At 38.5% G+C, this 144,179-nt stretch overlaps 2 protein-coding genes and 1 pseudogene across 4 annotated transcripts in view; 2 read left to right on the top strand and 1 right to left on the bottom strand.

The window, feature by feature from the left end:
- The window catches only part of TENT2 (terminal nucleotidyltransferase 2), a 54,651-nt gene extending 10,684 nt beyond the window's left edge, over nucleotides 1–43,967 (top strand). For 2 of the 3 annotated variants that reach the window (XM_024563503.4, XM_045197848.3), the window contains exons 4-15: nucleotides 634–871; nucleotides 9,422–9,536; nucleotides 9,628–9,719; nucleotides 11,118–11,196; nucleotides 12,938–13,007; nucleotides 19,665–19,741; nucleotides 20,105–20,233; nucleotides 24,214–24,257; nucleotides 31,401–31,537; nucleotides 39,842–39,933; nucleotides 40,935–41,014; nucleotides 42,550–43,967. In XM_024563503.4, the coding sequence (XP_024419271.1) occupies nucleotides 634–871; nucleotides 9,422–9,536; nucleotides 9,628–9,719; nucleotides 11,118–11,196; nucleotides 12,938–13,007; nucleotides 19,665–19,741; nucleotides 20,105–20,233; nucleotides 24,214–24,257; nucleotides 31,401–31,537; nucleotides 39,842–39,933; nucleotides 40,935–41,014; nucleotides 42,550–42,624 (1,228 nt within the window). In that variant the 3' untranslated portion in view covers nucleotides 42,625–43,967. The remainder of the gene's footprint in view (nucleotides 1–633; nucleotides 872–9,421; nucleotides 9,537–9,627; nucleotides 9,720–11,117; nucleotides 11,197–12,937; nucleotides 13,008–19,664; nucleotides 19,742–20,104; nucleotides 20,234–24,213; nucleotides 24,258–31,400; nucleotides 31,538–39,841; nucleotides 39,934–40,934; nucleotides 41,015–42,549) is intronic. The other variant, XM_024563504.4, reaches the window with a different exon arrangement.
- Nucleotides 43,968–46,538: 2,571 nt separating this feature from the next.
- CMYA5 (cardiomyopathy associated 5) lies at nucleotides 46,539–139,123 on the top strand. Its single transcript, XM_045197852.2, has 13 exons — nucleotides 46,539–46,808; nucleotides 83,673–94,173; nucleotides 97,508–97,603; nucleotides 98,416–98,649; nucleotides 100,297–100,319; nucleotides 104,571–104,689; nucleotides 109,478–109,627; nucleotides 115,457–115,603; nucleotides 116,483–116,630; nucleotides 130,406–130,539; nucleotides 131,694–131,793; nucleotides 133,827–134,000; nucleotides 138,265–139,123. Exons 1-13 carry the CDS (start codon nucleotides 46,660–46,662, stop codon nucleotides 138,509–138,511), a joined length of 12,222 nt encoding a protein of 4,073 aa, XP_045053787.2. The 5' UTR covers nucleotides 46,539–46,659; the 3' UTR covers nucleotides 138,512–139,123.
- On the bottom strand, nucleotides 124,917–129,665 carry LOC112307461 (inositol polyphosphate multikinase pseudogene; annotated as a pseudogene).
- Nucleotides 139,124–144,179: the final 5,056 nt, after the last annotated feature.

Raw genomic sequence — 144,179 nt, 5'->3', positions numbered from 1 at the left:
GTTGTTTACTTCATTTGACTTTACTCCAATACATATTAGTACATTCCTCCTAAAAACAAGGATATTTTTCTAAATAACCAAAAGTACATTGATCATGTCCAAGAAATTTAACAGCATTAATATAATCTGAAATGTAGTTCATTTTCATTTTTTTTACTTGTCCAATATCTTTAATAGCTTTTTAAAAAAAGTAAATGTCTCCTAATTTGATCTTTCCTACTGATGAGCCAGAACATAAGTGGACTCAAAGAGCCTTTTTAAAATATATGGCACTCGATTAACTTAATTTTGACCTCTTCTGTTAGTTTGGATCTTTTGTTGTTAGTGGTTTTATAAACAGAAATTTTCTGATAAACTTTTCACTGCTGAGATAAAACATCGGGGTAGTTCAAAAGTAGGAGACTAACCTTAATGTATGTATGTAGTTTGTTTTTTCCATATGCATTATTCTCATTTTTCCTGAGGTTTTTTTTAAGGCATGTCTTGTGCTAAAAGTAGATGTTTTAAGATTCATATAGAGCTAATATGGGGCCGTGGTGAGTCATTATTGTCATACTTATATATTCTTAATGTTTTCTATTTGTTATCAGAAAGTTATACCTTTAATTACTAAGGTATATTACTTGTTTTCAGGAGATTAAGCGATGAAAAAAACCTTCCTCTTGACAGTAAACGGCAGCGTTTCCATTCACCCCACCAAGAGCCAACTATAGTTAACCACACAGTGCCTTTATCGGGTGAAAGAAGATACTCAATGCCGCCATTGTTTCATACAAACTACGTACCAGATATAGTCAGATGTGTGCCACCTTTTCGAGAAATATCAATTTTAGAACCTAGAGAAATCACACTGCCTGAGGCCAAAGATAAGGTAATGATAACGAAATTTTGGTTTTACCTTTTGGGAAGGTACTGTATTTTGCTGTGTATAATGTGTATTTTTTTGCCCAAATTTTTGAGGGTAAAATAAGGGTGCACATTATACATGGGTAGTACTGAAGTACCTTGTATCTGTTGTTGTGTTTTGTAAGTATTATATAACAAATATGTTTACAATACATACTGTAAATATGTTCAGAAATAAATGCTAAAATCCCTTTTAATACAAAAAGCAAGTACCTAAATATAAATGAATAAAAAATTGAATTAAAAAATTAAAAGGAAAGATTTTTTTTCCTGAAAGCTTAGGCCAAAAATGTGGGTATGCATTATACATGGGAACACACTATATACAACAAAATACAGTAATATAAATATCATGTTAAAAGTATCAAAAATATCTAATGTCTTAGATTGAGTAGAACTTGACTTTTTGCACTGTTTAAAGTACTGTTTAACATAGTTTTCTGTCAAAATTTGAGTTTTTGATTTTAGCTATTTTTTTTTATGGAAGTGCAGCTTTCATATCAGGATATGAGATAGTCTCTGTTTCTCAAAAATCTGTGATTGGAGCCCAGAACATTTGGTTTTTTAGTTTAGAGAACTCTCTTGTTACTTATTACAGAAAAACAGTTTTCACATGGATATTGTAATAAAGTGTTAAAAAGCATTTTCTTTTGGGATATTTTTATTGTGCAGTTTTTGCATGTCAAAAATAGAGAAGAATCCAGGAGTCACTGAGGAAATAATACATTCAAAATAAGAAAGATTTTTCAAAAACATTATTTGTTAAAAAAAAAAAATTCAAATAAATGAAATGAAGCTATTTAATTGTTTTTGGAAAATGACATTATCAGCATTGGGGTACAATGAGTTATTTCATACCAATATTAGAAGCATATTTCTTCCCTTTCTCCTATGTATATATATTTTAGATTTCATTTATTCACTTTTAGAGAGAGTGGGAGGGAGGGAGGAAGAGAGGGAGAGAAACATCATTTGCCTCCCCTACTGGCACCAAAGTGGTGTGTGCCCTGACTGGGAATAGAATCAGCAACCTTATGCTTTGCAGGACAATGCCCAATTGACTGAGCCACACAGGTCAGGGCCCCTTCTCCCATATTTAGTGAAACAACAACAAAAATTCCAAGGTGATGTAGAAGAATTTATAATGTAAATACCTGCATTCTCTTGTATTGTCTATGGCTTATATTTGCTGTTTTTGCATTTTCAAAGTTGGTTCCCTCTTGAGAAAAACATTTGTATGCTAAGGAGAATGAGCCTGAAGGATGTATAGTGACTTTGTATTACTCATCTTGGGTTCCTAGCAACCAGCATAGGTCTACAACATAGTTAAGTGTACAGAAAATGGACAAAAAGAACACTTTTGTTCATTCCTTTGTTGTGCTGCTTTTTATTAATTCTTTTTTAACTGAGATAAAATTGTACATAAAATTTATTTTTAAAGTGTATGATTCACTGGTTTTTAGTATATTCACAAAGTTGTGAAACCATCACCACTGTCTAATTCCAGTACATTTTCATCATCCCACAAAGAAGTCATGTACCCAATAGCAGTCCCTTCCTCATCCCTCCCCCTCCCCTTAGCTCCCGGCAACCACTAATGAATTGTTTATTTCTGGATTTGCCTGTTCTGGACATTCCATATAAATGGAGTTATACAATATATGGTCTTCTTGTTTCTTTCAGTTGGCGTGTTTTCAAGGTTCATCTTGCTCATAGCAATGTATCAGTTCTTTATTCTTTTTTTTGTAGCTGAATAATAGTCATTGTATAGATATGCCATATTTTGTTTATACATTCCTCAGTTGATATAGTTTTGGGCTGTTTCTACTTTTTAGCTGTTCTGAATATTGTTGCTATGAAAATCTGTGTACAGTTTTGTGTGGACATATTTTCATTTCTCTTGGGTAAATACCTAGGAGTGAAATTGCTAGGTTATGTGTAACCTCTATGTACAACTTTTTGAGGAACTGATGGAGTTTTCTAAAGTGCCTATACCATTTTGCATTCCTACTAGCAGTGTGTGAACATTCTAATTTCTCCACTTTCTTACTAACACTTGCTGTTGTCTTTTTGATTATAGTCATTCAAGTGGGTGTGAAGTGGCATCTCATTTCCTAATGACTAAAGATGTTGGTCATATTTTCATTTGTGTGTTGGCCATTTGTGTATCTTTTTTTGAGAACTGCCTGTTCAGATCCTTTGTCCATTTTTGGGTGGTGGTGATTATTTTTATTTTTGAGTTTTATGAATTCATTATATACTCTGAGTACTAGACCACTGTCAGATTATTGATTTATATGTATATTCTCTCATTCAGTGATTGTCCTTTTACTGTCTTTGACGGTGACCTTTGAAGCACAACAGCTTTCGTTTTGATGAAGCCCGATTTATCTGTTTTTCTTTGATTGCTTAAGCTTGTGGGGTTGTGTCTAATAACATTAAGGTGTTATTCTGAGAGTTATTCTGAGAATTTTCAGCTCTTAGATTTTTGATACATTTTGAGGTAATTTTTATATAATATAAAGTATGGGTCCAACTTTAGTTCTTTGCTGTTGTTCAGTTGTTCCAGCACTATTTATTAAAAAGACTGTCATTCTTTCTTTGAGATCTGATCTTTATTGTGTTCTTGTCCATTACCATTTAGTCCCCTTATACCTCCCTCCTTGTCATCCTTTTCTTACTATGAAGTAGGAAAAGCAGTTGGGCAAAACCTGTGGGAGGCAGGGAAAAGCAAGGTACAATGAGAAAAGACTAACTTGGGATGTTTTGATACCCTTTTTCCCTCTGCCCCTTTTTCCTTTCTTTGCTTCCTCATTAAGGTGTTATTTTTTATTTGTTATTTTTTTTAATTGAATTTAGATAGAGGAAGGGAGAAAGAGAGGAAGGGAAAGAGCGAGCGAGAGAGAAACATCAATTTGTTGTTCACTTACTTACGCATTCGTTACTTGCCTCTTCTATGTGTCCTGACTGGGGATCAAACCTGCAACCTTGGTTTATCAGGACGATGCTCTGACCACTAAGCAACTGGCCAGGGTTGCTTTCTCATTTTAAAGAAACTCTTATCATGCTGAAAGCCTGTGATACAAATGCAATCAGACCAATTTTTTGAATGAATATATAAGAACCTTACATATGGAATTTTAATATATGTATGCAGTTAGACTCATTTTTATGGAATTTATAAGTATTGTAGCTTTATTTTTGCATGTACTTATATGTTTAAAACTTTTATTAATTATTAAAACTAACTAAATAACTACTAGTTCTGCATATGAACTAGGTATATGTTGAGTCTCAGTAAATTTAGTAACATAATTTACATTAGTTAATATCCAGTAAAGTATGGTTCCATATTAATAACTTTTTCTTTGCCTAGAAAAAGATTCTCTTAAATCTTACGTTCTTGGAATAAGCATTTACATCAAGGGGATAAAGATACATTTTATTGTTAAACAAATTTCTTTGAATACTACTCTCTACCTGCATATTTGTGAGAGAAACAAGGCAAGCAATTAGTTCTGTGCTCATTCTTTAAATGAACACTTATTAAGAAAACTAGTATAAACTGATTTCTCTTCTTTTGCAGGCATTCTATATATGTCATTTAGTTTTATCAACTCCCCCATGGCATGGATATTATCCTAATTTTATTGAGGCTCAAAAAGCTAAATAACTTGCTCAAGGTCACAGCTAGTTAGGTGACACAACCAAGATTTGACCCTTGTCTCTAATAATCAAAAAAAATAAAAAGGAACTTAAAGTGCTTAAAGGCAAGGGTAGGGACATGACATTCTTAGAACTGACTGCAATATCAGGTAATTTGTAATAGTAATAGCTAATATTTATTGACTCTCTTTCTTTGCCAGCAGTGTGTTCAGTGGTTTGTATGGTTTATCTCTGCCACAGTGTAAAGTGAGTGGGAGGGTCAGTGTGTCATGAAAATGGAGCAGTGGTTTGGAGCCTTGAATTCACAGTGCAATGCCATTGAAGGCTTCAGAATAGAGGAGGAATAGCACAATTAGATTTGTATTTCTGGGAAGATAGTTCCCATGGTCTAGTGGAGTTTGGTTTGGGATAAGGAAGGCCTGGAAGATGGATGACTACCTTGAATGCTATTAAATTCGCTCAGATGAGAGGTGTTGGAGCTTTCAGTTGTGGCAGGTGGAAAAGATGTGAGAGACCATGTATAAGGAAAATTGATAGGATGTGTGGAATGATTGAATGTAGGGGAGACAGGCGGGGAGAGAGAGAGAGACATCATTGACTTTAATTGACATGATTCTGGACTCCTTCCAGATAGTGAACCTAGATTTGGGGTATATAAGCTCATTGAGGAACTATCGAGAGCTATTTGAAACTGGGAAAATCTGCTACAACATCTGTGCTCTTGAGAAACCTCATGTTCTGCAAATTGTACACGAAGAATATAGGGCTATGGGAAAATAGGGCTGGAACAGACCAAAAATTTTGTAACCAGAACACTAGTGAGAATAATAATTGCTGCCTTGGGAAATAAATTGGACAGACCAGTAGGTGGCTTAGCATAGCCGGATGCTGCTAAGAGGGAGTTAAGAATATACAGAGTAGAGTTGAGATTGCCTTGGGGTTGGCACTGAGCCAGGGTAGTTAAAAGTGGAGCTCTGAGTCAATGAGGCTGCTGTTAAAGTAGACACAGAAGGAAATACACCAGCAGAGAACTGTGTGAGGCTGGGGGTATGTTTTTTTGATTGGGAACCTGGAGTACAGGTGTTTCTTTTGCTGTTTAGTTTTAGATGTGTAAGGACTCCTGCCTGTGCAGCAGCCAAGCTGAGGGCTCTTTTTCTTTCTTATGAAAGTTACAATTCCAGGGTTTCAGTTCTGTAGTATGAATCAACCCAACTGACAGGTTAAATTGATACTATTCTCCCACTTACCAATTGTCTATAAGCTAATTGGTATTGCAGAAAAATGTGTTATAGCTGAACTAGAGGTATGTATTTCAGAAGCAAGGCCAGGGACCGAGATTTGAATCCTGAAGTCACCTACAATAAAAGTGACAATTGAAACTCCTAGAGTAGATTAGATCCTGTATTTATTTAGTATTCAACAAATATTTCTGAGTGCCAGCTATGTGCCACAATTTTGTGCTAAATATACATGGTCTCTTTACCATGTACATACGGTGTAGTAAGAGGTAGATCCACTGAAAAACAACCATGCATCTCTGGCTGGTGTGGCTCAGTGAATTGAGCGCTGGCCTGTGAACTGAAAGATTGCTGGTTCTATTCCCAGTCAGGGCACATGCATGGGTTGTGGGGCAGGTCCTCAGTTGGGGGCACGCCAGAGGCAATCGATGTTTCTCTTGCATGTTAGTATTTCCTTCTGTTTCTTTCTCCCTCCCTCTTCCCCTCTCTCTAAAAATAAATAGATAAAATCTTTAAAAAAACAGCCATGCAAATCACAGTTATTATATATGTATAAGTGCTGTGAAGGAAAATTACAGAGTGCTGAGGGATGGCCTAGAGGAGGTAGTATTTGAGCTGAGATTTGAAGAATAGTAGGAGTTAACTAGTGAAAGAGTGGTGGGGTGTAGAGACAAGGAACAGCATGTTTGAAGGTCCTAATGTAGAAAGGGGTGTGCAAAGAACTGAAAGGAGGCCAACGTGGCTACAGTTTGGTTGATTAGGAGGAAAATGGCTGCAGTGTGGAAGAAGTGGGGAGAGGGGCAGACCATACAAACACTTGTATGTCCTTTAGGTCTTCAGCATAAGAACGGTGGTGATTTTTTCAGGAAGAAAGAATAATGAGTTAGAATTATTCTGACTTCATTGTATGAAGTCGAACAAGTGTGGATGTAGGGAAGTTATTGTATTGAGTATTATAGATGAAAGGTAATGGTGCCTTGAATCAGGAAGTGCTGGTAGTTAAGAGGAAGAGAAAATGATGGAGTTGAGCTATATTTGGGAAGTGGAATTGATAAAATTTAATACTAGGTTAATTAGCTCATCTAAGCTTCTGAACTATTGACATTTTGGACAAACTTTTCTTTGGTGTGGAGGGGCTGTCCTGTGCATCCTAAAGATGTCTAGCTGCATTCCTGGCTTCAACTCACTAGATGCCACTAACGTCCAGTCATGACAACCAAAAATGTCTGCAAATATTGCCAGATATCCCCTGGGGGACGAAATTGCCCCTGGTTGAGAACCACCGGATTAGATGGAGAAGAAGACATTGAGGGTTACTTCCAAGTTTCTAGCTTCTGCATCTGGATCATGGTAGTATCACTCACTGAAATAAAATAAAATCTGAGAGGAGTAAGATTTGTGTGTGTGTATTGTCTCAGGTATTAAGAGGATGAGCAGGAGTCTCATGAGTTGTGTGGACATGTTGCCTTTAATGTGCATTTGAACCATCAAATTAGATATTTAGAGATGATAGTTTAATATATACAGATCTGGAATTCAGGGGCAAGGTATTGACTAGAAATGTACATTTATTTGGTAGGTATCAGTATATAGATGGTAATGGAAGCCGAGAATATGGATATGATTGTACAGGGACAGAAAAGAGCCTGATCCAAGATTGATTGAAATATTGATAAATTGAGGAAAGAAATGTAAAGGGAAAACAGAAATGTAAACTTAAGAGTGTATGCAACTGTTTTGGGAAGTTTGGCTGTGAAGGGGAGGAGAAAATGGTGGGAAGATTTATTTATTTATTTATTTATTTATTTATACATACGGTGGGAGAAACTTTAGTTACATATAAAAGGAATGGGTTACATATAAAATTTTGTCTCTTTCATTGCCAAGTTGCCCAGACTGCCTCTGCCTGAAAATGAATATTCTAAACATGATAAAAGAAAATGTTTTAAATGGTGGGTGAGACATGTGCCTTGTCATGGGCTCCCAGGAAGGCCTAAAGAGAGAGGTTGGAAATGAGAGATTGAAAAGCTGATAGAGGTACAATATTTGTGACCTGGAGGTGAACTTAAGGCTTGAATATGAATATATTGGGATTGGCTTTGAAAATGGGGAGAGGACAATTTGTCTGACAGTGTCTAGGAGAGGCAAAGAGATGACATTTTATTCAGATACGTTAGTTTGCAGATAAGAAGCTGAGGAATGTCTGGTATCCTCAATTTTCTTAGTAAACTTTAATATGAAGTTAATGGCTAAATTTAAAAGATGCCAATTTTGTGATTTTTATTTTTTAAAAGATTTTATTATTATTATTACTTAAAATGTTTTATTTATTTATTTTTAGAGAGAGTGGAAGGGAGGGAGAATGAGAGGGAGAGAGACATCACTGTGTGGTTGCCCTCACATGCCCCATACTGCGGACCTGGCCTGCAAGCCAGGCTTGTGCCCTGACTGGGAATTGAAGCAGTGACCTTTCAGTTTGCAGGCTGGCACTCAATCCACTGAGCCATACCAGCCAGGGCCAATTTTGTGATTTTTAAATTTTTGTTCAGTTTCATCTCTTAGCATCTCAGATGTAAGAGCAGAGAAGGTGATTGTATGACCTAAGATTAAGATTTTGCAGGATAATGTTAAGGCATGATAAAAGAGAACGGCTCAAGGGATGTGTTAGGGAGTGTAGATTGGATAGGGACAGGAAGTAGTGCTATACAGGTACTGATGGGTTGGGAGGAAAAGGAGGATTTGAGGGAATCCAGGTCTGTGTGGTGCTAGGGCAAATATGAGGGGAGTAAGAACAGAAGAACTGGACAAGAAATTGAAACCAAGATAGTATATTGGAATTAAAATTTCAGAGCCAGAGAAGTTCTATTTTATTGCAAAGACCACATAATGACTGTGGGAGTGTAACACTAATGAAAAATATTAGAATAAAAGAAGTTCAGAAATGGTAGGAGTATGTTGTGGAGTATAGCTCATTATAGATATGGAAATCACCTATAGTGATGGAAGGTTAGATTGAAGGGGAAAGTGTGAACCAGATAGGTAGATAAATAGGGAGATCTGTCTATAGATGCCAACAACATGTCAGAGTTCCGGGCATTATTGTAAGGATGGGGAAAAGGGTGGTTTGCAATGCATGTAGAGGACCAGGGACTTTTCTTGTAAAGTCCGTTTATTTCTGGTATGAATGCCAGGGCTTGGGCAAATGTTTTATTTAAAGGGACAGGTGGTAAATATTTTAGACTCTGCACTTACATATGGTTTCTGTCACATCTATTTATTTGTTTGTTTTTTCTAACCCTTTAAAAATATAAGAACCATCCTTAGCTCATCTAAAACCAGTCAGCAATTGAAGGTTGGAGTCTGTGCTGACCCATGGATTATACTTATGAATTATCTGCGATTAGTGTGTTATACTTTACTTTGTAAGTTAGTAGCTATTTCAGTTACTAAGTAACTATTGTTACTTGAGTAATAGTTTTGATTGGAAAGGGTTAAGGAGAAAATGTGTATTTATTTTTAAAATACTGTTGGTAGTATTGTTTTACACTTCTCACTATGCTAATTACTTTTACATTTCTGAAAAAATTATTTTTTTTTGTGGTGGATTCAAGTTGAGTCAGCAGATACTGGAGTTATTTGAAGCATGTCAGCAGCAAGTAAGTGATTTAAAGAAGAAAGAACTCTGTCGAACTCAGCTACAGAGAGAAATTCAGCTGTTATTTCCACGTATGTTTCCCTATTTTTCATGCCCATTATGTATAAGAATTTCTGTTTAAAATTATAAATAATACCTTATAATTCTCTTCTGTTTCTCTAGAAAGCAGACTTTTTTTGGTTGGGTCCTCTTTAAATGGATTTGGTACCCGGACAAGTGATGGTGATTTATGTCTAGTTGTGAAAGAGGAACCAGTAAGTAAAGAAACATTTATTTTTACATTAAATCATTTAAGAAATTTTATATAAAAGTCATTGAGGAAAATACCTTGTTTTGCTTTAATTAGCTCTTTGGATTGTTTGTTTATAGTAATTCAAGAAAAGCCAGGAAATACTTCTTTTTCTTTTAAGGTATTTGTACAATAAGCATAACAGGAATTTTAGCATTAATTTATTTTTAAGTTGTTAAAGTGAGATGGCTTCACTGTGCATTTAAAGAGCTCTGCCTCTGTTTTGAACTGTCATTGGATTATATATGTTACCAGGGTGCAGCAGAGAGGAAGAACATGTGTCAGTATTATCTTCTTGATATATTTCCTTTCCATTTGAATTTTCAGTGATTCTATTTTTAATCTTCACTTTTTTTACCCCCTTGAAAATACTATGGGGTTTGGAGTTCTTACTTTGGGAATACAAAAAGAGAGATTTCACTGAAATTTAAAATAAGGCTATTGTGATATATTTCTTCGCATATTTTGGCTTTGTTCTTTTTATTTTTATTAAATTTTGTTATTTAGTATTGTGTTTATTTGAATTTCCTGTTAACTGATACCCTTGTGTATCCTTAATACCACAGTAATTGCTGACCTGAAGCAGCCTCTTTAATATGCTGAGGCCTCTTCTGAATTACCAAAGATTAAATTATTTCGGGATAATTTTAAAAGGTGTTATTATAGTCTAGCTATTTAAAAATACAAGAAAAATCTTTTGAATGGTAATATATGCTTTTACTATTCCTGTTATTTTACTAACAAAATTGGCTTCTAGTTACTGGAAATTAGAAAGATTTATTTCAGGAAAAACTTTTTCTAGGCTTTGGGATCCTACAAAAGGAAAGTTTTAAAAAACTCAGAAATACAGTGGAGAATACTGGCGTTTTAATTAAAACTTTCTGTCACGTAATTATACTATCCTCAGGCACATTTCACTAAACTTTCAGTCTTACTCACATATCTGAATCATGTTGTCACAACTTACACTGAGATGCCATAGATTTGAACCTTACCGTTAAGCAGTTCATAGTGCAGATTGGGAAATAAAACATGTTATGGAAAGTTAAAGTTTTGTTACTTTATTTTTGGGGGGAACATTGCTTTTTGTGCATTTATACTAAGGGAAAACATGACATATATGGCTCTTCCAATATTTCAATTAAAATTGTGTTTTAGGTTTAAAATCAGGAATTGATTTAGAAATGCTTGTGTGAAAGACAATATAAAGATTGACTTTTCTTATGATGTAATTCAGTGTATATTGAAAAGTAACTCCAAACAAAAGTGTACTTTATATGTTTTGTCTTTGTTGAGATATTAAGAAAATAAAACACTAAGGTTAGACAGATAATGAAAAAACACTTTATTTTTAACTTTTCAGTGTTTTTTTCAGGTAAATCAGAAGACCGAAGCACGGCATATACTCACCTTAGTCCATAAACACTTCTGTACTAGACTTTGTAAGTCTGATATGCCTCAAGTTCATATGTCGTTTGACATAACTATTTATTTAAAATGTCTGTTTCACTTATTTTCTGGTAAGAATTGTTTATTTTCTGATCAGGATAGGTATTATGTGGATCTTTTTTTCCAAATGAATTCCTTTAAGTTTTGATTGAAAAGAGTAACTATTTATTTAACAGTTCTTCATTGAGTTTACTTGCAAGATATCACACTGAATGCAGTGGAAAACTCAGATAAGCTTCAGTTTTTTTCCTCAGAAGGTTGTAGACTGTAATGTCAAGTATCTGTGAAAAGCCAAAAGAGTGATACAGATAAAGTCTTATTCAGGTGAGGGAGAGAGAATTTCATCTTGTCTTGAAATGAGATGGAATTTAGGACATCAGATTTTAAAAATACGATCACTGAAGTTGAAGCCCAAGTGAATTACTCCAAAAGAAAGCAAAATTGTTAACTTAGGCAATTTTATTATAAGATTTTATTATTTGAATAAGCTAACTAAGCGGATTTTAATTCACATGTTAAGCCATCTCAAATAATTTATTTTAAACATCTGCAGAACACTGGACAGTTGAAGTGACATTAACTGTGTGATGTTGTAAAGACATTTTTGCATTCATTTGACAGATAGATATTTTTTATTTGTCAGACTTTGAGGTGGAAAATTCAAAGTCAAGTAAAAAGTTAGTACCCTTGAACAGCTTACATATATTAAAGGAGAGAAATAGATCATTTATTTTAGTGGAGTGCAGTTTTTAGATCTGTGAAATAAAGGAGTAATTCATCCCTTAAGGGGGTTTTTAACATCTGGTATTAGAATTATAAGATATTAAATGTGGGAGGGACCTTAGAGATCATCTAATTCAAATGAAAGGTTTTTGTTGTTGTTGTTTTTTTCTGGTTTTTAATACTTGAGGAGACTGGTGACCCAGGGGTTCAGTAACTTGTAGGAGGAGTGTAGTTTGTTTTTGTTGGTATTAGAACTTGTACTTGGAACTCGAACTTTTAATTCCTTATTTTTCACTAAACCTCACTGAATTCTTATACATAAATTCTATTTGAAGCTTGGTATGCAAGTATTTTATGATTTTGGTGGTACAGCATTATAACAAATTTATAGTTTTTATGACCGGTATTCTTTAGTTAAAACATTAGGAAATTGCTCATTTGGGAAAGTTTGTAGTTTGTTTTTTATACATTTTTGTATTTTCCCAAATTTCTACACTGAACAGTGTATTACTTTCAACTCAGAAAAAAATATTTTAAAACTGTGATGGAATAAGAAGTATGTAGATATGTGTTCTTTCCCTTAGAGGTCATACTTATTTTGAGGTATCACTATCCATGTATCATGTTGTAAGCATTTACACATTTAAGATTATACATAAGATTTTTATGCTGCCATAATATTTTTGCTATGCACTGAACCAGAATTTAGCTATCCCACTGCTGCTAGCCTAGATATTTTTCATGTTTACATTGTTTTGATGAACTTCTTTATAAATGTTTATAGATGTTAGACCGCATTTCTGAAAATAACTTTATTATAAAGCCATCTAAATGGTATTGGAAATTTCATTCTTAGAATTTAATAATGTCCTTTTTTTGTTTTCTTTCTCAAAAACTATATTTTCTTAAATTATTTTAGCTTAGTAAAATGCTATTTTTAAAGACTGTACATTGGTACAGTATGAATTTGAGACGTATTTACAGATATTCACATTATCTTTTATCCTTCAGCTGGCTACATTGAGAGACCTCAGCTGATTCGAGCAAAAGTGCCAATTGTTAAATTCAGGGATAAAGTCAGGTAAATAATTACTGAATTCCCTATTTTCACTTGCGTTAGGTAATTTTTAGATATTCTTGTGATGTAGATAATTAAGAAATGTATGCTGTAACATAATAGCTTATCTTCTTTAGTTTTTAGAATTCACATGATTTGGTCTTTGAAATAATTTTTTAAAATAGTCCAAACAATTTTTCATAATTGTATGTAGTTATTCTGCTTGAAATTTTCAGTATTTGAGACTACCCAATTTAAAGAATATACACATTTATATTTCACATTTTTTAAATGATCACTTGCCTTTTAGAAATGTAATGAATGCATTAAGAACATATCTTACTTGATGAAATTTCATGTATCAAAGGGGTTGTCATAAATCTAACTATATATTCTAACAGCCTGGGTTCTGAATTTCTTACAGGTATTGGAATTAGAATATTTTAGATAATATCTGAATATGAAATATAAATGTTAGATGTTGACTCTTTGTTAAAAAAAGGTGTTATTTTCTAAAAAAAAAACAGGTTTCTGATAAATCCGGCTTCTTACCCCCGTTTTATAAAAGTAATACTGAAATATAAGTGTAAGTATATACGTAGCTAATCCTTATTATCCATGGATTCCATATTTGTGAATTCATTACCTGGTGAGATTTATTTTGTAATCCCATTTCCCCCTAGATTAATTCTTTTACCACTTTCATGGTCATTTGTAGACATATCCAAGTTAGGGAAATTTTGAGTCACCCAACGTGTGTGTTCCCAGTTGAGGTTAAACAATGTGATGCTCTGCCTTCTTGTTTCAGCTCTCCTAATGTTCTTTTTACAGTCTAGTACCATGTTTATTTGTTTTTTTTACATTTGTGCTTTTGTGGATAATTTTGCTGTTTGAAATAGCCACAAGCCTAGTGCTGAGGTACTGTCCAGTGTTTCTGTGTACAAAGCTGTGATCTGCCTCATAGGGAAAATAATGTGTGTTAGATATGCTTTGTTCAAGCATGAGTTACAGTGCTCTTGGCTGTGAGTTCACTGTTAATGATTCAGTAATGTATTAAGTAAGGTGTCCTTAACCAGAAATGCACATAAAACAATCACATGTTAATCACTTGATGAAAATGTGACTGAAGGCCTGTAGAGAGACATAACTCTATTTCCTGTGGAAGCAATAGTTTAGTAGTCACTAATTCAGCGTTTACAGTGACTTTATAGAACGTAGCTACTGTTAATAATCAGAATTGACTGAATATATATATTTTAAGTGAAACTTTAGATATATTCCTGGCTCAAACCTTTCCCTTCATCAAAACATCCCTCCACTCTATAAATATTTATTGAATTTTTATCAAGTAAATAAAGTCTAAAGCACAAAGATATAGGGAGATAAACTAAACATAAATAAACTATTAGCAAATTGTAATTGTTTTAAAATATATGGTTATATAAACAATTGTATTCTTATTCAAGATTATTATACAAACTTTATTTTTAATTATTCTTTATAAACTCCATTTTATATTATTTTCTATACAAACCACTAAAAAAATTCCACTTCTGACAACTAAAAATAACTGATGTTATTATTTCGGTGTAAACCTTTCAGTCCCTTTTTTATGCAAATGAGTGCATGAGTTTTTAAAATTAATGTTGAGATCATATTTTTTACTTAATCATATATCATAAACACTGTTTATATCATTGAATATTTTCTGACTTCATTTTTAATGGCTTTCAGTATTTCATTGAGTGAATATTGTCGTTAACTGACCCATTCATTCCCGTTAAAATAAGCATTTTGTGCCTAAAATATTTTCTATATAAAGAATTACTTTAGTGTTTCCAGAAGTAGAGGTTGAAGCAAGTACTATGGATATTTTTAAAGCTCTAAATTCATATTTTTGAAAAAAATTTAAATATTTGTTTTAGAGAGGGGGAGGGAGGGAGAAAGGGAAGGAAAGAAACATCGTTGCTTGTCTCCTGTACGCACCGCTGACCAGGGACCAAACCCACTGACCTGTAATGGAACCAGTGACTTTTTGTTTTGCAGGACAATGCCCAACCAACTAAGCCACACCACCCAGGGCACAAGTCGTTTTTGTGTGTTTGTTTTCTGTTTTGTTATTTTTATTTTTATTTATTTAATTTTAGAGAGAGGGAAAGAAGGGAAAAAGGAGGGAGAGAATCATCAATGTGTGAGAGAAGCATCGATCAGCTGCCTCTTTCTTGCATGCCCCCAACTAGGGACCTGGCCTTCAACCCAGGCACTGCCCTGACTGCAAATCAAACCAGTGACCTTTTGGTTCACAGGCTGGTGCTCAATCCACTGAGCAACACCAGCCAGGGTAGAGCAAAAGTTTTTTATTGCAGACTAGTTTTCACCTAAGTGTTTTGTTCACTGTTGAGTTACATAGAGGAAGTGAAAACTGATTTCACTGTTAGATTTGCACAAACACAAGTAAAGAACATAGCGCCATTGTTACCATATGTTTCCTAAAGCCAAATATGTGTATATCTAAAGTGCTAATACCACTATCCATTGTTATCAACATGCATGGATGATCAAAAAATTACAGGTTTTTTTCTCTAAAAACAAGAAAATCTGAAATAGTAAATTTCAAATGTTATGATTAAAAGCTGTGCAAAGTAAATTCGATAAGTTTTTATTTTTAAATAAAATTTAGTTAAATTAGTAAGTTTTTATTTTTAGGCAGTGTTTTCATAGAAAAACTTTTTTTTAGAGGCTTGGAACTTTTTTTTCTAATTACAATTGACATACATTATTATATCAGTTTCAGGTATATACCGCGGCGATTTGACATTATAGAACTTTCTAAATGATCATCCTGATAAATCTTGCACCCATCTGACACCATACATAGTTATTAGAATATTATTGACTGTATTCCCTATGCTGTACTTTACATCCCCATGACAGTTCTGTAACAGCCAATTTGTACTTCTTAATCCCTTTACCTTTTTCCCTCCCTCCAACTCTTCATCCCATCTGGCAACTCAAAATGTTCTCTGTATCTGTGAGTCTGTTTCTGTTCTGCTTATTCATTTTGTATTTTAGATTCAGTTGTTGATAAATATGTATTTATTGCCCTTTTGTTGTCTGTATTTTTGGGTTTTTTTCTTCTTAAAGAAGACCCTTTAACATTTCATATAATACTGGTTTGGTGGTGATGAACTCCTTTAGCTTTTTCTTTCCTTTTTTGTTCTTGAATGGTCTTTATTTTATTTTTTTAATTATATTTTTATTGATTATGTTATTACAGTTGTACCATTTTTTCCTTCTTTGCCTCACTCCACCCAGAATTGTCCACTCCCTCAGGCAGTCCACACATCTTTGTTCATGTCCATGGTCATGGGTATAAATTCTTTGGCTACTCCATTTCCTATACTGTACTTTACATCCCCATGGCTATTCTGTAACTACTAATTTGTACTTCTTAATACCCTCATCCCTTCACCTATTCCCCCACACCCTCCTCCAATCCAGAAACCATAAAAATGTTCTTTGTATCCATGATTCTGTCTCTTTTCATCTTCTTTGCTTAGTTAGTTTTTTTTAGATTCAATTGTGATCAATATGTAGTTTTTTAGATTCAATTGTGATCAATATGTAGTTATTGCCGTTTTATTGTTCATAGTTTTGATCTTCTTCTTTTCCTTAAATAAGTCCCTTTAACACTTCATGTAATAATGGTTTGGTGATGATGAACTCCTTTAGCTTTTTCTTGTCTGGGAAGCTCTTTATCTGCCCAAAAGATAGCTTTGCTGGGTAGAGCAATCTTGGCAGTAGGTCCCTGCTTTTCATGACTTTGAATATTTATTGCCAGTCCCTTCTAGCCTATAAAGTTTCTTTTGAGAAATCAACTGACAGTCTTATGGGAACTCCCCTGTGGGTAACTAACTTCTTTTTCTCTTGTTGCTTTTAAGATTCTCTCTTTATCTTTAACCTTTGGCATTTTAATTATGATGTGTCTTGGAGTGGGTCTCTTTGCATTCATCTTGTTTGGGATTTTCTGTGTTTCCTAGACTTACATGTCTGTTTTCTTCAAGTTAGGGTAGTTTTCTGTCATTTTTTCCCAAATGTTTTCAATTTCTTGCTCTCTCTCTTCTCCTTCCAGCACTCCCATGTTGTGAATGTTGGTGTACTTGAAGTTGTCCCCGAGGCTCCTAACACTATCCTCATTTTTTGGATTCTTTTTTTTCTGCTGCTGTTCTGATTGGGTGTTTTCTGCTTCCTTATCTTCCCAGTGTCTGATTTGATTTTCCACTGTATCTACTCCACCTTTGATAATGTATTGTTCATTTCAGTTAATATAGTCTTAATTTGTGGCTGGTTTTTTTTTTTTTTTTTTTTTTACATTTTCTAGTTCTGCTTTTATGTTTCTTATTTCTTTTTTGGAGTTCACGTTAAGTTCATTTACTCTTCCCCTAAATTCATTGAGCATCCTCATAACCAGTGTTATGACTTTGCTGTATCTAGTAGATTGCTTGTCTCCATTTTGTTTAGTTTTTTTCTGGAGTTTTGTTCTCTTCTTTCATTTGGGACATATTTCTTTGTCTCCTCATTTTGGCAGCCTCCTTATTTTTGATTTTTGTTTTTATGTATTAGATATTGCTGCTATATATCCCAGGCTTTGTAAAGTGGCCTTAAGTAGTATGTATTCTGTAGGGTCCAGTGGCATAGTGATCACTCAAGCTGGGCACTTGAGATGCGTCCCCAGTGTGGGTTGTGTACACCTTCCTCATGTAGTCGAACCTTGATTGCTGTTGGCACATCAATGGGAGAGATTTACCCCCAACCTAATTAGCTACAAAGACAGGCAGCAACCACCGACCTCTTATCATCATGGGTGATTAGCTGTGCAGGGGCCTACTCCACAGAGCTGCTCTTACTTCATTGTGTCTCTGGTGCCCACTGAGTCTGCCCCTTGAGTGTATTGATTATGGAGGTGGTTCTTCAATGTAGTTGGAAGCTGTCTACTGAGTACACTGGCTGTGGGACCTCCTGGGAGATGCAGGCCAAGGTTTTCCCCTGCCTGTGTTCTGCCCGGGCCACCTAACATGAGCTGCAAAGCGATCTGCAGACGGCTGCTTTTTGTGCTAGGCTTGAAGGTGCCCAGGCAAGTCCAGGCTGTGAACCAAGGCTGGCTGTTGCTAGTGGCAGACGTGGGGCCACCTAACGAGAGGTATAGGGCATGCTGAGGCATGATGCTTGAGAGATTTTAGGAAAACCTGAAGATGAGCCATGGCAGGCCATTTTTATGCAAAAGCCACTGGAAACAGCTTGGGTGGATCTGAAAGCTGGGTGGGGAGGTATCTCAGGGAATCATCGGGTTGAGCCAGGTTGATGGAGTCTAAGATATAACATCCACCTGCCAGCTTTGTGTGGGGAAGGCTCAGAAAAGGAACGTTGTAGCATCAGCCTCTGCCAGCACTTCTGTCTGGGAGAGAGCTGCCCCTCTAGCTGTTTTCCTGATGCCAGATACTTTCCTCCTCTATGTCTCTGGTACCTTTAAAGCTGCTGTCCCAGCTGTGGAGCTCAGAGGGATTAAGTCCAAGTAAGTCTTGAGTGAGGGCCCTTTAAGAGGAACTGTCTGGGACTCTAGCAACCCTTTGTCTCCCTCAGTTTCAGTTCCTGCTGTTTTTCAGCCAGAAGTTATGGGGACTTGTCTTCCTGGCACTGGAACCCTGGGCTGGGTTGCCTGGTGTGGGGCTGGGACCCCTCTCTCCTCAGTGGGGACCTGTGCAATCAAGATCTCCTGATTTTTATTGGCCACACATGGTTGTAGGACCAACGTAGTCAACATCTGCCATTCCTACAACTGTCGATGTGGCTTCTTTAATTTTACAGTTGTAGGACTTTCTTTAAGCAAGATTTCAAGTGTTTCTGAATGATAGTTGTTCGTAGTTTAGTTGTAATTTTGATGTGGTTGTGGCAGGAGTTGAGCACCGCGCATTTATCTATTCTGCTATCTTGACTGGAAGCCTCATAGTAAAACTCTTATACACTGAGTAATCTTTATTTTATTTTGAGTTTAGCCATTCTTCATAGAGCTATCGTTATTGCCCCTTTTCCTAAATTGCTAATTGCTTATCTTTTCTTTTAAAGAAGTATCTCTTCTTTTGTGTATTTGACTGTTATAATTTTGCCCAGATATCAGTAGCTAAATTTGGCATGATGCTATAATTTATGAATTTTTTGGAGGGAATATAATGTATAGACAGAGCTTTTATTTATTTATTTTTTGTCTGTACTATTTGGCTCTTTATTCCAGTTTTGTTTTTTTTTTAAGCAGATGATATTATAATTCCAAATTAGTTGAGAATATATAATTTAGTAGAATAACTTGCCTAGAAATGTTTGGTCACATAATTTTTTTTTATCTGGAAAGGATTGCAAAACTTTTACATTACTTTTGTTAAGAATAATTGGAGCCTTACCAGTAATTATGGATCTTTCAATAGTAATCGTATTTTGTAGTTTTAAAATGCACTAAATTAAAATGATATACCAGGTACATATTCACTCATTTCTTTAGTGTTTTAGGTCTTTGTCTTTTGGGGCCATGCTATATTTACATCATTCGATGGATGGATATTAATTTATTTATGAGGAAGGTAGTTTAATTTCTATTTGCTTAAGTTTTTTCTATTTCTTTTTTAATAGTTGTGTCGACTTCGACTTGAATGTAAACAATATTGTTGGAATAAGAAACACATTCCTTCTCAGAACTTATGCATACCGTAAGTATTATTTCCAAATAATTATCAGCTTTTCTGTTTATTTGTCATTCTTTCTTCCTTTTTAAAGATGTTTGTATTAAATGCTGACATCTCTTTGATTGTGTTTATGTATAATACCATTTTTTTATATGTAAAATGTGTTGCTTCACTAAAATATATGCTACCAGAGTTATAGGTCAATAAAATGAATTTAATAATTAGCAATTTTTAAAAAGGTAACTAAGGTATGCTTTAGACATAAGACATTTATGGTGAACACTTTAATACATAGGCGGTACTCTTCATGTAGTTGAGAAATGATGTAAACTTTCAAAGAAACTACACTGTCTTCTTACCATTTTTAAGTTTTAATTTTACTTTCAGTTGAAAATCGAGTCCGTCCATTAGTACTGGTGATTAAGAAGTGGGCAAGTCACCATGAAATCAATGATGCCAGTCGTGGTACTTTAAGCAGCTATAGTCTTGTATTGATGGTTTTGCACTATTTACAAAGTAAGTATTATGAGTTTTCCCTGGTTTTTAAAATGGAAATGCAGTTAAACTTTATTATGTTGTCCTCCCTATTGACCCTAACTTCAAATAGCATTGTTCTAAAAATTTCATTTTAAGGCCCATTAGACCTTATTTTCTACTTTGTTGCTTTAACAAATGTTTTAGGAATGTGATTTCCTAGAAAGCATTTAAAAGAAGTTTCACTGTGTTTTTATTTTTTGACAGTTTTCTACATTCACTTTTATATTCAAAGAACTTTCACCACTGTATTGTGGAACCATTTTCTTGAGGCAGATGAACGTACAGAAGACCTATAAAAATAAGCTTACCTACTATTCATCATGTTTTTATTTTTCACTTAGAACAGGATTTAAATGATTTTCTTGTTGGTCAAAGAAGCTTTTATTTCCTTTGAGCCAACATGGAGATAGGGTGGAAAACTTGATGTTAATGTGATAGGAGACCATCTACCAGGATGTCTAGGATCTGAGCTGTTCTGGATTAATGATATTGCCACATTTTAGAAAGTGAGGTTGTAATATTTATATTTATATTCTTTGACTCAGTGGTTCCATTTAGAAGAATTTATCATAAGGTAGTAATCAGGGATGCTTAATTGGATTTACTTATGAGGCTGTTTTTCATGGTGTTTGTTGAAATAGTAAAAGATTAGAAATAATCCTAAGTTTTTAGGAATGAGGGATGATTAAAATAATTAGAGTATACCACAATGTGAAATTTACACAGCCACTAAAAGTCATGTTTTTAAGATGTTTAATGATATATAAAAATATTCAAGATATTTGAGTTTGTGTACATATTCATATGTGTAACAAATAATGTGCCAGAAATTTACTGGGTTATTTATGGACAATAGTATTTTTTTTATTTGAATGATGAAATTAGATGATTATTTTTGAGTTGGTAAGAGACACTTAACATAGGTAAATGGGTCAAAGTTTTATGAATCAGTCATCAAAGTTTAATCTTTTTGTGGTCACAAAATTTCAAGCTAAGTGTAATATATATTTTTTTATTGATGTCCAGTCTTAGATACGTATTAGATGATTGATTTGCTCTTCTAAAAGGATTTGAAACATATGATACTGGCTGTTTTAGATACTGCTCTGTATGTCACTAATCATTTTTTGTTCAATTTTGCAGTTGTGTCTGAAACATGGATCACTTTTGATGCTTTGTTAGTGAGCTCTGTCCGGTTCACATTTATGAAAAATTGAACAGATTAGAAATATCTCTTATAAAATATAAAGAATAAAATCATAAACTTCATGTACTGCCACCTACTATCTATTCATAATTTTTTAGTTTTGTAACTTAAAAATTAAATTCGACTAAAAGAATTAACATGCATGAGCATCCATATGTACCCTATTTCTCCATTCTTAGTACATTATACTAGAAATTTTAATATAATTGCCTTTCTTTAGAAAAATGTACTTTAATCTCAGATACCCGAAGATCTGGTTTTCACAACAAATAGGGGGAAGGACCGTCAAGGAACATGTATAAAGGACACGTGGGCAAAGCCAAAGGGGGGTAGATTTGAGGGTGGGAGGTGGGGATGGGTGGGGCCAGGGTGCATGGTAGGGTGAAATGGAGACAAATGTACTCGAACAATAAAAAATGAGAAAATTCAAACATTAGTATTTTACTGGTTTAATGAAATTATGTTAGCATTTGGTCTAGATTTTTGTTAAACATTTTATTTTTGATAGAGTGGTCCCATTTACTGAGTTGGTTTGTAATTAATGGCACTATCATCAACTATTTCTAGGTTCTAGGTCTTTATTAAAGGACATCCCAGCTCTGTACTTTGGCAAATTTAAGCCACTCTTCCCTAGGAGAAATAGAGAGATTGAAATAAGTAGTTGCTTTTTCTGTCATACAGGAGTCTGCAGGGTGTATTGAACAGTTTCAGGGATACCATAATGAACTGGTGTTTCCGATTTTGACCAAGTTATTCTACCTCTGGCCCTGATATTCTCATCAGTAACAGGAATAGTGGGATTAGATGACCTTTAAGTTTTGTTTAACTTCATAAATTGTTTAATATTTTTCTGCCATGAAAAGAGAAATGTAGACAGGTTAAAAAAATTAAAATATTTCCTAGAATGAATTTCAACAGTCAATAGTAGACTACATACACATAGGAGTAAAGTAAACATTTGAAAAACTACTAACTGCTTTGAGGTTGCTGTAGTGTCCGTAAGCAACTGCCACAGTACACTCATCGCTTCTGTAATGACTAGTGTTTTTAAATCGGTAACATTTGTCAGGCAGGGATTTACTGAATGATATACCTGTCCCCAAAGCTTCCAAATTGTTAGTTCTAAAGGCTGTTTGTCTGTTGAAAGACCTTAAACCTGTGGTTAGTATTTGTATTACTTACCTAGCATTCTGATTATGATTCTAGAATCTAGAATGAGACAGACTTTCAAAGAAATTCTCTGTAACCTTTTCTTCATTCTCTTTTAAATTATAATTTTATTAGGAGTATTCAGTAGCGAAGGAACTCACATTTTTAATTAAGTAAATAATTTCTAATAAGATTTTCCAATTTAATTTCTATGTTATGACAAAAATTATTAGAAAGCTATTAAAATGTTATGCAAATATAGACTTTTAGAATTAAAGTGAGTAGGACTTGAGTTTATTTGTAGGGTCTTCTAGAATTTTGGTCATTTGAATGCCTCTTGGGGAAACAAATGTATCATTATTGTCTAAGAGTTATTCTGGTAAGTAATGAGTGAATTTTTTCCTCTAATATTCTCAGTCATACACTGTGAACATTCCCGACTATCATGGTATTTTATTTTATTCCAATTTGCAACTTGGGAATGAAGCATGATATAGGAGAGAAATTTAAATAGTATGTGGTAGAAGTTTATACATTTATAATCATAATTGGAGATCATGTAAGTTTGTCATAATGATTGATTATATATATGTTTAAATATTCTAGGAGTCATTTTAAAATGTTTTTGCTAACTAGCCAAAGTAAATTAAAGATTAATACTGAGTTTATTTAATTATATACAATGTTTATCTAATTCTTAAATTATCATAGTTTATCATATGGTACTACATTGGTCTTTAAACTTAAAGAAATCTTGAAAATGCATTCTTTATATCTTAACATAATTATGATATTATGTATTAGTTATTTTTTGTGGGTATTGGGTACTTGGCCTTTAACGTCATTTACTGTGTAATGGTGTGAAGTTACTGTTAATGCATTTAGTGAGGTTGGATTTGGGTAAAGCTATTGAAGGAGGGAGAATGACAATTAAAAATAGAGTAACATATGAAGATAATTAGTCCTTTGTATGAAATTTTATTTTATATAAGGTTGGTTCAAATCTCCTGATTTAGATTTCTAAAATTTGTTGAGGCCTTCTTTTTAAAAATAAACAATGAAGTTAAAGATTTTTTTTTCAGGTTTTTTTTTCCTTCAGTAGGTCAGTTTCTAGAAACTATCTTAATTTTAGTGTTGTTGTTTGTTAGAAAAAATTAAATAATAAAGACACAATTGTGATAGAACCATTGTGGGCTGTATCTTTGGACTGTACTTAAAAAAATTTTTTTGGTAGTTACATTCATCTTAACAATGTCCATTCAGTATCTGTAGAACAATCCTTGTCTTGTTATTTTGTGTGTGTGTCTGATGTTGGACCAAATGATGTGTGTCTGCTTATTGAGGGCCTGTTATTTTAAAACCATGTAAGGAACATTGGCTTACATAAACTACATAGATTATTAACAAACCTTAAATTGTCAACTTAGATATATTCTGAATTAAAATTTTTAGTGATCAGAATTAACCTCACAAAATATATGGAAACTGTTGACTTTTAGCAGAAACCCTTGTAGTTTCATACCTGAGGGTCTTAGCTGACAAATTATTGCTTTGTAAAATGAATTACATGAATCACGGAAGCTTTAAACTTTTTTTTTTATAGCCCTACCTGAACCCATCCTTCCATCCATCCAAAAAATTTACCCAGTAAGTGTTTCTTATAAATTATTATAATACATATTATGACAAGTATATGTGGGACTATTTATTATATGTAGTATTAATGTGAGTATGAAAGTAGTTAATAGTTACATAACTTTCTAAGTAGAGGCATTGGCGAGTAGGACATTAAAAATGTTTCATATACTTTATCAGAAGACTCTGATATTTTCTTTGGCTATTGGCAGACAATCTGGTGGTTTTTGTTAATGGTGGAATTTTTTGCATGATACTCATGATTATCACCAAAGGGAATGAAATTAGTCCCATTTGGACTCATTTCAGTTTTCTTCATGCTATTTTAAAATACAGTTTTGTAGCATTCCTTTAGTTAATGCAGAAGTTTTTCAGTCCAGTGTATGTATAATTTGAAAGCAGGAGAAAAAATTAAGACATTGAAAAATTGGATAATCATGGTATCTTTTATTTGATCTTATTAAGTAATACAGCAAAAGAGGTAACATTAGTACTCTCTCCTTATGTGCATAATATTAAGAATCCTGCTGAAGCTATTTGGAAATACTCAAGAAATGAAGTGTACCTACTAGGAAAAGTTTAGTATGTACTCACTTTGAGTTTAGAGAAACATAGGTAATGTACATATTCACAATAATATGAATACTTTTGTTTCTTCTTCATTTTTTTGTGTTCTTTCTAGAATTCTGTTTTCTTGTTTTATAGTCCTACCATTTTTGTTTTCCTCCATAGTCATCTTTGTTCCTGGTTTTAATTTGGAAATAATATTTAAGCTACTTATTTCGAATGTTTGACCAACCATCTTAAAACAACATAATTTTTGCCTGTAGTTTCATAAACTTATTATATGGTCATATTACAAAGAAAAACATAGTATCTGGCTTGAGTGATCAGTATTCAAGAACTTACTTATTTTGTATGTATCACAAAATATAATAAATATACTTGACATGGAATCTAAAATATAATTTAATCTTTGATAATTTAGAAGAACTGATGTTCTTGTTTTTTGAATATCAGTTACTGTAATACATACATGGAAGGTGCTGGGTAATTAAGGGTTTGCTCTAATAGAGTTTTGCTGTAGCGAGGACCTCCCAATTTGTGGTGGGTCATTTAGTAGAAGACACCATTTATAATAAAAAACCTTTTGGGATTTGGATATCTAATTTTTCTCCTTTTTTAAAAACTAATTTCTGCTATTATGAGGAATCATTATGATGATTTTCCAGTATTACTAGGGAACCAATATTTAGGCTTTTAAACATGAAAAACGGAAGCATTAGAAAGTATAGAAGTAAAAGTAACTTGAATTTTTGGGTCTTGGTCTTGAATGGTTTTCTCCCTCAATAAAGTATTGATTTTTTAGCTGATATTGAAAGGTCAAAGATAATGAGTGGGTGTTTACTATTTTATTTTATTGTCCCAACTTGATTTTTCTTTTAAGTCCTAGGTTTCAGCATAGAAAGAGCTGCATGTATTTTTCAGCATACAAAGGATCTAATAAACTTATTTTTAAATGATTCTGTTACTGTATATTGAATAAAATGCTTCTGTAGAAATCTCATTTAAAGTCATGTGCTTTGTGAAACACTTTTTAGTATTACAAAATCCAGATGAATTCTCGGTTTAATGCACTATGATCAGGAACAGAGATAATGCTTTCTAAAACTCCCAGGCTCTCACTAATGTATTCTAGTTTGAAGAGCCTTGTTTTTACTTCTGTGTTTTTTTTCCTAATTATTTAGTTTCTCCCCGTGAGTCCTGACTTCTCTTTGCATACACTGCCTCTTACCCCACATTTTGCAACACTGTCTTAGTAATCTTATTTCTTACCTGAAACAGACTTTAATACTAGCCCAGCACCAAGGCCTTAAAATACGCTAATAGCAGGACCTGCTAGATTTAAGAGTGTCTTAATTTACTTTCATTTGTGGTTACATTGCCATAAATACTTAAAAGCACAGTATCTTTAATATATGATTGGTGCTTACCTGGATGAAGAATTACTACCCCCTCTTAACAAGACTTTTTGTTTTATCTGATACCTGTCAGTGGAGTGCTTTTCTCAGTGGTCCATCTGATGGAACAAGGAAATGGGCTTGTTTCTTACTACTAATAAGTATTATTTAGTATCTCTTTTTTTGTCGGCACACTGTAAATGTTATACACAGTATCTTTAATTCTAAGTAAATAAGCTTGTAAGGTAGGATCCTTGTTTCACAGATGAAACTTAAAAAGGTTACATGATTGATCCAAACTATTTAGTCTCAAATTACGGATTCAGAAACTAGTATTTTTTCCATTATACTGTACTGTCTGAGGAAAGGCAAAATGATAGTAGCATTCACTAAAATATCTTTTCATCTAATTTCTATTGCTTATTATATTTTATTTGTGTACACCTGATTATTCCAATGTAGAAAAGCAGATATGACAGCATTTCAGCTTGTGTAAATGCTTGAGAATGACTTAAAACTCTAACAAGAAAAACTTTGTTACTTTACAAGAGAACAAGGTTCTTTTAAATTTTGAGCTCTAACATAGATAACATAATTTTGTTTTAATGATAAACATTTTGGAGTAGAATAAAGTTTGTTCAATATATTACGCCCTTTTTAGTACTTTTATCTATTTTCTCAAAATTAATGATAACATTTATTTTAAAAATTGGTATATTATTTCAGTTTAGTTATACTAAGTTATGAAAGAAAAGATAAATATATACCTTTATCTGCAAAAGCTATATAGTATAACATTATTGATTATTACTACTTAATTTTTAAAAAAGCAACATAAATGATAGAAGAGTATTTACTGTTAAAGCAATGAGTTTGAGATAGTTTAAATATATAAACTCAGATTAAGCTTAGGAAGAGGTCATTTGAATGCAAGCGTATTATTATGAGATTTACCTAGATACATTCTGGGGAGATTTATCAAGAAAACTTATGTTTGTTTCTTTTCCTAATAGTATCTTCATATTCCAGAGAGGTGTTTATGTTAACAGAATAGAGATGTAAGAAAACCCTTTTTTTATAGTTGTAAAATAAAGAATTTTGAGAAGGTGGAGTTCCTCTGTGCAGTTATATATTGAAAATGCATTAAAATTTACATGTACACATATATACACATACATATAGCAACTTTTTTCAGTTTTTTAAAAAATATTTTATATATTATTATTTAATCCTCACCTGAAGATATGTTTATTGATTTTAGAGAGAGAGGAGGGGAGAGGAGAGAGAAATACATCGATGTGAGAAACATCATTTGATTGCCTCTCGTACAAGCCCCTACTGGGAATTGAACCCACAGTCTTTTGGTGTATGGGACAACAGTCCACCCAACTGAGCCACCTAGCCAGGGCAACTTGTTTCAGTTTTAAAATGAGTGTAGTATGGAGGATATAATTAGTTATATAAAACACGCTTTAACTGAATACCTTTGAAAAGACAAATTAAAAAATTTTGATGAAGATTTATTTTTTAAAATGGCAATAAAAATCATTATTTTAAAGTTGACATTACTTAAATTTTAAAAGTCATAAGTTAATTTTGAAATAATACATTATAAATTTCAGCACATAAACATACTGTATTATATAATGTACAGTTACAATGATAATACCCATCATATACTAAATAATGAATATTTAGATAATACTGTTGCTGCTATGCTTTACATACATTATATCATTTAATTCTGTAACAACCCTATGAGGACTACTGTTTTCTTTATATTATAGATGATGAAGCTGAGCATTTGCAAAGCTAGGTAACTTCATATAACTACTAGAAGAGCAAAGTCTCAAATCTAGGTCATCTGACTTCAAAGCTTACACTCTTAACCACCTTATTATAGCACTTACACTTTATGTGAAATACTTACACATTGATTTCAAAACTAAAAATCTCACTAAAATCTGATATAATGTAAAGGAAATTTAGTGAGCAGTCTTCAACACACATTACCAGGTTGGTGGCAGTCTGCATACAATTAAGAAAGCTTGGTAGAATTTCAGTATATTATTTTGTTCTTTATTCAGGTAAAACTATTTAAGTATTCCATATCAGTTATCTTTTAATTTGCGACCTTCCTCAACATTTAATATCAGCATTTAAATATTAGTTGGAATTGCTTCAATACGCATTTGGTTATTAAAAGCCCAAAATAATATATAACCTAAAAAAGTAATAAAAGTGTCTTTCCAATTAAAAAATAACAAAAAAATAAAAAAAATCATTACATTAAAAAATGAAACAGTAGTAAATATCAGTAATCTAAAAAAAAAAAGCTTTTAAAAATAGATGTTACATTGTATCAGTTAAGTTGTTTTTCCATGATATTAGGTTGTAATTTTAAGGCTGCTTTTCCCCCCACTTTGGCTTTTTATGTGCTTTCAAATATGTTAGCTTAAGTTGTACCCAGCCCCCATCCTTTCCAAAGTAGCATATACTGTTCTTAAATACATAAGTGCAATGCGGGAGATCCCTTCTGAAAAAACACCTTTGATGAAATTTTTCTTAAAGCAGAGAATCTGTAATGTGAACCAAGGTTAAATGGATTTTTTAAGGTTAAGTGGAGTTCCGATTTACATGTAGCTGTTTTTGGTATTTATTTATTTATTTATTTACTTACTTACTTATTTCTATTCCTCCTTCAGTTCTACCTCAGTGTGTAAATGTGGCCCTTTGTATGCTAGTGTGAAAAAGAATAGGCGCTAAGAGGGTACTGGCCAAATTGGTCCAGGGTCATTCAAGCCTTTTGGTAGAATAGGTTTCATCTTCAGTTTTAATGTCACAATTGCTGACATTTTTCTTTAAATTATTGAACAAAATAAAAATTTTAAAGGAGGTTCAAACAGTTTTAAACTTCAGGTAGGAAAATAACTTCTATTTCAGCACTGTGCTAGGTGCTAGAAATCAAAATTAGTAAGAAGCTTTCAGAGCAGAAGCTATTAAATAGTGACCCACTTTTCTTTTCCATGTCATTTGAACTTGTTCTCTTTTTCTTTAATTTGCCAGAAAATACTATTTAAATTTTAGAATTTTAAATAATCTCATTCAGTCCAATTTTACACATAACAAGAGACAAATGGTGGTAGAGGCAGTATACCTGTTCTACCTTCTGCTTTTACTCTTTATTATAAATTGAAGCTTCTTTCCTATTCTTCCTAGTCTAAGAAACAATTAAGATATCTGTTTGTAACATTAAGTCTGTTAGAAGTGGAAGGAGAAGTCTCAAGTTTAGGAGTGCCAGTGTTAAGAATGTGGTTGGAGTAGAATTTATCTTATGAGGGAAATTACTTCCTGGTAGTTAAAAATTATTGATAGCATTATAGATAATGGAGAAGAGAAGGTTTTTTTGTGTGTGTGTTCTTTGATTTTTCGTGCTCCTTTGCTTTTTACTGACAATTTTTGAGGGCTGCCATTGTGTAGGTGTTATACCCTATTTCTCTGTGTTACAACATGGTCACAATATTTAGACATTACTAATTGAATTGATGTAAGTAAACTCAAGATCGATTTGTTAGAGTTAGGAACCATAAGTGTAGTTGTCATTCTGTTGCCTTAACCAATTGCTTTAAAAAAAAAAAATTCTACTCTGATGGCAAAGGAAGTATAGAAAACTCTTTTTAATTTTAATTTTTAAAAATCTTTATTGTATTTCTTTGCCATTATCATTTAGTCCTCTTATATCCCCCCCCCCCCCCCCCCAGCAATCACCACACTGTTGTCCGTGAGTCCTTTTTTCTTTTTTGCTGGATCCCTCCATCCCCTAACTTCCACTCTCACTTAGTTGTCATCCTGCTCTCCATCTATGAGCCTGTCTCCATTCTCCTTGTTAGTGCAATTTGTTCATTAGATTCCACACATGAATAAAACCATTTGGTATTTGTCTTTCTCTGACTGGCTCATTTCAGTTAGTATAATGTTCTCCAGGTCCATCCATACTGTCTCAAAGGGTAAAATTTTCTTTTCTTTTTTCTTTTTTTTTTTTTTTTTTACGGCCCAGTAGTATTTATTCCACTGTAAATGCAGATTGGTGCAGCCACTGTGGAAAGCAGTATAGAGATACCTCAAAAAAATTAACAATGGATCTGCCTTTCGACCCAGCTGTGTCTCACTTCTGGAAATATATCCAAAGGAACCTAAAATACTAATTCGAAAGAATATAGGCACCCCTATGTTCATTGCAGCGTTATTTACAATCACGAAGATATGGAAGCAGCCATCAATAGATGAGAGGATAAAACAACTATTTAGAAAGCCCTTCTTGAGGTCACTGTACAAGTTACCTTTAAAAGATTATTTTCTAACATACAGATATGTATTATTTGAAGCTCTACAGTTCATTTAGTGGATTTTAGATCCAGAACTTGGTGCTATTAGAGGAAAGATTAAATATGAAAATTAATGGCATACGATAGGCAAGAAGAATAAGCAGCCATTAGTATTCTTTCTTAAAAGTATGTTGTTTGGTCCTGGATTGCAAGCAAATGACAACTTCCTTTATAAATGTAATGGTAAAAATTTGCTGAATATTGCTTACTGATATATTTCCTATCTTTCTTCTCTTCCCTGCCCTCTTTGTCTTCTCAAGTTCAGTTCATGTTGGACATCTATCTTCTCTTCCCTCCTAGATATAAAATACAAAAACAAAATAAAAACAATTTAAAGTTAGTATGAATATTATTTATATATTAATGTTATTTTTATGGCTTTTGAGAGAAATTTTAACTGGCAGTTAGAGCTCTTACCTTGTGCTTGATTTAGCATTCATAAAATACAACTGCTCCTTGTAAAAATAATTTAAGAATGGGATACATTTGTAAAGAAACCTGTATGTTATTGGATGGAATTTTGCTATGTACAGTAAGGTTTTATTTATAAGTTAGAAAATCTTTCGCTACCATATGGATCCATTGGTTGCTATATTGCAGCCAAGGATTAGAATATCTTAGTTTTTCAACTTTCTGGTCTACTCCAAACACTGGTGAAATTTTAAGTGTAAGAAAATCTTCAAATTTCCAAATTGCTGACATGTAAAAAAAATGTCTTTTCTCTTCTTCAGAGAGCTTTAGATCGGGATTTATAAAGTTAATGTGTGTTTTAAATGGCTTTACATTCCTCCTCCCTTTTTTTCTGACAGGAATCTTTTAGTCCTACTATACAGCTGCACCTTGTACATCAGGTTCCAAGTGATGTTCCTCCTTACCTCTCAAAGAATGAATCGACTCTTGGGGACCTCTTACTGGGCTTTCTTAAATATTATGCTACAGAATTTGAGTAAGTGAAGTCATAAATTGTTTATTTATTTATATATAAGTGAATGCTACAAATTTGGTGACGAAGTTGTATTTGTCAATTTAAGTGCTGTAAACTTGTCCAGAAATGTGTAGTTTATAAAATTTAATACCTAAAGATTAGTAAACTAAGTGGATATCATATTCATAGCTAATAAAAAATTATAGTTTAGTACATCCCGTTTTGTTGATTTTTAATAGTTATCCCATTTTATGTTTAGCTACCTCTTTTCATAGTAGGGTCTGAATCAATGTGTCGATGCTATGTAGATACTATATACTTTGGAACATCTATTTTTTAGATACTTAAACTTTGAAAAAAAACACAGCTAAAACACACTTGGAAAAAGATTTACTTAATACCTGATATCTGAATTAAATAGTTGTATTATATGATATATAAATCAAAGAATACTTTTCCTGTTTTTGAGGGTGACATGTGAATGTGAAAGATTAAGGTATATCATCAGACTCAACCTAACTGAAAGTTCTTACGGGAGTTCTTAGTTCATAGAGTGGGTAGCTCTTCTGATCAATTTAGAAAAGTTTGAAGGAAGAAGGTGAAAGGACTTATGAATTGTCCAGATTTAGAGGAGTGGGGTACAGTGACCACAGGGTCCTACTTCGAAGAGGTTTGGAGAGAGGATAATAATAGTAATAGTAATAAATTGCTATTACTAGGTTGGAAAAAGTGTTCTAAAAAGATTATATGTAGTTCATTCAGTTTACATAATAACCATATAAGACAGTTATGCCCATTTTACCAGTGAGGTATATAGAGAGGTTAAGAAACTTGCCCTAAGATCACACAGCTTGTAAGGGGACTATTCCAGATAGTTTTGACTGCAAAATTCACACTCTTTAACTATGATATTTTATTGCAGTGTTGATGTTGCAGTAAATACATGCTATGATGCAGTAGCACTAAAGAAAACTGACTTATATGAGATGATTTGAAACATAGGGCACGAAAGATGAAATGTTATTTAAATTTCTCAAAGCTTATACCAGACTGCGCTTGTTTAGTTTACAGTTGCATCTCCAGTACCTAGCCAGCCCAGTGCCAAATAATGGGTAGTTGACAAATAGTTGTTATAAATAAATAATTTTAAAGCAGAAAGTAGATTATGGACATGTTTCAAAGATTCTTAAATTGACTAAAATTAGATTAAGAAATTAGATTAAGAAAAGGAGTAGGAAAAGAGCTAGAGGAAAGTAGTTCAGGAAGAATGAACTTACAATAGTCCAGGTTAAAAATGACCTAAATATAAGTACAGGCAACAAGGATAAAAAGGCAGGAGGCTTTATTTATATAAAGATGAGGAAAGATTTAAGACTATATCAAACATGGAATGCAAGAAACTGTAAAGGTTATTCGAGAGTTCAGATATTACAATAACAAAAGCTAATGTTTAGTGAGTATTTCTTTATCTAGTGTTCTTAGAGTAGGCTGAATGTTTTCCATGTATTATATTATGTCATTGAAATCTCACAGTAACACCCTGTCAAGCTTAGGGAATTTGTGTACTTGAAACTTGCCCGTGGCATTAGTGAGAGAACTGGGATGCAAGTTCAGGTCTGGCTACAAAACTACAATTTAAATTGCCAGGCCATATTAACATCATCTATTATGTCATATGAATTAGGGATTGGGAGAAACTTGTATAGAGAGAAAAGTGTTCATAGGAGAAAGTTACAGTTTTGCCATGTATAGTTTAAGATTAGAGCACCTGCATTCAAACACCGTGAAAATCACTGCTTTGTTGGACTGAAATGAGATGGTAGATGTGCAGGCTTGTGTTTAGTTGTAGCATTAGCAGAAACTAGCTTGCTGTGCCAAATGATACTGGCTAGGCTGCTGACGCTTGAAAGAGGTTTTGAACTTTTGTATACACTTGTTGTCTCTCTGATACATGATTTAGGAGCCCTCTTCTCCTCTTCCATCTTACAGTGCATTTGTCAAGTGCATTATTGTTTCATACCAGATGTTTTTAGAAATTTGACTGTAGGAAGCAGAGCCAAGAATGTAGTCATGGTAATGAACTAAGTGCTGTGCAAAATTCTGACAGCTGTTCGAAATGTTTGTAAGGATTTCTTCTGAATTTTGAAATACTCAATTAAAAAATTCTCTATACTTGAAGACATGATTAAGTACCTTTTAAGTGATGCTTGTGTATACAGTATAAATGTTGCAGAAATTTTATATGGCCATTTAAAAATTACTAAGAATTTCTTACCTACTTCACTCATAGCTTTCTCCTAATTCTTGCTGCTGAAAATTCTCATAATGAAGTCAGGCTTCTAAAACTGCACCTGGGAAAAGGGAACTGAAAAAATGGAGGGGAGAGGGAGGGGAAGAACCAGGTAATTCAGGGAATCTCAGAAAAAAAAAAAAACCACAGGATGTAATAATTTTGTATTTTAGCAAAACAAAAAAATTTAAGTTCTAAATATTACAGACTCATAGATGCTAGAAAGTCTATGAACCTTAAGAGATACCTGTTTTATAATCCTCTGTATTTCCTGGATGCCTAATCACATGTCATTATTGCTAGTCTATCTGTTGAATTAAAAATATATGCCTACATACTTAAACACCTGCAATCTTTTTAGAAACTTCTTTAAAAAACTTTATTTATTTTTTAGACAGAGGAAGGGAGGGAGAATGGAAGGGAGAGGAACGTTGATGTGAGAAACATCGATCGGTTGCCTCTTGTACCTGCCTCAACCGGGGACTGATCCCTCAACCCAGGCATGTGCCCTGAATTGAACTGGCAACCTTTTGCTTTGCAGGATGATGTCCAACCAACTAAGCCACACCGGTCAGGGCAACACGTGCATTTTTTAATAAGGAGTATTGTAAAGGCCCAAGTTTTGAATCCCTTTTTTTTGTTCTCCTTTTTTCCTCTCATTTAATCAGTAAGTTATTGACTGCCTACTGTATACCAATCTATTATTTATGTGCTGGGGATATATTATAGCAGTTAACAAAACAGGCATGAAGAGAGATGGTGATTCAAAACAGGCATGAATCTTTGTCTTTATGGAGCTTACAGTGTAGTATTGGAGAGGCATTTGAGTTACTGTTAATTTCTAGATGCTATTGTTATTATAAAGGGGAATGGTCTTATTCTTAAGAGATAAATGCCAAAGGATAAAGACATGGAATTTTGTGATATCTGCAGCTTAACAGATGGTTCAGTTTAAAACATACATATACACAAACAAGTAAATGTGGCAAAATGTTAACTGTTGAATCGTTTTTGAATTTTATGCTTTTCAGTTTTTCTCTTTGAAAATTTCATAATACAAAGATGAAGTACAAATGAGATTAGAGATGAAAAGGAACTAATATATAATCTAAAAAGGAAGAATCATTGAGGTAGGAGGTAAGCCAATAGAATGTAGTATCTTGAAATCCAAGGGAAAAAAATGTTTCAAGGAGAAGGGATTATCTGTGTCACTTTTTTTGATAGATCAAGTACAAAATGATAACTAAAAGCTGATCATTGTCACATTGGTTCACATGGAGACTACTCACTGGGCCTTTGGCAGGAGCGGTTTCTGTGGATTAATGGGGATAAAAAGCATCATTGGTGTGGGCTTAAGACAGAACAAAAGGAGGGTTAGGCACAGATAAATTAGTGTATATAAACTCTGGAGGAATTTACATACTTGTAAAGGGGAGCAGAAAAATGGAATAGAAGTTGAACAATTAAGTGGAGTTGAGTTTTTGGTTTTGTTCTTAGAAATAAGAACTAACCCATCTTGATGGCAAAATTGATGATACCAGGAAAAGACATAGTAAATTGTTAAACAGTATACTTACATGTTTGAGTCCATTGAAGTTGGAGTCACCCTGGTTGGGTTGCTCAGTTGCATGGAGTGTCCTCCAGTACACCAAAAGGTTGCAGATTTGATTCCCAGTCAGGACACATACCTAGATTGCAGGGTTGCAGGTTTGATCCCAGTCAGGGTGAATATGGGAGGCAACCAATTGACATTTCTCTCACAATCTCATCAATTTTACATTGATGTCTCTCTCTCTCTCTCTCCCCCCCCCTCCTCCCTCTCACCCTCCCCTACCCTTTCTCTCTTTCTAAAATCAGTAAAACATATCTTTGGGTAAATAATTTAAAAAAAGAGTTGGAATCCAGAACACAAGTGGAATAGGAGCACAGATAATCAATAATAATGAGAAGAAGCAGATTATGTATATAGATACAGATGAATCTGTGTGGTGGGGGCTAATGAAAATCGTCTTTGCTTTAGGTTTTTTTAGTGAAATGAAGCATGAACATCAGCTGGGAATGATTATGAGGGAGGACATTTGATAAGTAAGGAGAAGATAGGAATTGTCATGTAGGAGAATAAAGAAGCTATGGAAATAAAGCATTTACTGTCCTTTGAGCTAAGACATCATGAATTTAAAGTGATCATGAATTTAAAGGTCAGCAGGGTAGCATGTTTTCCTTCAGCCATGTTTAGCTGCATGGGAAAGGATTGGAGTAGACACGATTTAATTATGGTTGTATTTCAGCCAAGTAAGTCCAATGCAGCATAAGCAAGTAGGAGAGTTAAGGAAATATACAAGGGAGTGATTTTAATAATTGACCATGGACAGAATATATTAGACTTAGTCTTAAAAATATAGGCACAGGGATGCCTATAGGACATCCAGTTGGCAGTTTCCAGTAGTTGGTGGTAAATACTGCCCTGGGACCTCGTAGAAAGTATAGAGTTGGAGAAAAGGATTATGTAAAGTTAAATAGTATATTGAAGCCTAGAATGAGTGTTCTAGCATTAGAACCCTGAAAGAGGCAAGGCGCTGATGGACACCAGCATTTAACGGGTCAGTACTAAGAAGAGCCAGTCAAAACAAAACTCTGGGATTAAAGTAATATTTTCTCTCTGTTTAAGAGGTTTCAGGTCCCTAACAAAGTATTCTTTTTGCTTTCTAATAATAAAACAAAACTATATACATTTGTTCGCTTAATTTGATGAGTCACATATATATGCAGCCATGTGGTATCAGACCCATAATTTTGACTTTGTTGGAATTACATTTTTCTGTGTAAGTTGCTAAAGACTACATTTCCAATTTAATCAATCATCTCAGAATACTTTGTCACAGAAAGAATAGCTAAATGAGAGGTAATAAATGAGTACCAGTTCATTATTACTACTGAAGAAAAGAAGCACGCATCTTACCAATACAGAGTCAGTATCTCAGTTTTATATTTAAAAGATTATTATATATTTTGATATATATTTAATACATATCCAATATTTTAATATTTAATATATATGGTATATATTAAAAATATATTAAATAGATCTTACTATGTGTGTATTGTAATACACATAGAGATATACACTGTGTGTATAGTGTAATATGTCTCATGTGTATAGATTAGACTAAATTGAAGATTAATTTAGATTAAAGTAAGCCCCATGTCTGTTTTTCTATTCTTTTGCAAAACATCCCTCTTCTATAGACTGTATCTTATTTTACGCTTTAATTAATGATTGACAATAACAGATTTTCACATCACAAGCAAATTATAGTAGAGAAGTATGATATAATAAAAGACTTAGTTTAGGTCCTGTTTGCATTAGAGAATGAAATATTTAGGAAAAATATTTCTAAATTACTGTTTCAATTCTACATTTAAATTTGCCTCTAACAGTAAAAATAACGTGTTATATATCATGTTTTATCATGTGAAATATTTAATAATTTAGAAGTACTTAAAAGGTCTTTGAAAATGCAGTATATTGAATCAGTATAAATGATAGTGATTCAAAATACTCTTTTTTTTTTCCTCTGAAGTTCTCAGTATTTCTGATGATATAGTCATTTAAAGAACTGCATTATCGGGGTTGATTTTAGGATGAAGCTTAAATGATACGTGGTTAGGGATGATAAAGTAAATATAGGTATGTTACATATGTTTCTGTGACTCATTTCAGAACCAAGTACTGGCATGTTATATGAAGTCAGGACTGGATTTAATAGAAATATAGTGGTTAAGGGAGCTCCTCTGATTTAAGGAAGAAAAGTTGTAATTTAACAGTAGGATACAGTATTTCAATATTCTAAGCTTGTCTGAAAGAAAAAATCAGTCTACCTCTTTTTAACATACTGTTTCCAATTTTAATTGTACTGCAGATTCAACTGTCCTATAAGTTGATTAGAAACAAGTAGTCTCAGGAAAAAAAGTTTATTTCATTAAGTGAAATTTGTCTTATGTGGTGTAAAGTAGCACACAGTTTAATTCTATTATAATCTTATTTGTTTTAGGCATATGGTTATATAACTCTCCCCTTTACGTTGTTATTTTTAAGAAATTTTAGAAATGCACTTGAAACAATAGAGTAGTATACTTCTTTTCTGTTTTGAATCCATAGTGCTATACATGAAGGATCTAGAACATCTTCAAATAACCAATATTATTTTCTTTAACAATCCACTTATTTTTTAAAAGCATAAGTTTATATATATATATATGTGTGTATATATATATATATTTAAGGGTTTTATTTATTTATTTTAGAGAAGGGAAAGGAGAGAGAAAGAGAAGGAGAGAAACATCAATGTGTGGTTGCCTCTCGAATGTCCCCCTACTGAGGACCCTGCTGGCAACCCAAGCATGGGCCCTGACTGGGAATTGAACCAGTGACCCCTTGGTTCTGAAGCTGGCACTCAATCCACTGAGCCATACCAGCCAGGGCTGATATATGTATTTTTAAATAACTTCATGCTATCTTTGCAAAGTACAGGGTTGGGTGAAAACAGGTTTATAGTTGTGAATATGTGAAACAGTTTATTTTTATATTATTATTTATTAATTATTATATTATTTTCCATGCAAACAACTGTAAACCTACTTTTTTCACACTCTATTTCTAAAGTGTACTCTTTTTTTTTAATCCTCACCCAAGGATATGTTTATTGATTTTAGAGAGAAGAGAGGAGAGGAAAGGAGAGGGAAGCGGAGGGGAGGGGTGGGGAAATATCCGTGTGAGAAAGAAGCAGATCAGTTGCCTTTCATATACACCTTGACTGGGTGTTGAACCCACAAGCTTTTGGCGTGTGGATGACACTTCAACCCACAGAGCCTGCTGGCCGGACTCTAAACTCTACTCTTGATAAGAAAATGTAGAGAACCATACTTTGGGGAATCTTTTCCATGATGAAACATCACAAGTTGCAATATTTTCTTGAATATTTAACATATACACTAATCAGTTTTCCAGAAACAAATGCCATACTGTACCCACAATTATATTTGTATGGATTCTCTATCTAATAAATACAGGAAGAGTAGGGCGAGTGTAGGACTTGGAAAGTCTCACAACCATGGTCTTACTCTTATTGAGATGGCGGAGAAAGATAAATAAAAGGGCTGAAAAAAAAGATGTCAGCTATTCTTCAAACTACTTTTTCTCTTGTTTACAGGTTTAATAGTCATACACGTTAGATCTTCAAACTAATTTTTATCTCGTATACAGATTGAATAGTCAGTCATACATGTTAGAATAGTCCTTGAAAAAAAGAAAATAGTACTTGTACAAAACTATTACAATTGTAAAGAAATCTTTTTAAAAAAACAATGTAACATTAGTACATACTAAAGACAAAACAATTTGTCTTCAGACAGATAAAAATTATTTTACTTGAATAAAACTTCACTATTAACTGCTACATCTATATATAATAATATATGTTTTCACAGTATATTAATGTTTTCATAGAGTATTTTATTTTCTTAAACCAGCATCTACTTGCTTCTATTGGAAAATACCAAAAAATTTTTCCAAATTGTATAAATAAATATGTACCTGAACAAAAATTAATAATGTCAGAAAACAACACAAGAAAATTACCTCTCAAATAAAAAATTCTTAATGGGGTATTAACAATGAATATAGTTTTTATATTTTTGGCTTCCTTACATGTTCTTATTTTTTATTACTTTATTCAATAAATAATTATTGAGCTTCTAGTTTGTGCTAAACTGCCAGTTGAACCGTGAAAAAATACAGAAATAATTCAGCCTCCTGGAGACACACCATGGACAACGATAACTACACAAATTGTTCGACTCTAAGTGCTATAGAGAGAAAGAAAGAGAAAAGGGGCAATAGGGATTGTGGTGGTTGAGGGTTGAAGCAAGTTTCATTATTCTTTGAGAAAATCAGGCTAGGCCTTACTACTGACATAATAAAAATAATAAAGGGAAAGTTAAAATAGTTGACATGATTAATGTTTTTCTTCTTATAGCTGGAACAGTCAAATGATTTCAGTTCGTGAAGCCAAAGCCATTCCTAGGCCTGATGGTATTGAATGGAGAAATAAATACATCTGTGTAGAAGGTAGCTTTTCCACAATTACTCTCTATCGTTCAGTCTCTATCTCCATCATCATGGTTCTGAGAGAATTACTTGAATAATTTAATCTTTTATTATAAAGTAATGTATGTTCTGAAGTGGTTTTACAAGTCTTTTAGTTATAAGATTTTAATTTTTTATTTTCTAACTTTATTTTTCTCGTTTACACTATTATAGATATCCCCATTTCCCCACTCCTTTGCCATCTCCAAAATAATTTTTAATTCTTTATTTGTAGGAAATAACAAACCTGAATTGAGGTGTCTAGTGTTTCCAGTTGATAAGATTTGAGTAGTCTTTATGCATCTCTCCTGCATATAACTGATGGAAACTTAATTTCATGACTTACAGGTGGAAGAAAATATTATCTTCATGTGATGATTTTTTTTTAAGATTTTATTTATTTTTAGAGAGAGGGAAAGGGAAGGAGAGAGAGAGAGAAACATGTGTGAGAGAAACATGGCTCTGTTTACTTTCACACACCCCCAGCTGAGAACCTGGCCGACAACGCAGGCATGCGCCCTGACCAGGAATTGAATCCGGGATCTTCCAGTTTGCAGGCTGGTTCTCAGTGCGATGAGCCACACCAGCCAGGGCATGATGATTCTTATATTGAAATAAGATCAGTTATTTTATACTTAAAATATTGATACTTAAGGCAAGCTAGATTTTTATGAATTGAAATTAATTTTACTTTAAAAATTAAATGCTCTGAGATATTCTTTTATCTGAAATTAATTTACATAGTTGAATATTGACATAGTCTTTAATTCTCATTTGAATTCTACCTTATTAGACAGTCCATAGCTATATAAAGCTATTTTTAATATGTATAAATCTATTAATATATTTGGCTGAACCATATACAGTTATTTTCTAGGTAAAAAACTGTCAAATATTGACAATTTCATATAGTTAAACTAAATTAAAAAGCTGAAGCTCCCATTTTAATAATTTTTTGTTTATATGTGCATTTAACATTGCAGAACCTTTTGATGGAACAAATACAGCCAGAGCTGTGCATGAAAAGCAGAAATTTGACATGATAAAGGATCAATTTTTAAAGGTAAATAGTACATCAGATTAAGACAGAATGGCTCTGGTTTTTGTGTTGTGAAGCCATTAATGTGGCACAACAGGGAATTTATTACTTGACTTTAGGTATACTTTTCCCTTCAGAGAGATCTGGCTCTGTTTTCCTTCACATGGCTTTCACTTTCATGGAAATAAGCATTCCCATAGAGACTTGCTAAACTCTCAAAATGAGTGACTGAAGTCTGAAGGACTTCCTTTCCTCCTAAAATACTGGGGGGACTTATTGTGGCTTTAAAAGAAAGCTGATGTCAGTCATATATACATATATACACACACGTGTGTCTTTATATATATACACACACGTGTACATATATACTATAGTTTATTTCTTAGCTCTAGTCTACATTAGTCCACATTATGAATTTATTCATCAGTAATATTGTTAGATGTGGTTTCTGCCTTCAAGAAACTTCACATTACAGTGTAGAAACACTGATAGAAATATATACCATGGCACATGCAGGATAAATGCTTCATAGAAGAAAAAGATCAGTGAACTGTGAAAATCACTTTAGAGCAGGGGTGTCAAAGTCATCTTCCCTGGGGGCCACATCAGCCTCCAGGTTGCCTTCAAAGGGCCCAATGTAATTTTAGGACTGTGTAAATATAACTACCCTTAACAGTTAAGCGAGAGCTCGGGGCTGCCATAGGGTAGAAACAAGGTGCCTTCCGGATAAAACAAGGTGGAGGGCCGGATTCGGCACGCAGGCCTTGTGTTTGCCACCTGTGTTTTAGAGGCATACTTTTTCATTATCAAGACATACAAGTGGATTTTATTTGATGATAATTAAAAATGCAGGTATATCATATTACAAGATGTTCTTCAAATTAGGCCCTCTGAAATAGGAAATTTTAAATGAATAGAATTCTGTAGAATAAAACAGATATTCATGAGGGAATATTTTTGTCTGTCAGATTAAACTGAGAACTCAAGAATAGCATTCCTTACATTGCTGTTCTTATTTATGGGTGAGCTTCCTTCAGTTCCTTCCTTCCTTTTTTATTCTCAACCAATTCTACTTACTTGTCTTTTCTAGAGGCATATATTAGAGATTTACTATCTCCTTTATAAATACTATTTTTAATTGAAAAAGCTTACTGGATGCCAAATAGTAAGATAAGTGAGGTAATCTTCCCTTGTTCCCTCAAACCCAAAGGTTTTAATTACCTTGTACCTTGCTGTTTCAGATGAAATTACTTAAATTTGTGAATAAATGTTAATATTGCCAATTGGGTCTTTCTGTACCACCTATACGTCCATTTCTTTATTAATGAATTGAAGTCATCCATATAGGTATAGAGTTTTTAAATAATATTTTCTTCTCTGATGACAGAAACAATACTCATCTGTGTTAAAAACTTGGGAGATAGAAACACAAAGAAGAAAAAGTCACCTCAAATTTTACAACCTAGAGAGAACTACTATTAACATTTTAGTAACTTTCCTTTTAGGCTTTGTTCTGCATATATTTTAGGTTTTAAGAATAATTTTTCTTTCTCTCACAGTCATGGCACAGATTGAAAAACAAAAAAGATTTGAACAGTATACTACCTTTAAGAGCTGCTGTCCTGAAAAGATGACTGGCCTATTTCTTAATAAATTCTCCTGAGAAATCAAGAGCAGTAGTAACACCATAAAGCATTTGTTTACCTCCGCCATAGTTTCTTTTCATTGTTCTTGTCTTCATGTTTTATTTTTAAGAGGACATACTTATATAAAGACTGCATATTTTATTATGACATTTCCTAATAAAACCCTTTGATTTAAAGATGTATTTTTGAAAATGTTTACATTGATGATTAGTAATATTATGGCATGGATTTTCAGGCAATTGGATAAAATATTTTTGGGGGAATTATCTGAACAACTAAAAGGTTTTGATATAACTTCAATTCATTGTACCACATGCTGATACTGAAGAGATTTGTGGGATTTGGGGAAGTATAATCTACAGTAGATAGTTTGTTGCCTGTCTGTTCTAGTAAAGTGAAGATTCAAGTCAGTTATTCAGTTACTTGAAGCAAAATCTTTTATTTCAATGAAATCACTGCAGAAGCATGAAATACTGGACAATTTGCCTTAAGTTTTCACTTGACTCACCAGAATAGAGGCTTTGGGTGTGTCTGTATTAGCATTTCATTAGTACCTCACATGCTTTTGATGTACTTTTGAGATTGCTTTAAATTTTTTGTAACAAAAGTAACTTTTGCACTGTAGTAATATGATTGCTAACTCTGTATTGTACAGCAGTTAGTTAATTGTTTTAAAAAATTAGTTCAGTGTAGACATTTTGAAAAGATTAAGTCTCCTGTGCTTTATGGTAGCTTAGTGCAATAAGTGCTTTAGCTTTACTTCCCGTTTTCATGCATTTATTTTCCTTGAGACAGGAAGCAACAGAAACTTAAAGATCAAAGTTGAGATTATGTCCTGTTGATTGCATCAGATTTTTTTCTGTGTACAATTATAGGATTGTAATCTAAACTGGAAGTTTTAGTCAGTAAGCCTCTGTGAAATGGTTTAGGGTAAGACTTAAAAGTACTATAAATAAAAGCTTAATGTTTGTAAAGATATCTTTTTTAGTGTTTCTTTTCCACATGAAGAATAGTGGTGGCTGCTGAAAAAAGCTACAGTGTGCATTAAGGTTGTTGGGAGGTTATGTAAATATTTGTAAATTGGTCAGTGACTGTACATTTAAATAAGAAAAGTAATCTTGGAAACAGTTTTAACTTTTTCAAAAGGACTCTGTACTACTTCTTTCAGACCTACTGTAGCACAGTTTGTACCTCTAATGTACTTGGGGGTTTTTTGCAGACCAATTCAAATGCTAAGACTCGCTTTTCTTTGACTTGTGCATAGTTTAATTTTCTTCCTTAAGTTTAAAGTTTTGTATTATGTCAAATGGAATAAAGTTTATATATGGAAATTGTTTATGTGGCTTTTTTGTGTGTCTATGTATGTGTGAAAGTCTTTTGAGGTTATTTTCTTGATTATTTAGATTATACAAAGGGTCTTGGAATCAGGTCCATTCATTGTTAAGCCAGCTAGCCACATCAACACCCTATTTCTCTGGCATTATTGGGGATGAAGCTTTCTACATAGGTGAATATTTTTAGATTACTGATGGTTAAGACTTTTGAAACAATTAAGCTTTATGTATTCCTTTTCTTGGAAATTTTCCTAAAGTATATTACACACTGTGCAACTCTTCTTTATCAGAATGTTCTGAGTATAATTAATATACTAGTAATGACTGGGTAATCATTAGAAACAATAAACAGTAGTCACAGTAATTTATAGTAATTCTGTGCTGTTCTTAGGGATGGGTAAGTGTGTAGGGTGTTCCACCTTTACAGTATTAGGACAGTTCCAAATAAAGACCCCTCCCCCACCTCCACCGAATTGACCATGGTGTGGACTCCTTCATTGCCACTCTTTTCTCATCTTTCAAAGGGCCCGTATTCCCACCCCCACACAACTCATTTTACTGCTGCTGCTTTTTAACTATTTTGCTGAAAAATAGATCAAAGTTAATAAACTTACACCCAATTCAAACTCAGTAAATTTAAGCCTTAGATTACATACCTTGTGACAGCCAAATATGTCTGATAAGTGGGCTGTTAAGAATCTTTTAGCCTTTTAAATTATTTTCAGTATGAATTACTTATTCAATCATGTGACTAATACATTTATTTGCTGTTTATATTGATGTGCCCATATCTATATATTTTCATGTTACTCAAGAGTAGTATTAGAAAGTTAAAACCATGCAGTCTGCACTGCATTACTAAATTTTGTATTGGTTTGAACGAGGATCTTTGTGAATAAATTTTGGTGACTTTAGTGTTCCCAAGAAATTTTGAGTTAAATGAAAGGAATGTACAGTGGATACCTGTAGTTTTGATTAGTGTTTTGACAGATTCCCTTAGCTGCTATTTAATTCTTTTTTGTCCTTGGTGAACAGTCATTTGGGATTACTAATGGAAACGCCTCGCTTATGCTGAGAGAATGAAGGTTGCTGCTGTTCAGCCTGGTTTAGTGAACCCTGGGCTCTGCTCTCTTCTCATGCACACTGGCTGATGCTCCCGCACTGTGTCTGCACTATCTGCAGTTCTTTGCCTACAGCCTATTGCATGCACACAAGCCGGTGTAACTGGTGGATACTACCTAACTTATGCTCATCATATTGAACAATTCTGTGACTAGAGTTTGCTCTAATTAAAAATGAAAGCTGTTCTAGCCATACAATCATCCTCATGAGAAGAATAATACATGTATTGTAAAGCTATCTCTACCTGTTACACATAACAGGTTTGGTCCCGTTCTTAGTTCACAGAACATTTATTAAGTGCCTACTATGTGCTACATACTTCGTTAGCTTCTAGGCTTGTAAGAGATGGGGATGATGGGGCAAAGGTAAGTAACAAATTTACGAAGTCTACTAAGGGGAAGAGAAACATCATTTGAATGTAGGATTGTAGGGACCTGGAAGAGGGGTATTGAACTTAATCTGGGAATTTCAGGGCTCTTGAATGATGAGTAACCCCATAAATGAAGGAGAGAGAAACTTAGGAGGAACTGTGTAAGTAAAGGCACAGTGGCGTAACTTGATAAATGTTGGAAACTCATGACTTCTGCAGAAGAGACAAGACAGAGGTGTGGACTGTTGTGCAGTGTTTATTTTCCGGAGGTTGGGCTTTAGCCCCTGGTTAGGGGGCAGCCACTGAGGAGTTTTAAGCATGGACACGACACGGTCCCACCAAAGGCCTGGGGATCTTTGGATTGAGTTTCAGACAAAACAGCCTTTGGCCAACGTGGCAAAATTACTTCTCTTCAATGTTTGAAGTTGGTGGAGATAAAAGTGTCCTGGCCGAACAGTCCAGGGGCCACTGAGGAAGCATATACACAACTTACTGTTTTGCAAACATAAAAGCCGCCAACGCTGCACAATAGTTCAAAGCTGGGCCTTTGGACCGGACAACTTCGCTTTGTTTCCTGTTGGGTCACTTTACCAGCCCCGAGACCGTGAGAAGCTAGCTAGCTACCCAAGCTCTTTGGAGCCTCCGTGTTCTCTGAACACCAGCATTGCAATTATACCTCTACCGCAGCGGATTGTGAGCGGATCGGGGAAGTGAGACCGTCGCTGAGAGCCTGAACTAGTAACTCCAGTGCTCAGGAAGAGGAGTTGGTTGGGATAATGGGTGCACCAAGCAGCTGGGCTGGAAACAAAGCCTACCAAACCCACCCAGAGGGAAGAGAGGTGGGGCTGGGCGCCCCTCCTTTCCATTTCCCGTAGCTGCGGGCCGGAGCGTGCGCCCCGTGCCTGGAGCGGTGGGTGATCCCGAGTGGTCCCAAGGGTCCGCCAGGGAGCTGCCCGAACTGGGGCGGGGAGGGCTCGGGGGAAGTTGGCAGGCGCTCGGGGAAGAGGAGAAGCTGAGTCCGGGCCCCAGAAGGTCAGTGGCGAAACTTTTTGACGCCTTCTATTTAAAGTCCCGGGGCCCGCCCGCCCCCCGGCCGGGAACTCGAGCCGTGGCGCCGGGGCCAGGGGCGCAGTCCGAGGGAGAACACCAGGCGCGGCGCGGGCGGCTCCGGCTCCGCTCTGGCCCGGGAAAGGCGCGATGGCGACCAGCGGCAGCAACCACGCCGCCGAGAGCTCTCTCGGCTCCGACGGGGACGAGGAGGCGACTCCAGCGCTGGAGACCGAGGAGGAGTCAGAGGGCGAGGAGGACGAGTCGGCCTCGGAGTCGGAGGAGGAGCCGGACGCCAGGTAGCAAGCGCGCCTGCCGGACTCGCGGCCCGGCCGGGGCAGGTGCTTCGCCCCGCAGCTCCACAGCCTTTGTTTTTCTGTTCTCGAGTTCATTCCCTCTAGCTATGAACTTTCTTTCTGGGGGCGCTGCCTGGGTTAAGAACTTAAAGGTGAAGGTGCCTGCTGTCAACTGGAGTGACAGGCCCGCCTGCAGCAGCAGCGAAGTTCATCCCTCCCGCCCCCGCTCCTCCTTCATTACCCGCTCCCCCATCCCAGCCCAGCTCCTTGCGTCTTGCTGCTCTTGTTTGTTTATTCCCGGGAATTTGCTTGGGGTCCTGTTGAACTGCAGAATGTGCAGAAACTCTGACTTCGGCCCAAGGTATAGGGACACCTTGAAAGCCTGAGCTACAGAGGGGGCCTGAGTGGGGGGTGAAGGTGGCAGAGGCTGCTCTGGAATCTTCAAATGACTGGAGGTCTCTTGGTTGGCTAGTTCTTGGCTAGGTTGCTACAAGGGGACTTCATTTTGGTACAAAGGCCCATAAACTCTGGAGAAAAGAAGCATGAGTTTCAGTAACCCTTGTTCTAAAAATCCTGCCTTTTTTTTTTTTTTCATGGTCCCAAATATCAACATTTCAGTGAATGTAAATGCAGTTAGGTAATACTTATAAAAATATGGTTTTCCCTCCATTTGAATCTTCCTCTTGCCTCCCTTCATGGAGGCCCTAAAGTGAGATTAGGAGGAATTGTCTCCTCTCTATTTAGATTGGTTTCTACTTTTCCTGTTCTCTTTGGTATGGGTTTTGTTTTGTTGTTTTTGTTGTGAGTATTTTGTTTTGTTTTGTTTTGTCTGAGAGTGATGTCCCTTCCCATTTCTAGTAATATCAATAGAAAGGCCTCCTTTGTAGGTGACAGATGTGTGTGCAGCGTTTCAGAATGCGCATCTTACCCAAAGTTAAGAGTGCTGCCCAAACAAAGCCAACAGAGCTGAAGTTCAAGTAGCCCTAGAGTGTCATTGATTAGGATGAACAGTCAGTCAGGTAAGTCTGGAATATTGGTCACATATTTACCAGTCAACTACCAAGTGGGAAGCAGGCACAGTCCCTGTCCTCAAGGGCTTTATGTAAAAAGTTTGAGAGCAACATAGGGGTACGACACTTTGTACTGAGTGAGTGAGAGGGTGAGGGAGGACAGAGGGCTCTGGGGGAGGACAGAGGGCGCTGTGGAAGGTCGGAAGAGAGTGTGTGCATCTGTGATTGCCTCGAGAAGGGGGCAGGACCTGGGCGTCTTACAGAATGGGCAGCAGATGCAGAAAGGAAAAGCAGAAGAGAAAGCACCTGTGGGAAATGGAACAAGGAAGAGAGATATTGATTGAGAAGGGGAAATCAGTCAATCCCAGACTTTATAACCTTTTTCTCTTAATGGTGTCTGGGATCCTCCTGTCCTTGCCCAACCTTAATTACCCACCATTCTCCCCTCCCACCTGCCTACCTCGAGAATCTGAAAACTCTTAACTAAAATGTGAGCAGCTGACAGTGATTCAAAGCCCCACTTTGGAGTTGCATTGCCCTTTGACAAAGGTCAAAATCTTTAGGTAAAGGTGTGATTTATCTGCAAGCAAACAGCCTGCTCTGACTACAGATGGTAAGGTGGACACCAGGGCAAGGGCCAGAATGAGTAGAGTGGAGGGAATCTTGAGGACATAGGCAGGTGGCGATGGAGGCCTTGAAAAACATCACATTTTTTTAAAATTTTGGATTTGATGACATTGGTAATGAGAAATCAGTAAACTGAATGGGATTTAGAAGATCAGACTGGTTTTATTGGAAAATGAGACTGAGAAGCATGTTGGAAAGCTGGGCTCCAGAGGGCTCAGATCAGAGACCCAGTGAGAGAGAAAGAAAGGAGATGTGTAGGGATTGAGCCACGGTGAGGTAAGGGGAACAGGGGTGAGAGCTGTAGCTAGAGAGGTAGGGGGCTGTCAGTGGGGAGGGACTTCTAGCAGAACCGGGAGACCCCGAATTTCTCCTACCTCAAAGTGTTGTCAGAAATCAAGCCATTTTGTTGTGTGAGATTTCACACACACAAGTTCTCTTTTTTTCTGAGACTAGAGAGGAGAACTTGGCATATTCTCTAATCTATAGGAGATAAGAACGATGTCCTCTTGGCTCTCCCAACAAAGTTTTGATGGGCCTTAAGAAGGCCCATTTACCCTGTGCCGGTCTCGGTGCTGTGCTTACAAATGTTTTCTCGTTTTAAACACTTTCAGCACACTATGAGCTGATTGTCTGGTGACAGACGAGGAAAATGAGGTTTTATGTAATTTACTGAGGGTAAGACAAGTAAATGTAAGAACCTAGGTGTGAGCCTGAGTCTGTTTACTCTAAGCTACTTCGAGACTTTCACTGCCTCCTTCCTTACTGTAGGGAAACTAGAATGACTCTGACTAATTTCTACATTGAAAGATTATTGGAGGAAAAGGAAAGACTTTATCTCTTTGAATACTAGTGGGAGTTTTTTCCCCTACTAACTTATCTATACTAATATTATTATATTATCTATACTATCTATACTATTATCTATACTATTATTATCTATACTAATATTATACTAATTTATCTATAGCCACCTTTCTGAATCAAGGGGAAAATACCCCTTTAATTGTAAAAGTGCTTTTCTAGTGTAGGAAAGCTCACCATTACACATGCCAGTACTTACATTAAATCAGAGAAAGAGCTGTCTGGTGTATCATTCAATGATATGAATATGATCCATGTCAGGAAGAGCTCTGAATGTGAATTCTGTTAACCATTCATTCTCTCATTGGCACAGTCCCTGTCCTCTGTGAGCCCCAATTTTCCCATCTGTGAAATGGTAGTAATATTACGAATTCATAAGACTGTCATAGGATTAAATAAACCGTGAATGTGTATAAGCATGCTTGGCCTTTAGTAGGTTCCCAATAAATTTTAGTTTCTTATATCCGTTTAGATGAATCATTGGCAGCAAAGTTTTTCTTTCTGCCCACCATTCATCAGTGAAGGGAGAGGGATGGTCTCAGCTTTCAATACACATAATGATCCTAACTCCACTTTGGCTTTCCTGTATTCATTCATTCACTAAACATTCATGGAATGCCTACTAATTGCAACGAACCATGCAAGGTGCCAGGGATACAAAAATTACTAAGAATCAATTACTGTCCTCAAAGTGCTCACATTCTAGGGGAAGAAACAGACAAATATAATTATGTCGTTAACTTTTACAAGATTTGAGGAAGAAAGGTCTTACGTGAAGCACCTCCAGGTCCGGAGGAAGTGCGGGGACCCATCCTGCCTGGAACGGTTGGGGAGGCTTCATCGGGGGCCTTCGGAGCAGGGTCTTCCATCGTGGTGAGCTGCCCCGAGGGCTCCCAGTCTCTGGATATCAGAAAATAGATTTGAGTTGTTCAAACGTCATACAAAAGTTGTATATGAAAAGCAGCTCTGTTAAAACTCAGTGATTTTAGAGCTGGGCGAGGCTTTAGAAACATTTTTTCCCAACTAATTCTTTCATAGACTCAGAAACTGAGTGTCCGGGGACATTTGTTCAAAGTCACACAACTAATCAGTGGTGGAATTAGGACCAGATCCATGTGTCTGGATTCCAGTCGAATGCTTGTTAGTTACTTCATTCAACAACTATTTATTGAACTCCTACTGTGTGCCTGGCACTTTCCAGGCACAAAGGAGACTGCAGTGAACAAAATGAACAAAGTTCATGCCCTCCTTGGAGTGACTTTCCCGTTCGGGGAGACAGACAAACATGTAACACGTCAGGTGGCCCTGAGTGCGAGGAGGACGAATACTGGAGGACAAGGGTTGTGCTGTCACGGATAAGGTGGTGAGGAAAGCCTCTCCTGTGAGGTGGCAGTTGAGTAGAGACTGAAGGAATGAATGTCCTAGGCAAAGGAAGAGCTGGGGCAAGGGCCCTGAGGCGGGAATATATGTGGCTTGTTTGAGGAACACAAGGAAGTCAGGTTGCTGGAGCAGAGTAAAGAAAGGGGAGAGTAGTGGGAGATGAGTCCAGGAAGTAGTTGGGTTGCAGATCGTGTAGGACTTTGTAGGCCGTGGTGAGGACTTCAAATTCTATTTTGAGTAAAACAGGACGCTGTCTTCTGTCTACCTCACCTCTCAGAGTTTAAAACACTAAACAAAACATGGTGACTGCAGTATTCCCTCAGATAGTGAGTGCTGTGCAGCCATACAGTTATTCAACTAATATTTATTGAATACCTACTATGTGCCAAACACTGTGCGAAATGTTTCAACTCATGATCTTCTTTATGGAAGGGCATGTAAATAGCCAATCACTGGGTTTTTTGGTTTTTTTCTGACTGTGGATTAATGAAGTGTGACTCTTTGAGTATTTCCCATAGATCACTTAGCAATTTTTCTGTATTTTGTTTTGGATCATTTTCTGTTGGTCAATTTTAATTTCTCTATTTAAGCACGGAGGTTTTTTGCCATAGCAGTACTCAAAACTTAAAAATTACTTTCAATTGCAGCTTTGTCAGTGCTTGTAAAAAATAAGTCTGTTTAAGCTGATAGAACTAAAATTATTAGGAGCATTTTTAACTAATCATTGTAGGAAACCTTTTGGAAGGGGAAGAGAGTTGTAAATGGTTTTCGTTATCAGCACAGAGCACTCTGTTTCCATGTATCTATTTATGTGTCTCCTCCGGCTGTGCTTACCTAGGTGTTTTGACAAGTGTGTTATTTGAGCCAGCCCTCTTTTAAGGTCAGTAGAAAGAGCTGAGATGGGAGGGGTGACTGCCCAGGATGCCAGAGACTGAGGGAGGAGAGGATAAAGCAGAGGCACTTGTAGCCAGAAATTGAAGAGCTATTTAAGTGTTGGCTGCATGGGTATTACATGCCCTTGGTAAGACATTGACTCAATGTAGGGGAATACAGTAAGAGTTGGAGTTATTTTTTCCTTTAAAACAGCAGACCTGCTAAAGTGTAGAAGATATTGACTGACAACATTTTGAAAAAAAAATGTCTTATATTCCTTGGATATTCTGAATGTAGGCTTAATGAATGCCTTGGCTCAATTCAGACAAGATAACCAAATTCCTCTTTCTTCCAAAACTTAAAGAGAATCAGGTACAAGAGACTGGATGTGGTTTGTACTTGATATAGTAAATCTTTGGTTTATTCCAGCATTATTTAATAGAAATAGGATGTCACCACATTAAAAAAAAATAAAGGATAAGAACCACATTTTCATATCAATAGATACAGAGAAAACATTTGATGAAATCCAGCACCCATTTATTTAAAAAACTCAGCAAAGTGGAAATAGAAGAAACTTACCTAAACATAATAAAGGCCATATATGACAAATCCATTGCCAGCATCTTAGTCAATGGGCAAAAAATACAAGACCCCTTAAGATAGGGAACAAGACCTCTCTTATTCAACATAGTGCTGGAAATCCTAGCCACAGCAATCAGACAAGAAGCAGAAGCATCCAAATTGGAAAGGAAGAAGTAAAACTGTCATTAGTTACAGATAACATAATACTGTACATAGAGAACCCTAAAGATTCCACCAAGAAGCTACTAGAACTGATAAATGAATTCAGGCAAGTAGCAGGTTACAAAATTAATATACAGAAATCAGTTGCATTTTTATATGCCAATAATGAGCAATCTGAAAGAGAAAACTAAGTAATCCCATTTATAATTGCTTCAAAAGGAATAAAATACCTAAGAATAAATTTAACTAAGAATGTACTCAGAAAATTATGAGGTAAGAAATTAAAGAAGGTACAAGTAAGTGGAATCATATACTGTTTTCATGAATAGGAAGTATTAACATCAGTAAAATTTCCATACTACCCAAAGCAACCTAGAGATTCAACACAATTCCTATCAAGATACCAATGACATATTTCACAGAACTGGAACAAATTATTCCAAAGATTTATATGGAACTACAAAAGACTGAATAGTAGCAGCATCCTTGAGAAAGAAAAACAAAGTTGGAGGAATCATGCTACCTAATATCAAACTATATCAAACTATAGGGCCATAGTAATCAAACAGCATAGTACTGGCATCAAAACAGACACATAGGTCAATGGGACAGAACAGAGAGCCCACAAATAAAACCATGCCTCTATAGTCAATTAATATTTGACAAAGGAGGAAAGCACATACAATGGGCTAAAGATAGTTTATTCAATAAATGGTGTTGGGAAAATTAGATACATGTGGAAAAATTAAACGAGGCCACCTTTTCTTGCCACACAGAAGAATAAGTTCAAATTGGATTAAAGACTTAAATGTTAGACTTGAAAGCATAAAAATCCTAAAAGAAAACATAGGCAGTAAAATCTCAGACATTACTCGTAGCAGTATTTTTTCTGATGTATTTCTTCACAAAAGGAAACAAAAGAAAAAATAAATAGCTGGGATTCTATCAAACAAAACACTTTTTGCACAGCAAAGGGAACCATCAACAAACTAAAAAGTGAGCCCACATATTCGCTAATACATCTAATAAGGGATTAATATCCAAAACTGTTAAAACTCATCACCAAAAAAATCCAATTGAAAAATGGGCAAAGGACCTGAATAGACATTTCTCCAAAGAGGACATACAGAGGGCCAAATAGACATGTGAAAAGATGCTCAGTGTCACTAATCATCAGAGAAATGCAAATTAAAACCACAATGAGATATCACCTCACATCTGTCAGAAGGGCTATCATCAAATCAACAAATAACAAGTGCTGGCGAGGATGTGGAGAATGGGGAATGCTTTTGCACGGTTGGTGGGAATGCAGATTGGTGCAGCCACTGGGGAAAGCAGTATGGAGTTACTTCAAAGAAGTGAAAATGCAACTGCCTTATGACACAGTGATTCCACTTCTGGGAATTTATCTGAAGAAAACTTAAAACACTGATTTGAAAGAATATATGCACTTCTATGTTTATTGCAGCATTATTTACAATAGCCAAGATTTGGAAGCAGCCCAAGTGTCCATAGGTAGAGGAGTGTATAAAACAACTGTGTACATTTACCCAATGGGCCACTACTCGGCCATTAAAAAAAGAAAATTTTACTGTTTGCAACAGCATGGACAGACATGGAGAACATTACGCTAAGTGAAATAAGCCAGTCAGAGAAAGCCAAATACCATATGATTTCACTCATATGTGAAATGTACTAATGAACTAAATGAACAAAATGAACTAATAAGCAAAATAGAGACAGACTCACAGATAAAGAGCAGGCTGACAGCTCTCTGGTGAGGGTTTGAGGGATGGAGCAAAAAAGGGAAAGAACTCAGGGACATCAGTGTGGTGATTGCAGGGGGAGGGGCATGGGTGGAGGTGGGAGAGGGTAAAACGGGGATAAATCATCATAGAAAAAATACAATTGAAAAGTATTTAAAAATATATATGTGAGCCATATTTGTAATTTTAGATTTTCTAATAGCCACATAAAAAGTAAAAAAAGAGGTAAAGTTGATTTTAATATTTTACTTAACCCAATATCCAAAGTATTATCATTTCAATACGTAATCAACATAAAAACTATTCATGGGTTATTTTATATTTTTTGTGCTAAGTGTTTGAAGTTGGATGTGTGTTTTACATTTATAGCACATCTGCATTTCCCCCATGTAGCTACATTTCAAGTAAGTACTCAGTAGCCACATGTGGCTAGTGGCTACCGTATTGGACAATGTAATCCTGATGAATAGTAGAAATTCATTAGCTTCATTAGAACCCAAAGAACCACTCCATTGATGATGAGTTCTATGTGCTATGTCTGGTGCTCCGCACCAGGGACATAAAGGTGATTGGACGATACAGTTACTTCTCTCAAGGAGGGCGCAGTCAGGAGAGGAGAAGCAATTGACTCCAACATAATGCCATAGGTACTACACTAATGATATTAACTAAGGAATAAGGAAAGGACAGGTATTCTTCTTAAAATGAGCTTTAGGTTTTATAGAGGTGGTACTGTAGCTGGGCACAGTATATGCTTAGATTTTTTCAAGTCCTGGTTCCAGCTCTTGTGCTACTTATTGTTGCACTAAGCTAGCTAGCTTTCTTTCTTTCTTTCTTTCTTTCTTTCAGATTTTACTTATTTATTTTTAGACAAAGGGAAAGGGAGGAAGAAAGAGAGGGAGAGAAACATCAATGTGTGGTTGCCTCTTGTCCACCCTCTACTGGGGACCTAGCCCTCAACCCAGGCCTGTGCCCTGAGTGGGAATCGAACCAGCAACCCTTTGGTTCGTAGGTAAGCACTCCGTCCACTGAGCCACACCAGCCAGGGCCTGCACTAAGCTTTCTTTTTCTCATCCAGAATTATTTAGTATTTCCAGGACTAAGAGTATTTGGAGGATGAATTAATGAATGGATGAATAAATGAGCAAATGAATGAACAAGTAGATGTTAAGTCATCTCTAGTCTTGCAAGAAGCACATTTAGTTGGGATGTTGAACCTGTTAGATTAGGTAGAATTTTGTTGGTTGTTGACCACTTGTTTACCAGGGATTGACAATGTCTCAGGGACTCTGGAAACACAGTAGCTTGGAGGGAACAGTGATAAGAACTGAGGGATTGTTCAATTAGGGTGTCCACAGTCACCATTCCCACCTTCTGTGAGTGTCAGAAAGGCTCCCCTGGACGGATGCTTGAGCCAGACCGCAGATAGAAGGGTAAGAGCAGGCTTTGCTTTTTGCCCAGAGAAAAGTCCTCTATTAGGCAGCTGGGGTGTGTGCTGAGCTCCAAAATTTCACATCATAATCTGATAAAGTCCAAGATATGTGGGAAGATTAGTTGATGCTGCTGTCTAACAACTCTGAATGCTCAAAGCCGTCTCTTAGAGCCGTTTTCTTAGTTTGGGTATGCTTCTCTAAAAGAAAATTTACATGCTAACCAGGAACCTACATTCACTACAGATTTCCTTTTAAGGGCTGATTTCACCAGGGCACTTGAAATTGTTGATTTGTAAATGAAGTTAATTTTCTGTGTTGAGTTTGTTAAATTAACATTTGTTAAGTGGAGCGTGGGGTACCCGATGGTGACCCTCTGTTTGTCAGTGACCACAAGAGAAATCCAAACAGAAAAGTTTATTGCTCAAAAGTGGCGGAGTAAGTATCAGCGTGGCTTGGGGAGGCACACTGGGAGGCCACGCAGAGTGCAGGCAGACAGACTGACAGGACCTGGGGCGCATGCCTTTATTAGGGTTCATGCATGGAGTGCTTTGGGGTTTCCAGGCCAAGTCTGGACAGGTCAGTCGAACCCAAATGAGCAGGGTTTCAGTAAGCTTCACGGGGGGTTGTGTACCTAAGGGACACACAAGTAGAAGGTCCTGGAAGGTGGTGTCGGGTGACTGTTGATCACAAGACTGAGAGAGAAGTCATACGGGGAACTTACATTGCCTGTGGCTCTGCCTGTCGTCTCGGGCATGCACTTGCGTGAGGGGCCTAGTGCCAGTTTAGGACCCCCACAAGCCACTTGGCTGAACAAAATGGATGCAGAGCCAGCTTAGGTAAACTCGTGACACCTCCAATTTCCAAAATGCATCCTCTGTAAGAAAAGAGGTTCATTCATTCACAAATATTTATCGAGGGCTTACTGTTTGTGAAGCAGTGTAAATGTGGAGTGAGTAAATACAACAGAATTTCTAATCTTTACAGCGTTTGGGGCGACATTAAACAAATATCACAAGTAATTAGTAGGTGAAACAAAGGCACTGGTGAAATAAACGGGCCGGGGAAGCTGAGGTAGGGGCCTACTGGACCCTGGCCCTTCACGCACCAGTCCCTGAAGTCTCCTTGTTCATACCTCCCCCCGGGAGTTTTCTGTCAGTCTCCAGGTCTGTCCTGTTAGCACTTCTCTGTTCACCTACAGCAAAAAGGTTTCACTGTCTCGTGACCCGAGTCTGGGAGGACAGCCTAGGTGCTGACAATGCTTATCTTAGAAGGAATGTTATCATCATATCCCTGACTAGCTTACGTTTCTGACCAGCGAACAGAGACACAGAGAAGGGATGGGAAGCCAACAGTTACTCAAGGAAGAGCTACTTTCTTTCAAACACTCTCACTTGTTATTATGAGTAATTTTCACAATGGCTCTGTCATAGTCATGGTTTTCATCTCCGTTTTTTGGGAGACAGATGGAGGCATGGCAATGTTGAGCACGTTAGCTGAAGTCGGACAGCCAGTAAGGACGCCGGTCTAATGGCAGGTGTGTGCGTGTGCTGTGTGCATACACGTCTGGTCTTCATTAGCCAATTCCTTTGTTTTATTTGAGTATAAATTTAATTTAAAAGTAATTTTTTTCTATTCTAATTTTAAAAGCAAAGCATAGAAGACCCAGAAAATCTACAAAGCAGCTAATCCTGACCAGCAGTTAGCTATATTAAGTTTCCAAATGTGTAATAGGAAGAGCAGATCTTATATTTAAAAATAGATATTAGGCAACCCAGTGTGATTAATTTTCATAAGATCAAACATAGCAACACCAAAATAGCTTCTCTTCATCCAAATGCTCTTTCGGATAATATGATAACTGTTCAATAGGTATTTACCATGATATCTATAAAATTAAGATTCTGTGTTTATTAGACACAAATTGTACTGGATTAAGCATGGTGCACTTTGAAATTTTCCTATCTAGTTTTTTTTTTTTTTTCAAGAGAGAATGAGGAGCAGAGGGTGAGACAATGGTCTTTGTCTCTTAGAGTTTTGATATCACCAAGAAGAGCTTCAGGCAGTCACCTCTTCATCCAGCACCATTTTGGGCATAAACTAGACTCCAATGCAAAACACCTGATAAGACTGAAAAGACCTAGATTACATTCTGGCCCTGCCACTTACTGACTGTGTGTCTTGGGGCAAAATACTTGACCTTTCTGCGTCTCTATGACAGCTTTCAAGGCTCTACCTGACCTACTTATCTCTCAGCTCAGCTCATACCATTTTGCTGTGTTCACTACATTCCAGCCATTCTTGGTTCTTTCTGAGTCTCCAACATGCTAAGCCTGTTCCCTGTATTCAGGTCTTTGCACTTACTGTTTTCTCTCCCTGGAGCTCTTCTTCCCCAAACCCACTCTTTAGGTTTCAGAGTAAATGTTGCCAGTCCAAAATCCGTGAGCCCAACACTTTAAAAGGCCAAAACTCAAAACAGTGAGAGTTTGGAGTAAGGAAAGGTTTATGGATTGGGAAGGTGCCAAAGATGAGAGACCTAGTGGTTTCTCAAATCCATCTGAAGGAAGTACAGAGTTCAGGCTCTCAAAGGAAAGGAAAGGGACTGGTTGTTTTGTAAAACCTCAAGCCCAAGCAGAATTCCTCTAATGATTAGCATGTCTAAAGGAGCTATCAGCCTGAAGGCCTTGGGAATGATGCAGGCTTGAAGATGATGGAGTCAGAGACACTGAGCATTTCGCTCTGTCACGTCATTCTTAAAGCGGCTTTCCTCACCCACCCTGCCTAAGGGGCTCTGTTCACATCTATCTCTATCATATTATTTCCTATTTCCCATTGCTCTTCAAAGCACCTATCACTATCTGAAATAGTATCTTGTTAAAATTTATTCTTGTCACCACTAGAGAGGAAGCTCCATGAGAGCAGGGGCCTTGCTTCTCTTTTCTGCTGCATATCCAGCAGCTAGAACACAGTGTCCTGCACACAGTAGGTGCTTAAGAAATGGTTGTTAGATGAATTAGTGGTTGAGTCTCACCACAAAACATTTCATCTCAGGATCTCAGGTTTTCTTCTATCAGATCTGCACCACTCATATCCTCACACTCTTACGAAATCATCTCGTTCTTAGATGCCGAAACAAGGGCAAGGAGAATGAGAACTGAAAAGTGGTCTTTGAATTTGGCAAAATGCAACTCAGTATAGAAAGAGTAATGACATAGAAATGCAAACTTCTTTTAGAAGTTTAGTAGTTTTGTTAGTGGTGAAACGGTACCAGGTGTTACCAGTGATTGGATCTTGGTTTAGCAAGCTCAGTACTTGAGTTCTGGCTAAGAAAGAATTCAGAGGCAACACTGAAATACAAACAAAAGTTTATTTAAAGATACAGAGGTAGAAATGGGCCATGGTAAATGAGCCAGCTGGGCTGCATGGGCTCAGGAAACAAGTTACAGAGGCAAAAGAAAAGCTTAGGGAAAAGAAAGCAAAGAGATACACCTAAAGAAAGGGGAGAGAGAGAGACAGAGACAGAGAGAGAACGAGAACACAAGCAGTGGGTCCTTCGTCCTGAGGGTTTTTATCCCCTCTTTAAAGGTAAGGATCTTAGGAGAGGTCCCAGGGGAGGATCTGCATAGAATATTAATCAGCTTTCCAGGTGTGTCCTTTCGAGGTTGTGGTCTCTACTGTTTGGTTGGCACCAGAGCAGGGGGTCATTAGTCATCAGAGCTGGTCCTGATGTCAGCCATGGCATCGACCCACCTGGCTTTTGTGGCCCTGGAGCTGAAACACAGTTGAGGCCTAGATGTTATCTCTAATTTGACCAAAACTCTGTTTCTGTGGTCAACAGACCCGAGGCTTTGTTCCTCAGATGATTTGATACAGGTCAGAACCTTGTATGGGAGTCATATGAGGCTATTCTCTGGCTTTCTTGTTCCTCCTCTAAAGGGAGCTAGCAACGTGCCAGGGGATGAAAGGTCGGGGCAGGGTCTGAACTGCATGACTAGTGATGTGTGAGGAGAGGAAAGGTCACCCCTGGGTGAGGTCCCACCTTACAATTCTTTGTTGCCAGGCCCCTGGGGCTTTCAGCCCTGGAGACATTCCACACCTGACCTGTTGTTCCTGTTCTGCTCCCGCCTGTCTGCTTCCTACAGTTTACACCTATCAGCCCCTGTTTTAGATTGGATTCCCTTTCAAACAAGTCTCTTCACGTACATTATCTAAGATACTCTCCTGGAAGAAGAGGGTATCAGAAAGGGGAAAGTAGGAGTTTAGAAGAGGAGGGAGGGAAAACAGAGGCAGACAGTCATACTTTGTGCCCAGTCTGTGCTCAGAGGGGTAAGCCAAGGGTGTTACCCCGGAAACTGCAGAAAACTACCTTCTCCAGACTTTTGGCCACAGATCACTGATAACTCTGGGATGGAGTGTTAATCTTATTTTCCTGACCCAAAGTTAGCACTGGTGATGTATGAACTCAACTTGCATGATAGTCAAATGTGTAGTTAAATCAGGTGACAGAATTAGGACTCCTAGTTCATTTACATGCTTGACCCTTTTGAAGAAAACCCTAGCGGAGTCCCTAGATACCAACCTTGGTTGGCAAGGAGATGCAGGGTTATGCAACCTCTGTGGCTACAGGGCCAAGGCAGAGAGAGGGCTGCTGGCATCAGAGACTCAGGGCCTTATCCGAATAACTTGCAGGAGTCAGTGGCCTACTTTATCTTAAAGGAAAATAACAAGAAATGGCAACCATTTCCCAGTATTCTTTCTATTTCTTTCTGCTCCAGTTCCTACCTGTTGAAGTTTCTACTTGTGAATTCCATAAGTTCTCTTGGATTGAATTTGCATAGTTTCAGAGTTTGGAATCATGAATTCAGAAACCGAGCACTACCACTGAACAGGTTTCCTTTGTCAGGAAAGCCTTATGTAAATGGTTTTCTCTAGGTGAGGGCTGCTGCCTTGCATTCCAGACTCCGTGTCACTCAGGGTTTTGAGTTGCAATAGAAGCTAACTATGAGTGATTTAACCAGAAAATGACTTTATTCAAAGGATATTGGTAGCTCACAAAATCATGCAAAGTGTGAAAAAGTAAGCTTTTGTAGCCAGGAACAACCCTTAAAACCATGCCTCAAAAGGGGGCTGGTGAACTATGCAACTCAATTATAAAAAGGCAAATAACCCAATTTAAAAATGGGCAAGTAGTCTGAATAGATAGTTCTCCAGAGAAGATATATGAATTGTCCTGTCCATTGAGCACAGGAAAAGATACTCAACATCAATAGCCATCAGGAAAATGTAAATCAAAACCACAGTAAGATGCCACTTCACACCTAGTAGGGTGACTATAATCAAAAAGGCAATTACGATGTGCTGGTGAGGATGTAGAAAACTCAGAATACACTGCTCGTGAGAATGTACAATTGTATACCTGCTTTTGGAAAACAGTCTGACAGGACCTGAAACAGTTAAACTTAGACTTACCATGTGACACAGCAATTCCACTCCTATGTACGAGCACATACCCGTGAGAATGAACACATGTGTCTACATACAGACTTGTACACAAGTGTTCATGAGAGCATTATTCAAAACCAAAAAGTGTAAACAATTGAAATGTCCACCAACTAATGAGTGGGTAAAGAAAATATGGTATATTCACACAATAGAATATTATTTGGCTAAAAAAAGCCTGAGAATGATTTATGCGACAACATAGATGAACCTTGAAAACAGTATGCTAAGTGAAAGAAGACAGACATGAAGGAGAACACATTGTGTGTTTCTATTGGTATGAAATGTGCAGAACAGGCAAATCTGTAGAGACAGAAAGTAGACGAGTGAGTGGTCGCCTAGAGCTGAGAAGGCGATGGGGGGACGACTGGGGGATGATGCTTAAGGGGTGTGGGTTTATTTGGGGGATGATGAAAATGCTCTGAAATTTATTGTGGTGATGGTCGCACACGTCTGTGAATAGACTAAAAGCCAATGAATTGTACACTTTAAATGGGTGAATTGTATGGCATGCAAATTATATCTCAATAAAGCTGTTCTTTTTTTTTTGCCCTAGTCCTCTGCTGAGGAGAGGGTTGCCATTACTACTGAGCACTAGATGTCACAATTAGTACTGTTGTCACTTCCACACACAGCTCACTATTGCAACAACTGCAACCTCTACCATGGCCAGAGAGAATGAGGAGCTCCCCATCTATTTTTCTCATCAGGAGCTCTCAGGTCAGTCAGGAATGGGTGTGAAGGTCACCACTGGGAGAGATTCTGATATCGGCAGCTCTGCCTCCTGAAGGACCCACCAGGTGGGGACCTCTCCCAGAGGGAAGAGAAGTCAGACACCGGACTGTCAGCTGGAACGCACGCATGGGACACCAGACTAGCTTGTCTCAGGTTTCATTACCTGATCCTCAGAACATTTAACACACGATGCAGAGTTAGTGTTTCTGTCGATGTACAACACTTTAATTAAACAATGGAGCTAATCAACTAGTTAGTATTTCCATAAAGAGTTTAATTGATGGATTGGAAGAATTAACATCATCAAAATGGCCATACTACCCAAAGCGATTTATAGATTCAATGCAATCCCTATTAAAGTACCCATGTCATATTTCACAGATACAGAACAAACATTTCAGAAATTTATATGGAACCATAAATGACCCTGAATAGCCACAGCAATTTTGAGAAAGAAGAACAAAGCAGGAGGGATCAAATACCTTATATCAAACTATATTACAAGGCCACTGTAATCAAAACAGCCTGGTACTAGCATAAAAACAAGCACATAGACCAACAGAACAGAACAGAGAGCCCAGAAATAAACCCAAGTCTCTACGGTCAATTAATATTTGACAAAGGAGGCAGGAGCATAAAATGGAGCAAAAATAGCCTCTTCAACAAATGGTGTTGGGAGATCTGGACAGCTACGTGCAAAAAAATGAAACTCGATCACCAACTTACGCCATACACCAAAATAAATTCAAGGTGGATAAAAGACTTAAATATAAGTCGTAACACCATAAAAGTCCTAGAGGAAAACATTGGCAGGAAAATCTCAGACACTCCACGCAGCAACATCCTCACAGACATGTCCCCTAAAGCAAGGGACATAAAGGAAAGAATAAACAAGTGGGACCTCATCAAAATAAAAAGCTTCTGCATGGCTAAAGAAAACAGCATTAAAATACAAAGAGAACCAACAGTATGGGAAAACATATTTGCCATTGATACCTCAGACAAGGGCCTGATCTCCAAAATATATAAAGAACTCACACGACTCCACTCCAGGAAGACAAACAACCCAATTAAAAAATGGGCAAAGGACTTGAACAGACACTTCTCCAAGGAAGACATACAGAGGACCCAGAGACATATGAAAAGATGCTCAGCATCACTAGCCATCAGAAAGATGCAAATTAAAACCACAATGAGGTACCATCTCACACCAGTCAGAGTGGCCAACATAAACAAATCAACAGACAAATGTTGGAGAGGATGAGGAGAAAAGGAACCCTAGTGCACTGTTGGTGGGAATGCAGACTGGTACTGGGATTATACCCTAAGAACCCTGAAACACCCATCCAAAAGAACCTATGCACCCCAATGTTCATAGCAGCACAATTTATAATAGCCAAGTACTGGAAGCAACCTAAGTGCCCATCAGCAAATGAGTGGGTCAAAAAACTATGGTACATTTACACAATGGAATTCTATGCAGCAGAGCGAAAGAAGGAGCTTATACCCTTTGCAACAGCATGGATGAACTGGAGAGCATTATGCTAAGTGAAATAAGCCAGGCGGTGAGGGACAAATACCATATGATCTCACCTTTAACTGGAACATAATCAACAAAAGAAAAAAGCAAACAAAATATAACCAGAGACATTGAAGTTAAGAACAATCTAACAATAGCCAAAGGAGAGTGGGGAGGGGATAGTGGGGAGAGGGGTTTTCAGGAACAACTGTAAAGGACACATGGACAAAACCAAGGGGGAGGGTGGAGTTGGGGGAGGGAGGCAGTTTGGCTGGGGTGGGATGGAGGGGTGGGGAGAAAATGCAGACAACTGTAATTGAACAACAATAAAAAAAATGTATAAAAAAAAGAAAACAGAAAACAAAAACCAAAATACAACGAAAAAAAGAATTTAATAGAAAATATATCGCAGACCAAATATCATGACCAAATATAATCTTATGAAATTGAAATACCTTTTCCCATTAAATATCAGCTAAATCTGACTCTCACTCTTTATTCTAGCTTTGACTTTTCATTTTATGGTAAAAATGAAGAAGTCTGTAATTTAGGCCGCAACTTGACCTGTCTTACATGTTGGTATCATATGTGGGATTTCAAAGCCCTGTTAAAATCTCTTAACTGTTTCCTATTTTCAGAAAGTCAATTGCCTTCTACTCCTTTTAGTCTGTATACCTTGGTCAGGGCTGCAACTCACAAGCTGAGCGACTGTGACACTGGTCACAGGAGAAATAAGTCTCCAGTGGTGTCAGATTCTCTTTTCTGTTACCTTGGAAGTGGAGACATGGATTCTCTTCGGCCAGTTTTAGAAGAGAAAGGTTTGGGAGCATAGGTCTGAACATTGTGGAGATCTCTTCAGCTTTATTTTGATCTTTGCAATATCTTGTGATAGAATGTTGGTTTTTATGTTTTTTGAAAATTATTAAATAGTTAATTTTTCTACTAGTCAAAAAAATTTTAAATTTACATCTGTAAATTGTCCAAGAAGAACATTAGTGAAAATTGTTGGGCATGATCTGGGCTCTGAGATGGTATCCAGAAAAAAGAAATGGTAATAAATGCAGGGAGCCCAGAGTATAGAGGATGGGTGGGGAGGAGACCCAATTCCAAGAGAAAGGGAAGGACTCTGAATACAGAATCTATATTCTGAGTTTCTAAAATCTTAAAACAGTTCACCCAAGAGCACCTACAAGGAACACCTTTGGCTCAGAATTCTGTGAGCACACCTTGTTGTCTACCCACATGTAAGAGAGTGAAAGCTGTGTGAGTCTATCCTACCACCCAGGAAGGGCTCCATCCTTCACCAGCGCAGGTCATGCCAACAACCAGAGGTGAGGTTGTATTTGCTTTCCCACCCCTTCCTCGTTGTTCTCTGGAAAAATAGAGATGGGGAGAGGGATAAACAATAAAACACCTTTTCAGAAAGTCAGAAGGCTCTGCTTTTGGTTTTGGCCCACTTATCTTTTAATATCTGTGGGGAATAATTGTCTGTTTCAAAGAAAAATAAAGACCTCCAAGACAATTCTGTAGACTTTGGGACTGAAGGTGTTACTTGGCAGCAGCTGAGAGACCTGATGGTTTTCCTGTTTCCTCTTCCCTGAGAAGCCTGATTACACCTCTTGCCTTTGGATTCCACAAGAAACCTCTGTTTCCTTAAGATCAATCCCCTCTATTGAAGCCCACTTGAGGGTGGTGGTTCCTTAGCACCAAGAGTGCCTTAACCTCACAACATTCATAGACTTTTCCCCTTCCTACAGACCTTGGCTACTCCTGTGCTCTTCTGCAGGGCTAGTCAAAAAACCCTCTAAAGGTGGAGTCAGGCCCCACATTTCCAGAAATACTTCCCCTGCCCACAGTCAGCAATCTTTTGGACATTAATAGCCACAATGTTAAAAGCCCAAGCTGCCTTTAGTCTTTCATCACCACAACAATACTACCAGCACATTTTTAAAAACCTGCTCGCAGCTGAAGGAACTAAACCTGTACAACATTGCAAATATTTCAATCCCTATTGAACATAGAGTTACAGGCCTGAAGAGAGTTTTGTAATGACTTAACAGCAACCTTAGTGTATACCATCCAGTGCTAGTAGCAAAAAGTTCTTGATCAGTCTCAGTTAGACCTCAAGAATCAGAGTCCCAGACTTTCTTTGAATCCGTCCTGGAGCTGTGAAAGCCTTAGCACTCAGTCCTGCAGAATCTACTGGTGAGAACCACTTGACCTCTTTGAGTCTCAGCCTCTGAAAGATGCAGGTGTGTGTGTGTGTGTGTGTGTGTGTGTGTGTGTGTGTGTGTGTGTGTGTGTATGTTGGAGGGGGTAAGGAATGAGAATATGAACGGACAAGGATGTCATGTGTTCCTGGAACAGAGTAGAGCCTAAGTGTCAGTTCCCTTCCCCTCCCTTCGGTGTAATCTGCCAGGACCGCTGACTCAAGCAGTTTCCCGGGTTTATACTGCCATCTCTAGTGGTGGCATTCCCTAGTGACCACCACTCCCTCCCACGCTTAGTTGGGGCTATACTCCCAGGTGCACAAATAACTCTCATTGATTTGTGCTTTGTTTTAATTCTGAGTTAAAGCCATGAGTGAACTTCAACCTGGACTGCATCTATCTCACTAGTGTCTTTTCTCTAATTTCCCTGGCCGGGTTGTCAGAAAATGAAAGCTTGCTTGTTAGTAAGACGTTTCAGGGTCACATATACTAATCTTTAAGCCCGCTGCAATAACTGTCAGCTTTGATCAGAATAGGGCCAGGGATGATGTGCCAGCCACCACATGACGTTATGAGTGCTTTTCTCTGAAGCTGGATTTCACCATGATCAAAGAAGAGGCATTCTGGCACTAAAAAAAGTTTCATGTTGCATTTCTATTCTGTTTAGGGGCGGTGTGCAATTTGTCTTTGAAACACATGGGACACAGTCATAGACATTGACTGACTGAGAGCAGGAGTAATGATCGAATGCCGAGGGAAAGGGTAATTAGAAAACTCATCGATTTTGCTTAGTTACACTTTCCAGAGGTAATCGTTGTTAAAGAGGTGCCTTCTGTCTTGGTGAAGGGTAGCTTATTAGTAAATCAAGGTGAATTTCAGATCCTCCAGCTTTGGACTTCACTAGGTTAATTCAACATTGGAAAGGAAAAGCAAGAGAACAAACATTTGGAAGATTTATTCTTTGCCAAATATTGGACAAGATATTTTATGCATTTACTTTCTGAATGGCTGCTTCATGAAGTACTATAGGTAGTAGTCTGCTTGTTAACTGATGATGACCAGGCGCAGGAAAGGAAGGGGAAGAAATTCGCACAAGCTCACACAGCTAGTAAGCGGGGATGTCATGGTTTAAACCCAGGTCTATCCGAGGTGGAAAATGCTGTTTTCTTTATTACCCCATGCTGCCTCTACCCCATGGACTCAGCACTGTAAGACAAAGATAATGAGACATGGTTTCTGTCTCAAACTGTTGCCGGGGATGGAAAGTACAGCATAGGAAATATAGTTAGTAACATTGTAATGCGTTTACATGGTGTGGGGGTGCACTAAAGGGTGAGGGGGATCACTTTGTAAGTTACATAAATGTCTAACCACGATCTGTACACTTGAAACTAATTTAGTATTAAATGTCAACTGTAATTGAAAAATAAAATAATCTATCAACAACAACAAAAAAACCTTACTGTCAAGTAGAAGACACCCAGTAACTACTAAGTGTAGTAATGCTAACTAGCAGTAAATAAACACGGTGGTGGAATTATCAGAGAAGTGCTCTGCAAGGGGAGAATTCCAGTAAACCTCAAGTATTGTATGTCTTAGGAGACAGCGGGCTCTCTCGCAGCCAGCTCAGTCACACTTGGATTTTCTGAAAGCGACTCTTGAAACAGGGCTCCTTCGGTGCCCAGGGTTGATAAGAGTGTGGGTATGAACAGAATGCTCTTGGACAGGCTACTGACAGGAATGTGAATTAATAAACCTTTCTGGAGGGCAAATTGGCAATATGTATACAAATCCTGAAAAAAAATAACTTTGTTTCGACCCCAAATTCTACTTCCTAAAGTGTTATTCTAAGAAAGCAAGTGTACAGAAAGAGATCTATAAAGATGTTTGTCATAGCATTTTTTTCTAAAGCAAAAACTTGGAAACCTAAATATTTGACAACAGGGTAGTGAGTGAAATGCTGTCCTGTGGTAGAAGGCTGTTAACCATTAAATATGAAGTTGTAGAACAGTGGTTCTCAAAGTGTGGTCTCCTTTCAGGGTGTCCTCAAGGTCAGAACTATTTTAAATGAAATACTAAGACATTTGCATTTTCCACTTTTACCCTCTCATGAGAGCATAGAGTGTTAAAACTTCATTGATTTTGTTGTTGTTGTTTTTAGATTCCACATTGCAATGGATCTTTAAAACCCTGCCACTTGTCATGTTTTGGTATGGCGTATTCACAATAACCTGAAAATTGTTCCTTCCTTTCCTGACTACATATCTGTGTCAGACTAGATATTCTTTATATACTTCTACTGACAGAACACATTAACATGTTAAATGCAGAAGCAGATATAGAATTCATCTGGTTTTCCTTAAGCCAAACATTAAAAGTATTTGCACATATAAAAAATAACGTCACTTTTCTCACTAAATTTTTTACTTGTTTGTTTATTTTGGAAAATAGATTAGTTTTTGTAAAATTTACTAATGTTGACATGTAATGAATTACTTCATTTTTAAATGAATTCTTTAAAAAATTTTCAGTTTCTGTTTTAATTGATATTATAAATATTGATAAGCATAACCCAGATGAACAAAAGCTTTTTTGAGGTCCTCAATAATTTTTAAGAGAACAAAGGGGTTCTGAGACCAAAAAATTTGAGAATAGTTGTTGAAAAAAAATATTTACTATCATGGCAAAATGTTCAGAATACATTTTTAAATTAAAAAGCACATTGCAAAACATATCATTTGTTTAAAAAAAAAAGCACATCTCAGAATAGAATGACAATGAAGGTAATACACCAGTATATTAAAAGTAGTCATCCTTGAGTGTTGGGATTACTGATTATTTTAATTTTCTTTTTTGTGCTATTCTGTTTTCCTATACATTCTACAGTAGAATTTATATCTGGCAATTAACAAAACCTTTATTTTTAAAGACCATTCTTAAAAATGAATTTTTACCTAAATTGTACTGAGGAATGGGGAGAAAAGTATTAGCCTATATTAATTATGCTTTTAAAAACATTTTATTAGATCACATACATATTTTTTTGCTGGATTTTTTTGTGGGTGAAGAATAAGAGAGTATTATGAGATATTTATCTTAATTTTTAGAACTGCTATAAGAGATCTAAATGCTTTAAAATTTGTAAAAATGATTTGGGGAATACAGAGTTTTACATGAACCGTATTTATTCCTACCTCGCCTCCTATAAAAATGAATTAAATGAGTGAATCTTTTGCTGGCTTCCAATTTTGAAAATTTTCAGCCAGAAACAAAAAGACTAAAGCAAGCTATTGATAAATTACTTCCTAGTGTATCAACAGGAGTTTTATTCAATCTCTTGTTTGTTATTCCCTCTGGAATTTGATAGACTTCCTTTTATGATGTTGGGTTTTGCATTATGTTGTAGGTAAAAGGTTTCATGCTTTTCTCTAGTGGTGGTGTGGGACACCGGGGAGGTCCTCTGGGTGTTTCTCACTGGTAACTCTGGGTCCGGCCAGGCTGCCACTGATAGACTTTTCAACTGTGTAGAAACCAGGCACTGCTGCCCCCAACCTAACATGACAGGTGTAATAACCTCTCACAGTGGTAGAACAAGGATAAGAATGTAAAATACTAGACTATTGCTTAGAAAGTTGAAGAGAGGAGGTGCAAAGTTTAGTTATCAATATTGATTGTATTCCCAGACTTTGTAAATTATGTTCTTGAGAGATGAATCTTCCAGGTTGCAGTTCCCATCCACTTTTAAGGCCACATTGGAGAGGGAAATAACTGCATTCAAAAAAGAAAAGGAAAAAAGTTTCCCACCCCAACCTTTATAGATCACTGGTTTGAAAATAAAAAAAAAATGGAGACTGGGAATTTTTTTCTCAACACTTTACGTGTGCACAAAAGAATATGCTTTCTCATGTTGTACTCGCAGAAACCACAACGTTAATAGTGTTAGTGAGTTATCCTCCAGAGCTGACCTAGCACGAAGGGTCTGAGGGTTTGTGGGTAACTGGGACATCGTGACTCATTTTCTTTGATGGATTATTGGCAGCATTCGTTTGGGGACTAGACGAAAACGTCAGTGGAGTGCTCGAGCACTTGGAAATTAAAGAGAAGGTGGGTGGTGGTTGTTCAGTCAGAATTTTCTGGTCTAAATCCTCTCCCATCTTGTACTCCTCTATATACAGCAAAGAAGATTCTCAAAGCCGTTCTCTGCATAGTTGGAGGGCGCCCTCTCTGTGTCTCCAGTGTTATCTCTGTGAGGCTGATCCGGATACACCCCGGAGTGCCAGCCCGCTGTCCCCCAAGCCTCTCTGCTGGCACAGGAAGAGAGGTCCTCCCTCCGGAAGCCCCAGGGTTGGAAGGTTTTTGTTTTTACTCATCCCAGTTCATCTCTGCAGCATCTGCTGGAGTGAGGTCTTGGTGTGTTTTGTTATGATTACTTCCTTTAAGAAATGATAGAGAAAAGAAAAATGCCATGTACTATACAAGGCATATAGACATATCTTCATTCCACCCAATAGAGGAGGTGAGTTTATTTTAAAGTTAATTATTGTTATTGTCAAATTCTGCCACAGTTGAAGGGCTAGTTCTCTGTCGCAAACTTGAGAGAATTTGCTGATGGGTAGGTCATTAAGGAAATGAGGAAACCCAATCGTGTTTCTTCTGTTTTTTGGTCCAATTAGCCCTTGTCCTCAGTGCTTTTATGGAATTCTCTGACTTATTAGAAGTAAGGGGGAAAAAGTGGACCAGCAGGGGAGCAGTCTCTCCTGACTCACTGATATATTTTTAAAAGATCTCAGCTTGACACATTCTATTCAGATGAAGTACTCTGTCTCTTAGTAACCACCACTCAACCTTCACAGGAATTTGACAGCAGTGCCTGGTGGGGTGCAGTTTCTGTTCTGCGCTGGTACTCGAGAGCTGTTAAAGAATTCCCAGGCTCCAGAGCTAAGCCTGTGTTTAACACCTCAGCTGGGAAGCCCAGTACAAGAATGTTCTTATCCTTCGTGGTTTTTCACTTCCACCCTCAGCCAGGGTTTACACTGCCTTGGTTGATTACTTTCTTCCTCCACCCTTGGGTCTTCCTATACCAGTGGCTCTCAGTTAGTATAATTCTAAAGGCATTTTTGGTTGTTATAAGTTGGGATGGGGTACTTATTAGAAGTCAGGGATACTACTAAATATCCTCAGCCCACAGGACACCCCCCACACACAACAAAAAAATTATGTAGCCCAAAATGTCAGTAAGTATTTGACATTTTTATGTAACCCGAAGTGCCACCATTGAGGAACTTGCCCAGGTTTTGGTCTGAAGTATTTACTAAGCTATGAACCAGCGCTGTCACACCGTAGCTGATTTATTGTGGTTCTCTCGACCTGACAGATTTTTGGTCTTCTGTGATAGTGGAGAACTTAGTAAGCTCAGAGTTCTGATGGGTACTGAACATGGTTACCCAAACTAGGTAGACATTTCCTAGTTGAAGTAAATGGAAAAGTTTATGCAGGTGGCCCACATGTAATATTTTCTTTAGGGAGGGAAGGGAATAGGAAAGAAGGGAGATACTCACTATTTTGCCACCTTGTACTTTCAAATGGATCACTTCTTTCTTTGTCTAGTCCTGGTTGTAAGGTCAAGCACATGGCTTAGGCACTCAATAACTCAGGTTACCTTAGCTGTTAGGAACAAGTATATGTGTAAACCATCATTAATTCATTACCAGGACTGTCTAAAGCCCTGGGAAATACAGGGTGATGGGTATTTTCCAGTCCGCTTGGAGGTTAGAGTAGCATTTTGAAACCATCTGTGTATTACTAACATATATGCTGCTGGTTCTTCTGATTTTAATGATTACAGACTTCTCCGAAGATGCCCCAAAGCACACTGAGACACACCACTTGGTTTCGCACCTCCCTCATTTTGTACATATTGTTTCTTTTGACTGAATTGCCCCCAAACACCTGGTCTTCCTGGAAAAGTCATTTCTATATTGCAAAAGCTTACATCGTCCTTGAGACTGTGATTATATTCCAGATCCCTCTCTCACCTGAGTGTGTTCACACAGTCTGCCCCAGTTCGCTCCAAAGTTTAAAAACGTCCTTCTCCGTAAGTCCGCATATGATGCCTCTCGCACATTTTTTTGTTGTTGTTATCGTGTGTATCCTTCTTAGAATTTAAAAGCAGAATTTCGGTTATTTCTTTTGCCAGGCTCAGTTTTTATTCTGTTTCTTAATTTGTAAATATTCTCCATTTACCATATGTGTTATCTCTGCTCATACTCATGGGACTGGAATAGGGATTGCAGTAGTTAAAGGAGACTTTGCTTATCAATGTTAGATTAATTTTTAACAACAAGAATGTTTTCTTTGACTTGTATAATCAAAATTAAAATTATATTTATATATAAAAAACAAAGCCTTTTTTGTGCTGATGAGTTGGAGAGGGATTCTTAATGATGACTGAGAGGTGCAGTTAGGGTTTGTATCAGATAACACTTGATGCTGTAACAAACCAAATCTCGGTGACTTAGCATAATCAAAGTCTCGTTTGAGCTTGCTTAAAAGTCCCATGCAGAGAGGGGAGTATAAGGAGGTAATGGGGAAAAAAATGCAATGAAGATTAAATCAAAAAATTAAAAAATAAAAAGTCTAGTGCAGGTATTTCTGGTTGGTGGTTCTCCTCCAAGTAGTGGCTCAGGGACTGAGGTACCTTACCTGTGGACCCTGCCCTCTTCAGTATGTGACATGAGAAGTTGCCATGATTCAAGCTTTGCTTGGGGGAAAGACACAGAGAACCACGTGAGGGAGATTTTAATCATCCATGCCCAGAAACGGCGTACATTACCAGTGTTCACTTTCCATTTGCTAGAACTCTGTCACTTGGCTGCCAGTCCGAACTCAAGGGAGGCTGAAATGTACACCATGTTTAAGCCCAGAAAGAAGAGCAATAAGCTGGATGATAGCTAGCCATCTCTAACAGGGAGCAGAGAAACAACTCTCTCTACACCAAACAGAAAATGGAATCTATTAGAAGAATTTTAAAGAGCTCACAGAATGAATGTTAGGCTGGCAAACTGAACAGGACCCAGGGGAGTGCTGGTGGGGCCCAGGGAACCAGAAAGGCTGATTATCTGGCCTGAGTGCCATGGATTTTCACCCTTTCAGTCATTTCTGCTGAAGATTCAAATTTCTGATTGAGGTAGGGCAGTGGGGGTAGATGGGTCCCAATCAGCTTGGCCTGTCTAGTTGCCCATCTCTGAGCTTCTAAAAGATGGCAGGGCTGACAGTCCAATGGCTCTTCATCTCATTCAGAGTAAAATCCAAACCCTTCCTATAACCCATAAACCTGGGTGGACTGGCTCCCCGCTACCCTGCTGACCTCGTCTCCTATCTCTCATCCTTGCTCTGCTCCAGCACTCTCACCTTTGCTGTTTGTGTTTGCCAGTCTCATCTCAGCGATTTTAATATCATTCCCTCTGCTCTTTCTCCTGATGTTTGCATGCTTACTCCCTCACGCCTTTCAGCTCTCTGCTCGAATGTCTCTATAGTTGAGAGATCTTCCTTGAGCAGCCTATATGGTATAGCACCCCAACTCATAACCATTGACCTCTATCCCATTTACCCTTTGTTATTTTCGTCTTAATACTTAACACCACCTAACATTTGTTCATTTGCTTCATTTTTTCTCTCTTCCCCTCTACTAGAATTTAAGCAACAAGAGAGCTGTGTTTTATTTCCATGCTGAAAGCCAGACACTGGGTGATGACAGAACAAGCACGAGAGTCCAGGTCTCCTTCCTCCTGTTAGCTGACGGCAGCAGAAGCAACCTAAGACTAGCACTGCCCTAGGCTAAAGGAAGCTGAGGCATTTATGAATATCAACTTTTACCTTTTTTGCACAGTCTGACTCAAATTGTCAACACTTACTCTTTCAGCTTATAGACATTTTGCCATGGATATAATATCACTGACCATGGGTAATGCACTTTTGAAACTGGTCAGTGTTGCTTATAAAGCATCATGTCAACCACTGTGGTCCTGGAGTTCTGGAAGCTTGCGCAGATAAAGATGCGCACATGCCTGCGTGCTTGCGAAGGAGACTCTTATGTGATCGGGGCATTGCTGGGTTCTGACAAGTGAATTTCTCTTGGTCTGATTGGTCTGCATATCAATTTATGGTGGACACTTGTAAGCATGTAGGTAAGCTGTCGTAACTGTTCTTGCTGTCAAGTGATGTCCTCTAGGCTCTACCAACTGCTGCGTCTGTGGTCACTTGTTTATATCGGGCTGCGGCAAGCAGGATTGCTGCAAAGCACCCTCTTCTCCCTGCCTGAGTTCGGAAGCAATTGATAAATAAATCAAAGGAATAACAAATAGAGATCAAAATGTCAACTTTATTACTGACAAAGCTGATTATATCAGAGAATGGGGCTTAGGTACAGGACAATAAAGTGCCTTTGGATACCAAATCTCAAAAATAGCCAGATTCATTTCCCTAGTCACGATTCAGAAGACCTCTCCACAGAGGGACCTGCCTTGTATGCTTACCAGCGTAAGGAACGGAGTAGGATGAGGACGAGGGATGGAAGGAAGTAGGCCAGGAAGGAGTGCTGTACTGACAGAAGTTCTTCCACATGGAAACAAACACCTAGAAGGAGAAATTAGTGCCCCAACTAATAATTTTAAATAAATTGCTATCATGTATTTTGAGACTTTATAAGTAAAAAGAACTCATTTTAAAAAGTTAAAAAGATGTGCATCTTTCTATCGCATAGTTTAGTCTCACGCGTGTATAAATGAAGCAGGAAAATGTTCCCACGCAACTGAGTGTTCTCAGGCTGGGCTGGGAGAACTGGACTGTGTGTAGCGAAGCTCTTGGACAGGCGAGGGCTTAGGTAAGGGCCTAATTTGCTTTATTGTGGAGCTGCCTCTAGTGGCAACATGCAAACACATCCTAGATTTTCAAAGAATAAAATAAGAAAAAATTAATTTGTAGTTCTACCACAAATCTATAGCTCAGATGAAATTGGTTAATCTGAAGTGAACTGTAAGATCTTTTAGAAAATTTGCTGCACATGGTTATCTTGCTATAAAAAAAAATCCTGCCTAACACTCATAGAGTTCAATAAAACTTGTTCATTCAATGAATCTTGACTTTAGGCTTCAATGTGAAATCAATTGAAAGTCAATGATGATTGAAAAAAAGTCTGGCAGTTTTGAACTTCTCCTTCAACAAAAATTCCATGGGGGTAAGTGATAATGAATGGAAACTAGAAATGTACAGAAAGAATAACATAAGTTCTTTTAAATACTTTCCACTAAACTTAATTGATGGAATAGTCAAAACTCCCTGTTTTCTCTGTAAAATAGACTAATGTCCAAGGCAAGATAGCCACCCCTTATAGTAGGCTGCTGTCTAATAATACCCATTATTTTGAGTTGCATTTTTACTAAGGGTCAGTTGTGATTATTCCCCAACCTTTTACACTAGTTATTCTTATTACATGATTTAATTAAATGTTACTGAAGCTGGTGAAATATGTGGGCAAAAGTGAAGAGTTATTCCCCTGAAAATGAAGGTGAATGTTTTACAAAGACTTCGTAAGAGGAGAGTCCTTAAAAGAACCACTAAACAACGTGATCCCTGCTCACAGGTACTTTATGGCCTTGTAGTGTAGCGATGATATGTGTGAAAATAACTCCCCTGTAGGGTGGTAAATGCCTTAGGCAAAGAATACATTAAGATTCCAGGTGTTCAGGGGAAGAAAATTACTTTTGGTTTACAGCATCAGTGATGGCTACATGGAAGTTGATATATGAGCTGGTCTCTGAGGAGTATAAAGTTAGGATACACAGAGATGATTTATTCCAAGCAAAGTATGGAAGCAAAGACATGAGGGGTAAGGCTCATGTTTGGCTGGAGCACTGGGTTTATAAAGGGGAAGAGTAGAAGGTAAAGCTAGAAAGATAACTGGGTTTCAAATAGTAGAGAGCCCTAACTTCCAGGCTTATGAAGTGTCTGGTCATTGTGAAAATAAGATACTTCTTCTGATTCACAATGAACGTCTGTGGTCTTTAGTGTATCTACAAAACAAGTGCTTTATATCAGAGCGTCGTAATACTGTATCATAATTTTTCATTTATAGTTACATGAATATTTTAATTCCCTAATGGTTTATAAGCAAGCACCTTTTAACCTAAGCTACTTTATGTTACTTTTGTTTAGCAGTGCATATGATTAATTTTCTGCTGAAGACATAAGGATTCAATTAATTCATGTTGACATATTAATTGTAGGATTAATGATTATGCGTTTAAGAACTCTTGGTTTTTTCCCTGGGTGGTGTAGCTCAGTGGATTGAGCATGGGCCTGTGAAGCAAAGGGTCTCTGGTTCAATTCTCAGGGCACATGCCTGGGTTGCCGGCCAGGTTCCCTCTGGGGAGCATGCAAGAGACAACCACACATTGATATTTCTCTTCCTCTCTTTCTCCTTCCCTTCCCCTCTCTCTAAAAATTAATTAATTAATTAATTTTAAAAAAAGAACTCTTGATTTTATTTAAAGGCCCATATAAAACAGTAACAATTTGTATTATAAGATCACAAGTTTCCTTGACATTTTATGCAATAAAAACATGTTTTCAAAGTTTACAGTATAAGCAGAATCATATGTTACTTTATTGCTATTTTATAACAATTGATATTTAATGAACTTTAATAGATTTTGTTGGGAAAAATTCTACCTATGATCTTGTTTTGTTTGATACACTCTGGTTGGTATACTGTGATTGTTGGAGAGTAGAATGAAGCAACATACAAACCTAAGCTACTGTTTGATGTGGACACCGGCAAGCAGTGTCCATGGCGTTGCGGCTGAGATGAGACAAATTCACACGGACTACTGAGTCCTGTGGAGGAAAAGGGACCACACGGCCACTCTCTCAAGAGGAGAGCAGGCTGACCCTTGCCTTGACCGGCTTTTATTGGCTTAATTTGCGTAGGAATACAGGGCGTATATGGAAAGCTCATCAATCATTGTCAGGCACTAATAATAATAGATAACTAAATAGATAACATTCAAAGAACTCTTAGGGCTTATTTTGAGTCAGGGTCAGATAGCTAAAGGGCCATGAAACTTTGGGGAAACAAACTCATTTCATGCCTGGACCCTTATCATTTAAATTGAGGGTATTAGCAAAGCAGGTTTCACAGGATTTTATGCATTCTTTCTTAGGCCTGATCACCCTGGGGAATGGCCCTTTCCAGCACAGGGCCAACCCACCTCTGGCATTGTTTCAGGCTTAGGTCAAGCAAGGGAAGAAGGCAGCCAAGAGATTAGGAGCCTTCTTGCAGGCAGAATGAGGACTCAGGTCATGTCAAAGTTGAGGGACAAGGGTCCATCACCCGCTTTCTCCATAGACCCCCAAGTCCTTCCCTGAGGGCCCCCTCATGACCATGCTGTCTTAGGTCGTCCCTCCCTTGAGGAATCTTACCCATCATTGGCTAGCAAGTCATGCACTGGGGTCCAGGCAGGGTGAAGTAAAGTGGGCAGAGGTGGTGCTCCTGCCAGGGAGATAAGCTTTGTCTCCTTAGTGGCTTAGGGTATCAAGGTCTCTCACTCAGCCTTAGCCGTGGGGGGTTACAGCTTCTGAAACCAGGCAGGGCGGTTCCCAACAACTGTTCATAATTATAATCTCATAAGGAACTTTAATGTCACTTTTGCTATATATATTTACTTTATCTGTTTTTTTTCTTTCACTTACAAAGTGACGAATATAAAATCAAGGCTCTTTCTATCCATGATTAATGATTTAATTTTCAATGAGTTACTAGTCTCTGTTTCAGCTAAGTAAAATAAAGAGAGAGGGTGTATCTAGGGAGGGTGATCTCTACTTAAACAGGAAACAGAGACTAGATCAGACCAGACCAGATTAATTTTTTTTTAATCTGGTCATCATATTCTACGACTTGATACTTCATTTTGAAACTTCAGAAGTTAGATTTTTTCAGCACATTTAATGAAATTCATCTCTTGAGAACTGATTTATACTAATATAACTCACAGAAATATAAATTTAGAATATACATTGTCAATTTAACAGTAGCAAATAAGAATTATTACCAGCAAGTATACCTAAGCACCATTCAGATGTTATCACATTCCCTGCTCAATAGTCACAGGGGTGTGGACATACACATTACCATGTCACACAATGCAAACATAAGTTAGAGTTTACCGGGAAAATTTAGAAATGGAGAAGTAGCAGAGCACACAGATCCTTGAAACTCTCATCTGCAGAGTCATACTGATTGAGGGCAGAGCTGGATGGCTATGTAAAGGGAAGGACTCTTAGATGGGGTGGTGCTATGTAATGCATAACTTATAGGGAGAGGGGGTATGGAAATGAAAAACATGCTTGGGACTTTCTCAGAGAACTGGAAACAATTCGAAGAATGGACATTCTAGCCCTGGCTGGTGTGGCTCAGTTGACTGGAGCCTCATCCTGTGAACTGAAAAGGTCGCCCATTCAATTCCCAGTCAGGGTACATGCCTGGGTTGCAGGCCAGGTTCCTGGTTGGGGGTGTGCAAGAAGCAACTGATCCATGTATCTCTAGCACATTGATGTTTCTCTGCCTCTCTTTCTCCCTTCCTTCCCCTCTCTCTAAAAATAAGTAAAATCTTTTAAAAAAATAATGGAAATTCTAGAACTGGTAAGTACAATAACAAAAAACAACACATCTGATGATTTTTCGTAGAGTTTACATATAGTCAAAGACAATTATTACTAGATGTAGATTGGAAGAAATAACTGAATAAAGCCCTGATGGGACACAGTGACAAGTTCTAATCTATGACAAATTTGAATCTCAAAAGAAGAGAAAAGACAGACAAGTGACAGAAGCAATATTTGAACAGAGTATGCCTAAGTGGTAATTTCTTAAAGATGATGAAAGACACCCATGTACAGACTTAAGCCATGCAGACTTTAAGCAGGTTAAGATTTCTAAGCACATGATAGTAAAACTTCTGAAAACTGAAGACAACATGATCTTAAAAATAGCTGGGTGGTAGGGGGAGACAATCCAGATTAGCTTCAGAAAGGCAACATTATACTGACAGCTGATTATTAACCAAACAACAGGAGATAGAATACAGTGATATTTTTTAAATGTTGAGAGAAATACCTGCTGATCTAGAACTTTGTATCCTAAGAAAGTATTCTTCAAGAATAGAGGTGTAAAAAGACTTTTTAAGAAAAAAGTAGAGAGAATTTGTCACCAGCAGATTCACACTAAAGGAAATACTAAGGGGAATGCTTCAGGGAGGAGGAAAGTGATTCCAGATGAAATGTAGAAGGAATGAAACACAATAAAAAGATGAATCTTTTTTTTGGTAAATATAGGTAAATGTAAATGAATATTGACAGTTTAAAACAGTAAAATTATGTCCATGGGATTTAGAACATTTATAGAATTAAAATACACTATTATAATAGCGTGGAAGTTGACATTAAAGTGATTGGATGTTCTTGTGTTGTCTTGGAAGAGATAGACATACTAATTTATACTACTAATTTATACATACTAAAATTTATACATACTAATTTATATTACACATTAATGAATCAAGGATACTTGTAATCTCTAGGGTGCTCACTAAAAGAATCGTAAAATGCAACTGCCAAGCTAGTAAAGGGGGGAAACGGAATAAAAAAATTCAATCCCAAATAAGGCAAGAAAGGAGGGGGAAACGGAATGAGACTTTGCGGTACAAATAGAAAGCAAGTAAAAAGATTTAAGTCCAAATATATGGTAATTATAGTAAGTTTAAATGAACTAAGTGCTCCATTTAAATTGCAGAGTTGAATTTAAACATCTTTATGCTGCTTATAAGAGTCACATCTAAAATATAAGGATACAGAAAGGCCAAGAGTAAAAATGTGAAAAGATATAGTAGGAAAGCAGTCAAAACCAAGCTGGTGTAGCTCTAGTAATACCAAAGCAAAGCTTTATTAGTATTAAAGTATAGTTAGGCAAAAAATTTCATTCACTGATAAAAGGGTACTTCATAATGATTGTGCTTATTCACCATTCTGTATTTTCTTCAGATAAATGTTTGTGGCCTTTACCTATTTTTTAATTGGATTGTTTCTCTTCATGTTGCTGAGTTATATGAGTTCTTAATGTATTCTGGATACTAGACTTGATCAACTATATTGTTTACAAATATTTTCTCTGTTTTATTGGTTATCTTTTCACTTTATTGGTAGTGTGACCACCTGCTTTTCAAACTATATTTATGTATGATTTTGATGATTTTTATTAAAAAATAAAAATTAATGAAAGGATATAAAAGGTTAATTTTTTCAGAAAAATAGTACTATTCCAAATTTACTTATAGTTAATAATATAGCTTCAAAATATATAAATCAAGCGTTAACAGAACTACAAAGAGAGACAAATTCATAATTATAATATAAATGGTAACAAGTTTCTTTCAGCAACTGATAGAACAAGCAGACAAAAAAATATCACTAAAGATAAAAAAGATTTGAAAAACACAACTAAGAAATCTGAGTTACTTGACAAATATAGAACACTGATGAAAAACTACAGGGTACATAGTTCTCAAGAATATATAAATATTTTTTAGAAACACACAACTTGACTGTATAGTTATAAAGCAAACCTCAACAGATTTGGAAGTATGGCTTAATATAAAATTAATTCTCTGGCTGCAGTACAATTAAATTAGAAAGCACTAACAAAAAGATAACTAGGAAGATTCCCAAGTATTTTAAAATTGAGAAATACATTTTAAAGTAATCTCTGGGTCAGATAAAAAATCACAATGGAAACTCAAAATATTTTGAAATGAATAATAATAAAAATACCATGTACCAACTTTTTATCTGAAACATTTAAACCTTCACTTGAAGAGAAGTACATGGCCTTAAATTCATAAATTAGAAAAAGAGAAAGGTGCAAATTCATGATGTAAAAATCTACCTCAAGAAGGTAGAAAAGTAACTGTAAATTCAACCCAAAGAAAGTTTAAGAAATAACAAATATTTATTATATAGGAGAAATCAATAAAGCCAAATTTTATTTGAAAAAGAAATCAAAATGATAACCCCTGGCAATAATTTTTCCTCTTTTTTTAAAGAGAAGACTCAACAAATCTCAGAAATGAAATTTTTTTAAGTGGATAAAATTTTAGATCTTACAAAAATGTTAAAAATCCTAAAAGGAGATTATTGAAATATTTACTCCAATGTCTTTTTTAAAATTTTAGATTAAATAGGTCACTTGTTTAAAAAATACAACATACCAAAAAAGGCACAAAAATACATAAAAATTCTGAGTTGTTGCATAACTATTAAACTAAATTGCTAATTAAAAACCTTACCACAAAGAAGACTACAGGCCCAGATGACTTCACCAGTAAAGGCTATCTTTCATCCTCACTCCACATAGGTAAATCTCATGGGAAGCCAAGCAATAATCAAAAGGTGGCTCTCTGAGAATAAGGGGAAAATGAATGAGATCATATTCATAGCCAAGATCCATTAATTATGAAAAGTTGATGCATTTTTGCATAGATGAGAACACTTGTGTTCCTGAATAAGAAATATATTTCTGAATTTGGGAACCATTTCTCTTCTATTAAAGAAAATTGTTTCTTTAGACTGAGTGTAATATGAATACATGGGCTGTAGTTTTACACATGCTAATATAGTCATTCTCTGATTCTTGTTGGCTCTGTCATTCTTTCATTCCTTGTCTTCTCTCCAATAATCCAGATATCCCAGAATGCTTTGGTTTTCTCAGTGAGCCAGACTGGTATATTCTTATGCACATTTTGGGTATTCTGTGACATTTTTCTGGAATGACCTCCCCATCCTCACACCACCTCCACTCTTCATCCATTTGCAAACTCCTATTTCTTTTTCAAAATCCAAGTCAAGGATCTTTCCTCTGTGAAGTGTTCCCTTCTTTATATTCTCACCGTATCTTGCCTATCTTCTGTAACAGTACTTAACACACCAGGTTAATTTTGTAGTTCTGTCTACCTGTTTGGATTTTGAATTTCTTTAGAGAAGACTCTGTGTCTTTGTATTTGTATTTCTAGTATTTAAACTCAATAAAAGTTCACTAAATGAAGAGAAAAATGAGTGAATGAATAAGCAAACAATTGATGAACCCACCTCAGTAGCTCTGTCTTCTTGTGGGTATTCTGTCTGCTAAGCACTTATGAGCTCATTCCAGCTACTAATGAAAACTACTCTGGTTGAGTACATTCAATCAATAATTAGCTCTAAATCAAATGTATAACTGCTTTTGTAATATTATTATAATCATAGGTATTCAAAATCCTGATTTTCCAGATATGTGTATTTTCCAGATAACCTAATTTTTTAATTTTATCATGCTTCTGTTAAGTTAAATAGATGAAAGAAGGAGTAGGAATTGAAAATTGTGAGGAATAACTTCAATTAGGTATGTAAAAGACCCTGAAAACAAAAACCATTTTAAAATGAGATTCAGTCCAGAACCAAGAAAAGGGATTAATTCCTAATTAAATTCAGTAGTCTAATACCAAAGCAAATAAGTAAGAGCAGAGTTGCCAGGGAAATGAAGAAAACAGTTCTTCCCACTGCTTTTCAGGCCTTTTCATTCTAGAAAATGATATTATTTATAGCATACTGGGGTGAATGGATGAGGCTGCTTGCTGGGGACGACTGGTGGCCCAGGGGCTCTGGCTGCCCCAGGCTCTCCTTGGTTGTGGTGAGAGCTAAGGAAACCAGGAACTCAGTAGGCCCTAGCCCTTCACAGCAGGATGCAAATTCTGAAATTTAAGGAAAGGGAGTAGACTGTACTTGCCAGTCTTGGCTCTCAGCCTAATCAAAAAAAATGAGAAAGGGTTCTCAGTAAGCAAGAAAATCAATGTAATATTTAAGTTTCGTAGCTAGGATTGTTTAGACCTTGAAGAGTAGATGGACTCTGCATAGAGAGAAAAGGTGGAGTCAGGTGGGGGATAAGCACTATAAATGGAGGAACAGCATGAGCACAGGGCAGGAGGAGTTGTAAGGAAATTCCAGAGAAGAGTACCACAGAGCCTGAGATGGGGGCCCCAGTGGCAAGTGAAAGGGCAGCCAGAGGCCGCCATCTCTTGATAGGATATGGGAGCAGTTGAGTGAGACACCTTTTCAAATACCTCTAGAAGCTGAAAATTACTATGTCCAGGCTCCCTTGATCTCTAGGCCAAGGATTGTGTGGAAAGTCTGATTACAGATAATGTTTACTGAGCACTAACTACATGCCAGGCACATTTTCTAAGCATTTCATTAACCAGTTTAATTCTCACATTGACCTTACCAGGTAGGTTCTGTTACTCCCCCTGGTTTACAGATGAGGAAAGTGCAGCACAGTAGGCTGACATTTTTTGTGGTTGCCCTATATTCTGTGATGGGTTTTCACTTTATGGCCCTGTCTCAGAGTTCCCACAATACATTTACTGGACAGCAAATTTTATAGTTAAAACGGAAAGGTATCATGTAGGGGTAGGGTGGAGGTGGGCATTTGGAAATAAAGTCAGCTAGGAATCAAAGAACTAAAGATTTTGAACCTTTTCCCCCTACAGGCATAAGGAATTTGTTGAGATTTTTCCAGGTGATAAGATGAAAATTTTTAGTAAAGCTGTTCTGGAAGAAGGGCAGGATGGGTTGAGTGTGGGAGAAAATAAGTGGAAAACTTGATACCAGCTGACCTATTAGGAAGCTAATGCAATAATCTAGAGGTGATGTACTTTTAAATAAGCTGGGTCAGGGTGGCATAGAAACAGAGAGGGCACAGGTGCAAGAGCCATTACAAAGGTCCAGGTGACTAGAGTGAGCCTGAGTGATTGGGTGAGCCATGGGAGGTCAGGGTCAGGGGGTAATTTTGATAAAGAAGGTGATGAATTTAACTTTAGCTTTTTTTTGAGTTTGGGAGTATTGATACATTGCAGCCGAGGATGTGTTATTGTATTTGACAGTTTTAAACTTTATTTTGTATACTTCTGTATTTTTGATATGGATGGTGATATTTATCTCTATATTTTAATTTTGCACTAATACTTTACCTCAAAAAGGTATGATATTTATTTATTACTATAGTGATTAATACAGTATTATTTTTATTATAACATATGTAACCATTAATGTTATTATTGTTTACTGTAGGTTATCAGACCAGGATGAAGAGGGCAACACCAAGCAGAAGTGTATCATATCAGACCCCTCCTTTTCCATGGTGACAGTGCAACGGGAAGACAGCGGAATAACCTGGGAGACCAATTCAAGTAGGTCTTCTACTCCTTGGGCTTCGGAAGAAAGTCAGACTTCCGGTGTGTGTAGTCTGGAGGGGTCGACTATGAATTCTTCTACAGGGAATGTTTCCTTTATTGTGGATGAAGTTAAAAAGATCCGGAAAAGAGCACCTAAGTCAAAGCATGGTTCACCATCATTGCGTCGGAAAGGCAACAAAAAAAGAAATTCTTTTGAATCCCAAGATGCCCCAGCAAACAAAAAAGATAATTCTTTAACCTCAGAAAGCCCGATACTAAACACCCAGAAAGAGATGTTCTCTAGTGGCAGTTATGATAAAATGAGAAAAAAGAAGACCACCTCAAACACACCTCCTATCACTGGAGCAATATACAAAGAACACAAGCCACTCGTGTTAAGGCCAGTCTATATAGGAACAGTACAATATAAAATTAAGATGTTTGATTCAGTTAAAGAAGAATTAATTCCTTTACAATTTTATGGAACATTGCCAAAGGGTTATGTGATTAAAGAAATACATTATAGGAAGGGGAAAGATGCATCCATTAGTCTAGAGCCAGATTTGGGCAACCGTGATTCTAATACAGTTTCCAAAACAGGCAAATTAGTAGCACAAAGCATAGAAGATAATAAAGTTAAAGAGCTTGCTTCACCCTGGGGAGGTGCACTCTCCAAAGGATCAAAGTCCTTTACCTCCTTATTTGGTCTTGAAGATCAAAAGAAAATTTATACTGATTCTCCTCTAAAGGCCGTTTCTGCCACCAAGCAGACAGTTTCCTCTCACACAAGTAATGACACAGCCGAACAAGAAACACAGCTCAGCCCTGCCCAGTCAGAGCTGCAAAAGCCAGGCACTGAAGCCAAACCCCATGAAATGGAGCCTTCCTCCCTGACCCCCACGACATCTGAAGCTGTGCTCCTGGAAACAGCAAAGGAAGAATCTGTGCCTGATTCACAAGGAAATGTAACTTCAGAGCCTGAATCTTCAGTCTCACCACCTTTAGTGAATGAGGTAAAGAAGGGAGATATGTATTCTGTTGACCATTCCATTTCACGGGAGGCAGAGAAGGATTCTCTGGAAACAGATATACCAGGCCTGGCAGCATCCACCGAGGAAGATTTGGGCCCAGAGAAAGAAGAGCTGGACCTGTCTTCACTAGAAAGGCAAGGACCAGCCTCCAAACAACTAACCCCACCTAGTCTTGATGTCAAAGGAGAGAAGGAAGAAAATGTGTTTGAGCCATCTGGTTCTCTTTCTGAACCTTTAGTGTCAGAGAAAGAAGAAATAGAAACTTCTCTACCAATAACTGCTACCCCTGAACCTGAAGATTCTAATTTAGTGGAAGAAGAGATCATAGAACTTGATTACCCAGAAAGTCCATCTGTTTCTGAGGAGCTCTTCCCACCACGCTTGGCCCCTGAAGTGGAACAGAAAGAAAAGGAGACCATTCTACCATTATCGACATCAACACCCGAACATGTTGCTTTGTCTGAGGAAGAAAGAGAGGAAAATGAGTCTGTTTCTACTGATTCTGCTTTCGTATCAGAGTATTCAATCCCACAGGATATGAACCATGAACTAGAGAAGCAAGAAGTTGAGCCAGTTTCTCCATCCAATGCAAAAGCTACATCTGAACATGCAGTTTTGTCAGAGGAAGAGAATGAGGAATTTGAGCCTTATTCCCCAGCTTCAGCCTCTGCATCTCAACACTCTCTCTCACCATCTATAACAGAGAAGACTTCTGAATGCCAGTCCCCACTGTTTTCGACAGCTACATTGGAACACATAGTCCTCTCAGGAGAAGAGGCCTCAGAAAGTGAGCGTTACACACCAGATTCCACATCTGCTTTTGATTATTCAGTTCCATCACAGGCAACGAAAGAGTCACTGGAGAACTTTGACCATAAGTCCCCATTAAAATCAAAAGGTGTTTCTGAGCACATGATTCTGTCAGAAGGAGAGAAGGAAGGCACTGGGCTGTATTCCCCAGATGTGGCCTCTGTGGCTGAACTCTCTCTCCCCCCAGGCACAACTGAGGTAACTTCTGAACAGCAAGCGCCACCACTGTCAGCCTCCCCATCTGAACATGTGGTCCTATCAGAAGAGGACCTAGAAAGTGAGCATTTCACACCAGATCCAACATTGGCTTCCCAATATGCAGTTCCACCAAATGTAGCACAGGAATCCCCAAAGAAAATAATTGATGATGTGTCCTCCTTAAAATCAAAAGGTGTTTCTGAGCACATGATTCTGTCAGAAGGAGAGAAGGAAGGCACTGGGCTGTATTTCCCAGATGTGGCCTCTGTGGCTGAACTCTCTCTCCCCCCAGGCACAACTGCAGTGACTTCAGCAAACCAAGTCCCACCACTTTCTCCCACTCCATCTAAACATGTGGTCCTATCAGAAGAGGACCTAGGAAGTGAGCGTTTCACACCAGATTTAACATTGGCTTCCCAATATGCAGTTCCACCAAATGTAGCACAGGAATCCCCAAAGAAAATAATTGATGATGTGTCCCCCTTAAAATCAAAAGATGTTTCTGAGCACATGATTCTGTCAGAAGAAGAGAAATATTTACCAGATGTGGCCTCTATCTCTGAACACTCTTTACCCCCAGGCACAACTGAGATGACTTCTGAGTGCCAGTCACCAATACTTTCAGCCACCCCATCTGAGCATATGGTTCTACCAGAAGAGGAAACAGTAGAAATGGATCGGTACACACCATCTTCCACCTCTGCTTCTGAATTTTCAGTCCCACCTTATATAACACCAGAATCACAGGAGGCAGAAATTGTACACAGTTCACCTTTAAATCTAAAAGGTGCCTCCTCACCCATGCATTTTTCAGAAGAAGAGCAAGAAGATGTTGGACCTTTTTCTCCAGACTCTGCATTTGTGTCAGAGTTCTCATTTCCACCTTATGCAACTCAGGAAACAGAGAAAAGGGAATTTGAGTGTGATTCTCCAATATGTTTAACATCACCATCGGAACGCACTATTTTTTCAGATGAAGACACTGAAGAAGCTGAACTTTTTTCTCCAGACTCAGCATCACAAGTTTCAGTCCCACCATATAGAATCCCAGAAACAAAGAAAAATGAAATTGAGCCTGATTCACTGTTAACTACAGTATCTGGTTCAGGATATTCCTGCTTTTCAGAAGCAGGTGGGAAAGAAATTGATCCAACAGCTGCTACACCAGTACCTGAGAACCTCAGTTCATCACAGATGCAACAAGCAGAACCTTCCCCTCTGATGTCTGCAACTGAAGACTTAAGTCTGCCACATACAACAAATAAAGCAGATGCTCAGACAATGTCAACGTCTGTAGCTGAATATCTCATTTCAGTACAGAAACAGGTAACTCAAGCATTTTTAGAATCTAAGTCTAAAGATCTGATTCCACCATATTTAACCAGTGAACTGGAGAAGGGAGAAATTAAGACTAGCTCATCAGTAGCTACAACACCTGTTTCTTTACCTGTACAATCATCCATGGTAAAGGAAGAAACCAGACCTGTTTCACCTTCACCTCAATATTCAGTTTCACCTGATTTAGTCCATGCACTTAAGAAAGAACAGGAACCCAAAGCATCACTTACTCCAAAAGCTGCAAAGGAACAGATGGCTTTGTTAAAAGTTAAAAGTAAGGAAGAAATTGTGCCTGATACTCAAGAAACTACAGCATGTGTATCATGGGATCAAGAAATGGAGCCTCAGCCTCCAAATGTTCCAGGGTCTGGAATGACATATTCAGTTCTGTCTGAATTGGTAGATGAGCCAAAGAAGGATGTCAAACTCAGTTTAGCTCCAACTGTGACATCTAAACTAGAACAGAAACTATTGTCAGAGAATGAGCCTGAAGTAATAAAACCATATTCATCTCTAAAGGAAACATCTTTATCTGAACCTGATATTTTATCAGTAGTGGAAACAGAAGTGAAACATGATTCCAAAATAACTGGTACACCTAGAGTATTATATTCAGCTTCACCAGGAGTGGAAAAGAAAGTTGAACATGGACCATCTGCACCAGAATTTTCAGCTTTGTCAGATGAAATAAAGAAAGAAATTGAACCCAGTTCTTCAGTAGCCACAACCTCTGTAGCTAAGCATGATTCAAACTTAACCAAATTGGCACAAGAAGAAATCCCAGCAGAGTTATCTGTTACCACCCCTATAGAACACCCCATCTTAAAAGTAGGAAAGAGTGAATTACGAAGTGGTTTGCCACCACTGGTAACATCTATGGATGAACATTTACTTCTTAAAGAAGAAGAAAAGGTATCAATCAAAGCTAGCTCTTCTGCCACTGAAACTGCTGAATCTAAACATCCAGCTTGGTCAGAAGCTGAGAAAATTAAATTGGATTCACCTCCAAGCATATCCTCTATATTAGAGCATTCTATTTTGTCAAAGGTAGAAACTGAAGAAGTTAAACCTGGGTTGCCAATAACCAAAATACTTTCTTCCCAGCATGCAGATGTATCTAAGGAAGCAAGGGTGGAAAATGAACAAGGTCTTTCATTTTCTACAGTCCTTGACTCTGAACATTTGGCTTTATCACAGAAAAAGAATTCTGTGTCTGCCTCAGAGGTATCAGGGCCTGAACATGTGCTTTCAGTCAACCTACATGGTGAGATAAAGAAAAAAGAAACTGAACTTCCTTTCTCACAAAACGTGTCACCTGCACCCAAACATGCATTTCCAAAACACAAAACTGAGAAAATGGCATGTTTTTCTCCTGAGTTGGAAAATTTAGTGTCAGAAGGTTTAACTCTAACATTATCAACTCTCAGTGATGATAAGAGCAAACAGGCAATGGAGACATCTTCTACCCCTCAGGGCGATTTCCTGTCAGAAAAACAGTATTTTCCTCTGGCAGAGCTCTCTTTGCAACCTGAGAAGAAAGACAAGCCACACCAAGTATCAGAATTACCAAATGTTGGGTTGGAAATCACTGGTGATTTAGGTAGGCAGAGTGGATCTATAGACACAAAACAAATAAAATCTCTCATAACTGAAACAGGGGATTCTGTTTTAGAGAGGGGCCTTGCTGAGCTTAGGAGCAGTGGAGAAGGAGAAAAAGAAAACAGGGAACTTCACGTGTCAACCACAGTGCCTGAAACGTCAGAGGTTTCATTATGCCTTAAGGAGCAACCTCAGAACCAAGAAATCAAATCTATCTCTCCTAAGGCCGTCAGCTTAGAGTCAAAAGAGGCATTTACCTCGCTAGTTGAAAGAGACAACCATGAAGCACATCAGCCATATACTTTTACTTTACAAGGATCAAAAGACTTGAACCTTTCAGCTGACTTTAAAAAGGAGGAAAAACAAGAAATAAGCTCATTACCACCAATGGGAAATTTGAAGGCACAAGTGATAGGAGATACTGTAACTACACTAAAAGAAGAAATAGACCAAACAAATTCATTTCCTGTACCCCAGATTATAACTGAACCATCAAAGGTTGCTTCTTCGGACCTCCTCATGGAGCAAGAGAAACCTGAAAACACGCTTCATTTAGATGCTGCTGCTGAATTACCTGATGTAAGCACATCTTTTGCAGATAAACAAGATCTAAGTACTAAACAACATTCAATTATGAAAGAAAATTTGCCTTTGGAAGAATCAAAATCATTTTTGACAACTGAGTCTGCAGACGTTAAAGAAACACAAATGAAAGAGGCCCTTATTTCTCCAGAGGATGAAAACTGGATGCTAGAAAAGCCAGAAAGAGGTTTGGCAAGTCATCATGAAGAAGGAGCCCTGGGATCTGTGCCACTGGGCTCCTCCAGCAGCAGTGATCTGATGACAGGGCTGCCCAAGGCTGCTCTGTCGGAGAAAGACCATACACATGAAATCAGAAAGCAGGTTCTGCCACATTCTGCCGAAGAACCCCATTTATCAGTACAAGAACCAGTATCTACTCGTGATATCCCCACTGGTAATGTAGAGACCTTATCAACTAAAACATCTTCTTCTGAAGAAATAAAGCTGGCCCCCAAACCAAAATCTTTAGTTCCAGCTGGAAATGTAGAGAGAGATGAAGCAGAGGGGAAGCAGGGCTTTTCTCTCATGAGGAATGAGAGTTCAATATTGGAGAAAGCAAACAGAGAATTTTCCCAGCCTTGCAAAGAAAACAGCGAGGAAGAAGTCAAACTACCTCCTGAAAGAATCCTCCACAAACCAGTGTCTGGCCCATCAACAGAACATGTCAAATCAGACACTAGTGTCTCTCACGCCAAAGCAGCTCCTTTCCTGGCAGAAGATGCAGAACCTGCAGTAGGCAATAAACAAACAGCACACAGGATTATATCTGCTTTACCTGGAGAGAAGCCATTAGAAGATTCAAAAATGGTTCAGCCAGAGGTGGTAGATAGTGCTAATGAGAGAGGGAAACCAATATCTGAAATAAAAATACCCACACACATGAAGCCCCTCTCCTTAAGCCAAGAAAATAAAGAACCCCAACCCCCAGAATCACCTGAGGTAACAGAAAAGCTGCCTAAGCAGCCAGAGGCAGTTAAACCAGGCCTTTCTGAGGAAAAGAGAAAGAAAGGAATTTCATCCTTCACATCATGGATGTCCAATTGGTTTTTTAGATCAAGCACTGCAGATAACAAAGTTGCTGAAAAAGAAGATTTAGAAACTCAGCCAAGTCCATCAGTAGAAAAAGCAGTGACTGTAACAGAGCCTAAAGGTACAGCTCCAGCTGACTTTCATGCAACTGAGAAACCAGCTGATCATCTGCTACCAGAGGCAAAACTCATAACTGCTGAGGAGTCCAGAGGCACTTCAGTCAAATCTGGTGAAGGTCAAGACTTTAAAGTAAAACCTACGCTTTTATCAAATGTAGAAGTTTTACAACAGCCAAAATCCAACTTTGAGGTGTCTAGTGAAGATCATGGAAAGAAAGAAAGCCTAGTGTATTCAGAGAAAATGGACCTAAACTTAATAGTTACTTCTGCTGATAAGGAGGAACATTTTGAAAATCAATCTTCTTCTCCCGTGGGTGAGAAATCCATTATGGAAGAAGATAAAAAGGCTGTTCCTCTTCATGTCACTGATAGTAAAAAAGTCCAGAAGCCAGAAATCTCTCCTCCATCTAAATGGAATATTTCTATTCTTAGTGAAAAGCCAGGAGGTGATCGAAAAGAAAACTCACTCTTTTCATTTGATGCAGTAGATAAGGTGCCACAACAGCCAAAATCAGCTTCCTCTAGCTTCACAAGTAAAAGTATCATGAGGGAATCAGAGAAGCCAGAGTCAATAATTTTGCCAGTAGAACAATCTAAAGGCAGTTTAATTGATCTTGGTGAAGACAGACTAAAGAAAGAAATGCCAAAACCTACTTCTTTGAAAATTTCTGAAGAGGAAGTAAAACTCAGGTCTGTCAGCCCAACTGAGGAGAAAGGTAACTTGGAAATCAGATCATATTTCTCGGCAGAAAAGGAGGTGCTGGCAGAAAAACAAGAAACAGTGGCTCCATTAGAGTTAAGAGATAGTGAGGTAGGAAAGGCACCAACTGCACATGGGCCTCTCCCTATTAAACTGGAAGAATCAAAAGCTGCTGCTGTGCTGCCACAAGTCTATCAAAATGAAGACCACAAAGAAAGACTCAAAATTACTGAGGAGGAGAAAGGAAAAGAAAAAGAAAAGCCTCTACAAGTATTTTTGGAAGGAAAGAAGCAGCAGGAGGTTCACCCTTATTCTGTGAATGTAACTAGGCCTGTGCCTGAAAAATTAGATGTCTCTTTAACCCATTCTTTGGGTGAAACCCAACCATTTTTATTAGTTGAAACTACATCAACTACTGAAAAATCAGAAACCATGATCTCAGAGGCTCACCCAGAAATCAGGGAAACAAAGGCAGTAGAAACCCAGCCATCTCTATTAAAAGAAGGTAAAGTGTTGGTAGAGAAAACCAAGACTTTCCTTCCAGTGGATCTTCCTTATCGTGATGAAATAGATGACCACTATTTTCCTAAGGAAGGAAATCTGGTATTAGAAAAATCAAGCAGGGATATGGCGAGTCATAATGAAGAAAAGGGACAGGTCACAGTGTTAGAGCTGTCAAAAGGTGGTTCAGTAGATATCACAAAAGATAGTATAAAACAAGGGTCTCCATCTAAAGAATCTGAAAGGATTGTAGACCGTCCTTTGGATGAATCAAAGAGCTTAGAAACACCACCATATTTGTCGTCATCTGTGAAACCACAAGCACTTGTTTCAGGGGCTTCTCCAGAAATTAGTGCAGTGAAGAAACAAGAATTGACTCCAGATAGGCATACAGTCCATACTGTTCAAACATCTAAAGAGCAAACATCTGAAATGTCTGAACAATCTGTACTTGCTTCAAAGCACCACGTGGAGGCTGTAGGAGCTGCCCATATATGTGAACCACCCCCTTCATCAAGCAGCAACTATGCTCAATTTATAACAAGTGCATCAATAACCAATGCCAGTAAAATGGTTTCTACTAGAGAAATATCCAGGGAGCCTGAAGAATTTACAGCAACTAGTAAGCCAGCTGGACTTTCAGAAGATCAAAAGACTGCCTTCAGTATCATTTCTGAAGGCTGTGAGATATTGAATATTCATGCACCTGCATTTATTTCTTCAGTTGATCAGGAAGAAAGTGAACGAATGCCAGACAAGTTAGAATATTTGGAAGAGAGGACCTCACTTAAAACTCTACCCTTCCCTGACACTCATGAGGCAGTTGTTCTCCATGAAACATTAAAGAGTAAGTTAGAAGATTCTGATAAAAAAGTGACATCAGTGGAAGAAAATAAACAAAAGGAAACTTATAAAACAGAAGAGAAGATATCCACAGGTTCAGAAACTGGTGTGCTATCCTTTGATCAGCCCACAAGTCCTGGTGAAGAGGATTATTTTGAAAAATATATATTGATTGATTATAACATCTCCCCGGACCCAGAAAAACAGAAAGCTCTAGGAAAATTAAATGTTGAGGCAAAACTCTCAAAGGAAGTTACAGAAGAAACTGTCTCTTTCCCAGAAAGTTCAGAGGAAAGTGCCCTAGAACATGAGTATGACTTGGTGAAATTAGATGAAAGTTTTTATGGATTGGAAAAGGACTACAGCAACTTATCTCACCCAGAGACCCAAAAGGCGTTGGTTATCCAACAATCAGCTGACAGAGATGCTTCAAAGAGCACAAATAGAGATGTGGACTCAAAGTCACCTGGGATGCCTTTATTTGATATAGAGGAAGGAGTTTTGTCACGAAGCCCAATATTTCCTACCACTCCTAAAGCTGTTAATCCCGAACTTCTCGAGGAACCACCTGCACTTGCATTTTTATACAAGGATCTGTATGGAGAAGCAGTTGGAGAGAAAAAGAAGGAAGGGGAGACATCTTCTGAAGGTGACAGTGTGAATTCTGAGGCATCATTTTCCGGCAGACATTCTGACACTGATGATGGAACAGGAATGTATTTTGAGAAGTACATACTCAGAGATGACATTCTCCATGACACATCTATAACTGAAGAAGACCAAGGCCAAGGTCTGGAAGAAAAAACAGTTGGTAAGGGTGATTCATACCAACCAATAGCAGCAGAAAGGGAAATTTGGGGGAGGTTTGGAACTATTCTGGGGGAAGAGAGTCTGGAAGAGGAACAGAAAGCCACTTACAGGGAAGGAGAATCAGTAGGACATGTGGAGACCCTTGACAATGTAGACACGCAGAGGAAAGCTCCCATCACTGAGGAAGTCAAAGTGATCACCCAGAAAGTAAGCTATGCAGTTCCATTTCAAGACACCCCTCATGTTCTGCAGAGAACAGATGAAACAAGCAGTCAGAGTAATGAAGCAGCAAATGCAAATCCAGACGTCAATCTGAATGTCCCGGTACAAGTGTCCTTCCCAGAGGAAGAATTTGTATCTGGTGCAACTTGTGTTCAAGAAACACTGCAAGTACAACCTACAATAATGGTCCCACCTGAGCCAAGAGAAGATAGGCTCCGCAGTAGTCCTGTTCAGGATGAATATGAATTTGCTGAATCCCTGAATTATGAAGTAGTTGCTCAAGACACTTTATCAGAAGAACTGTATTCAGAATCCACCACTGAAGATGTGTTATCTCAGGGAAAGGAGTCCTTTGAACACATCAGTGGAAATGAATTTGCGAGTGAGGTGGAACAAAGTATGTCTGCTGAACAGAAAGAGTTGGGCAGAGAGAGGACAGAAGACCAATTACCATCAGAGTTAGTAACTGAGAAGGAGCAAAAGGAACTGAAAAAGTCCCAGATTGACACATATTGCTATACTTGCAAAAGCCCAATTTCTGCTGTTGACAAGATATTTGGCACCCACAAAGACCATGAGGTGTCAACGCTTGATACAGCTATAAGTGCTGTAAAGGTAAATAGATTTTTTTTCAATTTTTTATTCAAAGGTATAACTGGATAAGTAGATTTGTTTACATCCATTCTTGTGAAATAATTAAAAAAAAAATACAACCAACTTCTTTGCAGCAGACGGTAAATAGATTTTAAAGCATAAAAATATGTAATAATACATACAGCAGTAGGCAAAAGTAAGTTTACAGTTGTGAGTAGGTGAAACAGTTTATTCTTTTATTATTTGTTATTTGTATTATTTATTTGTATTACAACTGTAAACCTACTTTTGCCCATCCCTGTATACATTTAATTTATTTTCTCAATTTAAAAAATGATCAATATTTAGTACATTCATCTTTAGGCATAACAGTTCATCTGAAAGAAAATAAGAACATTTCCCCAGGCATTTAGTTAAGATCAGTTGACAAAAATTTATTATGTATATACTATGTGCCAAGTTTTTTCTAGATTCTGGGGATACGAAGATAAATAAACTGAGCTGCTGCCTTTAAGGAGTCTTATGGTAGTAGCCCTTAACATTTTCCCCAAACACCAAATAATTATAAATTAAAACATACTTTTGAGCATAAAACAGTTTATTTTCTATTACCTACAATTTTATCCTTTAAAATACACGTTTACATTACACTGAGAAATTATACTGCAAGTTTTATAAAATAGAAAGTAAGACATTTTAAATTTTGGCTTTCTCCATATTTCCTCTTTATCAAATTGAGGTTAGAAATGGAAAAACTTTGCATTCTTTCTGGCTATGTCTATAGAGTCCCAATGTTAAAGAGTTAGTCACAACACATATCCTTATATGTGTGACTATAAATACTCCATTTCCTCAGAGATACTACTGGAAATCAACTGTTTAGTCTTTGAGATTCCCATCTACCTTTGGAATCACCACTCTTGGCTCTTCCATCCATCTTCCATACAATAGCCAGAATGATCTAAAAGTGCAAATAAGAAGAAGAATTGAGCATTTATTCTGTGCCAGGCACAGTGTTCTTTTATGTAAGATGTCTTTTAAGCCTCACAACACTGTCATTATCATCAGTTTTCAGATCATGAGTTAGGCCTAGTTTTTGAGTTGCTCAAGGTCATGGAAGATAGAACTAGAATCGGTACCCAGGTCTGCCTGATGCCAGAGTTCATGTTCTTGGCTGTATATCCCTGATGTAGGGCTCAGTAACTTCCTAATGGTAGCAATTTTCAATATTCAACTAGGTCACGATTAAATAATTACTAGGCTCATTTTGATCCCGTAGGATAACACATTAGAATCTTGGCTTTTTTTTTTTTCACTAGAAAATTAACTCTTATGAACTTGCCTGATATTGGTTCTATTTCTCTAGGGTGAAATTTTGTTGAAACTTTACCTGGTAAAGTTTGAGGAAATGAAGCATTTTCACTTATGAAATCTCAGACCTTGGATGCATTAGCAGCATTGATATTGCTCCGTTCTTTGATGACACTTGGTTTTGTTAAGTAACCACTACTGGGTACTGTCAGCAGAAAGAACATTAGATTTTTTTTTTCCAGCTTCTTAATTACATTTTGTTTATTTCTATGAATTTTAGAAATTAAAAAAATAATTATCTAAATAGTCTCAATTTAAAATAAATTTCAAAAGTAGGGAGATGTGACATCTCCTGCTTTAAAACCATTTTAAAGTTTTTTCCTCCGATCTTTTCCAAACAGTATGAGAAAGTAGAAAACCAGTTGACTAAAGCCAAAGCAACTTCCTGGTTTCATTACATCAACTGCAAAGATGAAGAGTTGGTTGGCTACTTTTTAAAGTTAAAAATCCATTTAAAAGGTTGTAACCTGAGAGTTCCCTGGCATCTGGGAGTAGGCCAGTAGTGAGTATTCAGGAACTGATAACTGCATTTACAAATGACCTAGGTCCTTGCTTCTCACCCCACTCCATCCCTGTTGTGGTGGCTTATCATTTGTCTGTCACTTGTTTTCTTTTTTCACTCTCTCCCTTCCTTCTTTTCCATATTTATTGATTCCCCATTCCATCTCAGGAACTGTGTGAATCATTGAGAATGAAAACAAAAATACAGGAAGATGGATCCTAGCTCCCCCAAATCAGTAAAGCATCGTAGGAGCAATGTTCTGAGGAATGAACTTTTGGGAGTGAAATGATGGAGTAAGACTAAGAGGGTTAGGAGAGGTGTCTTGAAAAGGAGAAGCTTGGGTAAGCCTTAAATAAGAGAGGTCCTTCAGCAAACAAGGACAGAGGGGTCATTTTAGAGAGAGGCAATGCCATGTGAAAAGGCACATAGGAGAGAAAGAGTCCAAGGAAAGATGGGGCTTGTGTGATTAGAGCCTGGGGCCTAAAGAGGGAAGCAGAGGCCAGATCCCAAAGGGGCTTTCATCAGTGTAATTTCTCCATCATTCTGTGGATGGTGAATCAGGCAGCTGATGCTCTGTGACGGTGCTGTTACTGGTTAAGGTTAAGCAGGATAGATTACAGCTAACTTTATAACTATAGCTAAAGTAGGTACCATCTTCCCCCATCCCTCACTCATTTTCTAGTTCGCTGTCATACCTTGAGTATTTTAACCCTTTGAGGATCATTAGAACCGTTAGGTCTCTTTAGTAAGTAGTTTCCATCTTTTGGTATGCTAACTTCTGGCCTGGTGACACCTCTGAGCCTCAGGTGCTCCAAGCTCACTTGAGGCCATTGGCACAAATGTGAGGAGACTACTCAGGTATGTTGGGCCAATTTAGCAAAAAGCTTGCTATTAAAGGAAAGACAATATATAAAAATTGAGGCCTTACTAAGGAGAAATAATCCAAATCCATAGCCCACCAAAACAAGTATTCTTTGAACTTACTGAGAGGTCCTTCCTCTTGTATGAGAAAATAAATTGTCTTTCTATTGCTTTCACTCACAAACCTCCGGATTGCTTATTGTACAGAATTATCTGTAGTCAATTTAAAGATTTTATTTATTTATTTTTAGACAGAGGGGAAAGAGGGAGAAAGAGAGGGAGAGAAACGTTAACATGTAAGAGAAACATTGACTAGTTGCCTCTTGTGTGCCCCCGACTGGAGACCTGGCCTGCAACCCAGACATGTGCCCTGACTGGTAATCGAACCAGTGACCTTTCAGTTTGTACGCCGACACTCAATCCACTGAGCTACACCAGCCAGGGCTCTATAGTCAATTTAGGTGAAGCAGCAAAGAAAATTTAAAGACTCATTTGTTAGTCAACATGGTATACAGTAAATCTCTACCAAACATACTAATTTTATAAGGGATTTGGAGCTCACTGCTTCAAGTTCTTTTCTCAAATGCCATATACTAAGTATATCTTAATTCTTTTCTTCAGGTTCAATTAGCAGAATTTCTAGAAAATTTACAAGAAAAGTCCTTGAGGATTGAAGCCTTTGTTAGTGAGATAGAATCTTTTTTTAATACCATCGAGGTAAGTTCCCACATCCTTTTCATGTTTACCTGGTTCGTTATGGCAGCAGAAGTAAATGATTCTGATCTAAGAGAGTCTGAATTGGGGTTTGTGTGTGCATGTGTGGTTTCCATCGTTGATGTTTTTCCATGAAAGTGAAGGTCCTTAAAGTCATCCATCTGTGTGTAGTCAGTGAGACTACCTTGTGTCTAAAGCTAAATGACTAGCCCTTAAAAACACCTGCACATTTATTGGGCACTTACTACAATAAGGCAAATGCTTTACAGGCTTATCCAATTTAATCCTCATAATAACCATATGCGATAGGTGTTATTATTTTTCCCACTTAACGGTTAAAAAACTGAGACTTCCCCCTCCCTGGAGAGCATTTATGAATGTAGCACTCTGTCCAGTATCCTGGCTGCCCCTTCCTCACATTGTGGATTTTAGCGGAGTAGTGAAAACGGCACAGAGCCCTCCCTGTACTACCTGAAGGCCATGAGTCTTCTTTCACTGTGACGCCATTTTCAAGTTCGATCATGTGGAGATGCAGGTGGGAAAGATTTCCACACAAATATCTTTTTTTGTGTTTTCAATAACTAAATCCTTCTTGATGATGCTCTTACAGTGAATTCTATTGCAAAACTAACCATGTCAAAGGAGGGTCGTGGGTTGGAAATTTAGACTGAGCGTGTAATCTGTGATTCTCCTGTCAGGATGCCAGAGATCAGTTCTTTAAAAGGCTGGTGTTTCTCTTAAAAAAAAAAAAAAAAAAGGCATTCACTTCTCATTTCACTTAGAAGTTTTGTTTTTGTTGTTTTGTTTTGTTTTAGGAAAATTGTAGTAAAAATGAGAAAAAGCTAGAAGAACAGAATGAGGAGATGATGAAGAAGGTTTTAGCACAGTATGATGAGAAAGCCCAGAGCTTTGAGGAAGTGAAGAAGAAGAAGATGGAGTTCCTGCATGACCAGATGGTCCACTTTCTGCAGAGCATGGATGCTGCCAAGGACACCTTGGAGACCATTGTGAGAGAAGCCGAGGAGCTTGACGAGACCGTTTTCCTGACCGTAAGCACCGATTTAAATAGGCCCCAACACCTTACACCCACTCTAGCCCAAGTCTACTTAAAACTTTTATTTTTCAGTATTCCCTAAGATCATTTATATACTTGTGTGAGGGTTTTTAAATAATTTCAACACTTGAAAATTATTGGGGCATGCCTGATACCTATGGAAAAGGCCCAGCAAATCCTTAGCAGCCAGATCCAGCTGAAGGATACAAGGAAGTCAGGGCACAGCACCATCTGTTCTGTCACCATGGATTGCTCACCTTCTAAGAGGGAGGGAGGAAAAGCAGCCTGAAAACCTTACTCATGCCATGCTCCCTTTGGGGCCAGCCTGACCTTCCAGTACCTGGCACATCATGCTGGCCCCTGGGCCTGTCCTCTCCACTCCCCCTCCCTAATCTGAGGTGACCTCTCATAGGGACCACTCCCTCTGAGCCTTGCCAAGTGGCCAGGAGTACCATTAGATACACTTTCACCATGCAAAAGGATGACAGTGGGATACTTCTCTCGGGTAACGTGGCATTGTTTTTTATAAGGGTCTTCCTAGGGACCACATTCCTTAATTCAAACAAGTACCTTGTGGTGCTCCTCAAATAGCACCACAGAGGCAGCCCTTTGCCCTGCTAATTCCCTAGAACATCCAGGAAGATACTGGATCTCCAGGGAGCCAGGAATGAGCAGGAGTAATGGAGGTATTTTTGTTGAGTCCCAAAACGAATTATCAAACCAGGGGAAAGCACCATCTTATGATGAATGGGGACCTCCCTTCCAAAGCTCCCCAGGCCACCCAGGCCTCTAGTACAGTTTGGAGATAGAGCAAGGCAAAATGGGTCCATGTTAGGCCTTTCATTTGCCCTTGGGGACACCTCCAGCCAGGGCCAATGTAGGTGAGGTGAACATGGCATCCTCAAACAAAATGGAACTCATTCAGTGGCTTTATGTTTAGTTAAGGCAAAGCTTTAATATTTTAAAATTAGGCACGTCTTGCGAAGTATAATATTAACAAAGTGCTTTGTGTTCCCTAAGAACCTTATTTTTGTTCAATAAGAATATTTTCTTCTCTCTAGAAGAACAAATTGTAAGTAAGAAAGCATTTTTTTGTGTGCTTATAAAAGCAGCCTGTAGCCATTGGAGGAAATTTGGAAAAGACAGAAAAGCACAGAGAAGGTATCACCCAGACATAACTACTGATTACATTTTTGGAATATATCCTACACTGAATGAATTTAAGTCATTTTTATTACCTTGGAGAATTCTGTTCTGGAAGCTATTGGTTAATGAACAGAGAGAAGCAAAGCATAAGCAAGTCATTGCTGGCCTTGCTGATCATGGAGAGTTAAAGCAGCCCTGGAAACTGAAGCCCCCTGCATCCCTGCCCTGGCCTCCACCCTCCCCGTCCTGTCTGAGCACTCATTTCCTTGCTGCCCCAGCCCAAGCCTCCCAAGAGAAATCGCCTCAGGGGAGGGTGAGAAGTACTGAGTTTTGAACACGCATGACCTTAATGCTCTAGGTTGGGTTTTGTTGTTGTTAACTTTCTCTCTCTCTCTCTCTCTCAATCTCTCTCTCCCCCCCCCCCCCCCCCCCGCTCCCTTCTTCCCTCTCCTCCCCACCCCATTTTCTCTCCCCTTCTTCCCTATTCCCTCATAAGTCATTTGAGGAAATCAATGAAAGGTATATAAAACACGGCACACCATAGTGGCACCCGAGAATAGCATGGCCTTGCTTTATTTTTAATATTTTCATGCTTTATAGAGAGTGAGCTGCCAATTAAAAAATACATACATTTAGTGAGCTACAAACTTTTTGCTTTTAGACACAGTGCTTTTAAAAGCTAAATGACAGCTTTGAAAGAAAATTGCATGCGCTTTAGTTAAATAACAATTATAATGTAGATTTTTAACTGCTTTCTTGAGATGTAGTCTGTATTTTCAGATTAATCTAGACCATCTTTCCTGTCAGTGCATACAGAACATTTTGAAGATATTTAGACTTATTAGTTAAATACAAGCATTTGAAAGAATCATTCATATTTGCCTTGAGTAATCTTATGACTTAATATAAACTAATGGAATGTTCTGTCATGTTCTCTTCAAAAGATAGGCATGTATTTATCTTCTCTTTCTGCTTGGCTAACCTAAATTAATCTTCCTCTTTTGATCTGTTTTATTTTTGCTGTTGTTTTTAGCACTCAGTCTAAGAGAAATTCTTTATTCTTTTAAAAGCCAAAGCATTAACATGAAATTAGGAAATGTTCTGTATAAACACATTTGATCGATGTTTATCTTTTGGAACTTCGGATATTGAGATGCTTATACTGATCTGACACATTTTCCCTTTGGTCTCATAGCAAGGTCTTTCCTACTGGTTGAATCTAATATTTTTATCTTTTTACCCCTTTAATGTAAATTTCTAAACTTGTGAATATTATCTTCAGTTTACTTCAGTGCCAAATTGTGAACTATCATAAAGTAAAATCAGAAATTTGTATTTATGATATATTAAAATATGAAAAGAATGGGTTTGGATTTTTTAGATAATATAAACAGTATAGATGGACTTGCTTACCTTAAAAAATCTATTCAACAGAATATTGCCTATAAGTTTTAAGAAAATAATTTGTATGTTAATATTAGCATTAATCAATAAGGGTTTTATTATAGTAGCTCTGTTACAAGTAGAATTACCTATGGACCTTTTAAAAACGCTGATACCTGAATCTTTTCTCCTGTGATTCTGGTTTAATCGGCCTGAGGTGTAGCCTGGGCATTTTTAAAGCTTCCTGGGTGATGTTGACGCATAGCCAGAGTTGAGAACCTCTGGTTTCTAACAGTCTGTCCTCTGGTTCAGTGGTTTCCCAAACCGGCTGTGCCTGAATTAGCCATGCAGTTTGTTCAACAAGAGCTCCTGCAGCCCCACGCAGACCCACTGCCCATGAACCCCAGCACCTGCGTACTTAGCAGTTCTCACGCAGGAGTCTGAGGCTCACCAGGCGTGTCTAGAAACTGATACTCATGCCTTGTTCCCAGTGTCCTTTGTTTTCAAAAGATTATACATTTCTTCTACATATTATTGATACTTAGTTTTATCCAAAAAGTATATGGATTTACAGTGCCATTTCTTATACACTGGACATGTGTATAAGCAAGTATGTCACTACAGATTTGCGTATTTATATTTCATGCACTCATGGAAGACACCAATTGGCAGGAAAATTTGGTGAATGAAAATTTGCAAACGCTTTTACCTTAAAAATGCTATATACATTTTTATGTTTTTCAACATTAGAATATTAACTTGCTAATATGCATTGACATCCATTTAACTCTAAATACTATTTTTTTGGTGTTGTGCTTGAACTTACTCATCTGTCATTTTAGTTAATTTTGATTTCATCCACCAATGGAAAATGAATTAATCTTTGCAAGCTGCATGTCACCTCAAGGTGACATGGGATTAACTTTAGATTAACTTTAGATTAACTTTATTTTCTGTAAAGAAAAAAGACAGCGATAATTGGGATTGGTCAAGGAATGCGGTAAAAGAAAACCCTGATACCCTGTAGAGCATGCGGATGTGTGTGCACACGTGACGGAGCTCGACAGCGTCACCACGGAGAAGCCCTTCACGTCCGCAGGACGACTTCCGCGTCAGGGTCTCAACTCACCGATACTCCTTTCTAAGAGAAGTGCTAATTATCCAGTCTTTTTGTTAACCTCACTACTTTTTCTCTCTTTGTATTATATCTCTAAAGGCATTGTTTGTATAGTAAATGATTTTTCTTAACACCAAAAGCGCTTAAATGAAGGAATGCTGTCAACCCTATTTAGACTCAAAATCTGCATATTTTGAAAAACATTTACTTAGAAAATGCTCTTTAGTTGAAAGGATACATTCTTTTGTTTCTGTTGTGCTCTTTTGTGTTACAATAGTGAAAAGCAAGCCATCACCATTGTGGGACATGCTCATAAAAATTGTTTACTTGCCCTTTTGTATGTTTGATATTAAAGTTGAACAGGTCAGTGCATACGGGAAAACTCAACCAGAGTTTTTGTGCTACAAAAAGTCCCCCATTTAGTCAGGGACACGTGTTAATTCTGAGTCTATCATTTCTCCCTCTGCATCCCCAAAGCCTTAATTTAGGCTCCGTCTAACTTCCCTCGCCTGGAGCCTGCGGGGTCCTCTACGCTGACCCCACCGCCTCTCCCGTCTGCTTGCTCTGATCCTTCCTCAGACTCCTGCCAAGGGCTTTCCTCTCAAGTCCCCTTGTGTGAACATTTCTGTGGCTCTCCCTGCCTTCAAAGAGAGAATGGAAACCCTTGGTGGATATGAAAGGCTCGTCGCAGTCAAACCACAAGCCACCTTTCTATTTTATCTCTGTCTCCATTTCCTAATTCTCAAGGTCACCTCTGGCTCTTGAACGTGCCATCATATTCTGTTACAACGCCTTGCCTTTATCCGGGCTGTTCTCTCTGCAACCTCCTTACTCCCGATTCTGCCCAGGAAACTCCTCCTCCTCATTTTTTAAGACTCAGCCCAGATGTCACCTCCTCTTTGAAGCCCCTATTGGAACCATCTCCTCTAAATCAAATGATAGTGATTTTTATTATCCCTCACACTAGGATGCATAGTAGGCACCCTTTAAATATTTCAGTTATATTTTATCATCTTTTTCCCTCAATTGATAAAAAATTTACCAGGCCTGAGATCCTGATATTCTCACCCAAGTGAAACTTTACCCTCTTATACATTCAAAGTATATTAAATGCCTACTGTATGCTGGGTAACACATTACAATACACTAGGGAGCAAAACAGAGTCCTTTCCTGCATGTAGGTCATATTCTGGTGAAGTAGACAGACGAAAACAAATAGGTCACAACCAGCTTGAGGAGGTAAAATGCAGCAGAGCAAGGGATAGAGGGCAGAGGCACGGCGGTTGGTGTACTCAGGGCTCCCCTTTTTGAGGAGCTGAAATTTGAACAGTGACCTAAATGAAGAGAGAAATGAGCCATACAAGCATCTAGGAGGAGATATTTCCCACAGCCAGTGCAAAGGCTGCGGCTCTGTGCTACCAAAACCCCAAATTCCATGATGCTGAAACCGGTGGAGTTCCTCAAAGCTGTTCAATTGCTGGAAGACAATTCCCAGCTTCTGTGAGGAGGGTGCAACAGAGGAGAGCTCCTAACCAAAGTTGAGGCCCCTCAAGCTGAAGATAAACATTTTGCCATCTCTTTTTCCCTCTGCAGAGTCAAGGTGTTTAAAAAAAAAAAACAAAAAAGCCCAGATTTCACCTAGGTACAAATGCTAAAAGTTTGTATTTGTTGGCATCTCTCCTTAGAAGGTTGATAAAGGCTACTGATAAAAGCTATTAATTTATAAACTGTGGCTTGTTTAGTCCTCTAAGAATGATAGACTTTATCATCCTTCAGTGCAGTATACCTGCTACCCAGGACAGTGCCTGGCACATAGTAGGTGAATGTGTTTTTTGAAAGTCTAAATGACTAAAAGCATAATAGTAGGGGTTAGAACAGCAAGGCCATCATACAGTGTGTGAATTTCCAGATAGGCTCTGAACCTTTATATCTTTAGGAAATAAATAAAAAGAATCATTGAAATGTAGTAATTTGCAGGACTAAATTTATAGATGCAAAGTGAAAAATCATATAATTTGATGGAATCTATTCAGACTTGAGGATATAGGAATGGAATTTCTAAGATGAACAGTTACACCAAAAAAAAAATGCTAAGAATAAATCGATTTTAAACATATATTTCTAGACTTTGAAAGAGTTGAGGTCCTTTTTGGATACAATGGCCCACAAAAACTACAACAACAGCAACTTCATCTTTGAACAATTGTTTTAGCTCTCACTCTGTGTGCTAATAATTTCATGACTCACATAGAAATATTTTCCCCACACAGGCTGCTTTCTGCGATGGAGAGTACTGCTTCTTTAGAGAAAATGCCTGCTGCGTTCTCGCTTTTTGAACATTACGACAACAACTCAGCGAGAAGTGACCAGATATCAAAACAAGTGGCTGGTAGGAATTTTAATATGTTAAATACCTGGGTGAAATTTGATGGTTTTGCCTTGTTGTGTTTTGTAAAGTTTTTGAATGTAAGGAAATGTAACTGGAAAAAGGGAAATCTTCTTAATAAACATTTAAAGCTAGATTCTGCAATAAAACACTAGACCAGCACACCGTTTCGCTTATGAACTGTGTTCCCATTTGAAGCCCATAAATGCACTGGGATGCCAGGGAGGCGGGAGGAGGTAGCAGTGGAACCAAACGGTCTCCGTTTATTTTCCTTTGTCAAATAGGGTTTCACTCCCCTTCTTCTAAAGATTATTTGCCACATGCCAGCAGCCAGCTATAGAAGGAAATATAAATCAAATATTTTCCCATGTATTGAATAGAATTTTCCTTATGAGTGGTTTTCCCCTCTCCAATTGAGTTCTCTTTCCTTTTTAAAAAATTAAACGCACTAGTTCAGAGAATTAACAGCTCGGCACCGTGTTCTGTAGCCAGGGGCCACCCACTCAACTGTCAGCAGCATTTTGCTGGCTCTTCAAAGTATTTTTTTAATGTGCTATTTTAACAAACAAGACAATGAAACTTATTTACATTTCTCAAAGCTGCCGTGTTTCCGTCAAGTTACCAGGTTTCACTTACTGTAAAGCATACTTAGATGTTCTCTTTAAAAGATGCTATGTTCTTTCAAAACCACCTTAAAGATGGCTGCTGCTTTTTGGTTGACAAGTAACTTTCATTCCTGTAGGAAGAGTGTTAATTTAGTAACTGGTGAAAGGCTACTGTGTCTTTAAAAAGACGAAAAACCCTACCATCCTATATAAAATGAAAAATGTAGTCATTTATCCTGATGGATTTCCTATAGAAATGTCTCAAAACAAAAGGGTGTTTTCTTCTAATCCCTTTAAGAGGCATATGCATACAGCTATGATTGCAAACTAAGGAGTTCTGATTAACAGAGTAGATTTTCTGTTTTTAAGGGATTCATTACATGCTGTTGTTCATTTAAATGGATTTTTTTTGAATACCCGATGGGCAATGAAAGGACATTTTATGTATGTAGAGGTCACAGAGTTAAACTGTCATTCCGGAATAGTGCCTGTGGCAGCTGCAGTAGCTTTAAGTTGTTTTGGAGGAACTTCCCCCTGAAAGAGAAATGCTGCGCTTTGTGCATCTGCTTCACAAAATTGGAGCCCAGGGTGTTGACTTGTTGCTAAATAGTTTTTGTTCATCTTGTGATCAATGACACCTCTCAGATACAAAGTCCTCACCTAGTACCTGAAAAGTTAATTGGATCACTCCGTAAACTAAACGTACGATGAGGAAAGGATGTGACTTTTCCACAAACCTTTGTTCCATGCTTAATGTAACGCCTGGCACTGTGGAGGCTGTCAAGCCTAACCTATCAATCTCAAAACAACCCCAGGAGTAGGTTTTATTGTTATTCCCACTTGCCAGGTGAGGAAATAGAAGGAACAGAAAAACGACTCTCACATCGCCCTAGATGCCCAGCTCTTTGGGGAGCGGGGGGCGGTGGTGGAGGTGTCTGGCATCAGAGCCCGCTCCTGGACCACTGCTCTCCACCCGAGGGGCGGAGAGCATTGCTATGAAAGGGGAGGTAGCCATACATCAGTGCCAACCAAAGCTTCCTTGACTCTGGCTCCTGGAGCCTTTTTTTTTTTTTAATTGTAGTAAAATAAGCATAATGTAAAATGTACCATTTTAACCATTTTGAAGTATACAGTTCAGTGGTGTTACGTATACTCACATTGTTGTGCAACCATCACCACCATCGCTCTCCAGAATTCTTTTCAGCTTCCAGAACTGAAATTCTGTTCCCATGAAATAATAACTCCCCATCCCCCGCCTAGTCCCTGGCAACCACCCCTCTACTTTCCATCTCTACGAATTTAACTACTCCAGGTAACTCGTATAAGTAGAATAGTATTTGTCTTTCGTGACTGGCTTATTTCACTCAGCATAATGTCCTCAGGGTTTATCCACATTGTAGCATGTGTTAGATTTTCTTTCCTTTATAAGGCTGAATAATATTCCATTGTAGGCCTTTACTTCATTTTGCTTATTCATCTACCCATCAACCTTCACTTGGATTCCTTCCATCTTTTGGCTACTGTGAATAAAGCTGCTCTCCTGGGGACTTTTTTGAAAGCTGGGTTGAGTGGGAATCTGTGTGTAGCCACAGGTCCTGACGTCCCAGTTGATCTAATGCTCAGCTCCCTTAGTGTGACAGCCCTTTACGGGACACTTCATCAGGCATAGGGAGTCCATGCTAGTGGTTCCTCTGCCCAATCCCTTAGTCTCTGGCAAAGATGCCTTAAAATTCCATTTCCTCATTTTGGGCATTACTCCTACTCAAGTTCATTACTTGTAAACAGAGTTTTTAACATGTGAAATCTAGGTCTCTGGTGTTCATCTATCCCAGGAATTGTAAATCCAGCATTGTTATTAGATTACATCTATGAAATATGCTCATTCCCTTTTCAAATTTAGAGTACTTTGAAAACTAAGAGTATTTCCTGTTTTTGTAAAAAGATGTTCTAACTGTAACGTTTTTTTGGGGGGAGAAGGAGCACATTAAGTACAAAATTATTTCTAGCCTACATGTTTTGCTTAATTCCCTACAACTGCTTCTTCCTTAAAATTTGGTGGTGGGAGGAGGTCAGTTATTAGTTTTCCAGTTAGTTAAGCTACCTGAGAGAGATTTTTGAAAAGATGTTACCATTTTTAAAAAGCAGATATCATTCAATGTATAATTCATTAAAAAAAAAAAAAGCCAGCAGGAGAATGTTCATTGTTCCTGCCTCAAGGAGCCCTGGTGTGCTGTCTGAGAGACAGCTGACAGCAGGTGAAGCATTCTGCTTGGCTCTTCAATAAACCTGGGCAACATGAAAACTTACTGCACTGCATTTATCTGGACAGACTCCTTTAGAATGTGACACTGATTTCCTGCTGGGAAGACAAACAGTGAAGTCAGAGATAGCAGAAGGATGTCTGAACCATTATCCGTCCTTGGGAAGGTGCTCTGACAGGAAGGCTTCCTGCCTTATCCTGCAGCCTGCTCAGCGTGCCCTACCTCTGAAGTCGTCTGTGATTTACCAGATAGTGGATTCCTAGTACACCCCCATTTTAAGGGGCTTCTTGCCTCCTCCCCTCCATTTTCTGAGCTCCTGCCAAGACCATTTGCTTTCTGAATGTTAGTATTGGTTATGTGTCAGGCATTTTGCTAAGCGCTTAATATACATGCATTATGTTGCTTCTTAGAACAACCCTGGGAGGAAATGGTATTGTATTCCCAATTTAAATATGGGAAAACTGAAGCTAAAATAACACTACTGATCAGAGGGAGATTTGACATTTTACCTTAGACCAGCCTCTGTGCTCCAAAGCCCATGAACTTGACCACTCTCTTATCCTGCTTCCTATTTTTTATACCTGTATATTTGTTCAGCTCTTTATCTCTATTGAATCTTTTCAGCGTCTCTTTTTGTCCCATTCTGTAGAGCCCTTTATTTTTCCTCATTTTAAATACCTTGCTGGGCTAACCTTGTTTTCTTTTCATTCAGTGTTGACTCTTAATAAAGTAATCTCATAAAATTTGGCTCATACTCTTTTAGTAAGCTTATCTCTTAGGAAATTGTTGACTGGAAAAAATAACCACAAAAATAAATTTAAAAGCATGACATCTTTTCAACTATGAGAATAACCTTTCCTTCAATTTGTATAATATGTTCCATGCTTTTATATCTCAAAACTTTTGGAAAAGAATTTCATAGGAGCTTAATTTATGGTGTTGTATATACTGTTAATGTTCAATATGCAAAATTTAAACTAAAATCTCTGGTAAAACACCTGAAAATATTGCTGTCTTTAAAATTCAGAACAATAGCCCTGGCTGGTGTGGCTCAGTGGATTGAGTGCCAGCCTGCGAACCAAAGGGTTGCCAGTTTGATTCCCAGTCTAGGGCACATGCCTGGGTTGTGGGCCAGGTCCCCAGTAGGGGGCACCTGAGAGGCAATCACACATTGATGTTTCTCTCCCTCATTCTCCTTCCCTTCCCCTCTCTAAAATAATAAATAATTAAAATCTGAAAAAAAAATCAGAACAATAGTTATACCAGATATCTAAACCTTGTATTTGAATCAATTAATAGGATACTTTTTCCCCTATGTAATTTTTACATTTGGTTTACATTTCTTTTTAATTTGTAGATATGGTCATGCTGGAAAGAAACAATAGGATAGTGGTTTCAGAAAGTATCCTTTGTTATTTTATTCATGGGAGTCTTTTTCAGCCTTGATGATATAGCACCTGTAGCCAAAAAGGGTTTCATTTGTCTCTACTGTGAATGTAGACTCTATATTGATGTAGAAGGACAGCGCATTGCTTATCTAGCAAAGCATACTCAACCTTTGCTTCAAAGAAAAGCCAAGTCACGATGTGTCCTCTAACCTGTATAAGTTAATTTCTCTAAATATAGGACTGTAGAAGAATATTCTCAAGTGATCCCACTTGTGGTTTCATTTTTATTTATTTGTGTGTGTGTTATATGTACATACATACATTGGCATAGAAAAAACATTTTGGGGGAATACACACTCAGCTGTAACAGTAGAATATCCTTGGGGTTGGGGTAGGGGTGTGTGGGAAACAAGGGAGACCTCCCAGTTTTACTCCATGTATTTCTGTATTGTTTGAATTTTTTGTAAGTGACTTTTGAAAAAAGAAAAAAATCAATCATAAAAGCATTAGTTATAATAAATCTTGCTTATATTCCAGTTCCACAGCCTCCTAGGTTAGAACCTCAGGAACCAAATTCTGCCACCAGCACAACAATCGCGGTTTACTGGAGCATAAACAAGGAAGATGTCATCGACTCTTTCCAGGTTTACTGCATGGAGGAGCCGCAAGATGACCAAGAAGTAAACGGTAGGGTTGCTGATACGAATACAGGGGCGTGTGTGCATTTCTGCATCTTAATGTGACTATTTAAACATCTACATATTATGGCTCTTTCCATAAAGCACTCATAGCCATGTGTATAAAAACACATGTAGCTGTATAAAAACAACTACAACAGACCAACAACTGTATCATGAACTAACATATAAGAAAATTTGGAAATCGGGGTAAGGAGAAACAAAAATGCATAAATAGCATCATAATGGTCAACATGCATTATTGCAATTGAGACTCAGATTTGACTTTGAGCTGTCAGGGTAACAGAAACAATTAAATGATTCTCTTTTTCAGAAAGTAGGTAACATACGAGAGTTTCAGGGAGAACAGTTTCAGTCAGTACTGAGGTCAAAGCACAAGAGTGTCGTGTGCCACTTTGTGGAGGACAAATGAGCAGCATGGGGCACCCACTTCCGTGGTAATTTTAATGCACATGCACCATTGGGTGTCATGGTTGGCATTTTCTCAGGTCCATCCTGGATAAAAGCTAAACAAACTATAAAGGTTAATTCAGAGTTCACACTCCTTAAGGCATGGGTCTAGATGTGGTGTAGTCTTTCAGTGTCCCATAGGAATGCGCAGATAGAGGTGAAAGCTTAGCAGGGTGAGTGGATGGTATGTCTTATAGTGGAGCCTCTGTAAATATCTTTCTGTCTAGTAGGACTTCTTACAAGACCTAGAAACCAAGCAGTTTGAGGCTGTACTCGCTGACGACTCAGACCTGGGAGCACGGGTGTTCTGTGTTGCTTGTTGAAGACGGACCCATATAACCTGGTGGGCAAAAGTAGATTTACAGTTGTGGGCATGTAAAACAGAGTTTATGTTTGTATTACCATTTATTAATTATTGTGTTATTTTCTATACAAACAACTGTAAATCTACTTTTGACCCACCCTGTATTTCAGAAACCAGACAATTACGTGGCAGGATTGACATGCAATAGGAGTCCAATTTGTAATAAGAATTAATTACAATATTTTTCACTGTTGCCAATATTTAAGTCTTCCGAGATGTCATTTGATTCTTACTTAAATTAGAAAAAAGGTAAGAAAAGCAGCCACTGGCATAGTGTAAATTTGGCTTTGTCCATAAGAATTTCAGTTTTATTGGGGACCTATTACTGTATGGCTGTGATGACACAGCCAGATGAGTGCTGTTATCCCCATTGGCAAATGAGAAAACTGACGTGCTGTTAAATAACTTACCCAAGGCCACACAACTTACACTTATGGATCTTTCACACTGCAATGCTTGTATTACTGTTGGCTCGACTCCGTGTTTATTTTGCTATATAGTAGTCCCCTGTTATTTGAGGTCTCGCATTCTGAGTTTTGAGTTACCCATAGTCAACCCCAGTGTGAAAATATTGAATGGAAAATTCCTGAAATAAACAATTGATATGTTTTAAATTGCATGCCATTCTGGTAGCGTGATGAAATCTCATGCTGTTTTGCTCCATCTTGCCCAGGATGTGAATCATCCCTCTGTCCAGCGTATCCGTGCTGTGTGCTCTCCCTGCCCCTTAGTCGTAGAGTAGCTGTCATTTTGGTTATCAGATTGCCTGTCCTGGTATCGCAGTGCTTGTGTTCAAGTAACTCTTATTTTACTTAATGAAAGCATAAGAGTAGTGATGGCAATTTGGATATTACAGAGATTCCTTTAGGTGAACAGCTGAGTATAGTGCAATAAGATATTTTGAGAGAGAGACTACATTTACATTCAAATAACTTTTAAAAATTATATTTTATTGATTTTTCTATTACAGTTGTCCCAATTTTCCCCCTTTGCCCCCCTCCACCCAGCAGCCCCCACTCCCTCAGGCAATCCCCCCACCATTGTTCATGTCCATGAGTCATGTATATAAGTTCTTTGGCTACTCCATTCCCTATACTGTACTTTACATCCCCATGCCTATTCTGTAACTACCTATTTGTACTTCTTAACCCCCTCATCTCTTCATGCATTGATCCACCCACATCCCCTTTGGCAACCCTCAAAATGTTCTCCATATCCATGATTCTGTCTCTGTTCTTCTTGTTCTCAGTTTGTTTTTTAGATTCAATTGTTGATAGATACTATTTATTGCCATTTTATTGTTCATAATTTTGATCTTTTTTTCCTCAAATAAGTCCCATTAACATTTCATATAATAATGGTTTGGTGATGATGAACTCCTTTAGTTTGTTCTTGTCTAAGAAGCTCTTTATCTGCCCTTCGATTCTAAACGATAGCTTTGCTGGGTAGGGCAATCTTGGCTGTAGGTCCCTGCTTTTCATGACTTTGACTATGTCTTGCCAGTCCCTTGTAGCCTGCAAAGTCTCTTTTGAGAAATAAGCTGACAGTTTTATGGGAACTTCCCTGCAGGTAACGGTAACCTACTATCTTTCTCTTGCTGCTTTGAAGATTCTTTATCTTTAACATTTAGCTTTTTAATTATGATGTATCTTGGAGTGGGCCTCTTTGCATCTATCTTGTTTAGGACTCTCTGTGCTTTTTGTTTCTTTTTTACTTTGTGCTTTTTGGACTTACATGTCTATTTCCTTCAGCAAATTAGGGAAGTTTTCTTTCATTGTTTTGGATTCATTTTTCTTCTTGTTGTTCTGATTGGTTGTTTTTTGCTTCCTTATATTCCAAATCATTGATTTGATTCTTGGCTTCATCCACTCTACTGTTGATTCCCTGTAAATTGTTCTTTATTTCAATTAGTATATCCTTCATTTCTGACTGGATCTTTTTTATGCTGTTGAGGTCTTCACTAAGTTCCTTGAGCATCCTTGTAACCAGTGATTTGAACTCTGCATCTGATAAATTGCTTACCTCCATTTCATTTAGTTCTTTATCTGGAGTTTTGATGTTCTTCATTTGGGCCCTGTTTCTCTTCATTTTGGCAGCCTCCCTGTGTTTCTTTCTATGTATTATGTAGAGCTGCTATGACCCCCTGTCTTGGTAGCATGGCAGAATGTAGTAGGTGTCCTGTAGTGTCCAGTGGCACAAAGTCCCCTATCACTCAAGCTGGGTATGCAAGGTGTACCCTTTGTATAGGCTGAGTACACCCTCCTCTTGTAGTTGAGCCTTGGTTGCTATTGGCAGATCAAAGGGAGGGATTTACCCAGGCCAGTCAGCTGTAAGGATTGGGTGTGACCACTGACCAACAACTTCCACCCTATGTGGAGGATCTGCTGTATAGGGGCAGGGTGGTGGTGCTCCAGTGTGGTCTGTTGCTGTCCACTGGGTGTACAGGCCCTTGGGTTTCCCAGGTGGTGCAGGCCAAGATCAGGCCCCACCTGTGTTTTGCCCTGGGCCACCCTGCCTGAGCTACATAGCAATCTGAGATGCCTGCTACTTGTGCTGGGCTTGAAGATTCTCAGATGAAGCCAAGCTGTGAATCTATGCTGGCTGCTGCTAGTTCCATGCCTGGGGCCATGTAGCAAGAGGTACAGGGGGCTGGAGGGACACTGGGGCCAGTTGTTGCCTGTTTGAAATGATTCAGGAACTTGTGAAGCATGAGCCAAGACCAGCCTTTCATATGGAAAAGCTATAGTTAACAGTATAAATTGGATGGGATGGAGCCTAAGGGTATTTCCAGGGTGGGACAAGCAGTGTTAGCCAGATTGATGGAGTCTCAGATATGGCACCCACCTACTGGTTCTGTGTCTTTGCCTGCCTTTCTGTCTGAAAGGAAGCTGTCCCCCAGCATTTGCCTTAACGCTGGCCACTTCAGTTCTTCCCTGTATGCCACTGGTGCCTTTCAAGCTGTTACCCCAGTACTGGAGCTTAGAGAGAGTGAGTCTGAGTAATTTCGTGTGTGGGTTATTTAAGAGGAACTGGTTGGGACTCCAGAAGTTTCTTCCACCAACTCAATCCAACTCAATCCCTACTGGTTTTTATAGCCAGAAGTTATGGGGACTTATTTTCCTGGCACTGGAACCCTGGGTTGTAGGGCATGGTATGGGTCTGGGACACCTTGTTCCTGAGATATCCCTCCCAAATTTTTATCCACCACACATGGATGTGGGATCAGCCCATTCCGCAACTCCACTCCTCCTACCAGTCTGGATGGATGAGTTTTTTTAATTCCATAGTTGTCAGATTTCCATTCAATTCGATTTCTGCTGGTTCCGAATGATGGTTGTTGTATAATTTAGTTGTAATTTTGATGTGGTTGTGAAAGGAGAGGCAAGACATGTTTATCTATGCCGCCATCTTGACTAGAAGTCCTCACATAATGTTTATTATAGTATATGGTTACAATTGTTATGTTTTACTAGGTAGTTGTTATTATTAATCTTTTACTGTGCCAAGTTTATAAACTAAACTTTATCATAGGTATGTATGTATTGGAAAAACCTTAGTGTATTAGGGTTTGGTATTATCTGCAGTTTGAGGCATCCTTTGGGGGTCTTGGAACACATGTCTCTTGCATAAGTTGTGGGCTACTCAACCACACTTCATCTCTCTGTGTATTCAGTTATATCATGGGACTTCATGGCTCTCTAAGATTCCTCTTAACAACTCTTTGTTGCCTGTAGTAATTTTTTTTAAGTGCTTCACCTGCCCCCACCATTCCCCAAACACATACTTGTCCTCTGTCTTGTTCATTCAGTGTCTTGAATTTTGCCAATGCCATTTCATTAGTGTCATGATCTACACTGTGATACCGTGCTATGTGAAATAGTTATCCAGTAACATGGTATGCACACTCTTAAAAGTACTGGGGTAACAGAACGTAGCCTGAAAGGATGATTCCATTGAAAACCACAGTCATACTGTATAGACTATGGGGGAAATGTTGTCAGTGTATAAGTCATTTTAACATTATTTAAACCAAACATAATGTCCAGAATGTATAACTCATTGGGAAAGAGAGATGCAGTTAAAGAAACCTGCTGATTGAAGTGCTCCTAAATTTCCTTTAAAGGAAACAGTCTGGGTTTCTTAACTGGATGGGTTTTGAAGATGTGACACTCAAGAGTAATAAGAGAGGATAACTGGAATTTCCATAATTTTTTAAATTGTTCTTAAGGAGATAAAATTTTAGTAAAAATAATCAGATTGGCCAAAAGGGACCAGTGTTAAGAACGGTACTGAGTAATATTTACTACTAAAATATTGGAAGTAAACTAACACACATTTTAGGAAATAGCTTGATTGAACAAAGTTGCTTCTTAGAATAGTTTGTGACCTATCAAAGATTTAACTGTTTCCATAAACTGTGGAAATCCCTACTTGAAAGAATTCTGGAATTCATGAGGAGGAACCAGAATTTTAACCTTTGAAAATCATACTGAATACTAAAATGGTTTGATAATCTGTAAAGATGCTTTATACTATCATAAGTTTAGAAAACATGAGGTTGTCCTATTTTATTACATACTCCCCAAAAATATTGGCATTGCTTCTCAAGGGTTATCTTGAGAACGTATGATGGAGATTTAGACTAACATGAACTCTGCAATTTTAGTATTTGCTATTGAAATGTTCAATTGTGGTATTTATATGAAGCTCAGAATCTTACAAAAATTACAATTAAAAATAATAAAAGCAAAAAGATAAAAAAGAATCTTACAAAATGTTATTTTTTGATAAGTGTTCACAAGTAATATTATGTCATTCTGAATATGTTTTCAGAATGCTATTGCATTCTTATGTATTCTAAAATTATAGCTCTCACATGATATCTATTAGTTGCTCATTTTAGGTTTTCCACTGAAAAAAGTCATAGACCAATTTTTCCAATAACAATAACTTTCAATTAACTTGGAAAGACACCCTAGAGTTTATGATTGTGTTTTATGCTAGACTTGGTAGAAGAATACAGAGTTACAGTGAAAGAAAGCTACTGCATTTTTGAAGATCTGGAACCTGACCGATACTATCAAGTGTGGGTAATGGCTGTGAACTTCACCGGATGTAGCCTGCCCAGTGAAAGGGCAATTTTTAGAACAGGTAAGGAGATGTTAAGGGGTTAGGAGGCAATACTCAATTCTTCACAGACAATTAACATCAGCCAACAAGCCTTTATTAACACCTATTGCATGTTGGGTGTTGCGTATTGCTGGGTATACAATGATGAATAAAGCTGGGTTCCTGTTCTCAAGAAGCTCATAATCCAGCGGGGGAGATACAAAACAGATGATTCTAAAAAAATTTGTGGTAAGGGCCCTGATCCTGTTATACACAGGTTATTGTGAGAACACTCCAGAGGGGTCCTGGAGACAGGCTGGGGCTGGGGCAGAATCAGAAATGGCTTAGAAGCTCAGGCTTTATCATATGGGTGCTGGGAGCCCCAAAAAGCTTTTTCAACGATGCTATTAGCTGAGAATGCATGCCCATGATGGAGACTTTCCACGAGAGGCTGAAGCAAGCATAGCATAAGCCAAGTTTGAATTGCCTTTAAGGTAATTGTACCTACCTCAGGGGAATAAATGACTTATTCCTACTGTTTTGTCTTTTCTTCTTGCCTTTAAAAAATTTATCGAGCACTCACTGAAAGCAAGATTATGGCTAACTTTTGTGTACAGGGAAGGGGACAAGAATCTTTTTTTTTTTTTTTTGCTTATATAAGTATAGAGAAACTTGGGTAAGATTTATAGGAAGCTAATATTGGAAGCGGTTGGGGGATGGGTGAAAACTGGGCACTGTGGAAGGCAGAGTGGGAGGGAGATTTTTTACTATATACATTTTTATACTTTTGGGGTTTTTAACCCAAAGTGTATTTTTTCATCAAAAATTAAAATAAAATCATACCAAAGCATTCTTTCTAGCTTCCAGGGAAGCAGAACTGGCATTGACTGCTCCACGGTTGACTTGGTTCTCTCTCTACAGCACCCTCCACCCCTGTGATCCGTGCCGAGGACTGCACCGTGTGTTGGAACACGGCCACCATCCGATGGCGGTCTGCCAACCCAGAGGCCACTGAGACCTATACTCTAGAGTACTGCAAACAGCACTCTCCGGAGGGTGAGGGCCTCAGGTAAGGAAGCTTCTCCACGGGGAGACCCTGCCTCTCCACAGAGAGAACTTGGGGCACCAGGAACCCAGCTCAAGACCCAAAGCTAACCTCCGAGCTTATGTTCACAGAGGGAGAAAAGCTTCCTGAAGTCTTGCTGAGCTAATTAAATTGACTTGATTTGCAGCTCTGTCAATGAACTCCAAGGTTGTAATAATATACATGGTGCAATGCAGAATAATAACTCCCTTGTAAGAAAAATGTATGTGAATTTTAATCAGAAAACATTCTTTGAGCTATATTTAACTTGAGTTATTAGACAGGATTTATGTGTATTTTATGCTCATTTTAGTATAATTATTTTAGCTATATCAAAATAGGTACCACCTAACTCAGGAAACTAATGGTGAGCTTGTATACAATGTAAATATATATTGGTAATGTGTAAATGTCAAGTGTAAATTTGAATGTCTCTGTAATATATTGCTAATACTAAAGGAGCTAATTACATATGTAATCACAGAGACATACCTGCCTCTCCAAGGGCATGAAGGATCTAGAGATTTTTGCAGGAAAAAAGAAATGTAAAGATTTCTCACTAGAATTAGGAAGCCCAAATTTGGCAAATGTTAATTCACTTACTGAAGCTGTGTTTTCTTAACCTCCATTCCATGGCAATAGGACAACTTCATGTTCAGATCATTATTTTTAATATTCATATTTTGATAGAGACATGTTTAGCTTTTTTAAAAACCAAATTTACTGAGATAAACTATTGTGGTATGTTATGGAACTTAGAAATAATGGTATGAAATTAGACAGCTTTTCAATGAAGTATATTATAAGCTCTTATTTTCATGATCAATCAACAACTATTTATTTAGTGACAATATGAGGTTTCATACAACTGAGCAATAATTATAGTTTTTTCAAGTGTGAAGACAGGCTTCACAAGGTAATGATCAAAGGATGAATTAATGTTGAGTGGGGTGTGAATGGGTAGGATGTAGGCATTTCAGCAGAAGTGAGAAAGGAGTAAATGTACATCTCTGTTAACGTGCCAGTTGCTGTAAGGCAGGCCTCAATGCTCAGCAAAGAGCTGAGGGGAGGCAGAGAGGGAGAGGGTGGGAAGAAAAGGAGGAGGGAGAGTGGGGGAGACAGAGACGCACAGAGGGAGATTATAACTGACTTTTATTAAGCATCTACTCTGTGCCAAGTCAATGTCCTAGATGCCTTATGCATGTTGCCTTATTTAATCTTCAGAAGAACTCTGACAGAAAACAGATGCTTCGAGAGGCTACTGAGCTAGTGAGTAGGCAATCGGGATTCAAATGCTGCTTTGTTAGATTTCAAAGTCCAAGCTGCTAACCCCTATTTAATGTGACTTAGGGGAGTCCTAGACCTTTCCTACAAAAAACTTCTGATGCTATGAGAACATTGTGTTGGAGCCCCTGAATCCCAGGGCAGTCTCTCCCACCATTCTCCATCATAAATGAGGAAACTCCAGTTCTCTCTGAGGAGTGTTCTGAGGTGACTCATCTTGTTATGGCATCAGTCCCCAGCTGGCATTTGCATAAATAATATCAGCACAGTTGGATTCTTAAATCAGCAGAAATCTGGAAACTCTGAGACCTAGCAGCCATGTCACTGGGGGAACTGTGATGTAATCTCATAAATGTGGCTACAGGGAGGAGGGAATGGGGGTGGGACAGGAAGTGGCACCCACTGAGGGCCTACAGCATGCCAGGAACTGTGCTAAATCTCCTTTAACCCTCGCAACAATCCTAGGAGGAAAGAGACTATCTCCAGTAAATGAGACTCAGGAAAGTTAAATAATTTGACCATGGTATTAAATGAAGGAGTGAGAGTTTGGAGTCAGGATTTAAACTTAGACCTGTCTTATTCTTTCCACTATTTCTAAAAGTTGTGTCCTTATGCAGACTGAGGATACCTCAAGAGCCTGATGACTGGGAGCTCTCGTGTATCCTTAGCTTCCTTTGTCACATGAAAAACATAGATGTAAACCCCTTTGATTAATGTTTTCCTTTCTTTGATCATCCTGGGGTCCTCGAATCAAAAACAGAAGTCTATTTGATATCAACAATGAACATGCATTCCAAACAGACCCTTCTATCAAAGCCAAAGAAACAAGTGACAGTTCCATTTATAAGGGGAGAGTGGCCATCCACCGGTTTCATTAGGACAGAAATGGAGCTTATTAAAACATAAGGCTTGTCATTCGTTTATTGTATTTGAGATTTTGCCAGTGGGTTTTTATTTTTCTCATTAAAGAAGAGCATCTGAGAAGCTGGATAAGCAGAATTTTATAGTAGTTATGGAACAATACAAGCATCCTTTATTATTGAATGGATATCATCCAGCAAGTTTAGAAATTAAGGGCAATTCCACATGCAGAGCCTTGCTGACAGTTTGGAGCTATGCTGGAGATGGAGCTGTTTTCCAATTAGGTGCAAAAAGACCTGTCAGTGCCAGGAGGTGGAATGGTATGTCCAGTCCACAGCCCAGGGGTGACTCTCCAGTCTCCAGATCTTTGCTGGCCTGACAATAGATAAATTTTTGAAGCAAGCAACATTTTGTTGGCCACAAATCATTACCTTGCTCATTTGCTAAGTCTTAATGCTGTTGGACCATATCAGAGTCATCCCTCACCAAAAAAGAAGCCTCAAGGCCTCATACCCCAGGTGGGCATCAACAGACTGTGAAATAATTCATCCTTAATCTCAGAGGCCCAGGGCTGCAAAACTCTTTGGTATTTCTTTTGGTTTTCCGATTTAAGAGTTCAGGAGGGAAGGAAAATTCTGCTCTTTTGGAGCAGCCATGTATTTTAGGTCTTTTGACCATCTGGTTCTAACAACTACTTTAAAACATTCCTTACAGTGTCTGGTGGTCAAAACTCTACAGAACATTAACTGGAATCTATATTGCTCAGCCTCTAGGATGTCAGCTGTAGACAGTTAGTCAGACCATAGAACTGATAAATAAAGAACCTCAAAACTTGATCACTGCTAGTCAACAGAAGCAAACAATCCCTACTTTTCCCTTCTATTAGAACCACATTCTTTACTTTGGTTTTCTGCCCAGCAGTACATAATTAAAGTTTTTTTGTGTGTTTGGAAAGAACAGCAAGCCAAGGGTTGACTGATCCCACTCCCTTGTCTACATGAAAGAATCATTATGTAAAGTTGCAACCTCCATGCCTGGGACAGTGTCTGGCATAGTGTAGCTACTCAATAAATATATGTTACCTAAATGGGTAAATATCAATTAGCATTGCTTCTGTAATACTGGCACCAATAAGGAAGGTTAGACCAGCTTTGAAAATAGTCTCCTATTCAAAATTGGGGGGTGGGGGTGGGGAAACTGTGCCAACAAAGTCAAGAGGAATGGTGAATGAGTTAATTTTAGTGCTTGGACACTTAACTGGGAGACAGAACTAGTCTAATCTACAGGCTGGAAACCTTTTCAAGGGTCACTGATAGTGAAGGACACTTATACTCCTGTTTATCCATTGGTTGCATAGCCCTTACGTAGGTTCTAGGTTCTAGGCAAAAACCCCGTGCTAAACCAGATCCAAAAATTAATCTGGAGGCCATTGCAGGGAAGTAAGATGACTTCTTTTGGATGTGACTCAGTTTGAGTAGGTGAGGGCTGGAACCTTATCAGTGTAGATATTCAATAAACATCTGTTTAATGAATGAATGGATGAATGATGGGCTTAGCTAATTTTTTGTGCTTGCCAGCTTCAAGTCATTTAACTGGCTGGAATCTCTAGCAAAGAAGAGAGAGAGAACTAAATACAACTAAGAACTAAATGACTTCACATCTCTTTCTCACACCCAGTCCCTGAAAAGACACAGCCTTGAAAGCTCTGGTCTGGAGTAGGAAGGGAGGTTGAAAGGAAACGAAAAGGCTGAGTAATACAACATGCACATGTGAACACACACAGAGAAACACAGACCTGTATTTGTTCTCTCAGTACGATGGCCTCTCGGATATTCCAATTTAAGACCAAAAGTGCTGGTTCAACTCTAGTGGTGGGTGTTCGAGTGAAATGAGCCTACTGTGCCCCCAAGTTCTATGACGCAGTGTCTGAAATATCCAAGCAGTTGCCTCCATTCCATAATCCTCACGGAAAACACATTTGCATATTTTGTTGTGTGGGCACCAGTAGCTCATCGCAGCAGTCGGCCCTGCAGGGATTGAAGGTGGGCGGGAGTGACAATCCCGGGCTTGTGTGTGGGGGCTGAGGGAGCTCCTACTCACCCTTTCCTGTTTTTCTTTGAATGCTCTCCTCAGGTTGGGTGGGCTCAAAACACTTTCAAAAATTTTCCACCGCTCGGCTGTTTCCTCAGCTGTTCTGTCTCTCCTGTGTGGAGAGAAGTCAGCAGAACTGTGGGTGGAGGAGGGAAAACTGAGAGAAATATAGTACAGGGATTAGCTGTGTGGGCTGCACAGAGAGAAGCTGTGCGCTGAATGACAAATCTGTGAGACTCAATATGCCACAGAGGTAGTTGGTAGTGGACCTCCTGCTCCCCACTCCAACCAAGGCTGTGGGCAGGGAGACCCTTGGGCTAAGGGGTGTTGAACTCTGGGTTCTGGGCCTGTGAGCTCATGCACCTCCTACTTCCAGCTTTGGGGGCCACATGTGGTGGGGCAGGAACAGAATTGTCTGTCACAGTTGGGTGTTCCAGCTAGGGACACCTGCCGCTCCATCTAGGTAATAAGGACAAATAAGGATGAATTTCCTAATGAACTTAGTGCCTGAATGAGGTGAAAAATCCCAGCGTTTCTTTCTTTAAAAAAAAAACAAAACTTTTTACTAAGCTGATTAGGTGGTGACCAATGGTCAGCCCCAAATGATTTGACCTTTTCTGCAACCTGTAGGTAAATATTCTTGCCCCATGCTTGCTTCACAGGGTGACAGGAGGGTCACTGACAGGATTGAGCCAAAGTTCATTAAGTGATTATGAGCTAAGAGCTCACCTTTATGTGGTGCTGGTTTCCTGACCCAGGTTGTAACATCCCTCTGCAAGGAGCCCTTGGGAGAGTGACTAATAGGAAGATGATTCCTCTCCACCCCCAGCATTCTTGGCATTCAGCTTTTCCTAAATCTTCCCAAACAAATCCGATTTAACTTTGATTATTTAAAATCCTATATAACTCCGGGTTGTATAGTAAAACCCCAGTCAATGGAAACCAACCTGTTCCTTCACTTCTAACTTGTGTTCTGCCAGTTTCCAAAAGTATTCCATTAAAAGACCAGATGTACTAGAACCATTGAAAACAACCCTGTAAGAACAAGAGCCAGATAATAATGCAGGGGTGAGGAGATTGTATCAGAAAGCACGGGTTAAGAACAGTACCTCAATGGAACTTAAAATTTAAATCTGTACTTCCTGGCAGCTAAGATGAAAACAGGAGAGAGGGGGAGAGAGCAAGAGTGAGAAAGAAAGAGATTACATAACTTGTCTCTTTTTAAAAAGGAAGCACAACATTTCACTAAGAGAGACAATTATATTTCTTGACATTCAACTCTAAGATGAATTTTTCATGCAGACATTTATATAAGGGCTATTGAACAAGATAATAGTAATTGTCTTTAAGAGCAGTTTCACAAAAAAACATTCCCTATGTAACCATTTTTATAAGTGGGACCTGAAAGCCTAATGTTAAATCACTGTTCTGTGTGGGCAAGTTCTATGGGACCTCAAGTAATTGTCCACCTGTGTGGATTGAAGTGGTAAAGGAGAGATTAGAGGTTCCAGAGGAATGAATGTTACTAGGCTCCTGGGATTCTCTGTCTGAAATATAAATGATCCATTGAGGCCTTGAAGGGTAGTACAGAGAAAACAAAAATACAGGATCTTCTGCTGGAGGCCTTGGCTCACTTTGATTTTGCGAGAACTCTAATTACAGGAAAGTGTGAATCCCGTGATCGGCCACATCCAGCCCTCATGTCAGGTTTCTGCACTATTGTGAACTAATAGTGATGTTTAGTTAGCAGTGAGTCTCATAACATCCTCGTTTATCAGAAGAAAAATAGTCCTGTTCAAATATTTTCATTTGCCAAGTTTTTAAAAAAATGAGAACCAATATATAATTTTCTTCCTAATCCTCATTTAACCAAAAATTTTCATCTTAAACAAAAAGTTCCATATGTACAATTAGTTAAGGTTTTATAAATGGCTTCCAACACCTAGAACTATTTAGTTAGTTGTTTTTGTATTTAATGTTGCTTTATGTTCTCATGGATTTTTCTTCTTTTCCTGCTTCACCCTCTCATCCCTTCTCACCCCATACTTCTTATGATTATGTTTCCCAAAGCTAACTGACCAACCTAATGAGGATGCTTGTTAACATTTAGATTCACAGGCCTCTCTTAAGAGATTTTGATTCAGAGGGTTTAATGTGCCCAGGCAGGTTTGGGAAACACCCCTCTACTAGCTGGTCCCCATAGGCCCCAGCAGTGTGCTCTGTTCACAATTCACATTAAATGGGTTGATCAACTGGCTGAATGTTGGTGTTGTCAACAGGAATGCCAGGAAGAGCCCACTGTGTTTTTAAAAAACAGTTTTTACATAGCCATCCTTTGTGTAATGCAGTGGCAGCACCCTCCTAGGCTGCTTTCAGGAGTCACAGCACTGGATCCCCCATATTGTTCGTACACGTGCTGCCCCCTCCTCCGGGAGACAACGTGCATAGATCCAGGTGCAGAGAACAGCCATTCCTCGTGGTTATCAGCCCCTCGGGTTACCTCGAGCACATGTGCATGCCTTCCTTCCATTCCACACAAATTGTTTGGTTTTTATTGTTATTCTGTTACAGTTGTCCCAATTTCCCCCCTTTGCCCTCCTTCTGTCCAGCCTACCCCAACTTCCACAGTCAGTCCCACACCATTGTCCATGTCCGTGGGTCATTCATACAGGTTCTTTGACTAATCCCTTCCCCTTCTTTCCACCTTCCCCTCCACCCGTTACAACTGTCAGTCTGTTCCATGTTTCCATATCTCTGGTTCTGTTTTGCTTGTTAGTTTATTTTGTTCATTTGATTCCTGTTATAAGTGAGATCATATGGTATTTGTCTTCCACCAACTAGCTTATTTCACTTAGCATAATTTTTTCCAGTTCCATCTATGCTGTTGCAAAAGGTAGGAGCTCCTTCTTTCTTTCTGCTGTGTACTACTCCATTGTGTAAGTGCACCACAGTGTTTGATCCCCTCATCTGCTGATGGGCACTTAGGCTGTTTCCAGCACTTGGCTATTGTAAATAGCACTGCTACGAACATGGGGGTGCATAAGTTCTTTTGAATTGGTGTTTTGGGATTCTTAGGGTATATTCCCAGCAGTGTAATCTCTAGGTCAACAGACAGTTTCATTTTTAGTCTTTTGAGGAAACTCCATACTGTTTTCCACAGTGGCTGCACCAGTCTGCATTCCCACCAGCACTGCACTAGGGTTCCCTTTTCTCCACATTCTCACCAGCACTTGTTGTTTGTTGATCTGTTAATGATGGCCATTCTGACCAGTGTGAGGTGAGATCTCATTGTGGTTTTAATTTGCATCTCTCTGATGATTAGTGACATCGAACATCTTTTCAATGTCTATGGGCCATCTATTTGTATGTCCTCCTTGGAGAAGTGTCTATTCAGGTCCTTTGCCCATTTCTTAATTGAATTGTTTGTCTTCCTGGTGTTGAGTGGTATGAGTTCTTTACCTATTTTGGAGATTAAACCTTTGTCCAAGGTATTGTTGGCCAATGTGTTCCCCCATACAGTTGGTTCTCTTTTACTTTTTGATGGTGGTTAATTGTTAAATTATCAAATTTTTAGAGAAGCTACTTCACAAAGTTCAAATTAATGTGCATTCTGCAAACATAATCGATCAATTCTTAAATACCTGAACTTTGTAATATAGGTCTAAAAATAAATTAATTAATTTTGGATAGATAATGTATATATATGGTACAAATTTAAAAGACACAAAGGGGAATACAGTGAAGATTAGGTTCACTTTCTACCTATACTTTACCTACTCAATGCTCCTCTCTGGGGGCAGTTACTGTGCCATCCATTTTCTTTGCCACCCATTGTCTTGCTCTATATTTTTAACTTACTTTTTAAAAAAAGATTTTATTTATTTATTTTTAGAGAAAGGGGAAGGAAGGGAAAAAGAGAGGAAGAGAAACATCAATGTGTGGTTGCCTCTTGCATGCCCCCAACTGGGGACCTGGCCCGCAACCCAGGCATGTGCCCTGACTGGGAATCGAACAGGTGACCTTTAGGTTTGCAGACTAGCATTCAATCCACTGAGCCATACCAGCCAGGGCTATATTTTCAACTTTCAATGAAGTCTGACTGTGATGCTTTTTTGAATACATTTTCTGTGATGAGCATACATCTTGGATAAGCTTTTGCCTACTGAAGCCTCTATTTTTCCATTTGCTGTGGAACTTAACACTTGAAAGTTATTATTATACTCTAGTACATATGTGTCTGAGAGTTGTTCTTTGGACAAAAACTTTTCTGCCAAAGTTCTGTCATTTTATTTTGTAGTAGTTGGCTGAGATGAACCTTCAAAAACAAATAGTAATGAACCTGCATAAAAGTTAAACTGCTCTGGCTTTCAAACCACTGCAGAATACTCTCAATCTTCTCAATACTGGCGGCAACAGCATCTTTTCTTAAGCAGAATCCAATATGAAAAAAGCTGGAAACTCCATCCTTTAGAGGTTCTTTTTGTTAAGCTTCTTCCGTAGTGCTGTTTTTGTGTCTCATAGCGATCAGAATGAACATGATAAACCCGCATGCCAAGCTCCAGGAACCAGATCTCTTCCATTAGTGGGTGCTTACTGACCCATTGCTGAATCTCCTCAGATGAGGCAAAAGGATCATAGCTTTTTCCCCCTATCTTTACATCCATTATATGGGGCTTACTAAATTTATGGGTCATGTCATCTTGTATGTATAAATCATTTGGTGCACTGGGAGGTGACCAGATGCTACAATATTTTGGCAAATATCTTCATAGTTATAAAAGAACACCATCAGTACAATCAGCAGCATAAACCATATTATAGAATTCTAGCTCTCTTGGACCCTTTGGAGGTGGCTGTAGTTGTTTCAAAACTGTGCCATCTGGATGTTGCAAGATACCCACTTTGTCCTTCCCCTCATGTATCAGCCACCTGAGATGAGAGTGGCATGTAGCCTGCCACCTGCAGTTTTGGGGGTGCTCTTGGAGACAGTCTTCCTCACAGGTAGGGTCTGCATTTCTGGGGTGGGAGCTGGATGCCTCAAGCCAGAGGCAGGATGGTGGCTCCATTGCTGAAGTAGTAGTGGCAACTAGGGCAGGAAAATAGAGTGGAGGGAGAGGGCATGGGAGAAACTGGGGATCGCACAGGCTCAGTGTGAGGGGACATGGGGGTTCTGCGTCTGGGTGCTGAGGCCCAGGGAGGGGGCCCATCACACCACATAGGCTCATTGGATTGTTTGTCTTCCTGGTGTTGAGTGGTATGAGTTCTCCCTGTCCAACTCCTGGTGGAACAGCGTGTTCAGCTCCTGCTGCTCTTGCATGGCTCCAGCACATCACAACCCTCAGGATGGAGCCATGAGGAGAGGCCTGCAGGTTCCCTGTGCTCCCTGCCATACTGTTTTGATTACTATAGCTTTGTAGTATAGTTCTAAACCAGGGCATGTGATGCCTTCAACTTTGTTCTACTTTTTTAAGATTGCTTTGGCTATTAGGGGGTCTTTGTGGTGCCACTATTTAAATAAGGTATTTCTTTTGATATATGTTTATTTAGTTGTTTGTAGACGAAGGCTTTTTTAAAACGATTGTACTTATTTATTTTAAGAGGCAGGGGGAGGGAGGGAGAAAGAGAGGGAGAGAAACATTGATGTGAAAGAGATACATCAATCAGTTGTCTTCAGCACACACCCCGACTGTGAACTAAACCCACAATCCAGGCTCGTGCCCTGACTGGGAAGTGAACCAATGACCTTTTGCTTTGCAGGAGGATACCCAACCAACTGAGCCACACTGGTCAGGGCCATGTGAAAGCCTTTCATTTCTTATGTATATTAGTTTCACACCTAGCCATCTTACTGAATGTTCTCATTGTGTAAGAGTTTCTCAGCTAATTTTCTTATGCTTTCTAAATAAACTCATATCATCTGCAAATACTAACAATTTTACCTCCTATCTCCCAACTTTTTAACCTCATGTCTGTCCCTCTGACTTAATTAATGGGAATGCTTTTAGTATTTTCTCATTAAGCATCAGGGCATTAATTTTTTTTTACTTTATAGTATCTGGCAAACTTTTCGGTAATTCCTTGTGAGAACTAAAGAATAAAAGGGCTCAAGTTAGAAAGGTGTTCATTATATTGAGCAGATAGCAGCCTCCTAGTGGCTTCTGCTCATTTGCCTTCTCAAAAACAAAAACAAAAACAAACACAAACAAACAAAAACCCAGAAGCAATTGGTCTCATTCACATGGTTGCCCAAGGAAACGGTGGGTCTCCTTTAAGTTGTTTCTGTCTTCTTTACAGCATAGGAGTTTAACATACGTCCTTTGTCCTGCCAGTGGAGAGATGGGCAGATTGAGAATCCTCTGAGACCTGCCTGGCTCCGAGCGGTGTGACTGTGCTCCGCAGTGTGCTCACGTTCCACCAGCGATGGGCTAATTTGCTGATGAGTCAGGGTTTCTAGACACTTGCTTGCCCTCGCATTCCTGGAAATTAGACCATAAAGCTCTCCTTCTCCACTGCACCGTGGCCCTTGTAGGCTAAGCCCACACTTAGGACTCCAAGTGAGACAGTTTGAGTCACATTTCTTGTCTTTTGAATGTTACTATTGGCTCTAGACTTCTAGCCAGATCACGAGAAGGCTAAAATCCCTTCTTACTAAGCACCAACAGTTTGCTGTGGTTTCATTAGCTGTCTAATCACTTACCGCAGTTTGAATATTCTGTGAATTTGAATTCTGCAAACTGCAGGCTCATTATAAGTCATGTGGATTCAGTTGTAATTTTGACAAGTTTTTATTTTTGAAATTTAAAAAAAAATATATATATATATATATATATCATCTATGGGAGGATGCCACTCTTCAGTTTTTAAGTTTCAAAATCTTTTGAAGTTTTCATTTGGATAAAAAGGAAGGGTAGCTGACATGAAGGCTTTTATGACATTTAAGTGAGATCACACAAAAAAATAAATAGGCATGGAAGTGAACTGTTTATATCTAAGCTTTTTTGCTTTGTTCTTGGTTCTTGATCATACAATGGCAACTTATAAGCAACAAGACACTACCACATTTTGTATTACTTTCATTTAAAGGCCTGGTGCTTTTATTTCACAGGCTCAGCGAGGTCATTGTGCATGTTTGTGAAGTCTGCAGGACCTGTGCAGGCACCGAAAGAAGGATCTGATCCTATATTTGGCTTAAATACCTTAGTAAACATAGCATGCAGTTGGCTACCTATGTGGAATTTCCTCCTTGACAGACTTCATATAGCTTCAGGGGAAACACCCCCCAAAACAGCATCTTTGGCTGCATCATTTCAAAATGAAGTCAGTAAGTTCTATCTGGTTTCTAGAGATGAAATTTGCTTATTTACTTAACTTCCCCTCAGGCAGAGACAGGGCCTGTGCACATGATAAGTGATCAATAAATATTTATTTAATGAGTGAATGAAGTCTGAAATTCAGTTCAGACCCCAGTGTGCTTACTGAGACAATAATTTTACTGCTTACTATAATTAATGTATATTTAAAACATCTCTTCAGTCATCAATTCAAATAAAATAAGCCATACAGTTACCCCCAAATAATATTCTAGATATTAGTTGGGAGCTAAATTCTCAACTGTAGGACATATTTTTCTTTAATTAACTGAAGCGTAATTAGTTGTCAGTGGACATCTGGCTCAGTAGCACGGACTCGTTCTCAGCACATCTAAAGATAGCACGCTCCCCCAGGTTCTGGTCAGATGGTAGGTTCTAAAATAACAACCCACAACATTGGAGGGGTGTACACTCGCTGACCTTTCCCAGACACAGGCACTGAAGAGCAGATACACAAATAGGCCCAGGCTGCTCCTCTCCCCTCCCCGCCTTCTTTCTGAGGAACACACTGGAGTTTTTGTGCTTTTAGAAATGGAGGGGTGAGGGTAGGATGCTTGTTATTCTGTAAAGATTTTATGGTTTTAAAAACTTACAAATTAATTTGTGTTCTGAGTCAATTACTCTTTTTCCTTTTCCTGGTTCTTCATGTTATTGTCTAAGGTAGGTAGTGAGTGATAAGTGAAATAAATCAACAGAAGTAGAAATAACCTTGAAAAAAATCTATGAATGAATAGTGGCAACTCTTTGATTCTGAAGCTTCTGTGGTATGTTCATAAACAACCAAACAAACGGAAAGAAATGCACAAACAACAAAGCAAACAGATTTTACAAAACCCTCTCCTGAGAATGAACATGAAAGCTACTGTTGCTGTTTTCATTGGCTGCTATCTACTGCGCATCTCCCAGGAAGAGGACCATCTCCTTAGCCCTTGGGTTAGGAATTTTTAAAGATTTTATTTTTAGAGAGAAGGGAAAGAAGGGAGAAAGAGAGGGAGAAAAACATCAATGTGCAGTTGCCTCTCACATGGCCCCCACTGGGGACCTGGCCCATAACCCAGGCATGTGCCCTGATGGGGAATCGAACCAGCAACCCTTTGGTTTGCAGCCCACGCTCAGTCCACTGAGCTACACCAGCCAGAGCAGCAAGAATTCTTTCATTAGTAAAAAACTAACTTGTAACTCTCTCCAAATCCTCTCCAAATGGAGGCCAAAGGGAAGAGCACTTGTGTGCTTTATTTGTATAAATGCTCTAGGCCATGATATCAAGTAGAATCCAGAGAACTGAGAAAAGGCACAAAACTATTCTACTCCTTGACAGCTTCTGAGAACTCCCTCTTCAAAACCAGCAAGTCCATCAGTGTTTAAATGGGTGGGCTGTTACAGGGTACTCTTCCAAGCCTGCTGCCAGCTGCATGCCACTACTGTCACTTTCTTTTAATATAAATGGGAATTTTAGGAATAGCAGTTTGAGGGGAGGGAGTTATTTGGCAATTAGAATTCTCTTTTCTTGCCAGGATTAAACTTACCGTAAAAAAAACATTGTATTCTTTGGAGATCTCAGTGTCTATAACTTCAGCATGATGGCGTGTACAGAATCCTCACTCATGTTGTTTTCCACAGTTCCAGATCTGTTACTGAGGTGACCAGGGCCTTTTATATTATTGATTGTTTGAACATCATCTTAATCCAAAAGTGCCCCCTGAACCAAAAATTGATAAAGAAAATAGTATATCCTTGGAGATTCATTAACTGATACTGAATTTTAAAGAAAAAAAAACCCAAAACTTCGTCTGGTTTTATTCCAAAGAGCAGTTTGAAAGCCCATCTGTTGGACAAAAGTTGACGAAGGTAGAAATGATTTCATAAAGTAATCTTAGTGAACAGTGACCACCTTGTACAATCTTGCTTGCTAACGCCAGTGGTCATTAAAAGACAATAAAAATAAGTTCTACGCTTTTAATAAAAGATGTTCATTCACTATAGGTTTGAAATATGATGAGTCATATTTTATCAAAATACAGATTCTGATTCAGTAGGTCTGGGGTGGGGCCTGGGATTCTGCATTTCTAACTCACTTCTAGGTGATGTGTGCTTCTGGTATAAGGAGCACACCTTGCATTATATTTAAAATTACCGCTCCCCCTTTGTATTTAGATCTTTCTCTGGAATTAAAGGACTCCAGCTGAAGGTTAACCTCCAGCCCAATGACAATTACTTCTTCTACGTGAGAGCCATCAACACATTCGGCACAAGCGAACAGAGTGAAGCTGCGCTCATTTCCACCAGAGGTACTTTCTCCTTTGTACACAGCGAAGGCACCCTTGAAGGCAGCGTCTAAAAGGCCCCAAACTGCTGGCTGGGCTAGGCTGCCGGCATGAGGACCCAAGATTGGTCAAGGGTCAAGATGTTTCTTTTATTTTCCTGATTTGGAGGGCCTCAACCTTGGCTACCCACTAGCAGTCTGTTAGGGTGCTGAGAAGTACCAGTGCCCAAGCCCCGTTCCTGGGGGTCCTGATCTAATGGATTTGAGGATGGGCTCTGATGTGTGTGTTTAATTTCCCCAGATGATTCTTGTTTGCCCCACAATGTGTTACGATTTGTATGTTTTTAGTGTGTGTGGGATGGGAATACTCTTATTTTATTGCATGGTAAGCTTCTGTCTTATTTCTCCGTTTGTGTGTGCACCGCATTGTGTCAATTCATGTGTATTGAATGGTGACTAATAACTCAAGGAGGTAACAAAACTGTTCAGTGACATTTTGGAGAAAATAATCCAGGTTCTGCCAACAAAACTGTGTGGCTGTTCTCAATTATTGTGAAAAGAACTGGGGAGTGGAAAGGCAATCATTTCATTATTTTATCCTAAACCCGTGGATGGCACAAGATTGAGTTAGCACATTCAGTGATGTGCTTAACCAGCAGAAACTTGTGCATGTGTCTCATTTGTGATGTAGTTAGGGATGGCCTGATACTTATAAAGAGAACACAGGAGGGCTGCCTGCCCGGAACCGTTTTCCCTACAGTCCCTACATGGTGCCACTGTTGGAACCACGCCTGCAGGTTACACCAGTGCATTTTTAAACTTTAATGTGCACATGAATCTCCTGAGGTTCTTATAAAATACAGGTTCTGACTCAGTAGGTCTGGGACAGTGCCTGGGATTCTGCATTTCTAGCTCAAGTCCAGGTGATGTGTGCTTCTGGTGTAAGGAGCACAGCTTGCATAGCACAGCAAGTTCTAGTTCGGGAGGCACACACCAGCAGAGGTAACCAGCCACTGGCTCTCACTAATGCCTTATGAAATTTTCACTGTGGATCTAAAAACACTGGGGTGGTTTGACGTCAGGAGAAGGGCAGATTAAGGTCTGAAGTATGGGACGTGGCCTAGGGACAGTGCTTGACATTGTGGCAATGTTACAATTATATTTTCTTAACGGCAATAGGAACCAGATTTCGCTTGTTGAGAGAAACGGCTCATCCTGCTCTGCAAATTTCCTCAGATGGAACAGTGATCAGTTTCTCCGAGAGAAGACGGCTGACAGAGTAAGTAGAAGGGAGTCTGCGATAGAATATTCTGACGGGGTGTCACTTCACTGTGGCCTCCCTGTGCATAGTTTTGGTTTAATGAACATGCCTGGGTGTGTGGTATTGAATATACATGTGTGCTCACCTGTGTAGTTTTGTTACGGTTCATTACTGGGGAGGGGAAAAGTGACAGAGGTAGTGTCAATATTTTTATTGGAAATATAAACACAGATGTTTTGTTTAAAACATAGGCTGTTTTAAGGTATTATCTCTGCTTTAATGAAAAAAGAATCCAGGTTAATTCTTCTATTGTTTTTCAATAGCAAACCAGATTTTGCATCCATCCACTTGAAAAGAGATAGAGGAGAATGGCATTTTGTTGAGTTTCTAGCTTGGCCCCATGGAGGACTTTCAGGCTTTCCTGCCCATCCCTGACACCTCTAGCACTCAAACCTGAGCGCACAGTGGGGAGACTGCTCTGCAATCTGCCTGTAATATCTCACGGTTATTTTTAAGGGTCAAATGGAAGAAAGCACATGAAAGGCTTTTGAAAACCCTAAGCCATGTGAAACAGGCCACTGTTGGCGCTGGTGCGGCCTGCCAGTAAGCGCTCACAGGAAAGCACTGAGCTGACCAGCACGGACTTGCACGGCTTTCCTCTCAGGTCACTGTTCACCCGAGTCTGGCCCAGCTCAGGTGTTACCTGCTCCTGGAAACGGCCAAGCCTTCTCTGGGCCCAGGAACTCTTTGATTTGATCTGTGAAAGGGTCTGAACCTGTGTAGAGTCATTTGTCAGCTGCTCGAGTTTGAATAATCCTCAAGCAGCAGCCCTATATAGTCTGCATCTTTGAATCCCCAGAATCTAACATGGGGCCCAGAACATTGTAGATGCAAAAGATACACTAATGAGTAAATTCAGAAAAAAAAATATTTAAAAAATAGATTGAATAGATTGGGCTTTTCCGTCTTTCTTAAAATTTCTCAAAAACTCAAAAAGAAAAGAAACACACTGTTTGGAAAGAGCTCACGTATAATAACTGATGATAACTGTACTGTACTATATAGAACTTTATTTATTGGTTAATAAAAAATTATCTCCCAGATGTCAGGCAGGCAGGCTTTGCTCCAGAGAGCAAGGGCCTGTCAGTGGCCGCCTCTCTGAACTGTGGTTGGGGGAAGACGTGAGAAAGTGAAACACGTTCCGTTGCCTTAATCACTTTCTCATCTATTGAAGGGGAGCGGGTGCTGACTGAATACTAACGCTGCTTAAATTAAAAATGCTTCCTTGCTGTCTCAGCCATTTTAAGGCAACGTGGAGCAGTTCATGCAAACAAGGTTACCCATCAGCAGTTGAAAGTGCTTCGGTTCAGTTCCCAGTGCCTCTTACAAAAATAGCTAAGGTGAAATGGAAAGAGACCTTTCAACAACCTTTCAGGTGCACCTACTACAAATCCCAGAGACTGTTGACCACAAGCCTTTAAAAAGCACACTCATCACCTCATCACACCCGGTCGATTTCAACACTCCACTCTGCGTCGGCCTCACCAGCCGTCTTGCTGTCCAAGAGCAGCACCTCATTGGTCTCTGTGCCCAGTTAAGTCAGCAGGCACTGGAACTCAGTGTTTTTAAAAAAAAGGTTTTGGAGAGTCTTTTTTGCAAGTTTTGTAAGAAGACTTTGCAAGCCATGTTTTCTTAGAACTCCCCACGTGCCTCCCTTGTATTCTCTCATCCTCTTTAGAAGCAGAGATTGTGCCATTTCTTTTTTGTCCTGCATTATTCTGGTTATTTTCTGGTTCCCAGCTTCTTCAAGAGAGGCAGTGTGCAGTACATGCATGTTGTATATGGCAGTGGAAATATGTTAAATGCGTCTTGAGAGTTTAGGGAATTCTGTGGCAGTCAAGTCAAGGTTGGGGGCACAATGAACAACGGATGTCTTTAGTTAAATTCCAGCGGTGCCTGAGGATAGAGTCCTGCTTAAACTGTGTGTGAATTTGTGAGTATTGACATCTATGAGATAAAGGCTAGCAAGTCCTGGTCAACTTCGCCTACAGAATCCCGTCAGTGCTGGGTGAGGAGCTGCCTGCCTATGGCCAGCATTACTGGGAAACCACGGTCACAGACTGCCCGGCATATCGACTTGGCATCTGCTCCAGCTCCGCAGTACAGGCCGGTGCCGTGGGGCAAGGGGAGACCTCGTGGTACATGCACTGCTCTGAGCCGCAGAGGTAAGCTGGAGCCCTACTCCTCTCCCCTTCATCAAAGTGTCCTGGGTTGATGTCTAAGCAGAGAACTCCAAGGGCCTAATAAATGGCATCCTACTTCCCTGCCCAAGTTTTGAGCCAACGAAGAAAGAAAACAAGACAGACAGGTATATGGAGATTAAGCTATTATTCTTATTATTGAGGAAGCCAATTTTAGAGAATGTGGCTCATACCTGAGAGCAAGGGGTTATTTTTGTTTTTTGGGTTGTTGTTTTTTTTAAAATATTGATCCCTATTAATAGATAAAGGCAGAGTTGGTCCCTGGAGAAGCAGAAAAGGATGTGTGTCTCCTTCGGATGTTCCTAATCAAGAGACAGGGAATAGGAAGGAGCTATCGGGCCGTGCATGGCCAGCTTTGCCTTCTAAACTCATCCCAGAGTGGGGACATTCCACAGGGTAATGCTGAACGGGTTCCCTCCCTGTGGAGGAGTCAACAGGAGTGAGGAAGAAGAGGATCCCCATTGCCCTTCCCACACTGGTTTATATCAGGGAGTAGCAAACTGTGGCTCACAGGCCAAACATGACCCACTGCCTGTTTGTGTAAATAAACTTTCACTGGAACACAGTCACGCTCACTTGTTTCTATACTGTCTATGGCTGCTTTTGTGCTACAATGGCAGAGGTGACTAGTTGCAACAGAGACTACCTGGCCTAAGATATTTTCTGTCTGGCCCATTACAGAAAAAGTTTGCAACCCCCTGGTCTGTGTTATTAGTATTGTCTACTTGGTTGAAGTGAAAAAGCCACTAACCTGGGTTCATCTCAGAGAATTAAGGGCAGCCATGTTATCATCTGAATACGCTCGCAGCATGGTCTAATGGAGCAGCGATGGTCTGAAAGCCAGAAGCCTTCTTTCAGTCCTGGCTCTGTCCTCCTGGTAGCTACTTACCAGAAGCTGGTTCACCCTTTGAGCTCAGGCCTCATCGGTCTTGTCAGGGGACAGTGATGCTTGGTCTGCTACTTTTTGGCCTTGTAAGAATCACACGAAATCAGGTACAGGGAAGAGTTTTGAAACTGTAAAGTATCATACAATGTGGGATATTATTCAAATGTAATGCTTTAGAAAGAAAGCCACAGTGTTAGCAAGTTGCCAGAGAAAAGCCCACAGGTTGGGATTTTGCAGTCTCTGGCTGCACGTTTCTTCCTGCATCCCACTTGGCAATTTGATTCTCTGACATGGTTCGTAAGGGCACCATCTCCAAGAGCTATTTAAAGTCACATTTCAAGTCAGGCAATTGTGATTAGTTGATACTCAGCACTGTGCAATGCTTAAGGACCGAACCCCTACCAAGAGTTAAAAATCACACAGACCTAGAATTTATAATCAGATTTAGATATGAAACTAATATTGATTTTATTTTAAAAAGTCTTTAGATACTTGAATCCTTTAGAGTGCAAACCAAAGACTAGCCTCTGAAAACAAATTTCTAGACTCTGGAAAACACAATTTTATGTCTTGTTCAACCATTTCAACAACTTTGGAATTGAGCTCTTTTGGGTCCAGGGCAGGTTCAGCACATTCCGGGAGGAAGAGTATGCCCACTGGCGTGATTGCAGCCCAGAGGGGTCAGGTCTCAAGTGCCTTCATGTTTCAAATAGAACATCCCTGGCCTTTAGGATGCTGAGAAAATGGCTGTAGCAGCCGCTCCTATGTTTTTAACTTTTTCTGGCTTCCTGATTTTAAACTGAACACGGTTACTCTTGATTCTACTTGCATAGAATCCACGCTTTAAGATGTCACACCAGAAAGGAGAAATGAGGAGTCTGGGGAAAAAGAGAATCTGCCCGTTCCTAACCTTACCACCCTGGTTCAAGGCCTCCATACCTCCTTTACCAGTGTCGCCCACAGCCACCATTCCTGTTTCCTTCTCTAGTCCCCACCCACCCCAGGCTCTCTTATGTCACAACTGGCAACTATTTCTAAAACCTCATTTTCATCATGTCCCATCCTTTTCTGCTCAAAAATCTACAAACATCTACAGTGGTATCGGAATCAGGCAGGATCACAGTGAAGAGGCCAAGTGAGAAGGAATGTGACCAGGCAAACGACGACGAGCAGTGGGGGCTGAAAGGGGCCCGGGCCCAGTTTGGGCTGGCAGTGAGGTCCTGGGGGTATGTCCAGCTCATGGTGGGGGGTCCTGGCACAGGCAGCTCTGGGGTCACACAAGTGTCTAGAGTCAGGCCTCTGGATGATCCCTGTTTGACCAGGAACCAGCAGTCCCAGGGAGGAATAGTCAGAAGCTGGATAACAAGTCAGGCCCCAGGCAGACAGGCTTAGTTTTAGGCCAGAGTTCAGGTTGGAGAAGAAACTGCTGAAGTTAGGAGGAAATGGAGGCAGAAGCAGGGCAGGGCCTATTCCAGGCCCTGTGGAACTTGGGGAGCCAAATCTTCAAGGAAGGTCTTGGCCTCCTTGGCCTCCTTGGTGGGGAGGGGCTGCCCGGGGCTGGGCCTGCGGGCACCAGGGGTCTTCTATGTCAGGGTAGGAATGTGGCTCACTTGGGTGTTCAGAACTCTAGACCAGTGCTGTGCAATAGAACATTCTGCAAAAATAGAAAAATGGTGTCACATGTGGCTACTGAACACTTGGAATATAATTAGTAGGACTGAACAACAGACTTTGAATTTTATTTAATTTTAATTAATTTTAAGTGGCCACATGTGGCTAGTTCCTGGTTCCTGACTCATGTACCCATGAAATATCCTTAAAGTCATTCACATACCCCTCCAAACCTGTCAGGCAGATGGTGATGTCCTCCATGATACACAGGCTTATTCTGCCACCTCATCATTGTTTCTGTTGCCTCCACTGCCTGGATCTCCTTTTCCCTCTTTTCTATCTGTGCAGCCTGACCATTCTTATGGCTGAGTTTGAGCCCCTCTGCTCCCCAAGCCTCCTGTAAGAGCCCCAGCCTGCACTGCTGGTCACCATCATTGCCACCTGCAACCTTTGCTCTACAGGTTCCTTTATCATCGTTTAAGTCTTGCTTAGCTTCCCATTCCCATAAACCTTTGCCCTTTCACATGAGCTTCATTCCTCAGTGAAGTTGCCAACTGGCTATTTTCTAAATACACCAGCACTTAAGCTTCTGGGCCTTTAAGAGACATCGCAAGGTCTTCAAAGTTCTTCGCCTTTTTTTTTTCCATACCAGAATCACTAACCCAGATTCTAGGGACCCATCCCTCAGACCTACCACATTCACAGAACTTTCCCTCATCTATCCTTTTGCTCTCCCTATCTCATTTCTTCCTTCCCCCTGCCTTCAGGGCACCACCTTCCATTTCTAGGACTGGTGGGCAAAACCTCCAAATTTGTGTCACTTGTTTGCACAGAGCAATTTAGCACTTCTGTTGAGCAACTTCTCCTTCCCAACTTGGCCTGGGACCTGTCCTCTCACAGCCGAAACAGGCCCGTTAGGTGTGTTTAGTAAACACTTTACCAGTCTGTGCCCTGAGCTGCAATCTCAGCTCTAGCCAGTGTTCAAGTCATCATCAACTTCCTGTTCAGTGGAGCATGGATTCCTGGTGGTCAAAAACAGTAGGCTTTGGTCCCTCATACTCCCAGAGGACCTAGAAAAGTGCTGGACACAGAGATATGCCCACATGAACACTTGCCAAATTAAATTTATTTCAAGTGAAGAACTAAATCAAAGGCAACCCCATTAGCTTCAAGGCTGTAAAAACATGGAGATGAAAAAGAAAGTTGGCTTGGAAGAAGGGGAGCTTATACAAAGACTGAAGCAGGGAAAAAATAATAAAATATGTCTTAAACTTCATAAAGGCCCTCATGCAAGTTATTATAAATCTTTAAACTGTAAAATCAACACATTTTATGAAAGGCAAACCAGCAGTACTTTTAAAAATACATGGCAGCCTCAAAGGACTTCTACTGAAAAGAATGACACGCCATGAATGTGGTAGTTAAAACACGTGGGCAGCTGGGAGAGAATTAGAATGTTGAGAAAAATCACAAGGGAGACATATGTTGGTTATTCTGGGACTAATTGCTAATGTAGAAGGAGCAAAATTATTAAAAATGCTCATCTGTTGGGATGAGCTATGCATTAGAGCATCTGGGAGGGATCTGGTTAAAGTACTTGGGACAACGTATTGCAGCTCGTTGTGGAAGGAAGTTAATAACTGAATAAATTCGTTATCCCCAAGGGATTTTCTTTATCATGGTCCTTTAGGATTTCCGAAGTTTTTCATTTTCCATTCCATTTCATTTCAGATACACATTTTTCTACAGTGGCATTGTGAGCGATGTTCACGTGACTGAGCATCCCGCCAGAGTGGGCATTCTGCTGGACCACACCAACCAGAGGCTTCTGTTCATAAATGCGGAAAGTGGGCAGTTGCTCTTCATCATTAGGCACAGGTTTAATGAGGGTGTTCACCCTGCCTTTGCCCTGGAGAAACCTGGAAAATGTACTTTGCACCTGGGGATAGAGCCCCCAGATTCTGCGAGGCACAAGTGATTGCGAGCTTTTGGAGTTCAAAAGAGCAATAATTTGAATTTGGGGGGTCTGTTCTTTCCCTTGGATGCTATACATCATTCAGAATGTCTCCCACACGTTCACGCTAATAATAATAACTACATGCACGGTGAACCACACGTGAGCATAACCACCGAGAAGCCTTGTCTTCGTAGGGCGGCGTGTGAGGAAGGAGGTCGGGAAAACAAGCTCCACCCTGTGGTTTATACATATTTGAGTTTTTCCCGAAATTGAAAGGGTTTGTACCTGACTTGGGAACCAAAATAGAGAAATGGACTTCCACCCGTTTTGTTGGTAAAAGAAATCCTCAGAAGGACAGGTCTGAGTGAAGAGGGAAGATTGTGCTTGTAATACCTCTTCTCTTACAAGAAACATGGACTTTTTCCACAAGAAAAATGTCACCTCACTTCACTAAAGGATGATGAATCCTCATCACTAGAGAAAGTGTTTTCACCCTTCTAAGTTGATAATGAACTCTTTTGTAATAATATACGCTGTAGAACACAGGTCTCTTTTCCCTGAAATTTTGAATGTAGAAAAGTGCTGGATATTAGAAATTTCCATTTTGTTAAATAAATGGTTAGAGTCTATTAAACAAAACATGTCTGAACTTATTATCAGTACCTTACTAGCTGGCCCCTCTGGACCAGGACCAACTGCAGGGTAAATAACCATCACACTTCAGTGGGTTGGCTTCTGCTAGTTTTCACGTGAGAATTTTACACATGTATGTTTTGAAATAGAAACACTTTCAGCTCAGAGTTACAGTCAACTACCAGAAGCTGGGAATATCCTTTTTACTAAAGGAAAGTGCTAGGTCATTTTTAGATTATATTGAAATCTCTCAGAATCTTCCTAAAATATGTGTGCAAAGTTGATAAATCTAGCATACATGTTCAGATGATTGCTCTTACTTTCTATAATATTTGGATCATATTTACAGGGTTTTTTAAAACATGAATTCAGTTTTCTTGAATCAAAAAGTAATACCTTACTTTGGGAATATATTTTAAAACCTGTTCAATAGCTAGAAAATCCAAACTGGACCTGTAACTTCACTAACAGAACCCCTCAAAGTCTGCTTTGAAATTAGAGCAGCTGCTGGCAAGATGGATTCTTGGCGAAACAGGAGAAATCACTTGCTGCTTTGTCAAAAATAGTACCTTCACTTTTTTTCAAGCCTTAAAAGTGTTATCAGCAACCTATGGGTATTATTACTTTTGGGGGTAGGAATGTGGTGTGATTAAAAACAACAACCACGGCAGCAACCACGTGAATTTTAGAATTTGTCTCAGTTGGGGTTCCTCCAAAAGAAGAACTGAAGATAGAGATTCAGTGCTGGTTCTTTACGTAGGAGGTGAGTGCAGGAAGCGCACAGGAGGAAGTGGGGACAGTGACAGGGGAAGGAGGAGAGCCGGTGAAGGGCATGTGTTATGAGTGGCAATTACCTCTCTGAGCACCCGGTGCTGACTTGTGTCAGGGTCACCTTTGGAAACCAGGGGCTGGAATGAAGTGCCTCTGTCCAACACCTGTTAGTTGAGCACTGCCCCAGGGGGCATTAAATTCCCATCTCCCGCCTCTCCAGGTTGCGTGCCTTGAAAGCTCCCGTGGCCCTGGGAAAGCCGTCCAAGGAAATGAGAAATACAGGTGCCGGACACAGGAGCTGGGGTCTTGATCCAGCCCTTGCTCCGTCAGGACTTTGGGCAGCTCAGATCCCGGACACCTTCTTCTCAGGATAACCGTAAACCCCAGATTAAATTCACGTGTGAAACGGCACGGCATTTTGTAGTTTATGAGACTTCCTGACGAGGGCATCCAGAGATCCTCAGAGACCAGCCCTCCACCACGTCCCCAGTGAGCGGCCTCCTGTCTCTGACTCCAGAGACTGGAGGTGGATGGTGGGAGGCAGGACTCTGGGGCCAGGAGAGCCATGTTTGACTGAGAGGACATGTCCTGGTTTGTTCCTAGGGAATTATTGTAGGGCTGGTAAGTAGAATGAAGTTAATGCTATTTCCCCACATCCTCAAGCACTTCTTTCCTTCTTAATCCTTCCCTGAGTCCATGTTCTTCATTCTTGTCCTTGATCTTTGCATAACACCTACCCTCAGAGACAGGAAAGGATGTCAGCACGTTTTGGTCAACATTGCTTTTCTGGAAATCTTTCAGCAGTGTTTATTAGTTTACTAACATGTGTAGCACATGTATTATCTTTTTCAATCTTCATCAGAACCTTGCACAGTAAAAAAGGTTGCCATTTCATAGATGAGGAAACCCATCTCAGAGCAGTTAAATAACTTGTGCACAGTGACAGTGGCAGGTGGCAGAGCATGGATTTAGATACAGCTAAAGAGTCCTGAGCTAAGAGAATAAAATGATTCTATTTTGTTTCACTTGGTATCACAGATCATGTTTCCCATGTAGATGTAGTGTGTGAAAATTGCATCTGTGTGATACACTCACACACATACACACTCTGTCTCACACACACACACACACACATGTGCATGCATTCATACACACACATCCCCTTCCCTCCAGAACTGACTTCCTTCACAAGCCGCTGCTTTGTTGTTGATGCTGTTACAGGGTCATCTTTGATTCTTTCTTCTGTACCAATGACCTTAATTAGGATTCAAAAGAGTCTATAACATGCTATTTGTGTAGAAAAGATTGTCATGCAACAGTTCTTCTACTAAGAGGTACAAGGGCAAAATAAAGGCATTTGTGGGGGATAAAGAAAAGGAAATAAGGATCAACACTGTGGTCCTTCTCTCTCTGTTATGTACACACAGGGCCACCCTGGATGGATACGCTGTTCTTTGTCAAAGGTAGAAATAGTTTTCCATTGGAGTAAACCAGAATGTGTTCCTGTTGTTTTCTTGGAGGTGCTTCCATAACATCCAACAGACCTGAAGTATCATACTTCATCACACCCACTTGTAACATGATGTGCTTTAAGCACCGAGTTCTAACACTCTCGCATCAGAAGCATCCTTCAGGCCTCACAGTGGCCTATAGCTAAAGTCCCATCTCATCCTTACTGTGTTTATTATCCATTAATCAGTTCTAGTGTTCAGTTGCTGCAAGAACTCATAGGACTGAATCAGTTTATACTCACAGAAGAGCTTCATCACAGGCAAAGGGTACAGTACGTATCCTAAGCCTCATAGAGGAAGGAGAGGATGTGGAAGGGACCCTGGTACCACACGTGCAGGCTCGTTTGCCCTCCCACTGTTGGGCTGCACAGTATGCACACCATCTCCAGGCTTCACACCACCAGTGTGCATGTGAAGCTCTGGCACCAGGAAGCCCAAATTTTGTTTCTGGTAGTGGGTGTTGAGGGGCTCTCATAGTGAGCTGCTCACATAGGCATTTTTCAGCTATGCAAACAGCCCTAACCTTTGAAACTAGCCTCCCTGGGCAAGGATCAGTAGTTCTGTGGATACACATGTAATCAATTAAGACTACATACCGAAATGAACCCATGCTAGGCACTTAATGTCCTGCATTCCTGAGCTCAGCTGCTGCGAGGTGTGTCAAGAATAATGGTATTAAGAGCTGAGCGTCTGTACTGCTGATAGCCAAATTCTTGTGTCCCTGATTCGGTGACGGCTGGTGTGGGAAGTTAGATTTGATTTCCAGCCCCCTCACAGTGCTCAGGAGGGAACACATTTTCCGGGCTGGTTTTCAGAATGGGAGATCAACACCTCCATCATCTACCCTGTATACCCTCAAAGTGTGTGTGATTGTGCCCCTCTTTCATGTAAACTTATTTTGGTCTTAAATGAACTCACCTTCTATGCTGAGTTTGTTTTGATATCAGCAGTTTCAGATTCCTAAACCGCATATGAACTGTAAGAGTAGCTTGAAAATAGTTGGAGGATTAAGAATGTTTAACTTGGAACAAAGACATCTTGGGGGAAGGAGAAAAGAGGTCTTCAAAGGTTTGAAGAGCTGTTATGTGGAAGGAATTGGGCTAATTTTGATTTTCTGCTCGGACCAGCGGGTAGAAGTCCCAGGGTTGAGGAGTTCGGTTCAGGAGAAGGAAGAACACCCCAACAGTGGCTGTTGACTCAGGGACAGGCTGCTAAGCAGGTAATGAGCACTGGAAGTCAGACTCAATCATCCACTCTCCGCATTATTAAAGAGCAGATTCTTAATTTGAGTTCTAGGCCCATGGTTTTTAAATGGTGCTACTGGGGTACTAGGATCCCACAGATGCCTGCAGGCCAGTGTGGGACCCAACGGGAAGGCCAAGTGGGTACAAATTCAGACCCACATTCCGTTTTGATCTGTTTTACACACTGGGTTCCTTATAATAAATCATTTGATGAAAAGGTTTCTGTGGGTAAACCTTTTCTGTTCAGGACCACTAAATGCTGAGACGTGGGTGCATACAAAATAAAAACAACTCACTGTGTTAGGGTTAGGGTTAGGGTTAAAGTTAGAAAACTAGACAACTGCTGAGTTTCAGATCTGAATTCTGTGATTTAGGGTGACCCAAATTCCCTAAATCCACCATTATTTCCGAGTCACTTTTCCTATACCAGCCAAATGCTTAATTGCAAGAAATGTTTTTTATTTCCAAGAATGTCCATAGATGGCTACATTCTCCTGGCTGATATCTCTGACTCCCTGCTTCTGAATTCTCCTCCATCACCTCTGGTCACCTCACCACTCCCTATTTCTTCATGCTTCTCCAGGCCCTTTGGTCTCCCTCATCCCAAAGCACTGACACAGTACTCCTTCTATTCCTCGAGATAGGGCAAACACGGGGCTGACCCTGGTAGTGGTCAGCACAGCTTTTGTTGAAAACTTGGGGTTAATGAGGGAAATTTATTCATAGAACCTGAAACAAAATAAAGCTGAATGTGAAGCACCCAGCATTGACAGGAGCCCCTTCTGATCTCTTCTTCAGCCCAGGCTTCCTGCCACATCGAATAGACTAACCTCTCCATCGTCCTTTATTCTGTAAGTTTCTAGCATCTGCTCAACTTTGTTTTTCAATACCAGACAGGGGAACTAGAAAATGTCAACATATAAAAATCTCTCCAACCCAGACTTTTAAAATAGAGTGAGAGCATGCTATCTCAGCCTCTTCTAGCCTGCCCAGGCTTAGGCTTCTCTTTGTAGAATTAAAAGGCCTACTAAATCAATTCTCTAAAACAAAGAGCACTCCTCTCCCTTTACAATACCTTTAGAATCCTGCTCAGTGTCTTCCTTTTAGTGGGTTTCTGTAGAACCAGCTGATTGAAAATCCTTTCTCAACCTAACTCGAGTTCCCAGACTTGGTGTTGGACTTGACTGTGTGCCAGGCTCTTCAGGGAGAACGACATCCTACTAGAATCAACATGTTGTTTGAGGATTTTATGACTTCTGAAGCAGGGGGCCAAACAATTAGGAAAAAGAAAGTGAGGAAGAAGCATAATTCATTTATTGAATGCATATTTATTGAGTACTGACCATGGCCTGGGCACTGTTTTAGGCCCTGGGGAAACGGCAGTCATCAAATCAGACAAAATCCCTGTTTTCAAAGAGCTTGTATTCGGGTGGAGAAAGGCAGACAATAAACACATATATAGTATGTAAGTGGGAAGTAAGAACGAGGAAGAAAATAAAGCAGGGTAAGAGGATAATGAATAATAGGAGG

This window comes from Desmodus rotundus, chromosome 1, assembly GCF_022682495.2.
Source record: "Desmodus rotundus isolate HL8 chromosome 1, HLdesRot8A.1, whole genome shotgun sequence".
Lineage (NCBI taxonomy): Eukaryota > Metazoa > Chordata > Mammalia > Chiroptera > Phyllostomidae > Desmodus > Desmodus rotundus.
This window is presented reverse-complemented; position numbering and strand designations above follow the sequence as displayed.

Excerpts from the sequence above, each read along its gene's own strand:
- CMYA5 (XM_045197852.2), top strand. The coding sequence starts at position 46,660 with ATGGCGACCAGCGGCAGCAACCACGCCGCCGAGAGCTCTCTCGGCTCC. Across the intron at positions 46,809-83,672 it reads GAGGAGGAGCCGGACGCCAG|GTTATCAGACCAGGATGAAG; the intron begins GTAGCAAGCGCG and ends TGTTTACTGTAG. Across the intron at positions 130,540-131,693 it reads TGCGCTCATTTCCACCAGAG|GAACCAGATTTCGCTTGTTG; the intron begins GTACTTTCTCCT and ends TAACGGCAATAG.